General features: G+C 35.1%; 1 protein-coding gene across 1 annotated transcript; it reads left to right on the forward strand.

The window, feature by feature from the left end:
- The first annotated feature begins 39,695 nt into the window (after window positions 1-39,695).
- LOC132486717 (microtubule-associated protein RP/EB family member 1-like) lies at window positions 39,696-119,369 on the forward strand. The gene is made up of 2 exons (XM_060094306.1): window positions 39,696-39,767; window positions 118,443-119,369. The coding sequence occupies exons 1-2, from the start codon at window positions 39,696-39,698 to the stop codon at window positions 119,244-119,246; spliced, it is 876 nt and encodes a 291-aa protein (XP_059950289.1). The 3' UTR covers window positions 119,247-119,369.
- The last annotated feature ends 2,522 nt before the right edge of the window (window positions 119,370-121,891 follow it).

Raw genomic sequence — 121,891 nt, forward strand, 5'->3', positions numbered from 1 at the left:
TCATCCCATGCAACCATGATTTTGGACAGCTAACACAGGTTTTCTCTAAAATCTGGTAACCAAAGATGCAACAGGTGACCCAGTTCCAGAAAATCCTGCAGCCAGAAAATTTTAATCTATCTATATTACTTAGACTTGATAGAGAAGATCTGGTATAGACAATGGTAGGCACAGCCATACCCTTGTTTCTATCTGAAAATCAGCACACCTGGATCATTTAACCATATCTGTGCACCAACAGAAAACTCCACAGACAAGCAACTTAACTCTGAAACCAGAGTATCAGACAATGAAGCAGGTGGGACAGTACCCTTAAAATAATTAAACCCATACTCTTAATCTCTTTAGGTTTATTTATAATTTGAAGAAAAAACAAGGCAGTGGATACATGCACAAAATAAATCTAGTCTGATGTTAACTCATCTAGAGGCAGTCTTGATATGTGTAGAATTCTGAAACTTTATGATGGATAGCCCAGCTATCTATGTGTACATCAAAATATACTTGTCTTCACTGTAAAGCATTCTAAACAATCTATTGTGAACCGTTAAAACATTAAAGACATCGTCATTGGCTTTTGGTGACTTCCTATTCAATATGACAGTGCTGTGCTGCCATCACCTAGGAAACGAGAGGTCAAGGCCATTTCCTTATATTATGTATCCATTCATCACCAGTTGTTTCAAACAGTAATAGTTAAATTTAAAATTATTTATTGAGTGCCTTACTATTTGCAAAATATACAATGGTGAATAAATATTTCTAAATAATATAAAATAAAAAGCCAATAATTCTTCCAGTTTTTCTCCTCCTATTAAAAACTGTCCATCCACTTACCATTCCTACATTTACTTACAGTTCCCTGTACATCTTCACGTAGAGCACTCCCTTTAATAACTTCGTATTTCCTCCCCAATAGGTTTGTGAAGATAATACTATAATTGATATACTAGCAGTTCATTAGTCCCTAGGAAGGGTCTGAGACACTATTAAAAACTGCAAGATGTAATACTGGTGATTCGATTCTAAACACAAGAAGTAAGCTGGACAGCACTTTACCTGGAATAAATGTATTTTAGTAGTCATCCCAATCTGGCTCTTTTCTGGATGTGCCAGACACAAACGTGCTAGAACCTGAAAGGTGGTTATCTTTGACATTTGATGTAAGTGGGACACTAGCATGCTCTACCTTTCTATCTTTCCTTCCTCTTACATGTGCCTTTCTACCTGGGAATCAACAAGACTATCCTCAGCAAACCTGAATGCATAAGCATCTACCATCAGAGTGGTCTTCTTCAGAAGATATCTCCTGTTAAACAGATAACCCTCTTCTTTTTTTTTTTTTTTTTTTGTGGTACAGGGGCCTCTCACTGTTGTGGCCTCTCCCGTTGTGGAGCACAGGCTCCAGACACACAGGCTCAGCGGCCATGGCTCAGGGCCCAGCCACTCTGCATCATGTGGGATCCTCCCTGACCGGGGCACGAACCCATGTCCCCTGCATCGGCAGGCGGACTCTCAACCACTGCACCACCAGGGAAGCCCAACACTCTTCTTCTTGAACTGAAAGTAGGAAGAGCTGAATTGCTCTGAATAATATAGGTGGGAAAAAGTTAGAGCTCCTTTGGCAAACTATTAAAATCTATTACATGCACAAATTCTTTCTCTGAGTGATTTTTTTTGTTGTTGAAATTGGAAATGGAGCTGAGATCTATGTTCAGGTCAATGAAGTGTATAATGTTAGATGAAACCAGTACTCAGGAGACCCAGGAGGCAATGAAAGTATAAGCCTACATACTGCAAGAGTTTGCATAAATCAGGGCTTGAACTCCCACAGTAGCTTAAAGAATTCTTCAGGTCAATGAAGTTTAAGTAGATATCAAGAGGCAGGGATGCATCCATTAAATTCTGGATTGTAATAAATTGTAATAGTTTTTGTTTCAAATTTCTGAACCTGTGAATTCTACCATTCACAGTATAATTGCATGCAAGCATTTTGTCAAAAAAGATGTACTTCAGCATACTCCATCAACTTCTGCCTGCAAATGATGAGGACGCAGATCCCATGCCAAATAGAAGTCAGGATCCGTGTAAGAAGTGATGTCTGATATGGTTTAGCAATTCAAAAATCAGCAAGAGCTACCATCTGTTTTCCTGAAATATCCCCTGGCTTTGTACCCCTGCCCTACTTCTACTTTTTGATTTAAATTTTTCATATATATTTTTCAATTCCTTGTTCGACAATGTTCTTCAGAGAGATGACTGAATTTTCTTTTTTTCTGTTTTTGTTGTGCTTGATTTTATTTGTCTCTGATCCTATCCCCTCAAGGACGATTGACACATAATCTCTGGGTACAGCATGGATTTTAAGATTGTTAATTTCCTTTCCCAACTGTGATTCATTGTGCTGCTGCCCAGATTATCTAGGATATAGGAAATCACACTACTTAAATACCAGTTTTAGCTAAAATTTGAAAATTAAAAATGTATCCCCAAAGGTAGATGCATGCCTAAAAAATATATTTTAAATTTATTTCCTACTTTTCGCTATGAAAATTGTACACTATGTCATCACTTTAAAACTCAGAATTATTTTGTAAGTCTTAGCCATAATTATCTGTTAATCTTTTGCTTAAAAAATGCTTTAATAAAACTTTCAATTAAAATTTAGATGTTTTTAATGTATATTAAATTAATAATCACCAATTCCACAGTTGCATTTCAATGAGAATTGGCTTGTATGCTAGCTTAATCACGTTTGTTGTCATTTAACCCTTTGAGTTGTATATAGATCCTTCACCTGCAAAATGTTCATGAAATAACTACATTAAGGTGCAGTATTGTGAAGATGAAGTGAGATAATAGTAACAGTGATCATTAAATATGATCAATTAATATCATAAGTGTGTACAATCTGGCTTGTTTTCCTTAAGACTAGATGAAGATTTATCACTAAAATTTATATGTTAAATAAAACCTTGATGAATTTTCAGCATCATTTTTATTGTTAAACATTATTGGAAATGACATATTGCTTTGAATTATAGATAATAACAAAATACCCTTGACTTTTAAGATGTAGGTAAATATTCTTCAAGCATTATTATGAGACATTTCTCTTTACATAACCTAAATAGATTATTTTATGTTTCCCTTCAACCCACAGCTGAGCTGCAGGTGCTGTTCATGCATCATTGCTTTGGCTACTTCAATATTTGTTATCAGAATATACCCTAAAGCTGAAAGCCTATGCCAATTAACAACACTACTGCACTTAAGGTCTCTATTATTATAGAAGCTCTATTGGATTCACTCAGTTCCACATCATGTCTTTGCCATATCCTGCAGTATTCTTCTGACATGGATGCCTTTGCTCCTTGTTTCCCTGGCCAAGTTATAGCTTAGCTTTTCAAATTTAAAAAGCAATAAATAATAGGATGTAACAGAAAACATTACAAATATGAAGAATGCTCAGTGAATAACTTTGTAGAGAAAGAGAGAGAGAAGGAATAGAGAGAGAGGGAGAAATAGAGGAGAAATTCAATCATTAAGAAATAATATATGTACATGTGTAATTTTATGATATTTCTTGTAAGCACAGATTAAGAGAGAGATAGCTGGAATCGAGTATTACAAAATATCCTGAGTTATGTGGACCCTGGCAGAATAACCCTAAGTCTGAGGTTGTGAGAGGATTTTAGTTTGATGCTGTATAAATTGCTGGCTGATGCTTTATGTGCAATTTTTATGGTATTTTCTATTTTGTCTTTGGCACAGTAAATTCCTCTGTATTTCAAGTTTCAATATGCTTAGATTTCACATGGACACGTACTTGTAAGCCCCTTGAATTTAGATACTGAAGGCCACAGCCTCAAACATTTATCTTGACTGTCAAAGAGTAATAATGCTTTCTTTAATAAAGAAATGATTCTTTTTCAATAAATCAAGGGCATTCTACATTTGTGCTGAATTCATAGGAAGTGTTTTTAGTTTTGACATTTTAAAATAATTTTAAATTTACTTAATTTGGTGCTCAGAGTAAGGCCAGACAATCAGATAAAATCCCTCAACCACATTTTCATTTTTTAAAAACTTTTTATACTCAAGATAATTTCTCCAAAACAGAAAAGAAAAGAAATGTATACAATAAAACACAAAGAACAATTTGTATCAAGTTGGAACTGCACATTTAGGCTTCAAAACTCATCTAAATTCTGCAGTAACAATGGTCTTTCTTGAAAGAATGGAGAGAGGCAGGGAGGTAGCCAGGCAGGGAGGTAGCCAGGCAGGAAGGAAGGACAAAACAAGGAAGTGAGAGAGAATGAAGAAGAGAAGGAAGAAAGAAACAACGATTTCCTCCTTTACTCATTTTCTACATGGAATAAAATTCAAATCATGAAAGTTCAAGACAGATTTAATTTTTTTGTTGTGTCACAGACACAACATACACAGGCCTTTTATTTTGCTTGCTTCCAATAAAAATTTAAATATTTTATGTCTGTGTATATGTTAGGTGTGGAAATTGAGATTTCATTTCAATTATGATATTGTTCCTTCTCTTATGTTTATTTTATAAACCTAGAAAAGACAGTGTACTTGAAACCTTTTGAGAATTTCAATGTGAAATATCATTTCTGAGACCATTTCATTCATTGATACTATGTTCAATAGGGCCAAGTAAAGAATGAACAAATTAACTTCTCCTTGAAGGAAAACTTAAGACAATCAAAGTCTTCAAGTGCTTTTCAATTAGTTAGGCATACTGTTATATGGCAATGATTTGCAGATAAAGAAACAGCAATTAAAAATTCCAAAATTCAGCAAGTGACTTCAATTTGTGTAAAAAATACTCTATATTCATATTTACTTTATATATATGGTATATACATAAAGAAAATACATACTTTATATATATGCTATATGTTATGATATGAGGATAGTTTTAAAAATAAATTCTAGACTGAAAATTAAATTAATTAATTAGTTCTTTTAATTACATTATGTGCAGACTTTCCACAGAGAATAGTATGTGAAAGTGTGAAAGAAAAAATAATTTATGCCTATCATAGAAATCTTGGTACATTAAGAGAATAATTGACATACCTTGGGCCAAGGAATAAATCCCAGGAAGGATATTTAATATGGTATTTAGGGGCTACAGAGAGAGTAGTTGGAACAGTATTCAAGCAAAGCAAATAGCATGTAAAAAGTCATTAGGGCAAGAAAATGTTACAAGGAAGATGAAAAAGTGTTACCTGATCAATAGTTAGGTTGAAAGTGAGAGCAGTGTATAATAAGTAATGGGTTCAGCGGGGCATCTTTAAAGTGTTTCATGCTGAGAAGAGAGGAATTATTACCCTACATGTATTTGAAAACTAATATTTGAAACTAAGTACAAAAATGGGTAGGAGTCCATATTAATATAATTAAATGATTGAATAAATGAATGAATGGAAGATAATTGACTGATATCCTATGCAGAAAAATTCCAAATAATTTATGATGATATTCTGCCTTCAAAGAGATGAAACTTTAACTTCTCATTATTTAAATGTGGGCTGCATGTATTGACTTTCTTCTAAAAAGTACAGTACAGATTGGATGTAAAACGAGTATCTTGTGGTGGAGAAACCTGACAAACACTACTTCATCTAGGCACTCAAAATTATTAACAACAATCCTAAATCATATTAAAAGTAGATACCCTTGATATGATGTGATGATAATTGCATACTACCTCTGTGGTCCTCTCTCCAAAACATATAACCCCAGTATATACATGAGAAAAATATTAGATAATCCTAATTGAAGGGCATTCAGCAAAATACCTGACCAGTACTCCTCACAACTGTCAAGGTCATCAAAAACAGGTCTGAAGAACTGTCACAACCAAGAGGACCCTAAGGAGACATGACTGCCAGATGTAATAATATGACATCCTGTATGAGATCATGGAAAAGAAAAAGGACATTAGGTGAAAAATAAGGAAATCTAAATAATGTATGAACTTTAGTTAATAACAATGTTTCAATATTGGTTCACTAATTTTGACAAATGCACCACACTAAATTTAAGATGTCAATAATAGGGTCAAATGAGTGAGGAATACTTGGGGTCTCTGTACTATCTTCACAACTTTACTGTAAATCTAAACTATTATAAATTAAAACCTTTTTTTAATGGATGAAAGGAGACAAAATTGAAATAACAAAACAAGACAGAAGACTTTTAAGAGATCGTTGGCATAATCAAAGAGACAAATGACAGTATCTGGACTAAGTTATATCAAGAGAAATGGAAAGATGTAGGTGGGAACATAATTACATGTTGGAGATTAAGTGGACTTGATGTGTGGGATGGTGAGGAAAAGTAATACTTTGAAGATAACTTGAATGTTTTCAATGAGAGTAACTAAATTGCTGCTGATATAATTTACTCTGATTAAGCAAATATAATATGTTAAAAAAGAAGATGTGAGAGAATAAATTGGCAGTTCTCTTTTGGACACATTACTATATTGTAGGTCAAAAATATAGGTACTATATAAGTAATTTTTTAGAGCAAAAAAGTAATTTGAGTTGTATATGTAATTTTTGTTTCATAAGAATATATGTTATTTAAATCATGTTATTTAATGATATAATTTAAGGAAATCATGTAGCAACAGAAAAGTAGAAAATGCACAATGAGTCCCCTTGGAAATTATGTATTAGTTATTTATTTGGGAAAGGGAGATGAAACCAAAAAGAAAAACAAAGGAAATAAACAGGGATGTTGAAATCTCAAAAAAAAAAAAAAAAAAGTATCACAGAAGCTAAGTAGGAAAAGACATATTCAATCCTTTTGACTAATACTGGGAAATCAATTGATACAATTGTTGTTTTGTCTACATATTGGAAGGAGAGGGTCATCACTCAGTATATGAAATAATTTTTATTTTTTATCTTTAAAAATTTTTTGGAGTATAGTTAATTTACAATGTTGTGTTAGTTTCAGGAATACAGCAAAGTGAATCAGTTATACATATATGTATATCCACTCTTTTTAGATTCTTTCTGCACGTAGGCCATTACAGAGTATTGAGTAGAGTTCCCTGTGCTATACAGTAGATCTTTATTAGTTATCAGTTTTATGTATAGTAGTGTGTATATGTCAATCCCAATCTCCCAATTTATCCTTCCCCACCCTTTCCCCCCTGGTAACCATAAGTTTGTCTTATACATCTGTGACTCTATTTTTGTTTTGTGAATAAGTTCATTTGTACCATTATTTTAGATTTCAAGTATAAGTGATACCATGATATTTGTCTTTCTCTGAGTTACTTCACTCAATATGATCATCTCTAGGTCCATCCATGCACTGCAAATGGCATTATTTTGTTCTTTTTTATGGCTGACTAATATTCCACTGTATATATGTGCCACATAAATAAGATATATTAGGAAATATATCTTATTTATTTAATTAGAATAATGCATTCAATTTACCTTTGTACATTAAACTGAAGTGAATTTAAAAAGACAAAATAAGTTATGGTCTGTATACTATACAATCACACAAATATAATGGCATATGGTATCTAGTCTCATAACGTTGTGGTCAGAAAAGATACTTGATATAATTTCAATTTTCTTAAATTTACCAAGGTTTGATTTGTGAGGCAAGATATGATCTATCCTGGAGAATGTTCCATGAGCACTTGAAAAGAAAGTGTATTGTGTTGTTTTTGGATGGAATGTCATATAAATATCATTTAAGTCTATCTTTTTTAATGTATTATTTAAAGCTTGTGTTTTCATATTTATTTTCATATTGGATAATCTGTCCATTGGTGAAAGTGGGGTGTTAAAGTTCCCTGCAATGATTATGTTACTGTCGAATTCCCCTTTTATAGCTGTTAGTATTTGCCTTATGTATTGAGGTGCTCCTATATTGGGTGCATAAATATTTACCATTGTTATCTCTTCTTCTTGGATTGATCCCTTGATCATTATGTAATGTCCTTTGTCTCTTCTAATAGTCTTTATTTTAAAGTCTATTTTGTCTGATATGAGAATTGCTACTCCAGCTTTCTTTTGATTTCCATTTGCATGGAATATCTTTTTCCACATCCTCACATTCAGTCTGTATGTGTCCCTGGATCTGAAGTGGGTTTCTTGTAGACAGCATATATATGGGTCTTGTTTTTGTATCCATTCAGCCAGTCTATGTCTTTTGGTTGGAACATTTAATCCATTTACAATTAAGGTAATTATCAATATGTATATTCCTATTACCATTTTTGTAATTGTTTTGGGTGTGTTTTTGTAGGTTTTTCCTTCTCTTGTGTTTCCTGTGTAGAGAAGTTCCTTTAGCATTTGTTGTAAATCTGGTTTGGTGGTGCTGAATTCTCTTAACTTTTGCTTGTCTGTAAAGGTTTTAAATTCTCCATTGAATCTGAATGAGATCCTTGCTTGGTAGAGTAATCTTGGTTGTAGGTTGTTCCCTTTCATCACTTTAAATAGGTCCTGCCACTCTCTTCTGCCTTGCCGAGTTTCTGCTGAAGGATCAGCCATTAACCTTATGGGGTTTCCCTTGTATGCTATTTGTTGCTTTTCCCTTGCTGCATTAATAATTTTTTCTTTTTCTTTAATTTTTGATAGTTTGATTAATATGTGTCTTGGTGTGTTTCTCCTTGGATTTATCCTGTATGAGACTGTCTGTGCTTCCTAGACTTGATTGACTATTTCCTTTCCCCTATTAGGGAAGTTTTCAACTGTAATCTCTTCAAATATTTTCTCAGACCCTTTATTTTTCTCTTCCTCTTGTAGGAGTCCTATAATTCGAATGTTGGTACATTTAATATTGTCCCAGAGGTCTCTGAGACTGTCCTCAATTGTTTTCATTCTTTTTTCTTTATTGTGCTCTTCCATAGTTATTTCCACTATTTTATCTTCCAGGTCACTTATTTGTTCTTCTGCCTCTGTTTTTCTGCTATTGATTCCTTTTAGAGAATTTTATTTTCATTTACTATGTTGTTCATCATTGTTTGCTCTTTAGTTCTTCTTGGTGCTTGTTAAATGTTTCTTGTATTTTCTCCATTCTATTTCCAAGATTTTGGATCATCTTTACTATCATTGTTCTGAATTCTTTTTCAGGTAGACTGCCTATTTCCTCTTCATTTTTTAGGTCTGGTGGGTTTTTACCTTCCTCCTTCATCTGCTGTGTATTTCTATGTCTTCTCATTTTGGTTAACTTATTGTGTTTGGGGTCTCCTTTTGCAGGCTGCAAGTTCATAGCTCCTGTTGTTTTTGGTGTCTGCCCCCAGTTAGTAAGGTTAGTTTAGGGGCTTGTGTAGGCTTCCTAGTGGAGGGGACTGGTCCCTGTGTTGTGGTGGGTGGAGCTGGATCTTGTCTTTATGGTGTGCAGTGCTGTGTCTGGTGACACGTTTTGGGGTGTCTGTGAACATTTTTGATTTTAGGCATCCTCTTTGCTAATGGGTGGGATTGTGTTCCTGTCTTGCTAGTTGTTCGGCCTGGTGCATCCCACACTGGAGTTTGCTGGCTGTTGGGTGGTGTTGGGTATTAGTGTTGAGACAGAGATCTCTGGGAGAGATCTCACTGATTGATATTATGTGGGGCTGTGAGGTCTCTGGTGATCAAATGTTCTGAACTCAGCTCTCCCACCACAGAGGCTCAGACTTGACACCAAGCTGGAGCACCAAGGCCCAGTCAGCCACACAGCTCAGAAGAAAAGTGAGAAAAAAAGAAAGAAAAATATAATACAATAAAATTGTTAAAATAAAAAGCTAGAGAAAAATTATTAAAGTAAAAACGTAATAAAAAAAAGAAGAGAGCAACCACACGGATAAACAAATCAACCAATGATAACAACCAATGAAAACTATACTAAGATAAACATAAAAATCAGAAACAAGTCAGTCTTAGACAGGAAACCCCAAGTCTACAGTTGTTCCCAAAATCCACCTCCTCAATTTGGGATGATTCATTGTCGATTCAGGTATCCCACAGTTGCAGGGTACATCAGGTTGAGTGTGGGGATTTAATTCGCTGCTCCTGAGGCTGCATGGGGAAATTTCCTTTTCTCTTCTTTGTTCACATATCTCTTGGGGTTCAGCTTTGGTTTTGACCCCACCTCTGCGTATAGGTTGCCCTCAGGCATCTGTTCCCCACCCAGAGAGGAGGGGGTTAAATCAATGGCTGATTAGGGAGCTTTGGCTCCCTCAGACTGGGCAGTGGGAGGGGCATGGTAGTAATAAGTGGAATGTGGGGTGGGCCTGCAGCGGCAGAGGCCAGCGTGATATTGCAACAGCCTGAAGCACCCTGTGTGGTCTCCTGGGGAAGCTGTCCCTGGCTCACGGGACCCTGGCAGTGGTGGGCTGCACAGGCTCCTGGTGGCAGTGTGTACTGTGACCTGTACTTGCACACAGGATTCTTGGTGGCTGCAGCAGCAGCTTTAGAGTTTCATGCCCATCTTGTCTCTGGTGTCCGAGCTGATAGCTGTGTCTCACGCCCATCTCTGGGGCTCCTTTAGGTGGTGCTCTGCCTTCTGTGGGCAAACAGAGAAGTAATCCCCTCTTCTCGGCACCCTGAAACAATGGTCTCTTGCCTCTTAGGCAGTTCCAAACCATTTCCTGGACTCCCTCTCAGCTAGCTGTGGCACACTAGTCCCCTTCAAGCTGTGTTCATGCAGCCAACCCCAGTCCTCTCCCTGGGGTCTGACCTCCAAAACCCAAGCCTCAGCTCCCAACTCCCAACCGCCCTGGCGGGTGAGCAGACAATCCTCTCAGGCTGGTGACTGCTGGTCAGCGCCAATACTCTGTGCGGGAATCTCTCCGCTTTGCCCTCTGCACCCCTATTGCTGTGCTGTCCTCCGTGGCTCTGAAGCTTCCCCACCCATCCTCTGTTGCTGCCAGGGAAGGGGCTTCCTAGTGTGTGGAAACTTTTCCTCCTTCACAGCTCCCTCCCAGAGGTGCAGGTCCCATCCTCATTCTTTTGTCTCTGTTTTTTCTTTTTTCTTTTGCCCTACCTGGGTACGTGGAGATTTTCTTGCCTTTTGGGAAGTCTGAGTTTTTCTGCCAGTGTTCAGTAGGTGTTCTGAAGGAGTTGTTCCACGTGTAGATGTATTTTTGATGTATTTGTGGGGAGGAAGGTGATCTCCACATCTTAGTCCTCTGCCATCTTGAAGCCGCCCCCCACATAAACACTTAATGTAATATTTCATTACCTACTTTTATTCCCAAATGGCACTAGACATTTTCTAGTGTATAACTGGAGAAAATTTTCTTTTTATGAAGTGTTATATGAATTGGTATGTATGTGTGTGTGTGTATATATATATATATATATATATGTATATATATATATATATATACAGATTCCATAAATCAAATAACCCTCAGCATGGATACTATAAAATGGAAAAAAACAATAGTTATAAATCTTGATGCTGTTATAAAGGATTCTCTTCCTTAATTAAAAAAAGTACTTTTGTTTTTTAATCTGGAAAATGTTGAAATTTTGCAAACCTTATAGAAAAATTTTGTATTAAAATGTACCAAAACCCAGAAATTATAATTAAGAATCCCATCAAATAAGAAATGTGAGCACCCATGAGGAATTACTAGAAAATCAACCATACCACAGTTGAAAATAGTGTTTCCAATTTTCCCATATGTAATAAATGAGATGTCTAAAGCATTATATGTGACTGTGCAGATGACACATTGTGTTAAATTTGTATTAGTGATAATTTCATGCAACCCACAGTACTACTCTGTGGAGGTTTTGTGATCTACTCTGAAACCTGGGCTACAGATTTATCCATGAATGGATGTATAAGTTTTTGTCCTCCTTCTGTGGGATTTAAGATGTTTGGAATTTTTAAAATCAATTTAAGGTGTATTTAGTTTCTGGTTTGATTTTTTATATTTATTTGCCAAAACAAACAAAAATTCACAGGAGACACTGTGAATGAATCCCAGTTATATAGGTGTACACTCTATTTCTTGTACCAGACATCTGTTTGGTGATTGACAAAGAAGTTTCTGCAGAGAGGAAAATTTTTCTTATTTTTCTTTCCTTACTTAAGGTGGATACAATTTTATTCCATTCTTTTGGGGTGAAAGTTGGTATTACAAGCCCTAATATATAAAAGAAAATTTTGTTAATTCTAATGCATAAATATCTAGGACATTTTCAGTACTCAACTATATGAATATACTCTTACCAGTCCTAAGACTTGACTCCATGGATGAAGACAACTCAGTGTTTGATGTTACTGTGTCTCTCTCTACAGTGTGTGTAACATATACAGGCAGTTTTTCTTCAAAGTTTGGAAAGTTATTGTGCAATATGTGATTTCCAACTAAAAATACATTGAAAATTTAATTGATAATTTGAGTAAGGTAGAGAACAACATTTCACATAAGGGTCAGAATAGAATAGATTTAAAATAAATAAAGGCTTTGAAGGCTTCCCTCATGGTGCAGTGGTTAAGAATCTGCCTGTCAATGCAGGGGACATGGGTTCAAGCCCTGGTCCGGGATGATCCCACATGCCACGAAGCAACTAAGCCTGTGTGCCACAACTACTGAGCCTGCACTCTAGAGCCCGCGAGCTAAAACTACTGAGCCTGTGTGCCACAACTACTGAAGCCCGTGTGCCTAGAACCTGTGCTCCGCAGCAAGAAAAGCCACTGAAACAAGAAGCCCATGCTCCACAACGAAGAGTAGCCCCTGCTCACTGCAACTAGAGGAAGACTACACGCAGCAATGAAGACCCAATGCAACCAAACATAAATAAATTTAGGGCTTGCCTGGTGGTGCAGTGGTTGAGAGTCCGACTGTGAATGCAGGGGATGTGGGTTCGTGCCCTGGTCCAGGAGGATCCCACATGCCGCAGAGCGGCTGGGCCCATGAGCCATGGCCGTTCGGAGCCTCTGCTCTGCAGTGGGAGAGGGCACAGCAGTGAGAGGCCCGCGTACTGCAAAAAAGGAAAAAAAAATTTTTTTAATAGAAAGTAAAATAAATAAAAGCTTTGAATGACACATTATATATCTCAGATGTTGATTGTGATTACTCATGATCATGGAATCTTTTATTTTTTTCCTTCATTTTTTAAAGTTCTTTTTTTTTTTTTTTTAAGTAGACTACTTTCTTCCTGTGTAGTATGATTTAGAATGCTGATGCCTAAAGTCTGAGTAAAATGATTAAATAATCAATTTTCTATTACTTCATTTCTATACTTGGTTCTATTAACTACTAAATAACTTACTCCTAAATACTAATTGAATCGATTTAGTTACATATATAGTGTCATTTCAAGAGATTAAAATGAATACTGGGATGTTCCCATGTTTGAATATGAAAACATACCATATTATTATAAAGTTTGAGGAAACCTGAACTATGTCTTTTAAGAATGGATTTCCATTGCAAAATCTGCAATTTTCTTTAAACGTGTCCTATATTTATTTGCTTGTTATGTAATGTGGTAATTTCTAATATTCCAGACACTTATATTCTTATTTTTATAACAATTCCCTAGACCAAATATCATTAGTAATTTTATTTTTAAAAACTATTATATCATTATCTGTAAACTTCTATTAACATACTAATTAAATCTCTTCAACAATATGCTCTAGCTTTCTGCTTTCAATCACTATATTCATTTATGTTTTTTATAAAACCATGGTATGAGTAAGCAATAAAGAGACATAGTTAAATATATGTTCCTTCTTTCTTATTTAGGCAAACTATTTAATTGAATGTACATTTGTATATAAAATAAAACTATGCACTAAAATATTTCACGATAGATTTATAGCTATGTCATTTTCTCAGTTTTTCTCATATCCCTCAGTTTTATATTATCATATATGAAAACATTGATTATTCTTCTTACTAGACATAAGCACATGTATACTTAAGGAAAATGAAAAAGAATCTTGACTTCAATTTTTGGCTCATTCAGTCATTTAGCTGATAAAGCAATTATGTAGTCAGCAAATACATGGAGAATACTAATTGTGTTTTATTTTTCCAAGTGAGAATTAAAGTAAGTTTCTTGCTAACTTATAGTTCTGACAAACCACTGCTCCAGCTGAATATTTTAGGAAGCTACAGTTCGGCTTTTTAGGAGTCACAAAGGAAAAATAAGATCAATACTTGTCACAGCAGGAGATACTTTACTGTCAGTGGAATGCTGTAATATAGCACTAAGGATGAAAAAAATACACCAACACTTCTCAGCTTGGCCTTATGTAATGAACAGTCTTCTATTAAGAAAACGAAATGACTTTTCCTCAGAATTTAATACCCAGATCAAAAGGCTTAAGTGTTGCTTTGTAGTTCTATTTCCATGTTTAGTCTATTTTAAAAACTGGATATATAAAATATGCCAAACATTTTGATGTGTATGTGACAGAATGTCTACACATTATGTATATTGTTCTGGTAATTCTTAGTGGTAGGAAAGAAACTCAACAACTCAATATCTTAAGCATCAATGCACTAATTCTCTGAAAGCATAGGATATTTGACGGTCCTTTTTTTCTCTTTCCTGATTTCCTTCTATGCCTCCTTTCTTGCTTTAAAGATTATTTCCTTAATTTCCCCATTTTTTCTTTAATGCCTAAACAAAATTTTGAATTCTAGTAAATATATGTATAGCTGTTTTTAGACTAATTATCTTAAATAACCTGTTCTTTATCATCTATATACATTTTAATTTTATGTAAAGATAGCAACAATAATTAAGGCTTAGGTCACACTCATAGGTAAGTGACCAATCAGAAGTAGAAACTGAAGGTGCAGGGATCTGATGATGAATCATAGTGGAGGTGATGAGTGTCAGTATAAAGACCTAAGATCAGCTGCAGAAGCTAGGAACTTCAGTCATACTATTAACTCTTGTTTCTTAAGTTTTCCCAAGGAAGAGAAGCCTAGTGGAATCTTGAAGGAGCTGGTTCCAAATATATGAAGAGAATCTTAGTGGTGTAAGGAATATACTGTGTTGGATAGAGTTGCACCATCCAGTTCACCCTACAAGAAAGGATCTCTTTCCCAGTGTTTTAAGTGTGGTCATCAGACTGCCATTAACTCTTTAGGGCTTGTTTCAGCTGCAAATAACTGACTTTGTCAAGGGTACATCTTCCTGGTTGACTATCCAAAGACTGACTGCAGTAAGAGGGTAAATCAGCGCCATGCTGGGCCACCTGTGAAAATTCTGATGGACCACATGTGCTGCAAAGGTCTGGGTGAGCTAGGACAAGACTTTGCTGGGCTCATAGCACAGTTTGACTTCTTTTGTTGCCTAATCTCTCTCTGTTGCCCCTCCTCCACATAAGTTGCTCCCACCCAGCTATTTTCCCTATCAGTTTAACAAATTGTTTTTTACTTGGTCTCAAACCTAGCAGGTTTTATTTCCCAGCTAGCCCACAGAATTATTCAGATGAGTCAATCACATCTTTCTGCAGGGATCAGGGCCCAACTCCCAGACTTTTTACTATAAAGCTTGCCCTTCACAGCTCCTACTTGTTCATTCTATTCCCAAATGCAACCTCCGAGTGACTCTGTAAGGAGCAGTGTCCTTCTCCACCAGGCTGTGAATATATGTGGTTAATTAACTGCTGTTGATCTCATCTGCCCAGTGTTGATGAGAAAAAAATATATATGTAAATATATATTTAAAAATATATAAAATATATTAATATATATTCTGATTGTCTTCTATTCATTATATATATGTACTTATAATTATTATTTTTATTCCCATTTATCAAAAACAGAAATTAAGACAGTGAGAAGCTTACTAAATTCTTCAGCAGTGTATACTTTTAGGTCCTGAAGGGATTTCAACACCAGGGTCTGGTTCCAGAATCTTTGCTCATAACCAGGGCACTATAAATTAAATCACACTAGTTGTTCAGTTAACAGTTTACTTTTGCAATAACAGTAAACTGTTAACTGTATAACTGGTGTGATTTAATTTATATCAGAAAATACAGTTATCAATAAAGGAAAAACTAAGCTTCAGGTTTAGTTTTATCAGTAAAGGACACAAGATTTTATATTGTAAATACTTATTGACACATATTAGCAGTGGTTACTCCATTCTTACTATTCTTGGCTGCCAGTTTTCATGTATGGTATATTTTCTGGGAGCTGAACATTTGTGGAAAGATAAAATATTGCACAAAATTCTTTTCTCACACTAAGAATAAAAGAATTGTAAGACATTTTCAGAGAAGAAGTAAGAAAGTAAATAGTAGATGTTTTCTAGGAAAATTAAAATCAAAAATTAAAAATAAGGCCTTTGTGTTTTGGTAGTAAAAATGAGTGAAAAAACAAAAGAAAGATAGAAATAGAGAGAAGAAAGAAAAAAGAAAGAAAGAAAGAAAGAAAGAAAGAAAGAAAGAAAAGAAAGAAAGAAAAAGTAAGAAAGAAAGAGAGAAAGAAAGAAAGAAAAAGGAAGAAAAGGAGGAAGGGAGAGAGGGAAGGAGAGAGAAAGGAAAGAAGGAAAGAAAGGAAAAAAGGAAGAAAGAACAGAAAGAAAAGGAAAAGAAGACGTAAAAATGAATGACCTGCTGTTGAGCTCTAAGAATTCTGTATACATATATATTTCATATATGTATGTATATATATTATATGTATATTGAATTATTGATTCAGAGAAAATTTTAATGCTTTAGGCAAAAAGTGTGTGAGGAATGAGCTAGAACCTGTGAGCCCAGGATAAGGGTGAAATGCCATATGTCTCCACTTAGCCAATATGCCAAGTGAGGGCTTGGAATTCAGCATGCGGTTCACAGACTGTTCAACATGAACCCACTGGAAACTGGAGAGGTGAAGTTTGAAACTTAGACAAAGGTTTTCACAGTGGCAGAACTACAGCAAATGTAAGGCAGTAAGGATTGGACTGTGGGCGTTTTCAACCTTTAAACTAGTCCAAGAATTTCAAACAAGAGAGAGGACCAAGTGATGATGGAGAGTAAGCATCCAGAAATACTCAGTTTGTAAAAAGTTACATGGTCTAGTTCTAAGAGAAATGTGATAGCCACAAGTCAGGGTAGGAAATTCATTTCCTTAGATTAAGTTTTTGAACCATTGTATTCCTGTTCCCTGGAGGTTTCTGCCACCTAAGTCAAAAGTCTTATATGTTTTATAGTAAAATGAAATTTTAAGGCAGAATATATGAATAAATTGTCAAGAAGACAAACATAGATAAGGGAGGAAAATATGTGGACATCCTAAGTATACAATTACTATCTTAATTTTTCATAATTGGCTGCTCCACAGCATGCAATTAACATCATAATTTTTTCAATAGAACTATTTTAATTTTGAATAGTCAAACATGGGCTAAAGTTTGGTCTCTCAAATCATCTATGTTATCATGTATTCATAGACATACAGTTTTGAATACTTGGATAACTCAAAAAAGGTTAAAATTCTCACTGTGGATGAGCGGTTGAAATCTGTGATTCTCAATTGCCTTTTAAACACTGCAGTGTAGCCCTTTTAAATAAAAGGTTCCTGGAAGAATGCAGTATTTTTATGTTATCATGTGTAGCTATGTATATAGCTAAAACAAAACTTACTGTTTTTGTGGAGCTGTAAGAAGATCAGAAAGTACTTTCTTCAACTCCTTTGATTTGTAGGTGAGGTCAGTTCAAAACTACTTAGTGTCATGTTCTAGAATATTTCAGTTTAATTGTACAAACATATATTTTACAATTATATATAGAGGCATACTTTTTAAGAAAAAAAGGTGATTATAAGACAAATTTGGAGATAATGTATTCATTAGAATTTACTAAGTTTTTTTCTGTAACTGAAAAAAATACAACAGAAATTTTATATGTAAAAACAAAATCACGTGGGCTCTGTGTTCACATCACAAAACTCTCTGATGGGGGCATGATATCTTCAAACAGACATAATGCACTATTTTAGCTCTTTTATATTGACTCTATTTAGAATTCAATTAATTAGTTCAAATAATCGAGGTCACAATCTTGGTTAGTTCTTGTTGGCACAGAGATTAACCAGAGACAATTACTCCCTTTCTTTCCTTCCAGTTTTATTGAGATATAATTAATATACAGCACTGTCTAAGTTTAAGGTATACTGATTTGACTTATCACAAGTTTAGCGAACTCCCATCATATAGATAGAAAATCTAAAAAATAGAAAAAAACTATTTTTTCCTTGTGATGAGAACTCGGGATTTACTCTTAACAACTTTCATATATAACATACAGCTGTGTTAATTATATCTGTCATGTTGTACATTACATCTCTAGTACTTATTTATCTTACAACTGGAAGTTTGTACCTTCAGCCAGTTCCCTCCCATCCCCACCCACCACTGCCTCTGGCCCCAAAAATCTGAACTCTTTTTCTGTGAGTTTGTTTTTCAAGTATAATTGACCTACAACACTATGCTAGTTCCTGGTACACAAAATAATGATTCAATATTTCTATACAGTTCAAAATGATCACCATGATAAGTCTAGCTACCATCTGTCACCATACAAAAATGTTACATAGTTATTGACTATATTCCCCACACTGTACATTTCATACCTGTAACTCATTTATTTTGCAACTGGAAGTTTGTATCTCTTACTCTCCCTCACTTATTTCTCTTCTCCTCCCCCCCTTTATTCCCTTTAAGATCTATTAATATAGGCTGAAATATCTTCTTTCTGGCACAGTTTTGCTTACTACTAAGGAAGTCTTCCTCTTCTTCAAGCATTCAAGCTTATTCTCAACATCATTTTACAATTATTATTCCTTGAGCCTGGACAGTCTTTGCTCAGATCTCCACATATTGGCTCCTTGAAACACTTCTGGTCTCAGCTTCAAGGTCATATCCTTGGAAAAGCCTATCCTAATCTCAATCACAGTCTCCCCTCTTATTGTCAATCATATCATCGATCATCTGATTGAGCATTGCTATCTGAAATCATTATTTTCATTTATTTGGTAATTGGATCTTCTCAACAGGAACGTATTAAAATTCTAACCAGGGCAGAGAAGATGCTTGTGCTGTTCATGTGCTTCCCCTATTGAACAGATATTCTGGTACAGAATATGCCCTTAATAAAGATTATTGAATGAAATAGAAGAAGACATCTAGAAAATCTGGAAGAAAAAGAAGGTCTGAATGGATAAATATATGGATTCATTTCAATGAATAGAAAGTTGATGATGTATCAGACATTGTACTAGGTACCAAAGGGGACAGATGTATGAAATAGATAGGTGATTACAGAAACATCTTCAACAAAAGAATTTAGAGAGAAAGACAAGTATGCACATACTTGTTATACAAATACACAGGACTGCAATGATGACAAATTGAAATTTTAATGGAGTAATCTCAGTTCAGGCATGCAAAAATGGAGTTGGGTGGGCCATTGAGGATCTGGTCTCAGACACGTCTCTGCACCACTGAAAACTTGAGCTTTCTTTGAATTGTACCAGACCCTAGGACACCACCAACAGTATTCAGAACAACACCTGCCAGCTGCAACCTTACAGTCTCAAAGTCTCCCCTTGTACCTATGCAACCGTTTTGAACCCCAACCAGTCTTTAATTATTAAGCATCCTTACTTCTTGCTGACTCCAGTTATGTCTTGATAAACACTATATGACTAACTGTAACCTTGCATTTTTTGCCTTTATAAGTTCCTCTCTATTTTGTAATGCTTCTTGAATCTTTGTCTCCTGGGCTCCTAACAAACCCCAAATAAACATCTTTTTATTTCAATCAGGTCTCCATTGCTAAAACTTTGGTTAACAGTTATATAGGAATAATGATTTACCAGAATGGAAAGATAAAGTATTTGACCTATGAATGGACCTTAAAAAAATGAATAGTATTTTGGCAGGAAGACAGAGTGATAAAGAACAATGTAAGGAATGAAAGAAGATACTATATTAGTTTTTTATTGCTGCCTTGACAGATTACCATATACTTAGCACTTTGTTTTAAAACAAAACAAATTTGTCATTTCACAGAAGCCTCTGTAGATCAGATGTCTGGGTGACGTCAACTGGTTCTCTGCTTAGGGACTCACAAAGCTGAAATCAAAGTGTCAACAGGGTTTTGTTCCTTACTAGAGCCCTAGGAAAGAATCTGCTCCCAAGCTTATTCAGATTATTGGCCAAATTTAGTTCCTCCTGGGTATAGAATTGTTTCTTTCTGTTTTTCAGTCTGGGTGCCAGTCTTTTCTCCAAGATGCTGACTTCATCCCTTCTCATGCTTTCCTTGGGGTTACCCTCCAGCAAGGTCAGGTTAAGTCCCTCTTAAACTTGGAATCTCTTTGACTTCCCCTTCTGTCACCTGTCAGAAAAAGTTCTCTGTTTTCAATACCTCAAGTGATTACATTGCATTGTGTAGTGGTTTGATAAGACTTAAAACCCACTTGCCAGTGACAAAAAAAATGTTATTTTTAGCAATGAGGTTGTTTTGATCTAAGAATGAAGTTTTTTACAATGAGGTATCACCTCACACCAGTTAGAATGGGCATCATCAAAAAATCTGCAAACAACAAATGCTGGACAGGGTGTGGATAAAAGGGAGGCCCCTTGCACTGCTGGTGGGAATGTAAATTGATATAACCACTATGGGAAACAGTATGGAGGTTCCTTAAAAAACTAAAAATAGAATTACCATACAACCCAACAATCCCACTACTGGACATATACCCAGAGAAAACCATAATTCAAAAAGACACATGCACCCCAATGTTCACTGCAGCACTATTTACAATAGCTTGATGCTGGATCACGACATGTCAATGGTATAACTGTGGTATAACTGCTATTAATTGTCTGTTTGTTCAACGATTAAAGTCTCACGTGATCTGAATTCAAAAAAAAAAATAAAAAATGCTCTCAGGGAATGTCATGTGGGCTATCACTTACCATATCCAAAGACCAAGTTCATAAATTATTAAGTTGTTTGACAGATAATTTGGTTTCCAATGGATTCATGGATCAAGCTGTCAAATTCTCTTGGTAGTCTAATAGTCATCATGTTAAAAATATACTCCACTGGGCTTCCCTGGTGGCGCAGTGGTTGAGAGTCCGCCTGCCGATGCAGGGGAAACGGGTTCGTGCCCTGGTCTGGGAAGATCCCACATGCCACGGAATGGCTGGGCCCGTGAGCCATGGCCACTGGGCCTGTGCGTCCGGAGCCTCTGCTCCGCAACGGGAGAGTCCACAACAGTGAGAGGCCCACATACCGCAAAAAAAAAAAAAAAAAAAAACCCTCCACTATTTTGGGGAATTTTATAGTTATTTATTAATTGGTGCAGTTTTGTTTTTGGCTAGGTGGGCCATGATTAATTCAGAAAAAAATGATGAGAATACATTTTCAGGGTTTTGAGCCTATTAAGACAATGTAGTCTATATTTCAGTAAAAGTTATTGTTTTAATTTTTGAATATTAACTTCTGCTTTTTCAGTCTGCCTGAAAGTATATATCAGGTATCTGCCCTTCACATAAATTTGGCCATGTGGCAAGCTTGGTACCAAAAACTTTGTAGCTATTTTTGAGAAGCTGGACTAAGGTAAAAGAAGCTGGACAGAGCTTCTTTAAGCTGAAGCCTAAGAAAAGCTGGACTGAGCTTCCTCCAGGCCCAGTTGAACTGAATATTTGATGATGGACCTTGGTATTGTTTTGGATTCATTACTCCAGTTTGGAAAGTGTTCTGATATCAAACTGTAGTAGAACCATGTTATTGGTACCATATGGATTACATTTTGGGGTGGCATATTCTCCCCTTTACTGGTAACATAGAGGGGTGTTAAACTGCCTCTGCTCTTTTAAATGCAAGTGAGATTTAAATGCGAGGTATCTTGAAAAGTAGCTGTAGAATTTTGTAAATTCTGTGGTAATTTTAAATTATTCTTTGTATTGTACTTTGATCCCTGTCATCATTGAAGCTTTATTACAAGTTCAAGCCTAGTCTTCATTAAGTTGTGTTGGAAAGAAATATCCCAGTTTTGGGGTTCTGTACCCAATTCCACCATATAGGTGTAGGGGGTGTTTCTGTCACAACACCAAGCAGGCACCAGCTGGATATCCAACAGTTCAACTCAATTCTGACACTACCTGGAGATAGCATCCAATTCCACAGGTTGAGGGCTCAGTCTCACAAGACTGCTCCCCGCACCAGCCAGACTTCAAATATCAGTTGCAAACCTGTGTTTCTGACCAAACTGACTATAACTCAGAGATTCCCACAACCCCCTATTTGGGTTCATTTAATTTGCTAGAGAGGCTCAGAGAACTTAGGAAACTTATTTACTCATTAGATTACCAGTTTATTGTAAAAGGATATAAGTGATATATCCAAGAGATGCATAGGGCAAAGTATGGAGAAAGGGCATGGAACGTCCATGCCACCTCCAGGCATGCCACTATCCCCAAACTCTACATGTTCACCAACATGCAAGCTCTCTAAACCCTGTCCTGGTGTGTTTTTATGGAGGCTTTATTATATAAGCACTATTGATTAAATCATTGACCATAGGCGACTGATCCAACCTCCAGCCCCTCTCCCTTCTCCAGAGGTCAACGGGGGTGAGACTGAAAGTTCCAACCCTCTAATCATGTGGTGGGTTCTTCAGGTGATAGCCGCCATCCTTAGGTGAGGTCCAAAAGTCACCTTGTTAACATAACATCGTTAATATAATGAGACACTTTATTGCTCTGCTCCAAGGGTTTCAGGAGCTCTGTGCCAGAAAAGGGGATAAAGACGACACATTTTTTCTTATTATAAATTGAAGTATCATACCACATTTTATAACATATTGGTAAACAAAGCTCAGTGTCTCCATTCTCATAACTATTTTGTGAGGCTGTTTTTTTTTTTTTTTTTTTTTTTTTTTTTTGATTTTTGGGGTTTTTTTGCGGTACACGGGCCTCTCCCTGTTGTGGCCTCTCCCGTTGTGGAGCACAGGCTCCGGACGCGCAGGCTCAACAGCCATGGCTCACGGGCCCAGCCGCTCCATGGCATGTGGGATCCTCCCGGACCAGGGCACGAACCTGTATCCCCTGCATCGGCAGGCGGACTCTCAACCACTGCGCCACCAGGGAAGTCCAGGTGTTACGTTTAATGACATAAGAGGCCACAGGCTGGTGGCATGAATAGAAGGCTCTAGTATATTATAATAAACATAGAAGATATGTTCCTGTTAATATCCAAGAAATAGATGAGGATGTGTGCATCCAAATTTGTAGCAGCAAAACCAGTCAAGACTCATTATTTTCAAGTATGACTTAGGATCACACACTGGTCTGTTTATATATTATTCATTATTATTTTACAAAAATGTTTAAATGATACAGCAAGTTACACTCCACTTGTTAGATTTAACAGTGTTTATTTGGAGCAATACTGCAGGCTGAAAAAACATTGTAAATTATTTTTCTAGATTTTACATTTTCCCATAAGCATTTTAATGAGCTTAATCTATATAGCATGTAGGATTCTTAAATTGATATTCTTTGTATAACATTTCTATAATTATTGTTTTGTTTTGTTTTGTTTTTGCAGTACATGGGCCTCTCACTCTTGTGGCCTCTCCCATTGTGGAGCACAGGCTCCAGATGCGCAGGCTTAGTGGCCATATCTCACGGGCCCAGCCACTCTGCAGCATGTGGGATCTTCCCGGACCGGGGCACGAACCCGTGTCCCCTGCATTGGCAGGCGGACTCTCAACAACTGCACCACCAGGGAAGCCCTATTTCTATAATTATTATTTACAAATTCAATCTTTCAGACATGAGGAGACATTCATTTAATTTCCATACATTGAAAGTCATGTGTTATAAATTTAAAATGTTTAGATCCCACTTTCTCCTGTCACATTTTTTTCTTACTTTTGCAAGTAGGTATATGTTAAATATGAGACATACAGCTGCTTATCTGAAAGGTCTTCTTCATTTAAAACATAACTTTCAGTTTAATTTACAATATGAAAATAAACCATATTAATCTTCAAGGCAAATAGAGAGTTTGCTCAATTATTTGTTACGTCAAAATGCTAATGGTGTAGGAGACCAAATTTGTCACCCCAAAATGTTTCTGGCATGTGGATTATTTCCAGCTGAAAATAATCAAGGGCCAGAAGACTCAGTTGGAACCTTTGACCTTCCCCCTAACTGCCTAAAAGAATTTAGATAGAGGACCAGCTCCAGGGAGGGAGTTACCACCTTAGATAACCATCACATAATATGAACTCCCTGTGTAGAGGGAGGAGTCTAGTAAAGTGTGTTTGTTAAAATTCCTCTCTGTCCATAGTTTTTGTGCAGCCCAGCAAACATTTGTGTGCCAAACTTTGCCCTTTTTGTCTTCCTGTGAATTGCCTTTCTTCCCTGTGGAGTCCCAAACCCCTATCCAGTCTCCTCTCAGATGGCATATAAGCCTCAATTGACTAACTTTGGGAGGGTCTCATATTCTATGGAGCTCCCGTATGTATGTAACTAAATTTTATTTTCTCCTGTTAATCTGTCTCACGTCAGTCCAATTCTAAGACCAGCCACAAAAACCTAGACAGGTAGTAGAAAGTTTTTTTTTTTTTTCTTCCTTACAGTGGCCACAAGAATGGATTTGAAATGGTTAAAAAGCAATTTCTGGGCTTCCCTGGTGGCGCAGTGGTTAAGAATCCGCCTGCTGATGCAGGGAACACCGGTTTGTACCCCGGTCCGGGAAGATCCCACATGCCGCAGAGCAGCTGGCCCATGAGCCATGGCCGCTGGGCCTGTGCGTCTGGAGCCTGTGCTCCACAACGGGAGAGGCCACAACAGTGAGAGGCCCACGTACTGCAAAAAAAAAAAAAAAAAAAGCAATTTCTTTCTGTTTAGGGAGGAACCCTGGCTGCCCAATAAGAGCTCCATTTTCAGATCTAACCACAATAGGGAAGTGATTCTCTGTCAGAGATAATCAGATTTATTCCTCCTCTTGGCCACAGTGTGACAGAGAAATATCACTGCATAACACATAGACACACAGAGAACACTCAAGTTGGAGAGATACACTTTTCTAAGGTTAAATGGAAAAACATCCATTCAGTATTTAGCAAAGCATACAGAAGAAAAGCCAGCTCACCATAAAAATGAATTTATACAGCAAGACTTAAAGCAAACATTGAACAGTTTCATTATCAAAGGCAGAGTACAGGGTAGATGTATGACTTTCACAAACCTCAAATTCAGGTTGCAAACATGTAACATTATTTCCAGATAACTGGGCTTAATTTGTACCACAAGCCCTCATTTCTACATGATAATAGAAACTAATTTAATCACTTCCATGTAGACTGTCAAATTCAATTACTGTAAAGTATTAAGCACAGTGAATTTGAGGATTTTATATTTTCACTCTATCTCATTCTTTCTCAAATTGATCCCTACTCTAGGACGTTTAATTAATTTGGCCTGGGCTTGTGATGTCCTGGCAGGAGTGGTGTCTAGCCAGTGGGCACATTGGGTGCTATGCTCATTTCACTGAAGTCTACAATTCTGTGTGTCCTCACCAGTGGGCTTCCTTCAACCCTACCATACACTGAGTTCTGGCCCACTTTGCTGCCTTGGGGTTCAGCATTTCATGTTCTGCCCTATTTTGTTATATCTTCCCTCTGCAAAATTTGGAAGGCTTTCTGTCTAGTAATTGCAACCTGTGAAGTCACTATTCCACAAACTCCATCAGTCAACTCAGATAGTCTATCTTAGATAGTACCAGAACCTTATTCCAACTCAGCCAGTACCACTGTATCCCATTTTTTAGAGGCTAGAGATCTCTACCAGGTTGACCGCTTTACAAAACAATTGGGCATGAAGCACCCACAACAACAAATACACATTTTTCTTTGGATTCTATCATCTTGTCCCTCCCCTATGAAGGTGTCTTGTGGTATATCCAGGATTTCAGTGCAGGTTGGTGCTATCTGAAGGTCACTCTCATCAAAAACTCATGCTTCTACTTCATATTATCTCCTCTTTTTTTTTTTTTGACAACCTGAAGGATCTTGTCTAATATGGGATTGAGGGAGTAGCACACAAAAACAAAATGACTTCCTCAATAGTAAACTGTTACCAAATCTTTCTCTACTTCTTCTAGAATGAGTCTTTTTACCTGAAAGCTCAGAATTTGATATCTATCTGTCTATATATATTTTTCCCTTTTATGTCTATTGTCTCCTTCCTTTTGTGTTGCAGTAATTCCCTCTGAAAGAATGAGGAAGGGGAGTCTAATAGTAACAAAGAAATTATTGAGAATAATATCAAAAGGCACAAAACAGTTTACACACAAAATGTTTATTGTTTCCTCCATAACAGTAACAATATAACAACACATATACTTCCCTGTTCTGTCAGATGAGAAGGCCTAGAAACATTGCCATTCCAATAGCAATAAGCATATCTATTGCCCAGGGCTTGATTTGTAATACTATTCTACTGTAAAAGTAACCAGGGTTTTTAAAGAAATGACTGATTCTGTAAATGGAGCAGGAAATATACAAGATGAGGCTGGAACATGTTGTAGTGTCACGAATTAAGGACATTTAAAATAAAACAAACAAACAAAAAACTGTTTATGTCAAAGGGACACAGAAGCCACCAACTGAAAGTGTTCTCAATTGTGAAAAAGGAAACAAATTGAACAACCAAGTAAATAAACTAGTATTGAAATATAACTTAAAGTTTAAGTAATTATCCATGAGCTCATACTGATATAAATAAATTACTGAATGAAGCAATAAATGGGAAAGAATAGAAAAAACTTCCAAGCATAAGAATTCCAATTAAATTGTGTAGATACCCTCCCGTGAAGGAGTTGGAGCATAACTCCCCACTCCTTACCTGTGGTCCGTGATAGTGATTTCCTTCCAAAGACTGCAGTAGGAAAGGGGAGATAGGGGTAACTACCATGGAGAAAGCTGACAAACATTACTTCAGTCAGATGGCCACTGTTTTCAGTGATGTAACATTGACACTTGTATCTCTGATATGATGGGGTGCAATGGCATTTTACCTCTGTGGTCTTCCTTCCAAACATATATTGGGTTGGCCAAAAAGTTCATTCAGGTATTTCGGTAACATCCTACTAAAAAACCCAAACGAACTTTTTGGCCAGCCCAATATATCCCAATCTAATCAGGAAAACACACACACACACACACACAAACACACACAGAAATTCCAATAGAGGAACATCTTACAAAATACCTAACCAGTACTCCTCACAAGTGTCAAGGTCATCAAAAACAAGGAAAGTCTGAAAAACTCTTACAGCCAAGAGGAGTTTAAGTAGGAATGGTGAACAAATGTGATGTGGTATTCTGGATGGGATCCTGGAACAGAAAAAGAACATTAGGTTAAAAACAAAGAAACTGAAAAAAACCTGTAGCTTTTAGTTAATAATAATATATCAATATGGTTTCATTATTTGTACTAAATCTACCATAATGTAGGATGTCAGTGGGGGAAACTAGGTATGAGGCATATGGTAATTCTCAGTACAAGCTTCACAATTTTTGGTAAGTTGAAAATTGTTCTAAAATTAAAAGTTTACTTTTAAAAGGGGAGTAAAGGAAATGAGGGAGAAAGGCAGGAGGGCAGAGAGGAAGTCAAGAAAATCCTGATTGATTTTTAAAACAAATTTACCCTTTTGCTAAGACTGTAGACAACATTTTGCTGCTGGGGATTTGTCACAACCTGATCACATTATGGGTCCTTGGGAATTTCTTCCTACCTAGCTTTGCTGTTCCTATTATCCATGGATGTCTTCTCTCTGTTTTTGTGTGGAGAACTATGCCACTGCCTTCACTGTCATTCCAGAATAAATAGTATTCTTTTAATTATGCCTTCAAACATGCATCAGCTACATTTTATTAAAACAGGTTCTGAAGCTATCATGTGATGTGGCTTTACTCTATACCTGTTTTATACATAAGGTCATAGACAATTATATTCATGACATTAAAGAATGGATTGCTTTATATTTTCATACAATGTCTCATCTCCTTGCTCATCACTAAATTTTTTTATGATTTGATAAAATAATATACTATATTCTTATTAATGTTATGCTAAGATGTTCTAGCTGTTCACATAGTATATTTTCAAAGTAAAAACAATTTTTGTATTAAAACTGAAGCATATTTATGTTTGTCAGAATTGTACACTGTTTTGTAAACTTCTATGTTTTTAATTTGATAAAGTTATACTGTTAATACAACTGACAATTCTTTGGTAAGGGGAGGATCTAATTAGTTTTCATGTCACTCAGTAAAACTGAAAATTTAATCCAAATGTAAATCATGGCAGGATGGGAATATGAGACTTGAAAGAACATCTGCTGAGGTTTTTGACTTTGGGTTTTACATTATTTTTATTTTGTTTTGTTCATTTGGGTTTGTTTGACCTACAACCTTCCTTTATTTTTTATAGGCTGGTATGGTACTTGATGGCTAAGAGTTGTTGAGCTAAAAGGATCCCATTGTGCTTCATAGTTTACTAGACCTAAGTAAACACATCATGCATTTTGGAATATATGCTTCAAAGAAACCAGAACACCAAAACCACACTAATCTTTAAATTATGAATATTTTAGCATTCATACAAGATAAAATTAATATTTGAAATCTTGTATTCATTGAACTGCAGGCTCCTACTGCCATGACTAGTGAAACGAGTAAAAATTAATTGCAGTTTAAAATCTAGAATACCTTCTACATATATTAGAATTTTATACTGTGTATTCAAGTTAATTAGGGAATTTCAGAGCAGAAAATGCTTCCATCTGCTATGAACAACAAAAACAGATTCCCAAAAAATAATTTGGCCCAAGGTGTCCTCTCATCTTGCAGTGTACTACATGAACTACTGTCCACCTGCTTCAGTTTTGATATGAACAGCACCAGCTCAATCCACACAAGATAACTCTCCCATCACATAGGAGAGTCAGTCTCACAAATATATGTAATTGTGTCCAAAGAGAGCTTGTGAAATAGAAATACAAGAAAACACACAAATGAAAAATACACTAAAAATAGTGGCCCTTTACCACTTTGATTCAAATTTGTAAGACTGATAAGAAAGAAGAATGTTCATAAAAAATGTGATATAATTGTAGGTTTCAATAAAGCCAATGTCAGAAGATTGGTTCAAGATGGCAGAGTAAAAGGACGTGTGCTCACTCCCTCTTGCGAGAGCACTGGAATCACAACTAACTGCAGAACAATCATCGACAGGAAGACACTGGAACTCATCAAAAAAGATACCCCACATCCAAAGACAAAGGAGAAGCCACAATGAGACAGTAGGAGGGGTGCAACCACAGAAAAATCAAATCCCAAAACTGCTGGGTGAGTGACTCAAAAACTGGAGAACACTTAAACCACAGAAGTCCACCCATTGGAATGAAGGTTGTGAACCCCACGTCAGGCTTCCCAACCTGGGGGTCTGGCAACAGGAGGAGGAATTCCTAGAGAATCAGACTTTGAAGGCTAGCAGGATTTGATTGCAGGACTTTGACAGGACTGGGGGAAACAGAGACTCCACTCTTGGAGGGCACACACAAAGTAGTGTGTGCGTCAGGACCCAGGGGAAGGAGCAGTGACCCCAGGGGAGACTGAACCAGACCTACCTGCTAGTGTTGGAGGGTCTCCTGCAGAGGCGGGGTGTGACTGTGTCTCACTGTGAGGACAAGGACACTGGCAGCAGAAGTTCTGGGAAGTACTCCTTGGCATGAGCGCTCCCAGAGTCCACCATTAGCCCCACCAAAGAGCCAGGCAGGCTCCAGTGTTGGGTCGCCTCAGGCCAAACAACCAACAGGGAGGGAACCCAGCCCCACCCATCAGCAGACAAGCAGATTAAACTTTTACTGAGCTCCTCCCACCAGAGCAACACCCAGATCTACCTACCACCAGTCCCCCTCATCAGGAAACTTGCACAAGCCTCTTAGGTAGCCTCATCCACCAGAAGGCAGACAGCAGAAGCAAGAACTACAATCCTGCAGCCTGTGGAACAAAACCTCATTCACAGAAAGATAGACAAGATGAAAAGGCAGAGGGCTATCTACCAGTTGAAGGAACAAGATAAACCCCCAGAAAAACAACTAAATGAAGTAGAGATAGGCAACCTTCCAGGAAAAGAATTCAGAATAATGATAGTGAAGATGATCCAGGACCTCAGCAAAATAGTGGAGGCAAAGATTGAGAAGATGCAAGAAATGTTTAACAGAGACCTAGAAGAATTAAAGAAGAAACAAACAAGGGTGAACAATAGAATAACAGAAATGAAAAATACACTAAAAGGAATCAATAGCAGAATAACTGAGGCAGAAGAATGGATAAGTGATCTGGAAGACAAAAAGGTAGAATTCACTGTTGCAGAACAGAATAAAGAAAAAAGAATGAAAAGAACTGAAGACAGCCTAAGAGACATGTCTTCTGGGACAACATTAAACACACCAACAATCGCATTATACGGGTCCCAGTGGGAGAAGAGAGAGAGAAAGGACTCAGGAAAATATTTGAAGAGATTATAGTCGAAACTTCCTTAACATGGGAAAGGAAATAGCCACCCAAGCTCAGGAAGTGCAAAGAGGCCCAGGCAGGATAAACCCAAGGAGAAAGAAGCTAAGACACAAAGTAATCAAACTGATAAAGATTAAAGACAAAGAAACATTATTAAAAGCAACAAGGGAAAAACGAAAAATAACATAAAAGGGAACGCCCATAAGGTTAAGAGCTGATTTCTCAACAGACACTCTATGAGCCAGAAGGGAGTGGCACAATACACTTAAAGTTATGAAAGGGAAGACTGTACAACCAAGATTACTATAACCAGCAAGGATCTCATTCATATTTGACGGAGAAATCAAAAGCTTTACGGACAAGCAAAAGCTAAAAGAATTCAGCACCACCAAACCAGCTGTACAACAAATGTTAAAGGAACTTATCTAAGTGGGAAACACAAGAGAAGAAAAGGATCTACAAAAACAAACCCATAACAATTAAGAAAATGGCAATAGGAACATACATATTGATAATTACCTTAAACATGAATGAATTAAATGCTCCAGCCAAAAGACACAGGCTCAGTGAATGGATACAAAAGCAAGACCCATATATATTCTGTCTACAAGAGACCTACTTCAGAGCTAGGGACACATACAGACTGAAAGTAAGGGGATGGAAAAAGATATTCCATGCAAATGGAAATCAAAAGAAAGCTGGAGTAGCAATACTCATATCAAATAAAATAGACTTTAAATAAAGAATGTTACAAGAGACAAGGAAGGACACCACATAATGATCAAGGGATCAATCCAAGAAGAAGATACTAACAATTATACATATATATGCACCCAACATAGGAGCACCTCAATACATAAGGCCACTGCTAACAGCTCTAAAAGAGGAAATCAACAGTAACACAATAATAGTGGGGGACTTTAATACCTCACTTACACCAATGGACAGATCATCCAAACAGAAAACTAATAAGGAAACACAAGCTTTAAATGACACAATAGACCAGATAGATACTGAATTTTATACCATTCACCTCCAAATATTGCATAGTTTAATTTATAGAATTCTTCCATGTAAAACCATCTATTAACAGTAATTAATGTTGGGGATCTGAGTGGTTTGTGAATGAGGTCGTTAAAAGTGTTCTCCAGTGGTTTTTATTTTTTATTTATTTATTTTTTTGCCGTACGCAGGCCTCTCACTTTTGTGTCCTCTCCCGTTGCAGAGCACAGGCTCCGGATGCACAGGCTCAGTGGCCATGTCTCACAGACCTAGCAGCTCTGCAACATGTGGGCTCTCCCCAGACCGGGCCACGAACCCATGTCCCCTGCATCGGCAGGCAGACTCTCAACGACTGCACCACCAGGGAAGCCCATGTTCTCCAGTTTTACTGAATATTCTGTACATAATTTTTTAAAAGAAAAATTTTAAAAATCAGAATTCATGTGTTATTATTTCTTATGTCATTATTAATAATGATGTTAAATACATTAAATACATTTAAGCTTGTCCTCTTCACCATTTTGTCATTGGTGATATTAAGGAAACCAGCATTTTTTTTAGTTAAATGCAGGAAACTTAATCTCTATGCACATATACACTTTGTCTGATTTATTTGTATTGGCAATTATTCAAAAAGTAATTTATGTTTTTTATTGTAGCCTTGAATACGGTCTATCTGTGTGAATGCCCAATCGCAGTTGAAAAAAATATGTTGCTGGGTAGAATGTTCTCTAATATCTTTAAGGTAAAGGTGGTAGATAGTGTTATCCAGGTTTTCTGTATTCTACACTTTTCATTTGATCTATTAATTACTAAAAAAAAGAATAAATTTCCAACTATAAATATAAATGTGTCTTTTTCTCAATCAAGTTTTACTTCAAGAATTTTCACACTCTTGACAAGTGCATACACATTTAGGATTTTATGTTTGATTGAAAACCTGACCCTTGATTATAATGTGATTTTACTCTTTTTCTCTGGTAATATTCCTTGTTTTGAAGTACACTTTGCTTGATATTAATGTAGTTACTCCAGCTTTCTTTCGATAAGTGTTTGCCATGTTTATATTGGATATCCTTTTACTTTTATTCTTTCTATATTTATATTTAAAGTGCTTTGTAGACAGTATATTATTAGATTTTACTTTGTAGTCTATCAGATAATATCTGTCTTTTAATGTGAGGGTTTAAACCATCTACATTTAGTGTGATAATTTATAGAGTTGCATTAAATTCTAAACCTTGCTACTTGTTTTGTACTTTTTTCATTTTTTTTCTGCCTTCTTTTAGGCTAAATAAACATTTCCTGTTATTCCATTTTATCTCTACTATTGATTCATTATTTACACCTCCTTTTCAATATTTTAATTGTTGCCCTAGCATTTGCAATATACATTTTTCTAACTTTATTGAGATATTATTGACATATAGCATATACACTTTTAAGGTGTACAACATGATGGTTTGATACACGTATATGTTGCAAATCCATTACCACAGTAAGGTTAGTTAACACCTCCATACCCTCACACAATTACCACTTTTGTGCATTTAGGGATAACATTTAATATGTACTCTTTTGACAACTTTCAAGTATATAATACAGTTTTATTAATTATAGCCACTATGCTGTATATTAGATCCCTAGAACTTATTCATCTTACAGCTGGAAGTTTATATCCTTTTAGCTACATCTTTCCAATGTATTCTGTGCCCACAGCCCCTGGCAACCACCACTCTATTCTCTATTTCTGTGAGTTCAGATTTTTTTAGATTCTGCATATGAGTGAAATCATATGGCATTTGTCTTTCTCAACCTGGCTTATTTCACTTAGCATAATGTTCTCAGTGTCCATCCGTGTGGTCACAAATGGCAAGATTTCTTCACTTGTTATGACTGAATAATATCTCATTGTATATATATAACATTTTATTTATTCATCTGTCAATGGACACTTAGGTTGTTTTCATGTCTTAGTTATTGTGAATAATGCTGCAATGAACACAAAGTACAGATATCTCTTTGCAAAAATGATTTTATTTCCTTCATATATGAAGGATTTCATATTCCTAGAAGTGAAACTGCTGGATCATGCAATATTTATTTTTACTTAATCAGATTTTAACTTCAAATAATATTATACCATTTCATGTGTAGTACAATGGCTTTCAACATCATATTCCTAATTTCTCCCTCTCAGTCTTTATATTTTTGCTGTGCTGTTGTTCTATTTATGCTCATAAATGAAAAAAAAATCACAGTGCATATCTATTTTTTTCTTTAGACAATCAGTGATTCTTTAAAGTAATTAAAAGAAAAACTAATTTTATTTTTGTTTTCACTTATCCATTTCTAGCATCTTCCTATTTATATGTTTATCCAAGATTTCTTTCTAGTGTCATATTCCTTTTACTTGAGAAACTTTAACATTTATGTGTTGTGGGTCTCCTGGGGATTAATTCTTTTAGTTTCTAATTTTCTGAGAAAGTTTTTACATCTTCCTCACTTTTGAAAAGTATTTTTACTGGTATAGATTTTTGCCTTGAAAGAATTCTTTTTATACTTTCAGCAGTTAAAAATATTATTCCATTGTCTGAGAGATCACGTCATAATCTATCTTGCATGGTTTCTGATGAAAATCTTGTATAATTATTTAATTTGTTCTTCTGTATATAATGTTTATTTTCCCTCTGGCTGCCATCAAGTTTAAAAAAGATTTATATTGTTTTTAGCACTTTCAATACGATATATGTGTGTGCATGTGTACACATCTGTGTATTTATTTCAGCTGATGTTCTCTTAACCTTGTGAATGGTGTCTGCCATTAATTTTGGATAAATCTTATTCCTTCAAGTATTGATTTTGTTCTCTCTTTCTCTTCTTCTGGGATTCCAATTATGTGTATATTGTAAAAAATAATTCATAAATATATACATTGGTTTGCTATCCAAGCCCTAACCTCCACCCACTCCCATACTCACAGATACTTTGTTCTATTTTTTTTACTTGTTAAAAAATCTGTGCTTCAGAGTACTTTCTACTGCCTTATTTTTTTTTTTTTTAATTTTTTTTTGGTGGTACACAGGCCTCTCACTCTTGTGGCCTCCCACACCGCGGAGCACAGGCTCCGGACGTGCAAGCTCAGCGGCCACGGCTCACGGGCCCAGCCGCTCCACGGTACGTGGGATCCTCCCAGACCGGGGCACGAACCCGCGTCCCCTGCATCGGCAGGCAGACTCCCAACCACTGCACCACCAGGGAAGTCCTCTACTGTCTTATTTTAAAGTTTACTAATTATATCCTCCCCTAACCCATTAAAAGTATTCTTTATTTCTGTCCTCTTCTTTTTTCTTTCTAGAATTTCTTTTTGAATTTCCTTATAATTTTTTATCTCTGCCACCATTTCTCATTTTGTATGCTGTCCATCTTTTATGCTAGAGTCTTTAACACAAAATTCACTGTTATATTAAATTTTTTATGACTTGTGTCATTTCTTGTTCTAGTTACTTTGATTACTTTGTCTCTTAGCAAACTTTTTGTTTTTTACTCTTTGCTTTTTTCATGTGCCTTGCAATTAGACATCTTTCTTAGGACAGTAGACACTGAGTTAAGTAGATTTCATGTCTGAAATTGTACACATCTTTCCACATGCTAGGCTTTGAATGTAGAGTTTACAGTCAGTGTGTTCAGTAGCTGAATTTGGGGTCTGTTGTTGCTATGCTTACCCTCAGTTTACTGCAAGTTTCAAATTCCCAATCTTGCATTTAGGGTGGGAATTGGCTTACCAGAGTGAATTTATGAATGTCTGTTCCACCTTCTGTTTTGGGTCTTCTTTATGCACTGTAACCTGAGAGATTTTCTCTCCATGGTGCTTTAATTCTCTCAGCAGTATTCCACTGGTGCTTGACCTTGACGTTTTTTATCTTGGTGATGAGGGAGCAATGCTTTTTCTCTATCTTTATGTGCCAAGTGGAGACAAGACATGGCAGCAATTCATTTTAGACTGTTGTCATCTATCATACTGATTTTATTATCAATCAGGCCCAAGTTTTGTCCTCTTTTAGAAAATGTTGTGATTCCCTAAATGTGGATTGAGGCAGAGGCAATTTTTCAAAAGAGTTGAACAATATGAAAGTGTAGATCACATATTTATGAATTTTCTCATGTCTTCTGGACTTACTCAAGCCTACCCTACAATACTTCCATTACAAAATGGTTTGCAGTTGCATAAGCCTCGCCACTTGACCCAGGCAACTCAAGTTGCATAATCACATGAGGACCCTGCACAAACATTCTGTCTCTACCAAGCCTCTATAACAAGCCAGTATTTTTTTTCTCTTTACTCACACAGAGTGAATGTCTCTGTTCTCAATGTCATGGTCTTGAATCAGAATCCTAGGGGATCTTTGCTCAAACCCCAGTTTGGCTTGTTAGATACTCCACAAACATCTTTATTCATCAGTGTTACCTCCACCTCATCTTATCCAGTGAGTCATGTGATCCAGTGGCAGAGCAGTATCCACTTCAGGCTTCCCCTGATGAAGAGCACTCATGCTTTGGGATGCATACAGAACTGTCAACCTATCAAGATATCTGATATTTTGTAGTGAAGTCATTTCCCTAAATGCTCTATAATCTGCCCCTAAATTTCATGTAGCACAGTCAGGCATATTAACTTTTTATAAGTGGAGGAAGTCTAAGATGCAACAACATGCCCTTCACCTAACAATGGGACTCTCATAATGCTGCAGGTCATTGGACCTTTAAAATATTCACTGACATAATAGTACCCTGAGTGTTCATGGGAGTTATCTCCCATCCTCCAGTATACATTTGCTTTATTAACTCATCTAGATCACTTGCTGTACACTGATTATTAGGTCTAATCTTCATGTGTCAACATGCTGTCCTGCCCTGTGGACTCTTTTATGACAAAGCCCAGGAGAGTTTACCAAGTGATCAGGCAAAATGGAAAATATGTATAACTGTGACTGACTTTCCTATGGAAAGAAGGTACGCTTTTGATCTTCCTTACTGACAGATTGAGAAGAAAGTATTCGTGTTACCCTTAGTACATATGAAATACCAGAGGCCAAGTTAATCTAATCCTGGAAAGAATATATTTAGAACAGTGGCTGAACTTGGGGCAAAGATATGGTTAATATGTTTCAGTGCACTGTCATCTGCCATAAGTCATATCCCTTCCAGTTTTCTGCAGAGGACTGACATGGTGAGATGAAAGCAAATATAGTAAGACTGCCTCCATGGCATTCTTCATATATAAGATAGTGGTGCTTATCTCTGCAATTTCTCATAGATTCAGTAGTGCTTCTGATTCTGATTTGCTTTCTTGACTAGAAGTGAGGGAGCAGTGTCAGGGGTTCCCACTTAACCCTCTCTATCACAATAGTCATAATCCAGGTTTCAGGAAACCAATATGAGACTTCTGTCTGATGCTAAGTACATGTAATCTATCCAAAATTGCTATAGAGACATGGTTTTGTTTGAAAAAACACAAGAACCTCTGTTCATGGCTTTCTGGCTCCAGTCTGTTACAGACGCTTTGAAAACCATTGGAAACCCTCACATATGATGGCCAAGTTATTACTTTTATTGAAGCCTGAATGAGTTAGAAAAAAAACTCCTTTGCTCCATGATCTACTAAAAACTTAAAGCCTGATAAAGGAGTCAGGGCAGCACAGCCACATCTGTTATGTATTTCCCTAATATCTGATGAAGCTCATGGAACATTTCACATATTTCTTAGAATTAGTGAGTGCAAGGCACAACAATGTGGCCTTTATTTTGTAGGGGGCATATTGATATACCTCCAACCTATGCACCACCAGAAACTTCACAAAGAATAGAGGCTTTGTATTTTCATAGACATTATTTCTCGTTCCATGGTACAGATTCCCCTCACTAGATCATCTGGGTTGACTGCTACTTCCTGATCCCTAGTACTCATCAGCTTATTGATATCAACATGCTGGATCAGTGTGATGTCCTGTAGGATGGTAAGAGAGCCAAGCTCTTTGCAGACTGATTTGTAGCATAGAACTGGAGAAGGCAATTAGCCTTGAACAATACTTTTCATTTTCGGTATACAGTTTTTACGAGACAGAGAAAAGAAATATTTGACAAATCAATAACTACACAAGAGGGTAAGAGGTCTTTGTTTACTAAAGGAAAGAGACCATGTATATAATGGCATCGATTGAAGTAATTGACTATAATTCTCTAAGATCAATTTATCTTTACAAGAAGGTTAGTTAAGTGTGTATATTATAGGATTTACCATTATATACTTTAAAATCATTGAGTATGGCACTGATTCTGTGATTCTCCTTGAAGACACAATTTCCTTTTTACTAATATTTTTAGAATGTTGTGCAGCTCCAGGGTGTTTATCTTGCCTTCCTACCATAATAGTATTTAATTTTTTTTTCCAGGATCTAATGCTAGGATTTTTTGTGTGTGTGCTCTGAATATCTGTTCAAACTATACATTGGGCCTAAGTTAAGTAGACTCAAAGCAATAATTGCACTGTTCATCCAAAAGCCATAAGATTCCCCTCTGACCAGAGGGCCATGGTGATACTTACCCTCAGTAATTAACTCCAGTTCAGGGTCAGTGTACACTAATTCCCCCAAATGTATAGGATATTTGTACTTTTTACTATTTAGTGTCCATACTAAACACCAGTATGGTGCTCAAAGTGCTCTATATTTTCTAGATTGACTGAGGTGTTAGGTATAGGACTATTGCTTCCTGTTATCCAGCTCATTCTGGCCTCCACTTAATTTTTGCTTTTGATATTGCTGCTACACATGAGAAGTAGAACTTTAGTGATTTGTCTATATATTTTTACTCTAGAGACCTACATGACTAACCCCAGCCAACCTTTAATTTAAGCCATGTTGATACTTCTATGGCTGTACTGCCTATGTGGAAACCTTACTCATAGAGCCACAAAGAACTTGCACTGTTACTGGGCCTCTGCTCCCCAGCAGTCTGACCCATCCATTCTATGGTAAAAACAGATTTACTCTTGGACTGGAGACTTGCAATAGGGTGGCAGTCCAAAATGGATTTAGCTTGTTTTAATTTTTCTTCAGGTAGAATGCGTCAATATGCCTTTTGCTAGTTAAACAATTAGTAAATATATAATAATGTAGTATAGGCACTAGGTTTTACATGTGAAAGTGAAGAGTCGATGAATGTATAGCCCATGTTTGTCAAGTCTTCATTATGATCATTATTTAATTCAGATACATTATTGTGTATTGTTTAGGAATGTGTGATAATTAATGACTTCTTAATTCTCAGATTTACCCAGTTCCCCCTTCCTTTCAGGCACTTGAGAGTCCACATGCAGCCTCTTTGAGTTGGAAGGAGCTACTAGTTCTGGCAGGTGGGCTCTGAATGACACACAACATTTCCTGAAGCACTTTGTTATAGGAGACTTCTTGCTCTACTAGGACAGTCCCTGAAGCTTCATGTTGAAATGGTGGTATTTTAAGAAAGTAGAGTTGCCCTCCACTTAGGCTTCTCTGTCATGAGCAGAAGTCTCACAGTGCCTTGGACATAAAATATGAGCCAGAAATAAATGTTTTAATGTTTTCTAGTACATTTTATCATAGAATGGCTTAGACCACCCTAGTTAGTTGAGGTTAACAGGCAGCCATCCATAGAAAATCATGGTAGCTAAATTAAGTAAAATCAAGTTTACAGGAAGAATGTTAGAAATTAAATGGATTGATAGGAGGCTGGAAAACAGACCTGAGAATGAGTTTGAGGAGATTCCAGGGGATCAAGTTTATAGAAGCCTAAACCCTGTGATAACAGTAGCAATCTGGATGTGTATTGTATTATAAGTAATAGACAACTGTTTCTTTACTTCTTGAATTGTTCCTTCACAATACTTTTCCAGGATCTGGGATGAAATACCATGGTACTTTGTTTTCCTTGGCTTATTTAATCCTAACAAGATTAAAAAATTGGGAAGAGGCAGTGATTCTCCAAAAGGAAATAAGATATTATTAGGAAGAAAATTCTGACAGATGCTTGGAGGCGGGTGAAATCTAACAGAAGTTCACAACATACAATCTGTATTTGGAAATTGGACATGGATGACTCCAGTGCCATCAGAACAGGATGGTACACGTATGGCATTAAACATCAACTTGCTAAATGCAATGTAAAGAGACATTCTTATATACTCATTTTTTTCTTCAGTGGAAAACATTGTTAATATATTTATGGCATTTATTAAATGTTACTAATTAGATTAGGAGAACAAAAGGCATTTTAAGATGATTTCTTTTGAAAAAAGGTTCTGTTTTTGTATTTGATTTTTCTCCTTAAGATTTCTTATAATTGCAAGCATTTATATTTTTTATTAGTGAGAAAAATATAATTTAAATATTTCTCTCAGAATTTATTGGGACAAGAATATCACAGTGGGACAGGAATATCACAGTGATATATTTTGGTAAAGCCCAAATATTGAATGCCAAAATTATTAAAATATTTTCTTAATATTTTCATAGTATATTCCCATATGAGTAGAGCTCTTGTCTAAGCATTAAGTAATGCGCTTACTGACCATTTTCTCATGTGTTTCTTATTATTTTTATATGTCTGATGTTATCAAAGACTTACATTAGAAAAAGTTGAAACACTGAAAATGGATATAATTAATTTCTAAAAAAATCTTTTTTATATTGTATTGGCCATATGTAATGTAGAAAATATAATACAAAACTACTTCATAAAGTTTTGATATATTACATGAGAAATAATATAACTTAATTGAGTGGATTAAAAGTGATTTAAAAGTTACCTGAATGGACAAGTCACTGTTTTTCAGTGTATGTGGAGTTTCATTTTGTACCCTAGAGTAAGTGAATCTATCATTACATTCATGCTGATGTAGTTTCTAAAATCATTTGATCCTTACCAAAAAGTTGCCTAAATAGGAAAATTTATAGATAAATCCTAATTTTTAAATTTCTTTCATGATTTAGTGTTAAAGGTATTATTTATTTATAGTGAACATGATTAATTTATAAACCATTATGCAAATAAGATGGCAAATAATTAGAAAAATTGCATTATAGATCAAGTTTTTGAAGGCAGTCAGTAAATAAAATGTAAAAAAAAAATTGAGATTGTATTAATGAATATTTGGACTCATGAAGGAAAATGTATTGAATGTACCTTTAAAATTGTCCTGCCACATGTTGTTCTGGCATCTAGAACCCTGCACCTAAAGTTATACTACTACTAAGAATCCAGTGACAACTAATGATAACTGCAGGGAAATTAAGATGCAAGTTTCCTTGGGAATATATGAAACTTCAGAGAAACTTCAGAGAAATGTACCTTGTCTTAGACTGACAATATTCCTTAGGTAAATTGTGTGTATAACCCTTTTATACCAAAACACTTAGGGTCACCTTCCTTTGTTTATGGTAGCCAAGTATATAATATGCTGATTCTATAGAGGTATATTTCTTTTTAAAACTATCACTTAGTTTTATTTTGCATTCTATTGAGCATATTTCTTGAAAATATGAAATTTTGCACCATCGCTATTTTCTAGTTATAATTTTGTTCCAATTGTTCCAATTATGGTCTTATCCATAATACCACATTGAGGATATAATTTGTAACTCATACTTCATTGCCTATATACTAAATTACCAAGCCCAAAGTGTTGTTTTCATGTTTGAATTACTAGAGATCTCCTGAATTATGTTTTTTAAAGGTATATAGTGGGCTGTTATCCTATCCATTATCTAATTTTAATAGCATCACTCTCTTCAAATTTCACTTTACCTGTTTTTGATCAGGTCAAAGTGATACCTCTAGTATATTCTTGGATATTTTATATAAACGTAGTCTCATGACAGTTCCGATTTTTAAAATTTTTCAAATCTGTTATTTGCCATCATGTAGGCACTTTATTTTTGTAGTTACACTCAAACGTTCGTATGTATATGTAAACTCACACTCAGACACACTCACTAGACACACATATACACAAACATAATATAAATCCCTATATTTCCTACCTAAATATTCATTCTCTAAAGTTGAATGATATTCAACTTTATCATTCAAATATCCTACCTAAATATTCATTCTCTAAAGTTTGTGTCCTTCAAACCAAATTATTTTTTTTCCAAATATAATAAGCAACACTGGGCAATAGCCAGTGATTGAAATTATTTTATAGTCTTAGCAAATTTTCAGAAAACATATAACATCTTTCAAGCAGAAATACTCAAATTACATTGCATTTTATACCTTGTGAAAGATTATCACTAACCATCTTCACTGTGATTTCTTTTGCTAGATGTAGTAATAAGGTAATATATTTTTTAAAACTTCTGTTATAGTTTTACTATTCCTCCATAAATAAAGTGTTTCTTATTCCTCAGATAAATCTGTATTTATTCTCACTACTATGACCATTTAGTTTCACATCCTTTCTGTTGAAATAATTCAACAAATATTGATTGAGTGAATACTCAGAGAAGGGTGCTCTTCTAGATGAAGTAAGATGAACAAACACATAAGCATATGCTGGAAGGAGATATGTGCTGTGGAAATAAATAGAGCAGATTAAGGGGTATTAGAAAGGCAGCATTTGTGGGATGCAATTTTAATTGAAATGGTCAGGGTTGGACTTATTGAGAAGGTAAAATTTGAGCAAGGACTTGAAGTGAGAGAATAAGTCCTGAAGCTGCATGGAGCCTTTCATGCAGAGGAAAGGGAAAATATAAAGATCTTGAGACAGACAGTTCTGAGTAGGTTCGAGGAAGATCAAAGAAACCAGTGTGGCTGGAAAAGGATAAGGCAGAGTAGTTGATGTTGACATCAGAAATGTCCTTAAAGGTAATAATACTTTTGACTTTTATTACAAGTGAAGGAGGAGGCAGTATTGAAGGATTTTGAATAGTTGAATATCTTGATGTGATTAATATTTTAAAAGCATACACCTAGGTTCCCTGTAGAAAGCCAATTATAAAGGGCAATACCCCAATTATCTCTTGACTTCTCCCTTTTTTTCCATTCTGATCAACATTGTTATTGTTACATTTCTCATCAACCTTCTTAAGAATTACTTCAATACTTTATTACACTACCTCCTTCTCTTGTCCTTTAAAATTCATTCTGTAGACCACTAGTAAAGTAGTATTTTTCCAATTACAAATTTTGTAATATTATCTACCTTCATTCCACAAACCTTTCATGATAAATTTCAAATTATTTGACTGGCACAAAAATCCTTCATGACTGGATGTGTGTGTGTGTGTAGCACATTATTTTGCGATTTTCTGTGCACACCCCTATTGACTGTTACCTAGGTATCAAATGTTATTGTAAACCTCTGTACCTAGCCACATGTTTTCCCATTTATCAGGAACATTCTCTGTTCTCACTAACTTTATGTTGGGAGAACTGCTGTATATCTGTGAATGCTATCAGGTCATTATAAAAACATTCCACATCCAAGTCTAAGTTTGCTTGTGAACTATCATATGAGTCTATTCAAGTCTCCATCATAGCATGTATTACACAGCATAAAAATTACAAATGATTTTTTTTATCATTTTTCTCCTTCAGTGAACTGTGAAGCAGTTCATCTCAATATTCTAAATATCTTTTCATATCTTTCTCATTTAAGCCCAATGAAGTCCTTTTGTATGTTCTTCATACCCAAAGTTTTCAAAGTTTCCATCATGAGATGTTTTATTTTATCTCCTTTACATGGTTTGACAATCACCTTGGACACGGTACATGATACTACACTTCTTGTGGAGTCACTAAGGCTCCAAGCTTTTTGCCATATCCTCACCTACTCTTAAATTAATTTTTATTGACTATTAGAAAAATGTCATTTTCACTCCAGTATTGTGAATCATTCATTTGAACTAATCCACATAGTCAAAATTCTTGCTATTTTTTCTCCTATCCTGAAAAAGGAAATCAAACATTTAACTCAAACATTGTGAAATTAATTCATGCCAATTAATAACTTGATAATCCACATTCAGATCATCATCGTTGTTGGATGTCCTATGTACTATGTTTCTCCATTCACCTTTCTTTGAATGTTTTGTCTTTTGAATTCTCTCCACTACATGACAAAAATTTCACTACATTTTTTCCAGAAATCCTTTATCTAGGCCCTCTTGAAAGATTTTGTTTTCCATGAAAAAGCTAAAGGGATAATAGATATATTTCCAGCAATTTCATCTTCTCATTTTATAGACATTTTATATTGCATTTTCAGGGTATACAAAACAATTTTTTATATCACTAAATATGTCATTTAGTGTACAAACTTTTGGAATCACTTCAGCTAAAATCCTCTGTGGTTCTCCCAGTAATTCCAGTTAGAAGCACAGTCCATGTCTTTATTTTCAATGCTCCTAGAAATTATTGCTTTAATAAATATTTAGAATTGAGTTTAACTACGCTGTTATTCTACCTTTCTCCTCCAGTGCATTTCACACACATGGTATTTAGAAGAATCATTATCACTTATTGACATTCAAATTATTTCCTAAAACTAAACTAGAACTTTGATCCCCTTCCTGTTTTCCTACTTCTTTCCTGTCAAAATATCCGTTTTTACTTTGGTTATATCTAGAGTCAAAACTCGCATGAACTGTCCCCAGATGTCACTTTACCAAGTGGAGTTGGACTAATTATTACTACTTTCATAATTAATATAGCAATGTGATGCTGGACTGCTTTTTCATTCTTTTTGTAAAAGCCTATTTTGAAGAGATTTATAGTTTTATAGTGGAAGTAATTTTACTTTCACAGGTGCAGGAGTTCTACTGCTGCTTTTGACAGTAAATTTAGATGACTCTCATCCAATTTACTAACCAAATGCAAACTTGCTTATATGTCATAAATGACATTACCGTTCAAAGATGAAAGCTGAATTGATGGTTGGGAACTAAGTGATGAGGTGCATAATCCACTTACCAAGAAAGATATTTAAATTTGAAACACATTAAATGGATTTTGCTTCAAAAGCCATCAACTGGGTATATATTAATTCAATTTTTGGAGCATTACTTCTGAAACTAACAGTTATTTTTTTCAAAACAATAAGCTTTAACACTGTGTTATTATTTAAACAGCCAAAAGTGGCTTATTAAAGTTTCATGAAGAGTTCTGAAAAACTGGAAAAAAAAGAGAAACAAATTATAATTCCATAGCAAGATGTTATAAATAACATTAGCTTTTAAATATCTAAAATGTATAATTAATATGATAGTCAATTATTCTACTGTACTGTTATATAAAATAAAGTGCTACTTTACTGGATTTGTAGAATATCTCTCCTCATATTAAATTATCTTATATTGTTGTGGGAAAAAAAGCAACACAATATGTCATGGCAAAAAACAGTAAACTTTTCCCCCCACAGGACTATAGGTTTGTTAGCGAGACAGTGATAAGGAAGGGATGGGGTTAAACCAGATTATGCCATATCTTGCAGAAGGAGAATACCAGGCAATAAGAGAAGTTGTAACAAAGACTGGGCAAGCTTAAGTTAAGAACCGGAGAGTGAATTTCAGAACACTTTTGTGTTCTCTTTACTCATGATTGAGAGAAAGGTGAACTATGGCCTAGTCTAGTCCACCTAGGACTTCATGTGGAAATAAAAAAAATAGGTCTCAGTAATTAATGATTTCAAAAAGAACAAAGAATGCAGGAACAAATGACTTCTATCATGCAAGAGAAGTAACCATAGCAAAAATAATAAATCAGACATAAAAACTCCCAGTTCTATTTCAAAGGTAAAAATCAGACTAAAGCACAGTCTTGAGCTGTTTTGTAGAATCCAAACCCCCTGGAGCACTCAGCCACCTAACTAGAGCCTAAGGAATAATAATGCTGACCTTTGCTCATCCTTGTGGCTTCACTCAACTGGGTGGCTGGATTTTATCAACCTAGAATGACCTTTGCCTCATTTTAATGTTAAAATCTTCACCCCAAGGGTGAAAACTGCCGCCATTTTTAAACATGCAACGTATGTTTGAGGATGTTGTCACACTGTGCAAGTGCATCTAGAACTCCACCTCTACTGGAAGATCACTCACCCTTTCATAAATGGATCCTTAGCCTAAGACTTCCCTTGTCTTGCTGTTCAGGAAGACAGTGCTTTGAGAGCTATCTCCCTGTCTCTTTATTTGTCACAAGTAATAAATGCTTCTGCTTTAATCCAAAGTACTTGGCATGTTCATTGGCCAAGCACTCTAAGTGATGGACTCACTGAGTCTGGTAACACGTTGGCTGACACATTCTTCTGAACCAGTACAGGTTTGCTGGTATCAGCTGGACTTGCACAGTTAGTTGGTGGGCTGACGAGTCTAGGCTGACTTTGCAGAAGCTAGATCTTGACTATGCTACAAATAGACTCTGAAAATTTAGCTTGTCTTTGTAGTGAAAAACATAATGAGAAAATAAATGATCGTCTATTATAAGCATAAAAATGTTGATGTGTCTGGCAAAACATAATTGATCAAATTTTGGATTTATTTTAATGTAAAGCATATAGGATTTATTCATGATGTGAACTGAGATGTGTGGGAAAGGGAAATCAAAGTTGAATTCCAAGTTTTGACTTGAACAGGTGAGTAACATTGCCATTTACCAACATGTGGAAGAGTGGGAGAACGTAGGGTTTGGTGATGGAAGGGAGCAGAATTTTCCACGCCCAAATATGTCTTTTTGATATAAGGATTATCTTCAACTATATATGTTTAGGAAACAGAGACACAAGAGAAGCTGTGAAATCTAAGAACAAGTTACCGTTTTGTAAGAGACATTTACATTTATAAGGAAATCTCCATTTGTAAGGATGTCTTACTCTGTGCCAGGAAGAGGAGGATAACTATATCTCTAGAAACTCTTAACAAGGGAGAAGGCATTGATGTAAATCTTCATAATACCTTACCCATTTTTACTCTGCTTTTCCTGGTCACCTCCCATAACTGGCCTTTCTCCCTTCACAGCATCTTTTGTCTTTAGATGGAGATGGTATTTAAGGTGATGGCTTGGGCCATTTCAAAGAGTTGCTCAATTTTCTTTGGTATCTTCCTTGTATGCAAGAGGTATACATGTCACTAAAATTCTGTTTGTTTTTCTCCTATGAATGTCTTTTCTCACAGGGGAGGTCTCAGTCAAGATTTTGAAAGCTAAAGGGAACATTATTCTTCCACTCCTATAGTGATAAGGTTGTAAACAAAAAATGTTGTCCACCATTCCAGTTCTACAAGGGTCAAATGATTAGCCACACAGACCTACTAGTGCACCTGAAAGGAACTGAGGATAAAGGATTCTGTGTTTTGGATATATGGACCTTTAGATAGTTAAGATGCATATTTAAGGAAGGAGATCAATGACCTCAGATTGTTGCATCTTTGCATATATAGATAAGCACTAAAGTCATTATCCTGACATATCTGTGTGTGTGAGTGTGTGTGTGTGTGTGAGATTAGCAGTGATCTTCTAACAAGTTGAACTTTTGACTACATGTACTTCCCAGTCAAAATATTCACATATATACTGACTTTTTCCCTACCTCTTCAGAGCAGTTCCTCAGAGCTATCCGAAATGCTGTCTCCCGGGCTTTAGTCCTCAGTAAACTGAATAAAACTCAATTCACTGTGCATTTTTTCCCCTAGTTGACAAGGTAGTGATGACAAAAACAAGATTTATATTTTACATGTGTTTAGTTGAAAATGCATTGTAGACACATCAATATCAATTAGCCAGTTCATTATGAGTCTGGAAATCAGACAAGGTCACACAAGGAGGAATTTATTTGGGAATTATTAGTGCATATTCAAATTAAATAGAAAATAAAAGTAAAAAGGGTATTCAATGTTTTGGTTAATTACTTTGGATTTGAAAAATGAGAAATTTGTAAAAATCTAATAGGTAAGAGTCAGGTGTCACTAAGCCCTATTAGCACCAGATATTTGGAGAAAAAATGTAATTACAGTAACCTACAGATTAGAAAATGAGTAGCAAATAAATATAAAGTTCTATATTTTCGGACTCAATTAAATTGGATTTATACAAAGTTAATATACAGAGTTTATGTTTATTGAAACTTTGAAACATATGGAGCCTTACCAAAAAACCAAGGATTGGTTTTAAAGACAGCCTAAGTGCAGGTCTAACCTAAAACTAATAGAGTCATCACAAATAATATAAAGCTAAAAATAATTAATGCATAAATAGCATTAAATGGCATCAGTAGACTACTAAAAATAAGATCCCAGAGTATATTAACATTTGTCAGCAAAGGAATAACACCTGTGTTAGGGGCAGTGTGGTATACTGGGGGGAAAATTATGAAAGAAAGACAATGAATATATTTTCTAACTCAGAGACAGAAACTTTGAGCATGTTACTGAAGCTTTTAATGTAAAAAATTAATAAACAGACTTCAGTTAAATAGAGTCAGGAGGTCAGAAGGGGGAGAGTTCAAGCCCTGCAATGAGAGCAGAGCCCAAAAGGACAAAGAAAAACTCCTCTTCTTCCCTGGCAAGTACTCAGCCAATGAAAACCATGGGCTCTTTTTTTTTTTTATTGTAGCCCTCCCAGCTTCTTTTTCCCCTCTATAAAAGCATTCTCCTTCCCTTGCTGTTTGGGGACTTGCATGTGTCTCACCATGATTGTAGAACATGTAATTCTCTGTTGATCCCTCCAACCAAAAATATCTTTGCTGGAGAATAACCTGGCAGTCTAGTTATTTTACATCAACATGTTGGTGGCCCATACAGTGACCAGGGAAGACTCCCAACAGCTCCAGGGCTGGTGAGCAAATGGGTGCGGTTACCCACAGTTGAGCCCATTGTCACTCTACAGCTTTTCTCTCCAACTCTAGAATTTGAAGGTAAGCCTTTCTCCTGGATCTGAGCTCATGCCCTCCTTGTGTTTGAAGCCATCTATGCTTTAGTTAGCATCTTTTTTAAGGTTTTGTCTTTCTGGTTAAGGCCTTGTTCTATATGTGAGTACTTGTTTGTCACTTGGGTCCGATTTTGAGATCAGACTCTTACAAATGAATCTTGCTGAAAATGCCTTCAACCCAATTCCTTTGGGAATAGGGGCTGCTTTGCTGAAACTCTGCAGGTTTTTCAGTCTTTGGCTTATTTGTTGGAAAGGGGCTGTTCTCTGGAACCTGGCTGAAAAGGCTTCAGCCTGGCTCTTCTGCAACCAAGCTGTCTCCTTAGAACTGTCTGGTGTTAGGCCTGCAGGCTGTTTGAGTGGGCTGTTTGAGCTGTTTAAAGATTGTTCTTTTACTCTAGAGAAGAACTTCTGAAACATGAGATCCCAGTTATCTAAATATTTTGAGGGCACCACCCCTACAGAAAATCCAGCCTATTTTACATTTTAAAGCTACACTTTTTCCTTATTCCCATTTCTAACTAAATCGGCTGACTTGACCAAAGGTAATTTAAAATATCAGTGAGGAACTTTTGAAATCCCCAAACATAATTTCCTTAAAACTGAATTGGACTACCATAGCTCAAAAATTTCCAAAACTGAGTGGAATGCTTATTTTTTTTATTTTTGGTCATGCTGCACAACATGTGGGATCTTAGTTTCCCAACCAGGGATCGAACCTGGGCCCCCTGCAGTGGAAACATGGAGTCTTAACCACTGAACCTCCAGGGAAGCCCCTGGAATGCTTATTTTGATTGGTATTCCAACATTATCAGAAGTCTAAAATTGCGTCTCTGCAAAATAAGATTTTAAGTTTCACTGAGGCAAACAAACAATTATATAAAGATTAAATGGCTCCATAAGCCTCAGACTCTTCTTCCTTGATTTCTTTGTCTCAGGCTTTCCCTGTGGTGCCATTTTTCTCCTTCCCTTATATGTCATCCACACCTCCTCTATACCCTCAGTTCCCACATACTAATTCTCTCTCCAAACTTCCCCTTTTCCTTAAACTCTCTTCACTCCCTTTTCTTCAGAACTTGTCAGAACCTGTCCCTTTAAAACTAGGCCTTCTGAGGATCCAGAGGCTAAGCTCTTCATTTCTTACATTCCCTGGCCTAAAGCTGAACTGAAAGCCATAGTCAAAGATTTTCCCAAAGTAACCAAAGATCCTCACATCTTTGCTGAGGAATTTAATATAGTCATTCAAACTTATCAACCTGGTTTATCTGACTTATATCAGCCAGTTCATATGCTTGTTAGTGAAGGCCAGGCCAAGCATTAGATTAAAAAACTACTGGAAAAATCCTGAAAGATCTCTATAATTAGAACCAGAAGACTAGCCTACTAACTTATTATATGATCAGGCTTAATTAATCATTAGGTGACTTCACTGAGTAATTCCTAGGGTTCTTTTTGAGCCTATTTTTTTTTTTTTTTTTTTTTTTGCGGTTCACGGGCCTCTCACTGTTGTGGCCTCTCCCGCTGCGGAGCACAGGCTCCGGACGCGCAGGCTCAGTGGCCATGGCTCACGGGCCCAGCCGCTCCGCAGCATATGGGATCCTCCCGAACCGGGGCACAAACTCGTGTCCCCTGCATCGGCAGGCGGACACTCAACTACTGCGCCACCAGGGAAGCCCTGAGCCTATTGATTGAAACAAAATTCAAGCTTGCACACAAAAATCTGGTGAATCTGTTCATGACTATTACGATCAACTTTAGATTGCTTTTAAAGAAAATTCTGGTCTCCCTTCAGACGTTAATTCCACCCAGGTAACTTTTAACTCTATGTTTATGAATGGACTAAAACAGAACATTTTCCTCTATTGAAAAGGACGAGGATGAAATGGGAAACAATGTCCACTCCTTTTTACTTGAATGAGACCGCAACAAGTTTCCATCTGTGCAGTTTTCCCCAACATTTTGATCAAAAAGGAGAAATGTAAAACATTAATAAACAGAAATCTCTATTAAATAGAGTTGGGAGACCAGAAGGGGGAGCTCTCACAGCCTGCAATGACAGCAGAGTCCAACAGGAGGAAAAAAAAGACTCTTCTTTTCTGTCAAGGACTCACCCATGGAAAGCTATGGACTCTGTTTACCATAGCCCTTCCAGCTTCCTTTTCCCCTCTATAAAAGCATTCTCCTTCCCTTGCTGTGTGGGGACTTGCACATGGCTTGCCATGGTTGCAGAACCCAAATTTCAATTCTCTGGTGATCTCAAATAAACCCATCTTTGCTGGAGAAATATCTTGTTGCTGTTTGTTTTAGGTCAACACTGAACTTCAATTTATGTACGTACATCTCCTAACATTAGGTAAAACAATAGCTATTAAACCGGCTACTTCTTTTTATATAAGCATATTATATCGTTCCTCTAAATCTTAACACAAAAACACCCAGGGGGAAAAAAGAATATCTAAAAAACATGAATTTGTGTCCAGTTAGAATTAGAATGCAGCTGCCTCTTGGAGACAACCAGATAGACAGCAACTTGTCCAGCTGTTTGGGCAACTCAATGGCACAAGGATATTCATACATGCCACTTTTGCTTTGGTCTACTTCTTGAAATTTGACTCTATGGATGTTTCTTTTGTTTTGGAGGATGAGGGAGAATACTAGCTAGAGTAAACATTATGGAAAAAAAAAACTTTAAAAATATTCTGCAACTTTATCCAAAAGGATATAGAGACCTGGCTCATGAGATGTATGAGGGTGACCCTAAACCAATGAAAGCCATAATCAAGAAACCATTTCCAGGTAACTAGCTGGAAAGATACAATGATATTTTATGTCATATTTATGTAAGTAAATATAATCATCATCAGTGGGAAGTAAAAAACAGTTTGGGGAGGAGATGAACAATTAAAGAAACACATGGACATATTTTTTACTGATTTATTGCCATCATGCAGATGGTCTAGGATGAATCACAACAAAACATTTGTAGTATACCCTTGAAGCCTTAGAGGTTTTTCTTTTTCCCCACAACTTTGATAATTAATTGTTCATTTCCTTCATGGAAGATAAATGAATATGAATATTCAAATAATAGTTTCATTGATAGCAGTATAAATCCTCATAATAGTGTTATGTTTATTTGAATTCTCTTGTCTGAAAGTCAATGTCAACAAAAATAAAGTATTCTTAATAAATTAAATTTAAAATTGAAATTTTAACTATTGTAGAAATAGTATTTTCAAAGGAAATTATAATAAACACACACAATATTAAATATAAATGATAGCATATATACATACATATATATATATACACACACACACACATAGTTTTCCATCTAACTTGACATGAACTGAAAGCAAAGTAGTATTAGGGGTTTGTTTGTTTGTTTTGGTCTAATAATGTAGATACTATAATTGAAAGTTTCTTTCCAGGAAAAGAAAATCTGGGAATAATGTAATATTCCAAGCAAGAGAGAGGCTTCACTCTTTTTTTATTAAAAGTTTTCTTCTAAAATCACTGAAGAAAAATGTTATTGTTTTCTCCAAAACATAGAGTATATTAAATTAAAGATAATAGGCTGCTTGTATAAATAAATTCGTATTTATGTATAAAGAGATACTCTCTTGAAACAGTATAACATTAATGCATAGATTTGCATTTCTGTGATTCTTTTGCAAATTGATGACTACAAATTCTGATGACTTTCTCATATTTCTGGGAGGAAAAAATACTGGACATAATTTAAGAGATTTTCCTGAATGCTTTCTGTTTAATATTGTTTTGTATGATTCTGTCATAGACTGAGGTCTAAAATATGTTCTGAGTTACTTAATTTTTTTCCTGTACAGCATTAAAATCCAACATCTGTGTACATGACAAAATGATCACCACTACAATTCTAGTTACCATCCATCACCATATGGCCGACCTCTTTCACTCATTCATCCACACCCCCAACCACCTTTCCATCTGGTAATAACCAATCTGATCTCTGTATCTATAAATCTGTTTTTGTTTATTTTATTTGTATTTTATTGTTTTGTTTTACATTTCACATGAGTCATATTATACATTATTTGTCTTTCTCTGTCTGACTTATTTCACTTAATATAATACCTTCAAGGTCCATCCATATTGTCACAAATGGCAGGATTTCATTCTTTTTTGTGGCCAATTAGTATTCCATTGTGTATATATATGAGCTACTAAATTTTTGATTGAAATCTTATTCTCTCAGGTAAACATGCACTTGTTTATATTGTAAATATATGGTTTGTAAATCATATTGAAAAGCTGTTTGTAAAACACTGTCTTGTATGTTCTAATTGAATGAATAACTAATTCTTACTAAATCATTTAATGGAGGATTAAGTACAAAAAGAGGAGAAACTTTGAAATGTGACAAATAGCCAAGACACCAGTTTCTGTCTGGAAAAGACAATCAAGAAAGACAATGGAGCTTGTGCTAGTTCAGAAATACCTAACTAACCACTCTATTTTTCATCAAGCTACCATAAGGAACAACACAAGGCAGGGAAACAGAAAGGCTAAGTAATGTCTAAGCTTAAAACTAATGAAACATGCAATTAAGCCTTTATCACTAAGAGGGGGTCAAACTTGTTGGCTGCACACTTAATATATATGCATGGGAATAAATAGAATTTGTTTTAGGTTAATCAATGATAATACTTTGGGATATTCTCAAGTGTAACTATAAGAACTATTCATTATCAGGTTTTTCCTGCAATTTATATTTTCAAATTCAGTAGTTACTACATATAGTGAACCTATGTGCACACATAGGCACACATTCTTACACATATACAAGCATCTGTTGTCTACCTGCATTTCTGTTCTAATTTTCCATAAGCAGTTCAACCATGATATGTTCAATAGACCTTATTATCCACATTGTTTGTCTTTTATATGTATTCCATATCTGGAGAAGGGAATCAACATGTAATCAGTTATCAGAATTATCATGATTGAAGTCTTCTGAGCTTCATACATGTTACAGGCTGCATTATATCCTCTAAAATTCATATGTTGAAACCTTAAACTCCAGTACCCCAGAATGTGACTGTATTTGGAGACAGGGCCTTTTAAGAGGTGATTACATTAAAACGAGGCCCATGGGATGGGGTCTAATCCAATATGACTGGTGTCCTTATAAGAAGGAGAAAGGCCTCAGGAGAAACCAAACTTGCTGACACCTTGATCTTGGACTTCTAGCCTCCAGAACTATTTTTTGTTAAGTCACCCAGTCTGTGGTATTTTGTTATGGCAGCTTGTACAAACCAAATAGATTAACCTTATCCCTAATATTTAATCCTATCCTTTAAAACCACCCTTTCCTTTCTAAGTGCCACAGTCAAAGTCCTATTATGTGTCTTCTTCACTGGACATCTGGGTCACAAATGTCATTTATTGGCTTTCTTGACTTGACCACCACTTATCTCATGCTGTCAGAGTTATCTTTCTATGGTACATGTTTTCTCATTCATTCGTAATAAAAATATTTCAATAATTCCTCATCTACTGTGAAAACAAAGTATCTTAACACAACAGGAGGACTCCCCGTACTTATTACTGTCAGTCATGTGGTACATCCAGCCTTGAACTTAAGTTCCAGATATAATCATCAGAGTATACACATCATTTGAGACACTTATTAAAACCAGAATTCCCATGCCCCTTCTCTGGAGAATCTGCCTCATTAAGCCTGCATCGTGTCTTGGGGATCTGTTTTATTAACAAATCTCCCAGGTGATTCTTATTAGCAGCCAAGTTTATAAGCCATAAAGTATAATATATTCTTGTAGTCCTTCCCCAAGACATGCTCTTCACTGAGACTTAAGGTACTTTACATTTTCTAAATTTAATTGGTCCTTACTGAGGAGTAAAATTGTTTCTTATTTCAAACACAAGAGAGCTTAATACAGTTACTTAGATGTTACAGGAACATCCTTATTATGGCAGTAGCAAAACTGCATTAAAATTACTAAACATTATAGTTGCTGTGTAAATGTCCTCATAATTTGATTTGGAGAGATGTGGTTAGCAAAGAAGATTAATTAGCAAGGACACTGCATGGAGGTAAAAGAAGTAAGAAAAAAATGGGGTGTTCTCTGGAAAGAATCTATTACAATAGCAAAGTATTTTCAACAGTTCAAATTCTAAGTAGAATTTGTTACATTCTAAGTAGACATCCCTCATGGTTATTATTTTGTGAAACTTGCTTTAAATATGTTAGTAAATAGTAAACTCTCATGAGAGTGCTGGTTACTTTAGCTTAGCTTTAGAAACTTCAATGTAAAGAGTATAATGTAGACAAGCTTTCTCTCCTAAACATTATCTTCCTTTAACAGAAAAAAAAAAGGTTGCATCTTGCCTCCTCATGTTAAATCTTGAAAAGTCATTCTCACAAACAAAAATGTTAGAAAAGTATAAGAAAAGGCAAAAATCCTATTAATTTCTAAAAAAGTCTCAGTAATCCAAATTTAATATTCAAGAAAGTTAAACTGGAATATAGATCCTCACAACTACAGTAAATAGCAAGAAAACTGTGAAGTATATTTACAGTGTTGAACTTGCTTAATTATATCCTAGTGACCCGCCAAGAGAAGGACATTTCTCAGGCTGCGTCTCAAAATAATACATGTGGAGATGACGCTGCAGCCCTGCAATCTGCAACTGCTGCTGGAATATATGTATATGTATAACTAATTCACTTTGTTATAAAGCAGAAACTAACACACCATTGTAAAGCAATTATACTCCAATAAAGATGTTAAAAAAAAAAAAAGAAGTAGACTGGAAGTCAATCTGTAGCCTGGAACCTACAGGCTGAAAGTCAGAGGTTAGAAGCTGGAGACTAGGGTCTTCCCTGGTGGCGCAGTGGTTGAGAGTCCGCCTGCCAATGCAGGGGACGCGGGTTCGTGCCCCGGTCCACGAAGATCCCACATGCTGCGGAGCAGCTGGGCCCGTGAGCCATGCCGCTGAGCCTGCGCGTCCGGAGCCTGTGCTCCGCAACGGCAGAGGCCACAGCAGTGAGAGGCCCGCGTACCGCAAAAAAAAAAAAAAAAAAAAAAAAAAAGAAGTTGGAGACTAGCCAAGCTGCAGGCCATGGAGTGATTAAAATCACTCTCCTTGATTTAAGCCACTGAATTTAATGCTTTAAGTTTTGTCACAGCTCTTACTGTGGAAATAACTCACTAATTCTCAATCTCTCTCTCTCTCTCTCTCTCTCTCTCTCTCTCTCTCTCTCTCTCTCTTTTGCTGTTTCTATCTAATGCTTAGTTGAGTTTCTTTAGACTTGACTTGGTATAATTTTTACCAATGAGTGTATAAGTAAGTGTACTGACTGGAAAGATTATTTACAAACCATGCTTAGTTGAACTTTAGGAAAATCCTCTGGGAAAAAAAAATAATCCAGTGAATGTTGGGGAAATGTAAATTACAAATACAGACACATATGTGTTTGCGTTTATATGTCTGGGATTATATATAAAACATATAAATACATTTTAAAACTCATACAAAATTTATTGGTGTACATTTTTGTATTTCTTTTTGTCAAAAGGAAAAATTAAGCCCACATTGAATTTGTTTCAGTTTAGAATGGTTAAAAAAACAAATTACAGGTTTTGTATTTTGGGGGGTTGTTTGACTTTGTTTTGTCAGATATCAACATATGGCTAAAAAATGCTATGCTGTGTAGCCTCACCATTTTGTTTTTTAATGAAAAAGTCAGTCATGCCAGTAATAACCAAATTCTATAATTTTTGAGAGAGTCTTATGAAAATGTAGTGGTTCATTTTTAAATTATCAACACGTGAGAGGCAGATTTCCCTTTAAATGGGTCTGCCCACTAGAAGAGAACAAAACTTCACTGCTCTGGCACACACCAAGCTTGTTGGTATACTGTCCATGCCTTTGATATCCTTAATTAAACAATGGTGCACTGCAGTCAAATATGATCACTCGTGGCACCTCTGTCGTAGGCCATGCACTTCCCAAGAGAAAACTTGTGCACCTTTAAAATGTTCTGTTTTGATCCTAAGGTTCAGAGTCTATAGAAAATTGGGGCTGATTTGGGGCTAGGGTTAACTGTCGTATTTTCCTTCATGGCTCATTATACACAATAAACAGGCCTAGTATTAGAGGGAATGGAGTGACACGGGACCATATATAATCCTGGAAGAGGATATCCCCAAACAAAGGTGATGGTGGTGGATATGGTCCACCATTTAGTAGAAGTAAAGGAGTTAAAAGTGGAGGATCAATTCTCGCCGTAGAGGTGGCGCTGGTTGAGCTCATGGTGGGCATGACCCCTTCGCCTGCCCATGGATAAGGTGGAGGAAAGTCTGGAATTTATGAGCAAACTATGTTTCCATGATCTTGGGTTCGAAGCTGGAATTTTGTTCCAAGGTGCTTGGAAATTTATTCCAATTTTTGCAGCTTCTCTTGAGTCTGCACAGGATTTGGTTAAATTATGCCAATTGTCTTAGCTAACATAGTAGATGTTTGCATGCTAAAGCAACTCTTTACAAATTTCATTGTACCTGATTTTCTCAGAAAAGTTTTGTGTTTGCTTTTTACTTTTTTCCCCAGTTCTATTGAGGGATGAGTAACAAATAAAAATTATATAAATGTATATTTAGTTTGGAAAACATGATTTTTTAAAGGCATACAATGTGATGATGTAATATAAGTATACATTGTGAAATGATGACCACAGTCATGTTAATTAACACGTTCATCTCCTTACATAGTTATCTTGTGTGTGTGTGTACATTTAAAACCTACTCTCTTAGCAACTTTCAAGTATACAGTATAATATTATTAACTATAATCACCATGTTGTACATGAGGTTTCCAGAACTTACTCATCTTACAGCTCGAAATTTGTATCTTTTGACCTACATCTTCCCATTTCTCACAAACCCCAGTCCCTGGCAACCACCATTGTGCTTTCTGTAGTTTGTTGATACATGTATATGAGAGTAAAATATACAATTTTAATTTTCTCTTTGTAAACTTAAAAATGTCAATTTTGTTTTTCAAATATTTTATACGTGTGCCTTACTTTGATATATTAAGAAATCCACACTTAGGTTGAAAATGTATACATACAGGTATATAATGGATATTGTTCAATGAAAACTTTAAAATTCAAAAAAAATTGAAGTAATAAATGTAATATCTATATACAAGCACACAGACATCCAGTTGTACAGCTGGAACTCTCCAAATACGATGGTCTGACTGATATTCTTAAGTGTAATAGAAACAAATTATTTTAAAGCATTCTAAAGATTCTTAAAAATAATGCTTAATTTTATTAATTTTATGGTGAACAAATAACATTTAGCCAATAAATTATAAACTCATATAAATCATGTTTTACCTGAGGTTGATGTAAAGACAGTGCATTTTTCAGTTTGTAGAATTTCGATACTCTTTGGGCTGAAAAGGAGAATAGGAATCACGTTGTGTGAATAGAGTCTCATGAGAAAAGAAATCTTTCTTTTCTTTTTTTTTTTTTTTACGTTTTATCTGGATAGTTGTCAAAACAGATTTCCCCCCTTGTTTTGCACTACAGTTTGTAGATACTTGTACTACAAACTATGAGACAATAATAGAGACAACCAATTCTTTGGTACTCACTTATTTCATTAAAAAAATTGTGCTACAACAAGACCTCTGGACCTTTTCCAGTTTCAAAATTATACTAAGAGTTTGACAAACATAAATTTGTATACCTTCATCAAAATTACAAATTTGGAAGAATAAGTCTAGGAGGCTATTTCAAAACAGACACATTAAAATAACTGTGTTATTCATTTGATTTATATGAAGATCTAGAACATGTAACCTGGTTCTAATCCCAAGTGTTACTAAACATTTGCACACAATTATAACAAGTAGCCAACTTAATAGTTATGCCAGATTCAATAATGTTTAGTATTGTTTTCTGTTCACCAAAGATTTTGCTAAGTATGTACAGCATGGAGAGAAAGGCATGTGCTTTGGTGAATAAAATTCTATTTTAGGAGATTAGGTAATAGAAAAAGAAAACATATATTGACCAAATGGATGAATATATTAATATTATTTTCTGTTTCTAAATGTCACTGATTTGGGGAATTACTTCTTTTTTATTAGCTGACTATATATTAGCATAATTTTGTTTTCTAGCAAGTTTGCCTTCATCACTCAAAATGCTATGCATAAAGTTCCTGAATTCATTTTCTCTTGCACTGTTTGATATATTATTTTGTTTCTTGGACTGTTTCTAACAACTAAAAAATGAAAGCAACCAATCACATAAAGACAACCTTCATCAGAATGTCACACTTACAGACTCTGCTGAATGATGATACTGCGAAAGCAAACCAGGATTGCTCATGAATGCAAAACTGTCATTACTTTCAGTCCTAATACTTTCTACTCTTAAGTTATTTCCTTATCTAATGTTAACATTAGTGTTTGTGTAATTCTTTTCATCATATATACCATTATATAACCCTGCTATGTTGGTGTGTGATTGTATTCATAACTTATATGGAACCATATTAAGTGTATTATGAACTCAGTGGTCTAATAGTATCCCTACAATATTCAACATGGTTTCATGTTCCCTACTTACAGGAGATTAACATAGCATTGTCTGCAGAAATACTGGAATGAATGAGCAGTCTGGAAAAAAGTGTAATTTAGGAAAAATATAAAGGTGCCAATCTCCGTGTGCTTCAAACAATAGTAAGAAATTTAGAAGATTAAAACATGAAAGAACAAAGTGTACTTTTTTTTGGTAATAGTATAAATATAACATTTGAAGATACGGAGGTGATTAAATATGTGTAGAAACAATCTTTGTTTGGCTCTACTTCCTTTGCCTATGTATGTTTCCTCTTTTCTAGCTACTCAACTTCTCACTATAGTCAAGATTTAGTAATTTATGATTTGGGTCATAAGTAATTCAAAATTATAAGTTTTTTTTTTTTTTTTACAATTTTACAAACATACTGATTGTAATTAATGAACTTATCCAAACCACATTGAGACAATACTAGCTTCCTTTAAATATCTGATATTTTAAGTAAATTTTGATAGAAATTACTATAAACTGTTATCTGAAAGAGTTTTGACTTGGAATATCTCCAAATTTGTTTATATTAGCTATTCAAACAGACATAAAATATAAATACATTCAATTTACCTTTTTTCCCAAATTTTGTTTATCTACCAACTAGATTATGAAAAGGTACATTTATTTCAATCTTTGTTTAAAGCATTTTCATTGGGGATTTAGTGTTATCTCATGACTTTTGAACGGGAGCAGAATTTGCCGCCTCCAAATATACTTCTTTGGCATTCGGATTGTCTTGAGCTGGTTCTATTTAAGAAATGGTAGACACAGGAGAAGCTCTGAAATCAAAGTAGAAGTTATTCTTTTACAAGAGACTTTTACATTTATAAGGGCCATGGCTGTTTGGAAGGGTGTCTCCCTCTCTGTACCAGGGAGAGGAGGATAACTAAATCTGTAGAAACTCTTATCAATGGAGAAGATATGAACTTAAATCTGCATAACAGTCTTACCCTTCTTTACTGTGAGTTTCCTCCCTTCACTGGCCTTCACTGTCCCTGCATCTCCAACATCTCTTGTCTTCAATTGGAGATGGTATTCAAGGTGATGACTTGTGTCATTTTGAAGAGTTACTCAGTTTTTCTGGGTATCTCTCATGTATACGGGAGGTATACATGTTATTAAACTTATGTTTGTTTTCCCCCAGTTACTCTGTCTTTTATTACAGAGGGGCTCTCTGTGAAGAACCTAGAATGGTAGAAGGAAAATTATCCTCCCGCCCCCCACTACACATTCAGTAGCCAGTTTGTTAGTGTTACCAGAAGCATTAGCACTTCCTCTTATATTTTGAGGAGAGAAAAAGGAGTATAATGAAAAAGAGTTGTTGAAGAAAAACAATAGTAACAAAAAATAGAATCTAGAGTGAGAAGACCTGGATTGTTGGCAGACCAACCACTTGCTAATGCTATGTTCTTTTTCTCATTAAACCATAAGTTTTTTTATCAGTAAAATGTGAACTGTTATAAGATCTTCCCTGACTATACATATATATCAAATATATAATATGTTATGTCTACTCTATTGACTAAGATTTTCAAAGGTAATATGTCTCAGGGGTAAATATTTCTGAAGTGATTTTCAAATATTATCTTGGTTATTTGTATTTCATTTATGTGTATTTCATTATACAGTCTCTGAACATATTCATGTCTTATTAAATTTCAAATAAGATCTTCATCTCTAATACCATTTTACAAGAAACGATGTAAAATTTCTATTCAATTAATTATGTCAACTTAATCTCAATAAGCCTTTATTCAGCTCAAGGAGCCAAACTGTGTCTAAAGTCTTTTTCTTACAAATGAGCACATTTACTATTTCCTCCGTTTCCCCCTGCTGTTTCTTTTCAATAAAGTTAAATGTCCCCAGTCAATCACAGTTAAATCATTTCCTCCTAAAGTAGTCAGTATCAATCAATTATGATAAATTAAGACTGACAAGGGATAAACCAAGGATTCATGTATGGGCAAATTGAAACAGAAGAAGTCTTAAATGGGAAGGAAGTAGTTACAAGGAGCAGAAAGTAACCCTTTATAATTAAAAAAACCCCACAGTATTTCATTATAAAAGATCATTTCAATTATATATATGCATGTGTATGTGTATGTATTTGCACACATGCAAATACAGTTATTTTTCAATCTTCAAAATATTTCCAGCCTGCAAATACAGTTATTTTTCAATCTTCAAAATACTTCCAGCCTGCTATACTGGTATAACTTTAAAGTCAATAGGATATAAGCTTTGCTTCTTTCCACTTCCTCTAAAATATATCCACTTATTGCAATTACTTGCATCTGTTCTTTCGTAGATGAAAAAATTAATCATTCTATCTAAGAAAGAAATGGAAAATTTTATTTGAGCCAAACTGAGGATTAAAATCCAGGAACAGCCTCTCAGAAAGCTCTGAGAATTGTTCCAATTGTTAGAAGTCACAGCAGAGACATATAAGTTTATGAGACAGGGGACTGTACATTAATTGACATATAATTGATAGTTTACACAATCCAGATAAAGCCTACAAAGTGAGTAGTGGGTCATGGGTCATCATGGCCCCTTACAAGATTAAGAAGGAATGTTATCTTTTAAGGAGTTGTCTTGTTGGTGCTAGGAGAATGTTTCACTTTATAGTTGAGCAGGTATTTCTACCCATGGGGAGGTTTGGTCGATGCACAATGCAGATACACAATGCACAGTAAAGGCGGGAAAGGAGGGCAAAGGGTAGAGAAAATTTCTTATGTTTAATTTTTTTTTGTCTTGCCCCAAATTAAGAATTTTATTTCACACTTTTGTTCTCTTCTTACATACTTAACAAATAACCTTAGACTTGGACTAATTCTTGTCTTTTTTCTTATGGTTTCTTCTAAATGAGAAATCAGTCTTCAAAACATATTGCACATTTATGCAAAGGATCTTAATTTCAACACCAAATATATTTTACAGTCAAATAAACACTATCATCTTTTATTTCTTCAATATGAGAAAAATTTACCAAATGAGTAGGTCAAAATTAGTTTCATATATAATGTGTTTTCAGAAATGCATTTTACAAATTATGTTACTTCCTTGTACAAATAATGGAGAAATTTAGTTGAATGATAGAAAAGTCGAATATAATTATAACTGATGGATTTTATACTATGAGTAGTGATAAGGCATGAATGTTAGTATGGAGGAGTGTTTTCTAAAAGTATAATTGGTCTTTGACTTAAATTTGGTCCAACAATCATATAAGTTCATTAGAGATACTAAATAGGTGCTGACAACATGACACCTGCAAACAGGTAATCTGCATAACATGATAATGATACCAAACCTTATTGCTAAGGAAATAATGTAAATGTCTGAGGTTTTTTAAAGAAACAATTTTGTAAGTATAGTATAGATTAGCTGTGATTTAGCAATGGGTTATGAAATACTGAAAGACACTGCTAAATATGTCATCAATGTACTGTGAGTACACAAATATGATTTCTATTCCTTTTAGTACTAGCTGAAATGTTTTTTAATAATGGCAATAGTTTATATGTTAATGTTTATATTTTCAAAAGACTGAATTTTAGGTGTATTTTCTGAAATAGTCTTCCTTAAAATGCTGTTAGAAATCATTAACACCCTTTTAAAAATGAGTGAACTACATCTCAGTAAGCTTATGTCTTCCTCTTGATCTCACTGCTAATAATCTTTTCTGAAAAATTTTAAGATTTTGCCAATTTACGTTGACAAAAATCTGGAAAACACATATAGGAATAGAGTCTAAAGGTCGTGAATCAGAATGGAAGGAACATACTATTGTTTCGGAACAACTTTATGGATAGGGATTCACTAATCAGAGTCTGGAATTACTGTGTTAACTTGAATGACTTTAGATTGATTGATTGAAACTTGGGCCCAAACAGTAACTTAAAATAAGTGAAGTTGAAATGTCAGAAGTTCCTTGATATATCCTAGAGAAAAGTATCCCATGGTCCAGGTCCCTTTCTGTGCAAGGGGCTCTTCTACTTGGCTGTATGACAAAGCAGATGAGATTGGTGCTTGAAGTGTCTATGGCAAATAGGGATGTTTGTGGAGACTTTGGCAGGTCCCTGTTGAAGAATCACAGTAAAATATTTAGGATTTTAGAGCAATTACTCTTTGAGACCCAGGTTTCAATAGAGACTGAATGCTTGAAGGTGTGCCAAGAAGTTACCATGTGAACTAAGCACATAAGATTCAGTAACTTTGGCCTCATGGAAAATTTACCAGTTGACTGAAGCAATATCCTGGGGAATGAAAAGTGTTTTCAACAAATGATGCTGAGACAATTAGATAACCATGAACAACAAAAAAAAATTTAGACCCATATTCCACACCATAAGGAATGTCAATTCAAAATGGATCAAAAAGATAAAAACATAAAACTTTTAGAAGAAAAATTGAGATATTCCTGACCCTGGATTAAGAATTTTTAGATACAACACCAAAAGCCCAATGCATAAAGGAAAAAATAATAATAAATTAGACTTGATCAAAATTGAACACTTGGTTCTTTCAAAGGACACCAATAAGGACCTGAAAAACAAGTCACATGCTGGGAAGAACTATTTTTAAAGTCTTCGTTTAGTCGAATTGGGCTGGTATAACAGACTATCATAGAGTGGGTGGTTTATATTTAAAAGAAATTTATTTCTTACTGTTCTGAAGGCTGGAAGTCCAAGGTCAAGGCATAGGCAGGCACGTTTAGTAATACAGTGAGGGCCTACTTCCTGGTTCATAGGTGCCTTTCTCTTCACTGTGTCTTCACTTGTTGGAAAGGGCAAAAAAGTTCTCTGAGGTCTCTTTTATAAGGACACTAATTTCATTCATGAAGCTCCATCTTTATAACCTAAACACCCTTCAAATGCCCCACTTCCAAATACCATCAAATTGGGCACTAGCATTTAGCATATGAATTTGAGGGATTGGCATAAATATTTAGCTTATAGCATAGGTATCCTAGGTTCCTGGGGTGATTCTGTCTATAAAGGATGGCAGCAAAATGTCACAAGGAATAGAATGTTAGCAACTTCTTCCACAATCATGACAAAGGATGCTTAATAAACACAACTCAAATTATTTTTTTGAAATAGCCACAACTTCCCAAGTAACAACCAAGTTCATATGCAAAGGAAATCACTTTTTTTTGCATTTATTCTTATAGGACCTGTATGCAATCTGAATCTGAAATAAATATCAATAAATATTGTTCCTACTTTTATGGACTTATTAAAAACTCAAAATAATGATTGCTTCATAAAATCATGCACAATAAATAAGGCTTTGTCAGACAGAATCTGGACTTAACTTGACATGATGTAACTGAAATGATTAAGTGAATACTGATTGTTATCTCAATATAAGATCAAAAATTAGCACAGATACAAGTTTTTTTTTATAGTACAGCTTTACATTATCACGACCTTCTCACATATATGATTTATCCACTACATAGTATGAGAAAGATGAAATATAATAATGGTTAAAGTGAGATGTTTCTAACTAAAAATATTTTAAGGTAATTTTTTTTTCTTTTTTTTCTTGGTAAACTAACCTCAAAGATTTCAGATATTTCCATTGTGGCTATTTGCTCCAATTGACAAAAAAAGCATTGCTATTTCTTATGAACTTTTCCACCTTTTCAAGGTGAAAAACTTAGTGGACATTGGACTCATTTCAGGCTCAGTGTCTGTTTTAGAAGTGAGACAATTTAACAATCACTCCTGACTGGCTTCTTTGTGACAGACTCAGAGTGAAATCAATGCTGAATGACCAGAGAACTTAAAGCCAAGCTGGTGGCAGCAATCTAGTGGGCTGAGATGAGGACAGCATGTGTTCTTTCAGATCTTCCTTGCCAGCTGTGTGGAAGCATACTTCCTGTGGTTTGCTGTTATCCCCAAAGCCTTTTAAAAGTGTGACTATAGGACTACAATGAGTTGAAACCTTCTATTTGAAATGATGTCTCGGAAACTTGTCTATACCAAATTTGGGTCATATTTTTTCCAGCTTTCAAAAGGAGCAAATTAACCAAAGATATTTTATTTTATTTATACTATATTGTTAATGCTTAAGGAGGTTTGGATTCTCTATTCTGGCCATATTTAAGCATTGTTCTCCATATGACTAGTGAATCACTTTTACCATAGAAGGTAAAATATGTTGGGGCTATTGACAGAATCTCATTTCATGATCCACTTAATTGAAATTTGAAAATATTTCCTTTATGATTCATACTCAACAGAGGTTTATAACAGCAAAATGAAAAGAAGAAAGCAGAACTGCTACGCTGATGAACTGCTATTCTTTATAGCTTCATTTGCCTAATAGAGTACAGAAATATACCCTAATGAACATATGATATTTTTGGACTACACATAGTATACATTTTTAAACTCATTATAAGAAAAAGACTGACACTGAATTATAGAAAGCAGGTAATTTGAATAATACATATTTTGTGTGAACCATCCCAATATGTTTATAAATAACTGTATACAGCTATCATTAATAAATTCACACTTTTGCATATCTTTCAATGGAAAAATGAAACAAGTTAGGAAATAAGTGCAAGCATGATTTGCCTTAAGGAAACTTGACAAAAGAGGAAAAATCTTTTAGAATACATATATTGATTACAATAATTTTCATAATCAAGTAATGTTTCTAGTGATAGACTTAGCATTTGAATCATGTAATTTATTTTTATGGGAATGATACTGAGGTAAAGTTTTAGATCTACATCATTGCCAAAAACAAAAACAAAAAAAACCCCACAACCTACAATTAAATAACACTATAGTTACCCATAAAGCAAATTCATTACTTTCTCTTTTGGGAAATCTGAATTATAGTGTTGTATTTATTGTAACAGAATCATAGTTAAAGATGAGAAAGACACAAAATCCTTCTTAAAAACAGTTGGTTGTTAAGTTTTAATTTTTTAAATATTGGAACCACCAGTCTCTTAAAGTTCTACATATGGAATAACTTGATGACAATTTGAATTTGAATTTTCTTTGCAACTTCTCTTTCCCCATGAAACCAATTTAAGTGGTTGTGTGTCATTTCATCTAATTAGAGTAAAAAAGATAGGGTGTAGGGAGATAAGAAGAGAGCAGCAGCATTACCCCTCTTTAGGATATTCTGACATTGACTAAGAGGAAATGCCTATTTCCTTCATGCTTCCACCAAGTACAGGCAATGTCCCACTAACTCACCTCACAAGGGCCATGAGAGTTGATACTGTTTCCTGGTGGAAATCATGAGAGATAATATACTTTTTAAGAACAATTCAGGAAAAAAACATGGTCATGTTGTAAAGTGAAAAGTTTTCAACAATCTTGGTTACTCTACTATGATCCCAGTACATCAGACACACTGACCTCACCCTTAAAAATAATTGTGTAGGGCTTCCCTGGTGGCGCAGTGGTTGAGAGTGCCTGCCAATTCAGGGGACACGGGTTCGTGCCCCGGTCTGGGAAGATCCCACATGCCGTGGCATGGCTAGGCGTGTGAGCCATGGCCTCAGAGCCTGTGTTCCATGACGGGAGAGGCCACAACAGTGAGAGGCCTGTGTACTGCCAAAAAAAAAAAAAAATTTTTTTTTGTAAAGTGTTATAAGAAAATAGTTTTTATATATTAATTGTATATAATATATATTCGTTGAGTAGCATTTGAATTAGCATTTTATACATATATATTTATATATGTATGCATGTGTTTGTTGAAAAATAAAATTCAGCTGAGTAAATTTGAAGATCAAATAAGTTTACTAAACGATTCATGAATTGGGCAGCATCCTGTCTAGCAAATAGAAAGGAGCTCCAAAGAACTACAGGAAAAGAAATGGTTTTAAAGGCAGAGAGGGGTTGGGACAAGGAAATCATAAATGAAAAAAGGATTATTTCAGTCAAGGTCACCTTCCTTTGGGTGACAAAAGTGTCAGGTGAATTATTTCACTGGTGGTGACCAGGAAATTCCAGACTGACTGGTTAAGAGTACATTCTTGGGGAAGGTTGAAACTACAATTAGGTGAGGTATTAAGTCTTTGTTTTGTGATGTGGGTTTAGCACAAGTGACTCCATTTTGGCTTGTTGTTTCCTTTTTTAACAATCCCCTGGTTTTTATCAAACTCTAAGCTTAGCTGAGAGATGTGGTCAAAATTTAAGGCATTAGTGCCTCTCTCAGCTACCACTCGAAGCTTTTTTTTAATCTTTCATGTGGTACCCATAGGTCAAGACATTTTTGCTTAATCTCTGTGGCATTCACAGGTTATGGTTTCTGGTTCACAATCCTTAAATTGGTCATTCTCTTTGCTTCTTTTCTGACATTGCAGTCTTAGGGAGATCATTTGCTTGGCAGTTAGTAGCTGTGAACACACATTTAAAGTTTTGAAAGACTACAACATATCAGGGAGATTATTATGATTATAATAAGCAAGATAGTTTCCAATGTTTGGAATACACTTTGGAGTCACATTCCCCAAGACCCAAACCAATCAAAATCAAGTAAGTCAAAGCAAGACCTCGTTCAAGGAGTTACCCATTTAAGCCAAGTGGTTTGCTTGGTGATCTTATGTAACTGAGTTTCAATATACCCAGAAGTGTTAATCAGGTGCAGCAGGTGGTGTTGTCTCTAGCACAGACACCTCCCTGCTCGGCTTAAAGATAAGCAAGGAATATCCTATTATTAAGAACAAATTTGGCTAGAGAGTTTAAGGATTTTTGTCTTAGCAGCAGATTCTGAAATTTCTTTAGGAGTTAAGGAAAGATTTCTTATCACTTTTTCATTTACATTTACTCCTAACCAGTATGGCCCTGTCAAAGGAAGCAAATCTTGAGGCATGAACACCTCCTGGTAGGTCCTTTCTAACTTGACAATGTCAATCAAGGGTAGTCGAGCATGAGGTGTCTTAGTTCATTGGTTTATAGGTGACTATTTCATGTGGAATGAGCTTATGTTTCCCAAAGTGGGTACTTTAAACAGTCAGCAAGGCCAGAGGCAATATCTTAGGCCATGGGAGTCCACTAGTTTCAGGAAGTTTAATGATGTTAAGTTTGATGATCCCATTAGTTTTCTTGGCTTTGCCTGATAATTGAGGGTGATAGGGATAGTGATAGTCTCAAGAAGTTTGCAAAGTTTTCATTGAGGCTTAATATGATTTGCCCAGTGAAGTGGATGTCTCCATCACTGGAGAATATGAAAGGTATACCCAAGTGGGAAACATGTTTTTTTAATAGTTTCTTTGGCATCAGCCTGAAGCAGGGGAAAGCTTCAACTTATCCTGAAAACATACATACAGTAACAAGAACATATTGATAATTCATACTAAGTGGTATTGAATGAGTCCAGCTGCAAATGTGCAAAGTGTGCAGAGGGAAGCGGTTTGAGGCCTCTGGGAACAAAAATAGTCTTTCCAGGGTTATGGACATTGGTAGGTCATACATTGGTGGTGAACTGTTTTTCATATTCTTTTCCATTATAGGTTATTACAATATATTAAATATAGTTCCCTGTGCTATATAGTAGGACCTTGTTGTTTATCTATTTTATATATAGTAGTGTGTATCTATTAATCCCAAACTCCTAATTTATCCCTTTCCCCCACTTTCCTCTTTGGTAACCATAAGTTTGTTTCCTATGTCTGTGAGTTGTTTGTTTTGTAAATAAGTTCATTTGTATCATTTTTTAGATTCCACATATAATTGATATCATATGATATTTATCTTTCTCTGACTTACCTCACTTAGTATGATAATCTCTAGGTCCATCCATGTTGCTGCAAATGGCATTATTTCATTCTTTTTATGGCTTAGTAATTTTCCATTGTGTGTGTGTGTGTGTGTGTGTGTGTGTGTGTGTGTGTATACACCACATCTTCTTTATCCATTCATCTGTCAATGGACATTTAGGTTGTTTCCATGTCTTGGCTATTGTAAATAGTGCTGCTATGAACGTTGGGGTGCATGAATTTTTTCAAACTAGAGTTTTCTTTGGATATATGCCCAGGAGTGGGATTGCTGGATCATATGGTAACTTTATTTTAAATTTTTTAAAGAACCTCCATACTGTTTTCCATAGTGGCTGCACCAATATACATTCCCACCAGTAGTGGAGGAGGGTTCCCTTTTCTGCACACCCTCTGCAGCATTTATTATTTGTAGACTTTTTGATGGTGGTCATTCTAACTGGTATGAGCTGATAGCTTATTGTAGTTTTGATTTGCATTTCTCCAATAATTAGCTATGTTGAGCATTTTTTCATGTACCTATTGGCCATCTGTATGTCTTCTTTGAAGAAATATCTATTTAAGTGTTCTCCCTCTTTTATCACTGGGTTCTTTGTTTTTTTGATATCGATTTCTTTGTATATTTTGGAAATTAAACCCTTGTTCATCACATCATTTGCAAATATTTTCTCCCATTCTGTAGGTTGTCTTTTTGTTTATGGTTTCCTTTGCTGTGCAAAAGCTTATAAGTTCGATAAGGTCACATTTGTTTATTTTTGCTTTTATTTCTTTTGCCTGAGGAGACTTATTTTAGTTTTTTTAAAGGCCTGCTCAAGTTTATCTTCCTAAGGAAGGGGTTCAGGGACTGAACTTTTGGTAAATTCATAGAGTGAGGAAGACAACAGACAAAAATTAGAAACCCATAGTCTGCAATAACCAACTAGCCCTAAAAATCCATGAAGCAGTGGACCTAGGATATTCTTGGATTAGCTTAATTTTTTTTTGAGATAGTTGGATTCCTTTGGCAATTAGATTATGACCTAGGTAATAAACGGTACTTAGAGATAATTGTAATTTTTCTTTAAAGATTTTATGCCCCTTTTCAGGTAAATATTGCAACAAATAAATGGAATCTTTTATGGAAAGCCTCTTTGGTAACTGAGCACAGCAAGAGGTTGTCTACATATTGTAAAAGGGTCAATTTCTCTAGGGAATTGGTGGGCACTTAAATCTTAGTGGAGCACTTGGAAGAGATAAGATGGAGCCTCAGTAACCCTTAAGGAATGATTATTCAGGTATATTGTTGATTGTTTCTAGTAAAGGCAAATAGATATTAGCCATTAGGATCTACAGAGAGGCTGAAAAAGGCTGAATAAAAGTCCACAACAGTGAACTGTTTTGAGTATGTCAGATCTTTTAACAAAAGAGTGTAGGGTTTGCAAAAACTGGGAAATAGAGAATAACTCTCTTGTTCATTGCTCTCAAGTCTTGGACAAATTGCCATCCCCTCCCATTAAGTTTCCAGCCTGGCAAAATTAGTATGTTCCAGGGGCTGGTATAGGGAGGGATCAGCCCCTGCACTATTAGATCTTATACTTTTGGTGAGTGTGAAGCCTGTATGGCCTCAGGTTTAATGGATATTGGCACAATTTAGAAAAAGATTTAGTCATATCTATCCAAATTTTTATAGGTTCTGTGCTTTCTATCCTACCAATTTCAGTGTTAGAATTAGCCCACAGAATTTTGGGAACCATGATTAAATCCAGAGTTTCCTATTGGAGTTTTCCTCTTCTGTATGGAGTATAAATTATAAAGAATGTAAAGGATCTGGTTCAGGTTGGTCAGACAATTCTAAAGCAAGGTTTCCGTTGGAAGTAAAAGGTATTAGCCCTTTTAAGTTACAAGGAGATCTCTACCTAATAGATTGGGATCATATCACATAAAAAATACAAATGCTTTTCAGTAAAATGTCCCAGAGTCATTTGAACTGGTTGAGATAGGAATTCTATCTGAACTTTATTAAATACCACCACTATGGAAAATTTTGTCACCCCAAGGGATTTATTTTCCTGTGAGAGGGGTTTTAAAGTAGAAAGTGTAGCTCCAGTATCAACTAGAATTTGGCAAGGTTTCCCATTAATTTTAATTGTAGTTTCCCCTTGGCTGTTTAAGTGTATTACGGTAACAGTTTACTGGAGAACCCCTTAGAGTCCCGTCACTTCTGGGAGGGACTTGTATGGGGGCCCTTGAGCAGAAAGATTTGCATAGGACCTTTGAGGATACACATCTTTCCAGTGTCCCAGTTGATTACAGATGAATCAGTCCTTGGGCCATAGTTTTGATGGTGGATCCCTAGAAAGGTGCAGTGTGGGGGTTCCAGGTATTATTTCAGGTCTCTGGCCTTGGAGCTGTTGGAGCTGTAGGGCCAACAGCTTGGCAGACTTTTTGCCTGCAGTCTATCCCCAAAGTCCTTTCAAAGTGTTCAGCTATGGTCATGAATTCAGTCCGACTGGTGGCCTCCCATTCTATTTTCTGCCTTTTTATCAGTCTGCTAATCTCAGGAGATAATCTATTTACAAATAGGGCAATTAGAGCAGATTGATTGACCTTATTTATTGTATGAAACCCTGAATGCTATAGAAAGAGGGTTCTAAACAGCCTTTAAAGTCTGCCACAAAGGAGGGTGAAGGGTAAACTGGGATGAAGTGAGAGAGTGGCATGGACATATATACAGTACGAAATGTAAAATAGATAGCTAGTGGGAAGCATCTGCATAGCACAGGGAGATCAGCTCAGTGCTTTGTGACCACCTAGAGGGGTGGGATAGGGAGGGTGGGAGGGAGACGCAAGAGGGAGGGAATATGGGGATATATGTATGCATACGGCTGATTAATTTTGTTATACAGTAGAAACTAACACACTATTGTAAAGCAATTATGCTCCAATAAAGATGTTAAAAATAAATAAATAAAGTCTGCCACAGATTCATCTTTTTTGGCTTGTATATTTGAATAATTGACCTATCATTGTGAGCAGGGAAGACTCTAGGAATGGCTTGTAAAGAAGTTCAGTTGCTATTTTGCAAACTTTTTCTGGCCCATTAAGGGAACATATTGAAGATGGAGAATCTCCAATATCATCCTTGGGGTTTTGCAGTTTTTCTTCCTGCTTCCATTTTTGGGCTTCGTCAGTTCCTACCAATATGTGCACACGCTGGTAAAGATCTGGCAGCTTGGGATCTTATAGGCTCGATACTGACTCTAAAGTCTTCAAAAAACCTTTAGGTTTCCTCCCTTAGGTTTAGGAAATTCTTTAACTATGACCCATAGTTCGGTCTTTGACCAAGTGGTGAAAGATACCCATGGAGGTTCCTCTGCCATTTTAGGTAATTTTATTTTAAAAAGTTTTATAGTCTCTTCAGAGTGGAAAGACAGTTCAGACAATAGTAAAATGTGAGTGCTCAAAGAAGGATAGAGTGGAGCAGTAAGAGTCCGATTAGTCCTGTTTTTTATGTTAGCTACTTCTTGTATCTCTAATTTTTCATTAGCCTTTTGTACTAAATCTTTTAATGAGGTATTTTTGAATCTTGAAGACTTTTGGAAGCTTCTGCATACCAATTAAAACAGGTGTCCCATTCTGTTTGTTTAATGTGGGAACCCTTACTTTCAAGTGCACTTCTTAAATGAATAATCTTGTCTAAATGGAAGATTTCCCATAGTGCCCATTGTAATTCTAGGTTGTTTCTGCCATTTTTGCAGATATCTACAGCTTCTAGGACTATATTTCTTAGACATAAAATAAGCAGGTGTGCCAGAAGGTGACACAGTTGACTCTTTGGAAGTTAAGGATTTCATTTTACTATTATTTATTATTTATTATTTTATTTTAGCTAAGCCTTTAGGTTTCTCAGAGCCAAACTAAGACCTGAGATGGGTGTGCCATGGAGTGGGAGGCTTGTATGGTGTTTTACCATGCACCTTGTTGTATGGAAATTTTCTTGACATTGTGGTGACCTAGTGTAATCTAATCTGTTTCATGACCAATTTATCCCAGCACAGGAATCTTTGGATTAGGTGGTGAATGATCTGATAGCTCTTAAATGTTCAACCAAGCCCACCACTTTTTGTGGCTTCTTTGACTTCCAAGATTCCCACTAGCAATTAGCCTTTATCTATACAAAACAAGAAAAAACATGGGCACCTTAATATATGGAGTGTAACCAAGAGATGTTACTGCATCCTGGCCAAGAAAAGTCCTTGTGCTCACTACCACCTATTTTCCACTATGGAACTTTGGACTGGAACAACAGAACTGGAACTTTGGAATGAACCAGAAGGTCTCAACTAATGGGAATTGTGGACTGGGGATTCCACACTGTCACTAACAGGTCCCATTTGGATTTGGGGACAGAATTAAGGGCTGGAGTTTCTATTCAAAACCCCAAGAATTTCAGTCTGAAATAAAGGCTAGGAAATTGGGCTCTGGGTGGAACAGTTTACCAGCTCAAGCTGACTGCCTTGTAAGGAAAAGCCAGTTAGATTGGGAGTTTGACAAAAAGAAAGTGGAATTCAGAACTAAGAGGAATTTATCCACAGCCCTCGGAAACGGCTAGAATGACAGTGAACACAAAAAGGGGTTTGCAGTTACCACACCAGTGTTTCTCCTCACAGAATCCCTTCAGAAGTTTGCTTTGGATCTTGTCACTGTCACCAATCACTGCCACCAAATCAGTTAAAAAGAAAGTTCACTTGAGTAAATTTGAAGATTTATTTATTTATTATTTTTTTTTTAAGCGGTACGCGGGCCTCTCACTGTTGTGGCCTCTCCCGTTGCGGAGCACAGGCTCCGGACGCGCAGGATCAGCGGCCATGGCTCACGGGCCCGGCCGCTCCGCGGCATGTGGGATCTTCTCAGACCGGGGCACGAACCCATGTCCCCTGCATCGGCAGGCGGACTCTCAACCACTGTGCCACCAGGGAAGCCCCTGAAGATTTATTTATCTTGTTAAATGATTCATTAATTGGGCAGCATCCCACCTAACAAATACAAAGGAGCTCCAAAGAGCTACAGAAAAGGAAAGGGTTTTATAGTAAGAGAGGGGGTAAGACAAGGAAGTCATGATTTAAAAAAAGGATTATTTTAGGCAAGGTCACCTTCCTTTGAGGGACAAAAGGGTCTATTTGTGGGATTACATCACTGGTGCTAACCAGGAAATTCCAGACAAACTGGTTAAGATTATATTCTTGGAGAAGGCTGAAACTACAATTAAGTTAGGTATTAAGTCTTTGTTTGGTGACATGGGTTTAGCTCAAGTGACTCCATTTTGGGCCTAATGTGTCTTTATATATATTTGTGTGTGTATATATATATATATATATATATATATATATATATATAGAGAGAGAGAGAGAGAGAGAGAGAGAGAGAGAGAGAGAGAGAGAGATAATACAGGGTTCAAATTTTAAAATTAAAAGAGACATTAATATATCAAATATAGGAGAGAGAGCTTTGTTTTCTAGGGCTCCCATAACAAATTTTCACAAATATGTGGTTTAAAACAACATAAACTTATTTTCTAACAATTCTGGAGACCAGAGATTTGCAATCAAGGGCTTGGTTATGTTGATTCTTTCCAGAGGCTCTAAGGGAGAATCTGTCCCCTGCCTCCTTCCTAGTTTCTGGTGGCTGCCGGCATCTGGTGGCTTATGGACACATCACTCCAATCTCTGCCTCTATCTTCACATGATCTTCCTCTCTGTGTGTCCCTGTGTCTTCTTTTCTGTCTCTTTTAAGGACACTATCATTGGAGTTAGGATCTAGAGATATGTAATTACATCTGTGAATATATTTCCAAATAAGTTTCCATACACAGGTACCAGGGATTAGAAACTTGGATATTCCATTTTGGGGTCACTGTTCAATCCACTAGAGCAGCATGCAGGGTAACATTAGTTTTTATAACAAAAACGGCAAAATAAATTGCCAGGATGGACTCACAATACTGAATGTTCATGTCTAACTTCCTTATTCCCAGAAAAATGCCTGCAAAATTTTAGAGATATAGCAAAGCAGATTTGTGGTTGTTCTTTATGATCCTGCATTCATTTCCAGAATTTCACATGATTTACTTTGTTAATATTGTTAATACTGTTGTTTTATTATTGTTCATTATTGTTTTGTCATTAGACAAAACATGAAATAATTATTCATACAGTGCCTATTACAGGCCTGGAACTATGCTAAGTGAAATAACCCTATAAAGTAGATACTATTTTAAATGCCTTTGTTATAGACATTGGTGTTTAAGAATAGAGAGGAATAGTTACTTGTCTAAGGCTGGACAGTTATTAATAGTGAAACTATTAACAGTGAACCAGGATCTAATTCAAGGTCTGATCTGAGTCTGAATGTAATCACTGTGCTATATTAGGAACACTTTGTGATCACTATTTCAGTGGCATAAATCTTGTTTCATCTGGATTTTATTATCTGGGAGAACAAGAAACACATTAAGTACTTTAAAAATATTTCTTTCTGTCTCTAAATGGGAAAAAAGTATTAGGTATAATTAAGACTATCAAATAATGTTTATTTTCATAAAGCAATCTACCCGAAGAATCTTCTATAGTTCTTAAAACCATTATGGATGCCAGTGGCAAGCAACGTCTAGAAAGAAATTTATTATATATGTGTGGAGGAACTATTGTGGCTATGCCTACATAAATGGTAGGGTTAGGGGAAAGGACAAATATAAAAGACAGAATTCTGGACTTGGATATGATTTTCACTACCATAACTCCGTCAGGACCTTTGGGGTTCACTGAACCCTAGTGGAGTTCACTGTTCTGCATTCAGATGCTATTGTCTGCTTTGCTAAGGGATAATTGAAGAAAATAATATACCCACAGTTTTTTCATATGAATTACATTATTTTGATCTTTTATGATCAATAAGCAAATCTGAAATGTATCAAGTAAAAAAAAGATAATTGTAATAATCACTATAAGAATACTGTTATAGACATCATTCACTATTTCATTGCATCTCATTTTGGCAGAATCAAGAGAAAAAAATAATCTTAGTCCTATTATCCAATTGTCCCATTATCCAAAAAAAAATTATATCTATTGAACAATAAATAATGTATATCATATATTTTCTCTCCTTCTTAAAATTTTAAAGCCAAATCTTTAAGTTTTTCACTAATATTAGCTCTGGTTTCATCATGTTTTCTACCTTTAATTTCTGTTTATGCTACTTATACTATTTTTTCAGACAGTTTTTCTTTGCCTTATTTTCAGTATCAGACTTAAACCCAGCAAGAGAGGCATGTGCCCTAGGTCCTGCACTTTAAAGGGCCCTATTCGGACTATCCCTCCGTTCATGTGAGAGATCCACCAAGCAAAGGGGATGCGAACACTCATGGCTCACATTTCCCTTTTAATTCACAATCTCAGTACCTGGAAATATGGGACTTCCTTCACAAATGATCTCATATTCATTTCCAGGGCCTATGCAGCAGACTTCTTCCCTGAGTCCATCCTATAGAATGCACATTCTACAACCAGTGTGTGCATCATTAGGCCCAAGGGGCTGACAAAGAGCAGCTTCTTGCATAGGGTTAGACAGAGACTGGACATTAGGTTTTGTGTGTTCACTTATGTTGTGTGAGGCTCCTTCTGGTGCAGGATAAAGCCAGGAGTAAGAATAGATGTGTTGGCCAAAGGTCTGGTGTCTGGCTCTCTTTGTGCCGTCATATTTAAAGGGGGAACAGTGAGCAGTCCAAGTGTACTAATTGAATGTGTTCTTTGTTTAGTTCATAACTTTTAAATAAATATATTTATATATATACATATGTATGTATATTTATAGGCTTCCATTTGTTTTTTTGTCCTAGTTTCCACAGATGTTAAGGAGAAGTGTGCTTTTAGTTGTGTGTGTATTTTTGTAAATTTCTTTACTCCTCTACAACATAATTTATAAATAACTAAGATCACAAAGTTAGTCTGAGGAATGGTTTTATCTCTTTTAGGAATAAAACCTTGTAATGGATTGCTTACCAACTGATATTTCATAAATCAATTTTATTTTTCAGTCATTCTTTTCTCAGTAATTATTTGAACCTTTATCTTTAAGAATGAAATTTGCTATAAATCTTTTTATGTACATATTTTTGTGTCTATCTAACTATGCATTTATCTTCTTTTTATCATAAATTTATCAATAAATCCATGAGTAAATAAATGAAAACACAATATCTTCTTTATCCTCCTGAGATTTGTATAAGTTTAGAATATTGTTTTATTAATATTTCCCTCTATAAAAGTTTGAGTCACACCCGTATTTTTTTTTTTTTTTTTTTTTTTTGCAGTACACGGGCCTCTCACTGTTGTGGCCTCTCCCATTGTGGAGCACAGGCTCCGGACACACAGGCTCAGTGGCCATGGCTCATGGTCCCAGCCGCTCTGTGGCATGTGGGATCCTCCTGGACCGGGGCACGAACCCATGTCCCCTGCATCGGCAGGCAGACTCTCAACCACTGCACCACCAGGGAAGCCCCACACCCATATTTTTTAACTCAATATACTTAAGAGCCTAGAATGTAGAACTAGTAGGAATTGAGGTGCTGAGATCCACCTGCTCTTTTTCCCTAGAGCAGTGTCTGGAAATGCTCAGGTGCTGGGGACAAGTTACAGTTCCCTCCTTGCCTCCTTTGTGTTTTTTAATTTTATTGGAGTATAGTTGCTTTACAATGTTGTTTTATTTTCTACTGTACAACAAAGTGAATCAGCTATATGTATAAATATATCCCCTCCTTTTTGCATTTCCTTCCCATTTAGGTCACCACAGAGCATTGAGTAGAGTTCCCTGTGCTATACAGTAGGTTCTCTTTAGTTATCTATTTTATACATAGTATCAATAGTGTCACCTAATCTGTAACAAAGGAGGCCAGAATATGCAATGGAGCAAAGACAGCCTCTTCAATAAGTGGTGCTGGGAAAACTGGACAGCTACATGTAAAAGAATGAAATTAGAACACTCCCTAACACCATACACAAAAATAAACTCAAAATGGATTAAAGACCTAAATGTAAGACCAGACACTATAAGACTCTTAGAGGAAAACATAGGCAGAACACTCTTTGACATAAATCACAGCAAGATCTTTTTTGACCCACCTCCTAGAGTAATGAGAATAAAAACAAAAAATAAACAAATGGGACCTAATGAAACTTAAAAGCTTTTGCACAGCAAAGGAAACCATAAACAAGACAAAAAGACAACCATCACAATGGGAGAAAATATTTGCAATCGAGTCAATGGACAAAGGATTCATCTCCAAAATATACAAACAGCTCATGCAGCTCAATATCAAAAAACCAACCCAATCCAAAAATGGGCACAAGACCTAAATAGACATTTCTCCAAAGAAGATATACCAATTGCCAAAAAACACATGAAAAAATGCTCAACATCACTAATTATTAGAGAAATGCAAATCAAAACTACAGTGAGATATCACCTCACACCAGTCAGAATGGCCATGATCAAAAATTTCTACAAACAATAAATGCTGGAGAGGGTGTAAAAAAAGGGAACCCTCCTACACTGTCAGTGGGAATGTAAATTGATACAGTCACTATGGAGAACAGTATGGGGGTTCCTTAAAAATCTAAAAATAGAACTATCATATGACCCAGCAATCCCACTACTGGGCATATGCTCAGAGAAAACCACAATTCAAAAAGATGCATGCACCCCAATGTTCACTGAAGCACTATCTACAATAGTCTGGACATGGGAACACCCTAAATGTCCATTAACAGAGAAATGGATAAAGAAGATGTGGTATATATATATAATGCAGTATTACTCAGCCATAAAAAGGAACAAAATTGGGTCATTTGTAAAGATGTGGATGGACCTAGAGACTGTCATAGAGAGTGAAGTAAGTTAGAAAGAAAAAAACAAATATCATATATTAATGCATATATGTGGAATCTGAAATAATTGGTATAGACAATCTTATTTACAAAGCAGAAATAGAGATGCAGACATAGAGAACAAACGTATGGATCTCCTTGCCTCTTGAAGGAGAGGTTTCAGGATCGTGCACCTTCTCCCAGTCCCATAGAGTTGCACCAGCTGTAGAGATCCACATTTTATTCTAAAGAAAGAAACTGATTTTAAATTTTAAATTTAAATTTAAATTTTAAAACTTTAAATCTCTCTCTCAGTTGGAAATTTTAAATCTCTCTCTCACTCAGTTGGAAATAGAGTGGCCAAACACAGAATTTAGTAGTGAAATGACCTCTTGCTATTACCAAAGAGTGACACTTTAAGAGTGCGTTTTCCTGCAGTTTTAATATTGCAATCATTGGCAATTTCATGCTACAAGGTCACTCTTTTCTCTATTTCCAAGTGGATATTCCTATTTTGTAGAGGAGACATTTTCAGAGCTGTTGTCTATTTTTAACCTGAAAATAGGCTTTTTTATCATAAAGGTGGTAATTCTTATGTGTTGTTTCCTCATGTGTTATAACTGAATGATTAACCTGAACCAGAACAGTTTCATAAAATTCTTACATAAATATTTCCAATTTAATATCCAAAATATATTTTACAGACTAGACATTGTATTGAACATTCTTGTTTTTGCTTGACATTTAATAATCTACCTGAAATAAGGAGTTTTCAAGACCTGATATGATCTGAAAATACAGTAATCCTAGATTAGAGAAAGACTGTTAAACTTTTACTTGGAAAAGGATACTAGTTTTAAAATTTTTGTTCTCCAAGTGTTCCTTGCTAGCAAAAAATGGAGCAAAATTTAGACAGACTATGCCTTATTCTGTCATTAATTCTAAAATCATGCCAGAAAATATACAGTGTAAAACCATGTTTTGAAAATCAAGTATAAAATGTATAATGAATACAATATATGAGATCAGAAAAGTCACTAATGATTTTCTAAAATATTCATTTATTTGGTCTTCAGTTCTCTGCTATAAGATCACAATACTATGCTATGCCAGTCCACATAAATCTTACTGATTTAAACACTAATAACTTGAAACCAAAATCATCTAATATAAGATTTTATAATACAAATTAAGAAGGAAACTGGTGTGTTAATCTTGAAGAATACACATTTAAAATATTTTAGAAGTATGTATGTATATATATACATATACAAGCTTGCTATTATGATAGGTATGAAAAAATATATAAGCATATATATATATATATATATATATATATATAATATAGTAAAGTCATTTGGTCTCACTGTTGTAAAGAACCATGAAGGTTGGGCAATGCTATTTGTCATTTAATATCTGAATGTTACTCTCATAATTCCTGGTTGTTTATCAGATATTTTATAATTATATTAGTTATATTATTAATTTATGCATTATATATTATATATACGTACATATTTAATTATCAATATATATTAAATTTTTAAAATATATTTGAAGTCACATATAAATATAGTTAAAAAGCATGTGGATAATGTTTAGATAAGAGTTGTAAGGAAATATGGCAAAATTCTTAGATAAGTCACATTTACCAAACTGATCAACTCAGGACATAATAGCTTATACAAAAAATTATTATCTCAACTAAAGGAATAAGGGTGTTTAAGGTCCATATGTAATGAGTTATGCTACACCAACTTCAAAATAGAATTACTGTCAAACAGTGGTCACTATTGAGGATATGTTTATAAACACATAATTAAATGTTGGATTTACAAAATAAATTTCTTCAGAGAAGTGTTCTCCCTCTTACTGGAATCTGGAAAAAACAACTGGTTAAATTTTCTGTCTGTCTCAAAGAAATTATCTCAAATTATTGGATCATGAGAAGGAAAACCAAATGTGTTTTGAAACAAGGACTTTCCAGTATTATGAATCAACTCTCTTCTGTTAAGATTTAGTTTTGATATAATAAAAGATTTTTAAGACTCAAATCTTGAACAAAACCTCTTACAAATACTACTTGCACAGTTGACTGAATTAAGAAAATAAATCTAGAAAGTCAGATTTACCAGCTAAAACTGAAATATAATTTGTTATAATATTTACTTTTTCTAGTTATTTATGAATTTGTTTATTCTCCACTTTTTTGCTCTAACATTTAGTGATACATAATATACATTTGAATTTGTTGAAAAAAGAATAAAATAAGGAAGCATATTGAATAATTTGGAGAATAAAATAACGGTATAAAATGCATATGTAAGGAGGTTATACACTTGCCAAAGATGTGCTTTGATGTAGTTTTTAGCATTGCAGCAGCAAGACAGAAATGAGAAACCTTGTCTGTGTAACAATATACAGAGTCCATAAGATCAAAGCAAATTTACTTGCTCAGGAGAAATACAAGCAATCCTAAAAAACAAACAAACAAGCAAAACAGAAAGAAGTTTCATCAAAGGAAATATCCCCTATTGTGTCCTAACTAAAAATCACATGACTGGTTGTTTCTTTTAATGGCAGTGGATTTAGACAAGTGCATAATTCAATAGCTATGATTATTTAGGGAAGAATCAGAAAAATATGATATGATGAAATTACTCATTTTTGTGATTGTCTGAACTATTGCACAATAGATTTCAGATTATATGGAAGGACTGATAAACAGAATAGCCTTGAAGAAATGCTCCACAAATGGACTTCTCTCAGAAGGGCCTTTGTTAGATAGATATTGGGCAGGAAGGAATTTGAGATTGTATTCCCTGGCAAGTAATTGGAATAAAGCAATTCTATGCTGCCAGATAAATATTGACCTATATGTGCTAACAGACAGTCAACCTCAGAATAGAGTTGACCTTCTCTTGTGGAAATTGAATAGTCTAGCCAGGATGTGTGCCTGAATAAAAAGCTATCTGGCTTTGGCTCAGTGGGTACTTGAATGAGTGCCTGTAGGCAGGCAGGGTAGAGATCTTTAAAACATAGCTTCTAACTCACCACATTGTACAGATGACTAGGGGACTGAGTATTCAGCACTCTTTTACATATAGCATACTCACAACTCTTTTAACTAGAAATGTTTTAAGTCAAGAGTAATTGTGTAGCTACTTCAGTCATTGATAATAAAACAAAATAAGTGTCCACAGAGCTCTTAGCACTGAGAAATCATTCTTCTTATAATAAAACTGTTTTATCTAATACAAAAAAATACACATGTTATATCAAGGAATAGGTGCAAATTTAGTTGCTATATGGAACCATTTTATGAAAATAGTTAAACACTGATAGCAGTCTAAAAAAATCAGTAGAAACTTCAGATTTATAGTAGTTTATTTGCTGTCCTACTGAATAGTAATGATAAAATGAGTATACTAGATGCCTGTTGAATCTATTTCTTGGACCATTAAAATATTTCATATGAATATCAGATATATATGTGTTTTCTCTATAGTTTTAGTGCATGCAGACAATACATATTTTAAATAATGTTATCAAATCACTTATGAAATCTTTCTTTAAAGCTGAGATTAAAGGAGATCCTTCCTTTACCCCACAGAATACATCCATTACTCTTGTCAACAGCAGATTCAACTGATCAAACTTTCCCTGTAGTTATAGGATGAAGAGCTTGAGTAAGAATCAATTGAAAAAAAAATCCAGTCCCTGATGGATCCAGTGTTGAATTTTCCCAAAATATTTAAAGAAGAAATTATACTCATCTTACACAAATACCTCCACTGAATTGAAAAATAAGGTACTCTTCCCAGCTTATATTTGAGTCCAACGTAACTTTGATATCAAAAATTGACAAGCATATTCCACAAAACTAAAATTTGAAACAAAGTACTCATATAAAAAATATCAGCAATTCAAATAATATATAAAAAGCATAATGTGGAAAGACTACTTTACATTTATTCCAGGAAATCAAGGAGGGTTTACAGTTTTAAAATCACTACATTAACAACAACAACCAAAATGGGAGTGAGGGAGTACAATGTGATCATATCAACCAGTGAAGGAAAATCATTTGATAAAGCACAACAATGTATTCACGATTTAAAGAAAACCTTTAAGTAAAGAAAGAATAGAGGAGAAGTGTCCTGATCAGATAAGAGTTGTCTAAAAAGTAGCCTATAGCAAACATAATAAGTAATGGTAAAATATTGAAGCCTTTCTCCTGAGAGAAAGGGTCCTGACCGAAGGGCAGGGAGAGGATGAGCAGGGAAGCTCTTGAGTGCCAGGAGCAGCTCAGATTGGAATCAGAGAGGACCCAGTGGCTGCATCCACTACCCCCCTCCCAGTAGAAATCCTATCTCTCTAGATCTAGGGAGTTCTACTGGCTGACAAGGGTGTCCTAGATGAGAAACACCTGTGTGCCTGGGATGCCAGAGGCCCCTCCCCTTGTCCCAGACTTGTTCCTAAGGAGTCTGGGACACACCACCTATAAGGCAACTGCAGTGCTCCTGGACACATTGCCCCATTCCACACACACACCTCAAACCAATTTACATTAATTCAGGGAAATCGAGGTGGGTTTAGAGTTTTTTAATCAACACATTAACTACAATAAAAATGACAAGGAGCACTGAGAAGTCAATTGAACTTGACTATCTGGAAGAAGCAAGTTTGTGTGTGTCATATATTTTCATTAAATCATAGAAAATTCACTGGTATACAAATTTTTCCACTTTGAGAAAACTAGAATATTAAATAGCTGGGTAACAAAACAGTTAGAAGATACATTTCCATTTAAGTAGAGACAAGTTTTAAGTTGTTACTTTTTTTTTAATGTTGAAATAATCAGTAATAGATTGTTGGCTTTTCTCACAATTAGACAAGAGGAATAATATCTCGTATAACTTCAACTTCTCTGTAAGGATGCTTTTCATTGTTTAAATAAACCATAAATTTAAGAGATGGTTAACCTGAAGTTTTAATACCAAGTCAATTTCGTTTTACCTACCACAGGCTTTTAGAGTACTGCAAATGCTGACTGATTAAGCTTTCTTTCTACAATGGCAAACGTGTATAACAATATGGAATACATTTCAGAATAAGTTAAATATAAGTCATACGATATGGCAATAATGTCCTACTTTTCTTCTTACCATGTAAATTTGAAAGTTCATACTAATCTTACACATTTATAAAAGGGTGAAGACTAAAGGATCCAGTGTGAAAATGCACAACCATCCTCAGAACCACATTCTCATTCCAAAATAGCAGGGTACTTTTTATTACTGCACAGCATTGTCTCTTCACAATTATACTGGAGAACTTAGCCAAGGTAATAAAGACATGGTAAGAAATATAAGTTGTAAGAAATGGAATAAGGAAATAAAATTGTCATTATTTGCAGAGAAAATGAATATGTACTTAGAAAACCCAAGAGTCTTCAGGTAAACTCTTACAATTGATGAAGGAATTCAGCATCCTACAAAGTCGATATAAAAACACCAATTGGGGCTTCCCTGGTGGCGCAGTGGTTGAGAGTCCGCCTGCCAATGCAGAGGACACGGGTTCGTGCCCCGGTCCAGGAGGATCCCACATGCCGCAGAGTGGCTGGGCGCGTGAGCAATGGCCGCTGAGCCTGCGCATCCAAAACACCAATTGTTTGGCCACATGAAAGCAACAAGCAGAAAATAATTTTAAAGGATGATACCACTTACAGTGTTATACACAAAATCAAATAAATGTAACATTGTAAGACATCTATATACATACACATACACAAAATTGTTGAGGGAAATTTAAGACCTGTATAAATGTATAAATATACTGTGTGCATGCACTGGAAGACAAAATTAAATACAATCACCATCACAGCAGATTTGTATGTGTGTTTGTTTTAATTGGTGACTTGATTTTAAAGTATTATATGTAAAAAGAGCTAAGAATAAGAAAACTATTCGAGGAAGAGCAAATTTGGAAGAATAGCACGACCAGATATCAAGAACTATTATGAAGCTAATATAAATTTAACATCATATATGCACAAGGATAAAACCAATGAATAGAACATATAGTTCAGAAATATCTTCTTCACATATGTTCACTTAATTTATGATAGGTAATATCATAATATATTCAGGGAAGGATAGCTTTTTCAATAAATGGTGTGAGATCAACTGAATACATAAATTGGAAAAAAGTTAAACTTGACCTCTACTTCAAACCATATATGAAAGTGAATTCAACATACACTGTATACCTAAATGTGAAAAGTGAAACACTAAAGCTTTCAGAAGTTAATATAGAAAAATACCGTTATGACTTTGGGGTAAGTCAACATTTTGTAAAACAGGATGCAAAATGTCTTTAATTATAAAAGACTGACAGGTTAGATTACATTAATTTAAGAATATTTGTTAATCCTAGTATTGGTGTTGGAGAAGATATTTGATATACATACAACCAACAAGGTTCTAATATTCTGAATACATAGAAGACATCTTCAAATCACAACAAAAAGACAAGCCAGTAGGAAAATGTGAGAAAAAAAAAGGAAACATTTGAACGAACACTTTGCAATGATATTCAGGTAATCAATAAGAAAATTACAAGTTACTCATTTTAGATACAGCGTAAAGCAAATTAAAACTAATCAAAATGCTCATAACAAAGTGGCTAAATTTTTAAAAGGGAAAGTCACAATTGTTGTTGAAAAAGTAGAATTACAGGAAGTACTACACACAAGAGATGAGAGCCTATATTGGTAGAAACACTTCAGAAAACTCTTTGGCAATATATACTAAAGTTGAGCACATATACACTCCAAGACCTAGCACTTTAAATTTCAGAAGTATACTCAACAAAAAATGTGTATATATATGCATTTAAAGATGCACATATTAATATCCCTGGCATCACTTTGAATACACAAAATCTAGAAGCAACTAAATGTCTATCATTAGATGAACAGATAAATTGTGTAGCCAAATAATTGGTATTCAGAAATAAAAATGGGCTAATGAAAAAGAATTTCACATCATAAAATTGTATAAAAACTGTTAGGCACATAAAAGTATACACTGTGTAACTCCATTTATATGAAGTAAAAATGGTAAAAGTAATCTGTGATGATGGAAATCAGAAGGGTTCTTATTATTGAGACTTTAGGTAGTATTTAGAAAAACCTTCAAAAATGTTTTTTGGGGGTTCTGGTAATATTTTAATTTTTTATCTAAGTAATAGTAACACAGGTGTGTACATTTTGTGAAAATTCACTAGCCTGTACATGTAAGATTTATACACTCCTTAATGCATATTTTAGTTTAATTAAAAGTTTATCTAATAAAAATATAATAAAATGAAGAGACATAATCGAATACAACATATTTCCTGCAAACCAAATTCTTGTTATATATCATTGGAGTACTTTTTGTGTTTCCTCTCTAGTATCTAAAACAATTGGAAAATACAAAAAAAAAAAGAGTCATATTTCAGTTGTACAATAACAATTACAATTTTTCCCAATCTATGATATGCTCATTACATGATAAAAATTGAAATATTAGAATAAAAGTTCGGTAAAATTAGGCACATGTATTTCCAGTGTATGGTTAATCACATTATATGGGTACATGAAAAGACAGGTATTAATAGTTTATTTGTTCAATTTCACCTTTAAATTAAAAAGCTGATGTTAATGAAGTGAAACAACTCTTATTAAAATGCTCTTAGAATTGTCAGAAATACATATTGCTTCATCCTCAACTGCAGGTGTACTCACGTTCTCATAAATGAAATCATCCATCTTTAAGCAAACTAAAATTACCTTTGTTTTAACTGTTGTATATGTAACCAAACTTTGTGGATCCCTCTTTGTTCATTTTAACAGGAGTGGACATTTTATAGACAAGTAACTTTCTTTGAGATTTGAATATATTTTGAAATGGAAAATTTCAATCATCCATGAAATTAAACAGTGATTTAGAAAGAAAAAAAAAAAAAGCTTTTCAATGATAGATTCTGCCCTCCTATCTTAGATTCTCTCTTTAAGTTTCCACGTCAAAGTAAATAGTATCTTATTCCAAAACAAACTCCCAGGAAGTTTTTGTCTCATGCAAATTTCCCTGTTACTCTAACAGTCTCTATGTGTAGTGCTCACGTTGGTTCAGCTAGTCTTCCTGGTGGGATATCACTGCTTCATAATTCTACTTGCTTGTTTGTTCTTACCATATCTTATGATCCTCTGGCCTCCTAACACTCTGTTCCATTTTATATTTCAGTTTTGTCTTTCTAATTCAACATTTAGCAGGTGTTTAACTTTGCAGAAGGAAGGAAGGAAGGAAGGAGGGAAGGAAGGAAGGAAGGGAGGAAGGAAGGAAGGAGGAGGGAGGGATTAGGAGGATAACTTTCATCCTTGTCAATAGTGGTATAAAACGGTATTCAGCTACCTTCTTGTCCCCCATTTTTCCCCTCAGGTAAATATACTGGTCATTTGGCATTTTCTGAGGGTGAGATTTTGTTGCTGCTGTTATTGTTTGTTGTTTATTTTTTTTATTAAAAAAGTCTTAATATTATGGAGAAATCATGGGGGCTAAAATAAACATAAGGTGGAAATCCTGAATAGAACTAGTCTGCGAGTTTCAGTTTTAAAAACTCTGATGTGCAATAGAATAAAAATGGAACTAGATCTAATCCTCCCTAGCTACTCATTAAATTTCCTTCAATCTTGTATAGTAAGGATAAATCCACTCAATTCTTTTATTCATCTTTTAAGCTTGTGTCATGTGCTCCAGGATCCCACAAGAAATTTGTGCTGTAGAACATATTAGGAAAGTTGTAAGTACAGATAATATTGCTTTAGTAACATAAAGTAGTCAGATAAAATATATCTCTTAGAAAATTCTGCATGGTCTGGTCTCAATCCGAATATATCTTTCTTTCCCTGGAAAACGTGTCTGATGTATTTGCCTGTCAGAGTAAGACATAAATTTCTGAAATTTTCTTTAAATTAGAAGTTTGAGTATTCAAAGCATTAATGGCCTATCTGCAAGCACTCTTCTGTCACCTATTTGTGAAACCAGATTTTATTGTGAATTTCAAATAAATCAAATGGATATACTGTTTTCAATCCAAAACGTTCAGAGTTATAAGTTAAATTAATGCCTAAATCTTGATCAGATTTCAAGGAACACGACACTGAAATTAGGGATTGCATTCCCAGGATTAGGGTTAAGATCTCTTACCAGATATAAGACAGAATTAGAAGTATTAGTAGATTTTAATGTCACCACACATAAAGATATAAGAGAAAATAGAATTATGAATACTGTGCCAGTAATAATTTGAGCTGGCAAGTTCAGAGGAAAATATACATAAATGTTGTGTAATTATTTAACAGGCTAAGGGAATAGCATGTACAAAGAGTAGGAGGTGAGAGAGGACATCACACATTGGGGATCCCATCAGCCATTCATGTGATTTAAGTGCAGAGTCGGAGAAGGGAAACAGGTAAGAGCTTTGAGGAAGAGGTAAATGGACCTTAAATTAGGGAGTTTACATTTTCTTCAAAACAGTTTCATGTGATTGCTTGTCTAAGAAATATATGAGAGGACAGAATCGAACCTAAGAAAGGTATGTTTCTAGATATCATTTAAATAGGAAAAATATTATGAGATAAAGGATAAAGTTGTGGAAATATTTCTTTTTAAGTTATGGAGCACTGTTTCCATTTAGCTATCTATTTTTATTTTTATCATCATTGTCATGGTCCAATGAATTGGATATGCCTCTAATGTACTAATGTATTTATACTGCTATAATGGAATAACATGAACAGAGAAAAGAATTCTCCATTATAATACAAATGCATAGTATTTTTTTCCACCACGTTGTGTTTCCAGGCTGAATGGACCTATAATCATATATTGTTTCTTTCATTCATATATTTTTTCTATAGTTACAAATTTGATTATGTACTTAAAAGTTTGGTAATGAACATAGATTAGTTCCCAAAAGTGTCTCATTTTGGTTACACACAGACACACACACACACAGCCCCCCATGATGAAAATGAAAATTTAATGATATTATCTCAACAATTTAGCAAAATGCATATCAGTTTTAGTAATAAGATGTGATAATTTGGGCATATTATAAAGAGATTAATCCCATTAAAATAACTGTAGGTTTTTATTTAATTTTCAAAAAAAATATGTGATTTTAAATAAGTGAATGTTAACTATTCATTTTTCCATATACTAAAGTAAATGTATGATTTTAAGATCAAATCTTTTTTCCCACTTACATTAAACACAATTTCATGCTGCAGTATTAGCCAGTTACACATTATTTTAATGAGCTATGCACATTAGGAGAAAGTATGAACATGAGGCCACATATTACACATTATCATGTCTTTCATTGACCTTCACTGACATATATTTTATGTGTCTTGTATACTCAGTATTTTTAGGAAGCACCTAAATGCTATTGGTGGTTCCTGTATATGACTTTATGTACTCTGAATGAATGCTATTTTATTATTTTCTTAGTGCTGCTGTAAAAAATTCCAACAAACTTTGTGGCTTAAAACAACACATATTGATTATCTTAAAGTTCTGGAGGTCAGAAGCCTGAAACTAGTCTAACTGGGCTAAGTTCAAAGTTTAGAGAGGGTTCTACTCCCTCTGGAGGATCTAGGGGAAAATCTCTTTTATTCATTGTCCAGATACTAGGGGCCAAGGGCACTTTGTGGCCGGTGGGCCCATTACTCTGTCTTCAAAGCCAATAAAGTCAGACTACATCCTCATGTTGCCATCTCTCTGACTCTCTCTCTCTCTCTTTTCTTCCTCCCTTGTGCATTTATAAGGATCCCTGTCATTACATTGGAACTACCTGGATAATCCCAGATAATCCCACCATTTTAATATCACCTGATTAGCAACCTTAATTCCCATTGCAACATTTATGCTCTTTGTCATGTAACCTAACACATTCACTGGTTCCAGAGATTAAGATGTGGATATCACTATGAAGGGAAGGGGCATTATTTTGCCTACCATGCCTAGTCACAGGTGGAGAATCACTGGTAGAAGAGTAAGTGTGAATAACTAAGTATACACCGAATAATCATAGTGATGGTAAAGCAGAAATGGTCACAGTATAAAATTTCACAGGGTACCAAAATAAGAATAAATTTTATTACACTCTGTCATATACTACTTACTAAAAGTTTATGTTAAATGAAAAAAAGTTGTACAGTTTTAGATTCATGGTAAATCATGGAGTTACCTTATCCAAGCCTAAAATGACAGATTTTAGATGAAATTACTTATGTGATTTTATCAATGTTTCAATTTATTTATGGATTAAAATAATTTTAATTATTTTTTGATTATCCCATCAGAAAGTAAACTTTAAAAATAATTATCTATCTATCTAAACTCTATCCATCTTCATACACATGCATACATATATTAAAATTCTTACCATCTCTGTATTAATCACACATTAATACCAAGTATAACAATTATAAAAATTTGATAAGGTCAGGATAATTTAGTTCAATGTAAAACTATTTACTGAAGAAACTACTTGTAACAGTCCATGTTTAATAAGAAAAATTGAATTCTCTACTGGTTCTATAGCATAGGAATAGTGGTCACTACAAACTTTGCAAAAAAAAAATTGGAAATAATCAGAACCAATCCAAAGTTCCCAAAAACCTGTTTGATATCAACAAAAGGACAAATTTTAAAATCCCCAAAATCTATATACAGGAAATCTACAGAATCTCTTTAAAATATCAATAAAAAATGAAAGATGTTCATCATAATTGATAAACAGTAAGTTGCAACTAAAGTCAAGGATGAAATCTTACTTTTTCTCATAAACTTGGAAAATTAACAAGAGTTCTGACATAAAGTGCAAGAAAATGAGAATGTTTATATATGTGATTTGTAAGAGAGTGTACAGTGGTATAAATTAGAGAAAACATTTTAGAAGTATTTGTGAATCATTGAAATTTTATATAATTTCCCATTTACTTTTTCAATTACACTTGTAGAAATCTATAGTAGTAAAAATGCTATTAATAGTCATCATTTATTAAGTATTTACTCTGGGCCAAAACTAATCTAAGGCATTTGCTTGTACAGATTATTTAATTATCAAAATGATACCATGAAATGGTTACTATCATTGCCTCATTTTATGAATTTGGAAACTGGGGCACAGAAAGGTTAGAGCAGCTTACTTATGTACAAACAGCTAATCAGTAGCAGATAGATTTGACTCCAGGCTCTGGATTCCAGGCTCTTCACCATTTCGTTACACTGTCTCTTTAATGTAAGAAAGATACATGCCCAGGATGACATATATGCAAAGATATCTTATTTGTATCTTTTCATGAAAAGTTGACAGTAATTTTGTGTCTATTAATGTGAAAACAATTAATTATTGTTCATTTTACTCCAGAAAAAAATCGGAGTTATTTTACAGAGTAAGATAAAAGAAAAGCAAGTGATATAGTATGTGTGATATTGTGATTTCTAATAGAAATATATATTTGGTCCTCATCCCATTTTTGCATATGGTTGCACAACACTGTGCACATACTTAATATCACTTAATTGTACACTTAAAAGTAAATAAATGGTAAATTTTATTTTATGTGTATTTTACAATTAAAAAATAAAAATGATCAATTAAAAAATAACATGGACAACATAAACTTTTTTCAGTAAGATATTTTCCATCCATCCATCCATCCATCCATCCACGTGCATCAAAAGCAGTCTAGAAAATGTCATCTAGTTTTGTGAATTGTACATAGATAGTACGAGTTTAGATATTATTTTCATAATTTTTTGTTTAGTTGTGCTTTTTCTTCTTCTTTATGCTTTACCATATTGTTCAAAAACTCCCTCATAAGCATATGTAATTAAAAAAAAAACTGTACAAACATTTTGAAAAAGCAAATGTTATCCCAATAGGTAACATAAAAAATAGACTAATAAACATACATGGAAATAAAAGACTGCTCAAGAAAACAATAGCAGGGCTTCCCTGGTGGCGCAGTGGTTGAGAGTCCGCCTGCCGATGCAGGGGACACAGGTTCGTGCCCCGGTCTGGGAAGATCCCACATGCCATGGAGTGACTAGGCCCGTGAGCCATGGCCGCTGAGCCTACGCGTCTGGAGCCTGTGCTCCGCAACGGGAGAGGCCACAACAGTGAGAGGCCCACGTACCGCAAAAAAAAAAAAAAAAAAAAAAAAAAAAAAAAAAACAATAGCAATAACATATATTTAAGTACTTTTTTGTTTTTGTCTATCTGATCTTCAATTCTAAACCTGGAATGGGTTTTTATCCCTCCTCCCAAGATAACTGAAGATAAAAAACGCCAAATTCCTGAAGCCTTGGCTGTAGGAGCAAAATGTTCAAAATAGTTTCAATCTAAGTACTTGAATACATTAAACTGGATCAAATGCTTTGTATACCTTAATAATAAAATAGTTTGTTTTACTATTTTTCCTCTTTATTTTTATGATTCAGGATAGGTATTTATTGTTTCTTTCTTAACCAGTATCTAACTACCTTCCAGTAGAGAAAAAAATAAAAGTCACTGATGAAACTTAATAGCATTTCATTGCCTCCAGTATAAAATCTAAAGTGTTCTTCTTTACTGCAAAGACTCACTAAAATATGGCTCTTTCAGATTTGTAAAAATATTTTTTAATTCATCTCAAAACGTCAATTTAACTCCAGCCAATATTGCTTGCAGACAATGCTTCAGATATCATGCTAATTTAATTACTCTTTTTTGTCCCCAAACTACTATTTACCTCTCTCTCACCTTCCATTCTTCTTCTGTTCCAAACTTGAATGCCATAGTCAAGATCTAAACTTAAATAAGGCCTTCTCTGTCTACAGTGAAAAGAAGGTCTTCCATCTTTATATGTATTTCTCTGACTATATTTTTTCACTAGAGTAGTATTTAATATAGGGTTTGCTTAATATTTATTTTTTATTTGCTATTCTGTCCTTAATTTTGATTCCTAAAATAGATTTCAAACTAATTGAGAGCAATCGTTGTGATGTATACTTCATCTTTTATAATAAATAGCACAGTTTTTGATATATAATAGGCATTTATTACTTGATCGACTCATTTGAAAATACTTCTGTTTAAAGGCAAATCATTTCCTCTAATTTACCTTTGGTATTAATTAATTCCATCTACCTCAGGAGCCAAATACAAGTAAGCTTTTACCATTAAAATATCTGTTGCTCTTTAAGTCTTAGAAGTATTACTAAAAGGAAAAAAAAAAATCTCCAGTCGGAGACAATATTTTGAATTTAAATGACAACAATTAAGTGCTATGAAATCAAGTTGGTGGGTTGATATGTTTATTAAGGATAGGAGAGTAAAGGAGAACATTATCTTTTAATATCAGTCAACAAATATTCATTGAATATCTACCACGTGCTAGGAAACCTGTTAGGTACTAGGGATGCCAGTAGACCAAGTTAGGCATGGTCACTGATCCACCTATATAGAGCTTCCTACAAAGTGGAAGAGTCTACAGGCAATTGCAATGAAATGTGATTAGCAATATAACAAGTACAATATATTATGGAAGCAGAGGGTGCTTCCCAGAGGAAGTATAGTCTAAGTGGATAGCTTTCAGTGTCTAAGTAGAGAGGAAATATATAAAGTGAAGGGAGAGAACTTTTTAGGACTGAAACAAAATATTATATGACTGCAGGATAAACTGTTGGTTGGAGAGAGAGTGAGGAGAGAGAGTAAGGAGATCATTAGGGATCAGGGTGTCCTCTCAAAAACAGGTATAAAATATATCTGCCACTGCTATAGTCCATGATATATCAGCTCTTCCTTGAGATATTGTAGCTTCCTAGCCTGCCTCCTGACTTCTCTTTCCCCCACACAGCAGAAGGTATGAGCTTTATATATATATATATATATATATATATATATATATATATATATATATATATATATATATATATATATATAAATTAAATATATGGTAATAGTTATCTTCTTAAAGCCATCTGATACTTTATATTTTTATCAATATGAAAGGCAATTTGAACCCTGTCTCCCAAGCAAGCATCATCTCTTTCCACTACTCTACTTACGGAATTTCAACCACAGTGATCTTTCAATTTCTCAAAATCAACAAGATCTTTCTTATACAAGCAAGTTCAAATTTACTTTTCTTGTAACCTAAATCCTCTCTTCTATCCTCATGTTTTCGCTGTCTGACACATATTCATCCTTTAATTCTCAGCTTCAATATTTTACTTTCAACAAGGTCTTGCCTGGAAGCCCAGTGTAATCTACCTTGTTTATTTGGCTCATCACCATCTGATCAGCATGCAGGATTATGATTGGCACATAGTAGGTGTTCAATAAATATTTGTTGAAATGAATGAGTGGAGGAAAGATAAATAATGCCTAAATAAGAAATATAGAGTTATAAGCTTTCCTGGGTGCCTTATGTAAATGGATTGGAGAATGTTTGTTTGAAAACAAACAAAATGTAATTAGGAGACAGAGTAATCCTATTATACCATTGATTGAGGAAGAGATAATGGTGGAAAAGTCTAGGAAGATGAAGGATAATGGGAAAATGCATGGTTTGAAGAGGCATTCTAAACATGTAATTAATGGCACTTTTAAACTGATTGGATGTGGTTAATAAGCAGGGCACAGACAAGAGAATCATGGACAATATCTAATTTTTTGCTTTAGAAAACAAGGTGAATTGTGTCTTTCTTTTTTTAGAAGAGAAACAAAGAAATAAACAAACAAAAAAAACAAGCAAAATTTAATGAAAAGATATGAACAACCCAATTTTACATACTTGTTGGACATACAAGTGAAAATGTCCAGATAACAGTGATATATGTGGACTTGCTCAGAAGAGCAATCTAAACAGGAGATAAGACGATGCAGTCATTTCTGTTATGGCAGATAACTGGAAGCATGCTAGTGAATGAGTTCACTTTGACAGAGCTTTGGGGAAAAAGAAAATAAGATTCTTAAGACATTAAACTGTTAAAAAAATATTAAAGGAAGTAGAGACTGCAAAGGAAACCAGAAGAAATGGCTTTGGACAAAACTATGGGAATTTGATATCATAAAATGCAAAGGATGAAAATGCTTGCTGTGTGAGGATACAATCCACAGACTCAATGAAGAGTGCCCTTCAGCTGAAGAGTTCATTGCATTCTTCATCAAGATGATTGGCAAAAGAGTTTTATTTCATTCTGGGTGCCTTGGCTAAAATGCAGAGTTTAAGGCTGAATGGAATTATAAAACAGTAGGATGAAAAAATTTTTTTCAACAGCTCTACCTTATAAAGGGAAAGAGATCAAAACAATAGCAGAGAGAGGGGATTTTATGTACAAAGTATTTTTTGACAATGAAGAGACATGTGTATCATTAACTTTCTCTGGGAAGGATCTAATTTAGAAGGAGTAGAAGAAGAAAGTTGATTATTGAAAAAGGGACAGCCCACACATGAGACGGCAGGAATATTTGAGAATCGTAATCCAGATGGATGAATTAGGTTTAGGAAATAGGATAGACAGTAGGGATTGATGAAAATGTTAAAGTTTAGTGGCAAGAAAATAGTTCCGTTTTTATCTAGAGTCTTTTATTTTCTCTGAAAAGTGGAATTAATGTCACTTAGAGTGAGACAAAGTGGGCTCATCAAAGATAACAGAAGACTAAAGTTTTGAAATGGCTACATGACGCTGCACTGGGTGATGAAAATTATGAGACTGATGTTTTCTTATTTGCTATGTGTTTAAATAAATTCTACTTTATACTCCCATCAATTTCAAAATGTTTAAAATGCTTCTATTGTGTAAATTTGCATGAACTAGAATAATTGAATATTGTAGAATAAAGAGATAATAATATCACACATATATCTTATTCTTTTCTCCATAGCCAGTTGAAAAATCTAGTGGGATTGTCTAAAACTGCATTCCTCAAATGGGAGGGAATTGTAAGAAGAGGCAAGTCAGGATCAGTTTTAAAGGAGCAGACTTTTGCTTTGGGATGAAGCTTACTGGTGTGGTTGAATAAACACTTTCAGGTGAAAATGACTGGCCTTTCTTCTCCCCTATGCAACTAATCTTTTAATGTAAAGAAAAGCATTAAAATCGTTGTCTTAAATAGTTCCAGATTATATTAATACTCCAGTTTTATTTTTATAACTGCCCTAAATGAGAATTTAATATACTTAATTTTGAAACACACAAAAAACACTTTAAAAACATTTTCAACTTTATAATGCTGCCCAGGGATAGCTTAGTCCCTGCTATGTCAAGATCGTCAGAGAGCTATTATTTCTAGAAATCTATTCTTACCTAAATTGATAAATGAGCAATATTGCATTCAAAGAAAGTAACTGCATTATAGAATACAAAAACAAAACAAATAAATCCCAAATTCTTACACATCAGCTTTTTATAGTCAGTGCAAGAAACTATAATGGGAAAAAAATACATCAAAATATCTTGTATTGCTTTTGCTATTATGTTTCTATATCAACCTCTAGAGAAAGTATTATTATTAATAGTAGTTATTGCTCTTGAAACTATATTGCCTTTCCAATAAAATATAATCCACAAGTCTTGAACTTTATAAAAGTAGCCTGGAAACACATGTAATAATAGCAAAGGTATCTCTGGTTTTCCTCTCCAAAAATCAGAAAAGTAATTACAGGCCTTGATGCCTATGTGAAATCCCCCTGATAATTTTCGTAAATATTTTTTCTTTCCTAAACTATTGAGTAGTTTTACGTTTTGCCATTTGATAAGGAATTGTGAACTAGCTTTTGGTTTTAACCGAACAGGAGCAATTTTTGGAAACATTTTTAAGAGTGGGAGTCTCTGTATAAACAGATAATATCTTACACTGTAGATTTTCATGATTACTTGAAAATATGCATATTTTCATCATTGTTTGAAAATATGCACTCCAGATTTTCTCTTATTCAGTTATGCTCAAATGACATTGAAAAGCAGGCAAAACAATTTATTTAATTATATGAGTTAGTGAAATGCAGCTTAAATAAATATATAGACTTCATGAAGCAAGCTTTTTATAAAGTTGATGATTTTTCAGTTTTTGAATAACTTGCCTACTGTAATAATCAGTTAAGATATACTTGGGATTAGAATTTTGTATTTTGGGAGTACTGAGAAAAAAATGTAGAAGATGTTTGAAATTACTTGATGATATAAGAAATATTTAAGATTTTTAAACATTTATCTACAAATAACATAATTATATAATATATGGTAAAACCACTTTTAAATGTTTATGTTTTCTATACAGAGAAAACAATAGAATAATTAAGCAATGTAGCAAAGTAGATAGTTTTTATTTTAGCCCATGATGGATTCCATTGACCATCTATATTGATGTCATTAGCCATCCTGGACGCCACTGTATTCTATACAGGGGTAGGTATGCCCTTGAATGAGAAAGTATGCTATTTTTTTCAGAATACCCTAAGTCACTACTCAAAATTATCCCAGTAAAATCATATTGATGGCTTCTGTGGAGGTAGGTAGACCTCTTTTCTATATGCCCTGAAAAATGCTGTTGTTTCCTTACTTATTCCATATCATTTCCTGTATCTAGGCTGAATCTATTTCTTTGTCTATTTCTTCTCTACCATTATGTGCTCTATAATATGAGGGCAGAGGAAGAATTCTCATCTCTGCCCAAAAAGAATCATTTACAGACTGGAGTTGAAGATAGAAAGGGTTCCTTAGATAGAAGTGGAGATATAATAATACTTCATGGTATAAAACAGTGAATTCTTTCTTCACCTTAGCAGCTAATGAAACACTTTTTGTTTAACCAAAGAGAACCAAGAAGCTGTAAGACTGCTTAGGAGGAAATACTTAAGTGTGTGAGCGATTTAAATCATGAGAAAAGAGCCTTTTATTAATTTGCAATTTTTTTGAATGATCCTTTGCATTTTTCCAATATTTACAATTGTTTCAGTAATGTAAAACAAGGTTTATAATTAAACTTATAAATTTAACACTTACATAAAATAGACCAAAAGAAATAAGCTAAATTCAAAATGATTTACTCAGCTAAAGGCAGGATTGGATGTGTGTGAATAGCTTTTGAATTCTTTTATAGCTGCTTAGCCTAAAAAGGACAGTAAATTACACATTGGCAATTGTGATTATTAGTAGAACTACTGCATTTTGTGTGGAAAATATATATTTTGTAGAATTGGCACATAAAAATAATTCAGTTTGCTTGATTTCAAGCCCTCCTGCCAATGTATTAGATATAGTCAGTTTACAGTGTATTTAGGATTGATGGGCTAGAATGCTTTTTTTTTTTTTAAGATTTTACTCATTGTTTAAGGGCCATATATCAAGGCTCTACGGTTTCTAGGCTGTTGACTATTACTGAATCTAAAGTTGTGACTAAATCTATGTCGATATCTCCTATATATCTATATCTATCTATATATTTCCCTCACCTCACAGAGTTCTGAGTTTAACAGGAGAAAAAGAGGGCAGAAAATTAATAACAGAAAATATTCTACATGCTACAACTACATAACAGAACAACTGGGATTAAATATGAAAGAATATTTAGGCATCTAGTATATTTTTTATTTATTTATTTAACATCTTTATTGAAGTATACTTGCTTTACGATGTTATGTTAGTTTCTGCTATATAGCAAACTGAATCAGCCATATGTATACAAATATGCCCATATCCCCTCCGTCTTGTGTCTCCCTCCAACTCTCCCTATCCCACCCCTCTAAGTGGTCACAGAGTACTGAGCTGATCTCCCCATGCTATGGAGCTGATTCCTACTAGATAACTATTTTACATTTGATACTGTATATATGTCAATGCTACACTCTCACTTCATCCCAGCTACACCTCCCCCTCCCTGTGTCCTCAAGTCCATTCTCTATGTCTCTGTCTTTATTCCTGTCCTGCCCCCAGGTACATCAGAACTTTTTTTTTTTTTTTTTTAGATTCCATATATATGTGTTAGCATATGGTATTTGTTTTTCGCTTTCTGACTTACTTCACTCTGTATGACAGACTCTATGTCCATCCACCTCACTACAAATAACTCAATTTCATTTCTTTTTATGGCTGAGTAATATTCCATTGTATATATGGGCCATATCTTCTTTACCCATTCATCTGAAGATGGACACTTAGGTTGCTTCCATGTCCTGGCTATTTTAAATAGAGCTGCAATGAACATTTTGGTACATGACTTTTTTGAATTGTGGTTTTCTCAGGGTATATGCCCAGTAGTGGGATTGCTGGGTCATATGGTAGTTCTATTTTTAGTTTTTTAAGGAACCTCCATACTATACTCGACAGTGGTTGTATCAATTTACATTCCCACAAACACTGCAAGAGGGTTCCCTCTTCTCCACACCCTCTCCAGCATTTATTGTTTGTAGATTTTTTGATGAGGGCCATGCTGACTGGTGTGAAGTGATACCTCATTGTAGTTTTGATTTGCATTTCTCTAATGATTAGTGATGTTGAGCATTCTTTCATGTGTTTCTTGGCAATCTGTATATCTTGTTTGGAGAAATGTCTATTTAGGTCTACTGCCCACTTTTGGATTGGGTTGGTTTTCTTTCTTTGCTATTGAGCTGCATGAGCTGCTTATAAATTTTGGAGATTAATCCTTTGTCAGTTGCTTCATTTGCAAATATTTTCTCCCATTCTGAGGGCTGTCTTTTTGTCTTGCTTATGGTTTCCTTTGCTGTGCAAAAGCCTTTAAGTTTCATTAGGTTCCATTTGTTTATTTTTGTTTTTACTTCCATTTTTTTAGGAGGTGGTTCAAAAAGGATCTTGTTGTGATTTATGTCAAAGAGTGTTCTTCCTATGCTTTCCTCTAAGTGTTTTATAGTGTTTGGCCTTACATTTAGGTCCTTAATCCATTTGGAGTTTATTTTTGTGTATGGTCTTAGGAAGTGTTTTAATTTCATTCTTTTACATGTAGTTGTCCAGTTTTCCCAACACCACTTATTGAAGAGACTGTCTTTTCTCCATTGTATATTCTTTTTTTTTTTTTTTGCGGTATGCGAGCCTCTCACTGTTGTGGCCTCCCCCTTTGCGGAGCACAGGCTCCGGACGCGCAGGCTCCGGACACGCAGGCTCAGCGGCCATGGCTCACGGGCCCAGCCGCTCCGCGGCATATGGGATCCTCCCAGACCGGGGCACGAACCCGTATCCCCTGCATCGGCAGGCGGACTCTCAACCACTTGCGCCACCAGGGAGGCCCCATTGTATATTCTTGCCTCCTTTATCAAAGATAAGGTGACCATAGTGCCTGGGTTTATCTCTGGGCTTTCTATCCTGTTTCATTGACCTATATTTCTGTTTTTGTGCTAGTGCCATACTGTCTTGATTACTGTAGCTTTGTAGTATAGTCTGAAGTCAGGGAGCCTGATTCCTCCAGCTCCGTTTTTCTTTGTCAAGATTGCTTTGGCTATTCAGGGTCTTTTGTGTTGCCATCCAAATTTTGAAATTTTTTGTTGTAGTTCTGTGAAAAATGCCATTGGTAGCTTGATAGGGATTGCACTGAATCTGTAGATTGCTTTGGGTAGTATAGTCATTTTCACAATGTTGATTCTTCCAATCCAATAACATGGTAGATCTCTCCATCTGTTTATATCATCTTTAATTTCTTTCATCAATGTCATAATTTTCTGAATACAAGTCTTTGTCTCTATAGGTAGGTTTATTCTTAGGTATATTATTCTTTCTGTTGCAATGGTAAATGGGAGTGTATTTTTAATTTCTCTTTCAGATTTTTCATTATTAGTGAATAGGAATGCAGGAGATTTCTGTGCATTACTTTTGTATCCTGCTACTTTACCAAATTCATTGATTAGCTCCAGTAGTTTTCTGGTAGCTTCTTTAGGGTTCTCTATGTATAGTATCATGTCATCTGCAAATTGACAGCTTTACTTCTTTCCAATTTGGATTCCTTTCATTTCTTTTTCCTTTCTGATTGGTGTGGCTAAAACTTCCAAAGCTATGTTGAATAATAACAGTGGGAGTGGGCAAACTTGTCTTGTTCCTGATCTTAGAGGAAATGGTTTCAGTTTTTCATCATTAAGAAAAACGTTGGCTGAGGGTTTTTCATATATGCCCTTTATTATGTTGATGTAGGTTCCCTCTATGCCTACTTATTGGAGAGTTTTTATCAAATGGGTGTTGAATTTTGTTGAAAGACTTTTTTGTGTCTATTGAGATTATGATATGGTTTTTATCCTTCAATTTGTTAATATGATGTATTACATTGATTGATTTGTGTATATTGAAAAATCCTTACATTCCTGGAATAAACCCCACTTGATCATGGTGTATGGATCTTTTTAATGTGCTGTTGGATTCTGTTTGCTAGTATTTTGTTGAGGGTTTCTGCATCTGTGTTCATCTGTAATATTGGCCTGTAGTTTTCTTTTTTTGTGACATCTTTGTCAGGTTTTGTATCAGGGTGATGGTAGCCTTGTAGAATGAGTTTGGCAGTGTTCCTCCCTCTGTTATATTTTGGAAGAGTTTGAGAAGGATACATGTTAGCTCTTCTCTTAATCTTTGATAGAATTCTACTGTGAAGCCATCTGGTCCTGGGCTTTTGTTTGTTGGAAGATGTTCAATCACAGTTTCAGTTTCAGTGCTTGTGATTGGTCTGTTTATATTTTCTACTTCTTCCAGGTTCAGTCTCAAAAAGTTGTGCTTTTCTAAGAATCTGTCTATTTCTTCCAGGTTGTCCATTTTATTGGCATATAGTTGCTTGTAGTAATCTCTCATAATCCTTTGTATTTCTGCAGTGTCAGTTGTTATTTCTCCTTTTTCATTTCTAATTCTGTTGATTTGAGTCTTGCCCCTTTTTTTTTGATGAGTCTGGCTAATGGTTTATCAATTTTGTTTATCTTCTCAAAGAACCAGCTTTTAGTTTTATTGATCTTTGCTATTGTTCCCTTCATTTCTTTTTCATTTATTTCTGATCTGATCTTTATGTTCAGTTTCCTTCTGGTAACTTTGGAGGGGTTTATTTTGTCCTTCTTTCTCTAATTGCTTTAGGTGTAAGTTTAGGTTGTTTATTTGAGTTTTTTCTTGTTTCTTGAGGTAGGATTGAATTGCTATAAACTTCCATCTTAAAACTGCTTTGTAGCAGTCCATAGGTTTTGGGTCATCATGTTTTCATTGTCATTTGTTTCTAGGTATTTTTTTGTTTTCCTGCTTTGGTTTCTTCAGTGATCTCTTGGTTATTTAGTACCATATTGTTTAGCCTCCAAGTGTTTGTATTTTTTACAATTTTTTTCCTGTATTTGTATCTAATCTCATAGTGTTGTGGTCAGAAAAGATACTTGATATGATTTTAATTTTCTTAAATTTACCAAGGCTTGATTTGTGACACAAGATATGATGTATCCTGGAGAATGTTCCATGAGCACTTGAGGAGAAAATATGTTCTGTTGTTTTTGGATGGAATGTCCTATAAATATCAATTAAGTCCATCTTGTTTAATGTGTCATTTAAAGCTTGTGTTTCCTTATTTATTTTCATTTTGGATGATCTGTCCATTGGTGAAAGTGGGGTGTTAAAGTCAGCTACTATTATTATGCTACTGTTGATTTCCCCTTTTATGGCTGTTAGCATTTGCCTTATGTATTGAGGTGTTCCTATTTTGGGTGCATAAATATTTACAGTTTTTATATCTTCTTCTTGGTTTGATCCCTTGAACATTATGTAGTGTCTTCTTGGTCTCTTGTAATAGTGTTTATTTTAAAGTCTATTTTGTCTGATATGAGAATTGCTACTACAGCTTTCTTTTGATTTCCATTTTCATGGAATATCTTTTTCCATCCCCTCACTTTCAGTCTGTATGTGTCCCTAAGACTGAAGTGGGTCTCTTGTAGACATCATATATATGTGTCTTGTTTTTCTATCCATTCACCCAGTCTATGTCTTTTGGTTGTAGATTTAAACCATTTACATTTAAGGTAGTTATTGATATGTATGTTCCTATTACCATTTTCTCAATTGTTTTGGGTTCGTTATTGTAGGTGTTTTACTTCTCTTGTGTTTCCTACCTAGAAAAGTTCCATTAGCATATGTTGTAAAGCTGGTTTGGTTATGCTGAATTCTCTTGGCTTTTGCTTGTCTGTAAAGGTTTTAATTTCTCTGTTGAATCTGAGTGAGATCCTTGCTGGGGAGAGTAGTCTTGGTTGTAGGTTTTTCCCTTTCATCACTTTAAATATGTCCTGCCACTCCCTTCTGCCTTGCAGAGTTTCTGCTGAAAGATCAGCTGTTAACCCTGTGGGGTTTCCCTTGTATGTTATTTGTTGCTTCTCCCTTGCTGCTTTTAACATTTTTTCTTTGTGTTAAATTTTTATAGTTTGATTAATATGTGTCCTGGCATATTTCTACTTGGATTTCTCCTGTATGGGACTCTCTGCACTTCCTGTACTTGATTGAGTATTTCCTTTCCCATGTTAGGGAAGTTTTTAACTATAATCTCTTCAAATATTTTCTCAGACCCTTCCTTTTTCTCTTCTTCTTCTGGGACCTCTATAATTTCAATGTTGGTGTGTTTAACATTGTCCCAGAGCTAAGACTGTCCTCAATTCTTTTCATTCTTTTTTCTTTATTCTCCTCTGTGGTAGTTATTTCCATGATTTTATCTTCCAGGTTACTTATCCGATTTTCTTCCTCTGTTATTCTGCTATTGAGCTCATTTAGGTGGTGCTCTGCCTTCTGTGGGCAGACTGGGAAGGAATCCCCTCTCCTTGTGCACCTTGAAACAATGGTCTCTTGACTCTTAGGCAGGTCCAGACTTTTTCCCGGACTCCCTCCCAGCTAGCTATGGAACACTAACCCCCTTCAGGCTGTGTTCACACAGCCAACTCCAGTCTTCTCCCTGGGATCTGAACACTGAAGCCTGAGCCTCACCACCCAGGCCCCACCCCCCCCAGCGGGTGAGCAGACAAGCTTCTTAGGCTTGTGAGTGTTGTTCGGCACCAATACTCTGTGCGGGAATCTCTCCACTTTGCCCTCTGCACCCCTATTGCTGTGCTTTCCTCCGTGGTTCCAAAGCTTCCCCCCCAACCACCCTCTGTCACCACCAGAGAAGGGGCTTCCTACTGTGTGGTAACTATTTTTCCTTCATAGCTTCCTCCCAGAGGTGCAGGTCCCATCCCTGTTCTTTTGTCTCTGTTTTTTTTCTTTTTTTCTTTTGCCCTACCCAGGTATGTGGGGATTTTCTTGCCTCTTGGGAAGTCTGAGGTCTTCTGCCAGCATTCAGTAGGTGTTCTGCAGGAGTTGTTACACATGTAGCTGCATTTTTGTATTATTTGTGGGGAGGAAGGTGACCTCCACATCTTACCCCTCCGCCATCTTGAAGGTCCCCATCTAGTATACTTCAGATGGAGGTTATAAACTGGGAAAGAGACCTAAAGTTGTTTAAAATTTGAACAGATTGTCAACAATTAAAAATTGATATTAGAGAGGAAAGTCTGTTTTCCTGGACTCTTTTGAAAAGCTGGAAGATGTTGCAATACTGGGCAAATACCCATGTTATAGTGGTCCACTGGGTCTGAGAGGTGACACCCCTGTTAGACAGGGGACATATCTGTCGAATCTATGTATTCCACTATCCCATATTTACAGATTTACACTGAGGTTGACAATTGACGTTTTCATTTGCTATCCAGCCAGTTAAAATGTAGTTTGTATATAAAAAAAGTAAAAACTACACAAAGAAAGAAAACAACAACTATAACAACAAAACACTTGGTTTTCTTGAATAACAGGCCTTTGTAGTTATATGTGATTCTTCTAGAGCAAGGAATTTAAAGCTTTCTGAAGGAAGTTATATATAAGCTGAAACCTGAAGGAGGAACAAGGAAACAACAAGGGTGAATTTAGCTGTTAGGCATTTATTCTCTCAAATATTAAATACTCACAAGTACCTAATATGTGGCAGGCATTGTGGTATATTGGTTTGGACATATACTTAGTTCCTGCTCTAATGGAGCTAACAGTCCACAAAGGAAAATGTATGTGCCAGACCCAGGATTTGGCAGGCATGAAATATGGAATTTGAATAAATTTCACTATGGTTGAAGGTAGAACCTGAGGATGAAAAATGTTGATACATTACTTTGAAAAGAGAGATAGGATTTACACTGAAGACCTTATAAGCCATGTTAAGAAAATATGACTTTATTCTAAAGACAAATAAATGAGAAGGCACTGCACAATTTTAGTGAACTAACATAATTGTGTGTGTGTGTGTGTGTGTATGTGTGTGTTACACTTGAAAAGGATATATTTGACTGCAGATTGGACAATTATTAAGAGAGGTGGAGCATGGAAGCATGTAGTCTGGTTAGTTTACTGTATCAGTAACAAAAGTGGGAGTGACTGTGGGCTGAAGTAGCTAAGATGGAGATGGTGAGGAGTGAACTGAATAAAGAGTTGCATGATTCAGAAATAAGCATGTATATAGAGACATTCACCTCATCTTTCTCAGTGGCTAATACATTTCCTTGTACATAGGAGATATCAGAAATTTTGTCATAAGTTGTCTTATTTGTTATAAATTGTGCCTGGCTCACAATAGGCCCTCAATCAATATCATCGATGTGACATATGAAGAAAGGTATTGAAATGGCAATGAACATAAGCTCTGGAATCAGACTGTTTGAATTCAGATTTCAGACAATGTTGTTTAATTCGATTCCAACTTTCATCAGCTGTGTAACATAGAGGAACATTATTTAACTTTATTGTGCCTCAGTTTCCTCAGTTATAAAATAGGGCTTATATCTGTGCAAGGATTCAGTGTGATACTGCATGCAAAGGGCTTAGAGCAGTGCTTATCAAACACGGAGAGATCAAAAGTCCTGGGTCTGTCCTAATTAGCAAGATGGGCAGTTGTGCCTCTTTAACCTTTGATCCAAGTGAGTACAGCCTAAGAGGAATTCTAGACACCAAAAAATAGCTGGATGTGAACATATAAAGAGCGACTGTAAAGGCAGGATAGAATATGGGTGGTGTAGTTACCATAAGCAAGTCTTACAGTTCTAAGCCTATTAAAAACAGAAAAAAGATGGTTAAATACATCAGCAAAACTGTAGTTTCTCATGAACCATAATGTTCAGAGTAACAGAGAAATGTAACCAGACCAGAAAGTAGGATTACCTTAAATTACAATTACAATTACCTTAAATTACCTTAAAGCACAATTACAAAGGAGATGAGCTACCAGAGAGCAGAAATAAAGAGAGTGCTCACACTGATTTGTCCTTCCTTTTAGATTTGCAAAACCATTCAACAGACAAAAGACAATAGACTAAAGTGTAACTCACTTGTTTGAAGTTAGCCACTGGTCTAAATAGATGTTGCCTTATGTAATAATGAGTAAAATTTATTGAGATGCAGCAAACTAACCAATGACGCTGGCAAAGGAGTCTCCAGAAAGATTGAAAAGAAACAGTCATAAAATATAGGTGATCAAAATATTTGAGTGGAAAAATTTTGATATTTTCGGATTAAAGGGGCTTTTCTAAAGTAAGACCTCATCTTGATCAATGACAGACCCTCCTCCCCTAAAGGTAGAACCTGAACTGGAGGCTTGCAAACAGTTAATTTCCAAAGCAATATTAGGGAGTGAGCAATATAGAAATGGAACAGAGAGAGCAAAAATAAAAAGATAAAGAATTAGTTATGAAGGATGGTTTATGAAGTTGGTCACCAATTTGACAACTGATGTTTAATCCTGTGTGACATTCTGTGAAGCCTTTGTAAAAGAATAGCAGAACTATACACAAGGGTTGGGTTATTAAAGGGGAACCCTTATCCACTGTCCAGCATCCATCATTGGTCAAGCATGGCATTTACAGGGTTCCTCTGTGAATGGCAGTTGCGTCACTTGGAAAAGTTTTAAGGCTGGCAGCAAGAGACACTGCAGCCATGTGCTGCTAGGGTGAATGTGTGAAGTAGGTAAAACCTTCTCTGAACCAATCAATTCAACATTGGCAGTCGGGGCTGGAAAGTTTTAAGTGATCTACAAAAGAAGGGTAATACAGTCCCTAACATTATTAGGGAAAAGTGTTGAACTATAAGAATGAGGAACATATCCTATAAGTCTTCAGTGAAGGAGATTTTCTTCAGTCACTTCAAAAATTTTTTGCCTCAGACTCCTAAACAATAATGAATACTGCAAGAATGAGAAGAGTTTTACTCTGCTTTATTTGGAAGCTGTTATTACCCAGTAACTTTATTCTCAGCAAATGAGTAAAGGTTGTTTTTGTTGCCATTGATGTTTTTGTTGTTGTTCTTAAAATGATGACAGAAAGACATTCTTGTACATGAAAGTGCTCAGATATCATTAGAGTCTTATACTCCTGGAAAAAATAATTATCTAAAGTTACTTTCCAGGCAAGGAGGGTAGAATATGAAAAGGAACTACAGCAATGTGGAAGAGAAAGTATGAAAGAACAGGAAGTAAACACTGAGGAGACAGAGAACCAACCCTATGAAGTCTCACCTACTCATTTTATCTAGAGTACTACCTTCCCTCTCCTTATTTTCTATCATAGTCAAACCATTAATTTCCTTCCTAAAGCTTACTGTTAATATTTTAAAATATTTATGTGTATAATAGATGAATTATTCTTAATCTCCACTAAATTGTAAGGACCAGGAGCACTAAAAGTATATCTTTTCTTTACCATTCTACAGTCAAGGCTGTGTTCATTGTATCAAATTATATGTTTATTGAATGAATTAATGCATTAGTTTCTAGCTTATGGCAGGGGAGAGTGAAATTGTACTTCCAAATAGCATAAATAGATGTTCCACAAACTCAGAGTCTTTGAAGTTGCTTGATTTGTTTTAGAAATTCAAGCACATTTTGAATTTTATTACCCACTCTATCTATGTTTGTACTGATTAACCAAAATAATGGTTTAATTTGCTTATCTGGAATAACATTCTTGCTTTAGTGAGATGGCAAATGTTTACTAATTAACAATTCAGCCCCTCCAGTGCTGCCTGCCTCTGTTTAGAAGAAAAATGATAAAAATCTAAATATAATATATAATTAATGTTTTACTAGATAAATTCACACTTTTGAATAACAGACATGTTTTTAGCTTTCAAATGGGTTTTAGAAATTTGATAAAGCAAGATTTAAGGGTTCTTCCTCCCTTCTCCTGCAGAGTCTCTCATACTTGAGTATCATGAAGCCTTAATGCCCTGCTTAACCATAAAACAATTTTAAATACATATATTTCAGGTATTACCAATATATATATAAGAGCCCTGACGTTTTGAATTTTTATATTTAGGACATGAAGTGTGAGAGTCACCTAGCTTCTGGCTGGTGAGCATTTTCCTCATTCCTTCCTGGGCATCACAGATGAGTAGACTCTTAGTAAAGTCTGATTTAAATTCTGATTCTTAGCATACTTTCACATTCTACTCTTCAAAGTGTGCAGCAATTAAAACACACACATACTTATGAAATAATTATCCAAATAAGTTAATAATTATAGTGAAGAGAATTGCATAGCTTCAACCAAAGATGTACCTTGCCACTCTTATTTAACACACCAGCCCTTCCTAACATACCCACATGAGCTGATCATGGAATTTAAACAAGGCACTACTTTCTCATTCTATACCCTCCATGATAACAAGGACTCAAGTCTTCTCATTCTGCTTTCCTTATTTATGCTATCTCCTTATTCCCTTAAAAACAAGAGATCCTTATCCTCTTGGATTCTATTCTAAGTGGTTCTAAGCTTAAGACTTTCTCTTCAAATCCAAAATGGGATAAGTCACTTAAAGTAGCTCTCTTAGGGAATTCCCTGGTGGTGCAGTGGTTAAGAATCCACCTGCCAACGCAGGGAACACAGGTTTGAGCCCTGATCTGGGAAGATCCCACACGCCATGGAGCAACTAAGCCTGTGCTCCACAACTACTGAAACCTGCGCTCTAGAGGCCGAGAGCCACAACTACTGAGCCTGCACTCCACAGCTACTGAAGCCTGCACACCTAGAGCCCGTGCGTGCTCTGTAACAAGAAAAGCCACTACAATGAGAAGGCTGCACACCACAATGAAGAGCAGCCTCTGCTCACCACAACTGGAAAAAGCCCACGTGCAGCAGTGAAGACCCAATGAGCCAAAAATAAATAAATTAATTAAAAAAATAAATTCAATAGTTCTTATTTAAGTGGATTTTCATAAGAATGTTTTAACAAAATGAAAAAAAAAAAACCAGGAGATTCTTTCTCATTTTTTTTCTTTCATTTTGAAGGTCAATTTATTAGGACTTGCTTTTCATTGACTTATTTCAATTTTATGATTTTTTTAAGAACATAGGTATCTAATAATTAAATTGAGGTCATCACCTTTTTCAAAAAGAAACTAATATTGTTATTATGATAATTAACATGTGTTTTATTATGTCTCGTTGAATGATAAAAATTCCATTGTAATTCAGTTATTCAAAATAATATAATTTAACAAAATTGTAGTTCACTTTCATTGTCTCATTGTAAAACATTAAAAAGTAGTATCATTTGTGCATATAGTATTATGTATTGTATGTAATAGTGGTTTCTTAGTATAATCAGTTTATCTTAATTTTATTTTTTTCTGTATTTTTCTACAACCAACTTGTGAAGTGACTTTTAATATCAATAAATTATTAGTATATTTCAAAACATATAAATTAGCTCTCTTAAAAGTTAATTACTCACTAAATGTTTCTATGTATTCCTCTGTGTGTGTTTCTTACTTCATACCTACTGTGAAAACAATCTTGTTCTTGAGAAATATTCTCAGACACTAAATAAATATATAGATAATTCCTTGATGATTGATAATTGAAAATCTACTAGAAAAATATTTCAAGGGATATTTAGAATCCTTTGAAGTAGTTTTGTCTAATAATTCAATTTATAATCTGACTCCATATAGTAAGTGGTTGCTTATGAGAAGATATTGTCCTGAATCTATTATTCTTTTATAATTTATGTATTCTGTATCTTTAAGTAATTTATGTAGAGAAAATACACTGGGTCTCTCCAATCCACTTATAAACTACTCACTATGAAAACAAAATGCTAAGCACATTGGTGTAAAATGGTCCTAAATTATATCACTAGAAAGTGTTTACATAATAGGTTTTCATTTTGGTTTTCTAAAGAAAGCAGAAACTTACTTTTGACAATTTAAATACTGGAATTCAATGACAGGATAAAATATTATTTCAAGAGAGATACACATGGTTCCAGTAGGCCTTTGTGTAATGATTATTAACCCTAGGTAACCTAAGTACAAATAAGTGTAAAAAGACTTGGTAATTGATCTACGTACATAGGTGTGGTCAGTGACAGAGCAGAACTGAGATGCGTGCTGTTCTGACTTCATAGCCCATTTTTCTTTTTAGATATGATGAGTTTCTCAGCAATTGTATGACATCATCAGTTGTCTATATGAGTACTTCTGTCCTTTGTTAGCTATTATGCAAAATAGTTAACAGACATACTTTTTCAGTATTAGCTTCCAAAATGAGAAAAAACACAAATGTGGATTTAATAAAATTAGAGCAATAATTTTAAATACCCCAAATATATATTTGAAGGGAAAAGTAATACATATCTTGTGGGGAGATAATTTTTTGTATGTAATGAAGATTAAATTGAGGTATTTAGGAATTGGTTGTCGAAGTGTTCAGTTCTATGCCAGTATAAAGGGAAAAAATCAATGATATAGAAAGTAATTTACTGAAGGTGGTAACCCCACTTTGAAAATGTAAAAAATCATTTTTTAATTTGTTATTTAATTAATTTCTACACTGTAGGAGGTCCAGGAGAACCTAATTATCACTTCTCCCTAAAGAATTCTAATTAATTAGGACTTCATTTAATAGACATATTCTTCAAATGAGAATAAAAGTATCTTTTTTCGCCATCGCTAGACTGGAGAACTTGTTTCCTAGGTAAGGATAAAAATTGTATTAAACAAATTCCATAATGAAATAAAATAATCCTTATTCTCTCCTCTATCTCTTATATGAATATACAGTTGGAGAATATGCCCCAGTAATGGGTAGATACATGGAAAGCTTCATGGTAGGGGTGAGGAGGCAGGTAATGGAGAATTCCTGCTGCAAGGACCTTACGTATCAGAATAATGTATGGTTTGTATCCATCCCAGATATTTGCTACAAGCTTGGCAGAAATAACTAGAACTGTACACTTTCAGTGTGTGTTACCAGATCTTCCCCTGAAATATCTGCTTCAGAGGAGAATTGTTTCAAGTGGTGAGCTGAGGGGCCTAAACTAGGAACTGTGCTCAATGTAACCAAATTTGTTGTTAAAAATTTGGTAAATATCAACTGAATTCGCAGAGTAACCTGAAGAAGAAATTTTTAGGTTTTGATTGGTCTTAGAATAAGAAGCTTCAATTTTAGCAGTCATTTGCCTTTTTTATTTAATAAAAAATATAGCAAACACTTGACTGCTTAGTAAGGGACAGGACTATTTAATCTTTACACCAGCTCTAAAAGCTAGGTTTTACTAGGGTCATCTTTTCCTTGATTGGAAATCACAAGTTTTGAGGTTAAATACCTTGTCCGAAGTCTTTAGAGTAATTAAGGTTGATGGAGGTTTTACTATGACCCAAGCCAATTAAATTTAAGAATCATTATTTTCATCATCATGCAATATCATTCTTGAGTTTGTAGTCATATTTGAATACCTTGAGAGTATTCTTACAATACATTATTCAAAATAATAAGGTAGGGTTTCATACATATTCAATTTCATGCTAAAAATCTAAAAGAATAGCATTACAATTTCTCAAAGTCTTGAACTTGGTGTCAGCAGAACATCCCATAAGAGTAAGTGGCTTAAATTATTAACATTTCTGAAGATCATTTCATTAATATATGATACTTAAAATATAGTATGTTTTTTGCCTGCTGTTAGGATTAGGAGCTATAGAGCTCCTTGCCTGTGGATCTGTATTAACTACCATTATTTTTTCTAAAGTGGGAAATTAAGTCTTATTTTAATTTTAATATCCTGTGTTTATCACATGACCATAACATAGCACTAGTAAGAGGGTGTAGAATTAATGTATGCATCCATGAATGAATAAATTATAATTATAGTATTATTAATTATAATTAAATATAAGTAACCAACTTACACAGAAATCTGTCAATTTAAGAAGCATTATGTATATAAATAGATGATCATATTTTAAAATACCATGCAAACATATTTTGCATGCAATTCCAAAATGACTTAAATTACATTTTAACAAGCAATTATGAAACAGAACTTGTATATTGCAATTTTGAAAAAAAATTACACTCAAGGATGCATATAAATATAGTTAGTATTAATACATTACAAGTTGAGTCATAGGATTTTATATTCCCACCTTATGAATTTTATCATATGTCTTACTTATTATACTACAGACCTGGCATAATTATTCATTGTGCCCAAATTTACTCTCTAAAGTATTAAAGAAACCTTTAAAGAGTAGTTTATCCCAATGCTGCTTAATCTATTATGGAGAATAGAAAATAAAGGAAAACTTCCAAATTAATTTTATGATGAAACCATAAAATTCTTTAAGAAAATTGTCAAGAACTACACCAAAAAGAAAGCCATATACCAGGCTCATTTATGAATATAAACTTAGAAATATTAAATGAAAAATACCAAACAGAATTCAATAGCATATTGAAAAAGTAAAAAAAAAAAAACATGACTAAATATAGTTTCAACTATCCCAGAAATCCAAGCATTTCAATAGAAGCAACTGTTTCAATATAGTCAATCATAATAATATAAGGAGAATCACATAATAATTTATAATATTTTATAAATTATAAAAAATGAAAAAAATGCCCATTTGTGGTAAAGAGCACTAAATAAAATAATAATTGATAGAACGATATGCATTCATCCAAAGATCTTTATCTATTTAATGGAAAAACATAAAAACCTTTTCTGCTACTGTCAAATATATAAGGCGTTACATTTTCACTACTATTTAAAATAATGTAAGAAACATTAGTCAATGCAGTTGGAGAAGAGAAAAAACAGAATTTGAGAGAAAGAAATTAAACATTAAAGATGATGTCACAGCCTAAATAAGCCAATGAAAAACTACCATGAAAACCAGGAAAACTTACTAAAGTAATAACAATGAAATGCACATAAAACCAATAGTTTACATATAGGCAAAGAAAGCCTATCAAAAAAGATAAAAATATAGAGAAAACCTCCATTTACAATAAAAAAAACAACAATTTACAAGGATGACTGGAAGTAAAATTAAAAGAAATCAATTTAAAGTAGATGTTAGCATCTATAAAACTTTTTGCATCAAAAGAAAGTAGATTTGAAAAAAATGAAAAATTCTCTTTGAATAGGAGTGATCAATATAATAAGTATTACATTTTTATAGGTTAATTTATAAATTTATTACAACTCCAAATAAAGTGCTGTCATTTTCCACTTTTTAATACTTATTAAAATCAATTACAAAGTTTATTTTGAACAACAAATATGCCAAAAGAAGAGCAATGAGGGGGAATTACTTCTTTAAGACATCAAATGTACTATTAGGCCTCTATAATGTAAATAATTTGGAATTGTCACACATACAAAATACATCTCAAAAAATAGAATAGAAAATCCAGGGAAAAACAAGATTGCTATATACAAGAGTTCATATATATACAACTGTTTATATAATTTAAAGTGACACCACAGTGGTTTCTGCTCTAACATATAAAGACCCTGGAAGTCATAGCTTCCACCCTCATTACAAGAAAAAAAAAATCTCTGAAAAACTGAAAAGCAGCAACTCTTCTTAGATCTATCAGAGAATTGAGGTCACAAGGCAAACTGTCTCAGAAAACGGGGGGGAAAGGCAAGTACAGAGAATCATGATTTATCAGGAGAGAAGCCACTGAAGACAGTGACTGGTAGAAACCCCAAACAGTAGATGATGAACTGCTGTAGACTGAGTGTGGAACAGACTGAAAGTTAAATTCCTATAGGCCCAGTATAAGGGCAGCCCCCACAGTTTCATTAGTTTTACCTTCAGGAATACCACCAGGTTCACACTGCAAAAATTGGAAAAACATCCCCTTTCCACAGCCCTTACTCCCCAGTAGTTCAGGCAGGGAAAGGGGAAAAGTAACCACTTTGAAAATGTTCAAGGGAGAGAAATTATTTTGAAATCACCATATCCAACTACACATAGAACACTTAAAAAAGTAAGCAATAAGAAAATAAACAACCCACATGAAATGCAGGAAATATCTGAACAGATAGACCACCAAAGAAGATATATAGATGGCAAGTGAGCTTAGGAAATGATGGTCAACATCATTTGTAATTAAGAAGCTGCACATCAGGACTGCCAGTTCCAAGTCCTGCATGTTAGGGGCTTGAAAGCCTGCCTTAATAACAAGTAAAAAGCTGAACAATGTGAAAAATCAACTCTTCTTAGATATGTCAGAGAAGTGAGGTCACAGGGCAAATTGCTTCTCTAAAAGTTGGAGAGGCAGACAGGTAGATAGAGAGAACTGCAGCTTTCCAGAGCAAAAATAAGGGAGCAGAGGTCTCTATGGGATTCAATACTAGGGCAGGAAAATCTGAATTGAAAAATTGCTGGACGATCAGTAATAACAAGTTTGTGAGTTTAAAACTCCATGGGGGAACCCCACACTTTAGTTAGTTTTATTTCCTGGAGCTCTTCCAGTTTCCCAAGGTGAATACTGGAGAAATATTCCCTTTGGTTTCCTACAAGAGTGGGGGAAAGTAACCACTTTGAAATATGCCAGAGCATTCCATTCTTCTTAAAAAGACCTACCCTCAAAAGGAACTATTTCACCACAGCCTATTGGGGTTTAGTCAGAGACTCACTGATCTAGGGCAAGGAAAATACCCAAATCCAGTCTCCTCTAGCCTTCTAACGGTGGTGGAAATACCCAACTCCAATCCCCTCCACCCATACTATCCCACCTAAGATGGGGGTGGGAGGATTGACAGGTACTTGTGAAATTCACAGGTTCACAAAAAGACTAGTACCTAATCATAGGACTACAGAATGCTTCCCCTGCCCCTACACCTCACCACCGCATCACTAAAAGACTAATTACTAGAGTTCCCTTTACCGAGCACATCATGTCCAACTTTCAACAAAGTGTTGCAAGACATAATAAAAGACAAGAACAAAGTTTGAAGATAAACAAGACTGAAAACCAGACTCAGATATAGCAGGGATTTTGGAATTATCAGACTGCGAATTTAAAACAACTTTGATTAAAACATTAAAGGCTCTAATAGAAAACAAAAATAGACAATATGCAAGAACATAAGGATAATCTAAACAAGGAGATGGAAAGCATCAGAAAGAAATTGCTAGAGATCAAAAACACTAAACAGAAATAAAAAATGTCTTTGATGCACTTACTAGTAGAATGGATACAGCTGGAGAAAGAATCTCTGAGCTTGAAGATATGTCAATAGAAACTTCCAAAACTGAAAACAAAGAGAACAGAGACTGAAAAAAATGGAACAGAATATCTAAGAAATGTGGGGTAAAAACAAAAACTGCAACATAGCATATAACGTAACATACATATATGGGGATATCAGGCAGGAAAGAAAGAGAGAAAGGAACAGAAGCAGTATTTGAAGCAATAATGATGGAGAATTTCCCTAGATTAATACCAAACCACCAAACCAGACACCAAACCACAGATGCACAAAGCTCAAGAACAGCAGGCAGGAAAAATGCCAAGACAAAACAAAACAACAACAACAACAACAAAATTATACCTAAGTATCTCATATCTGCAGAATATCAAAGATAAAGAAATAATCTTGAGAGGAACTGCAAATTAAACTACAATTTGTTACTGCTACACCCTTATTAAAATCCAAATAACACTGAAAATACCAAATTCTAGCAAGAATGTAAAGGAACAGGAACTTTCATTCATTGCTGGCAAGAATGTTAAATGGAGCAGCCACTTTGCAAGACCTTTTTATAGTTTGTTACAAAGCTAAACACAGTCTTGCCATATGATCTAGCTAAGCTCCTCGGTATTTACTGCAATGAATTGAAAACTAATATTCACACAAAAATCTTCGTGTGACTATTGACAGTAGTTTTATACATAGTTGCCAGAATGCAAGCAGTCAATAAGTCCCTAAATTGATGAATGGATAAACTAAATATCATGTTTATATCCATACAATGGAATATTATTCAGTAATAAAAAGAAATGAACTATCAAGCCATGAAAATACACAGAGGTATCTTGCATGTATGTTGCTAAGTGAAAGAAGCCAGTCTAAAAGGGCTACTTACTGTATGATTTTAACTATGTAATATTCATGAAAAGGCAGGACTATAAGGATGATAAAAATATCAGTGATTTCCAGGGTTTGCGCAAGTAGAAGGAGAGATAAGTGAAGCACAAAGAAATTTGGAATGGTGAAACTATTCTATATTTAGAGAAATCAGAAATGTAGCTTGTGGTTGCTTCTGGGGAAAAAATTGCCCTAAGAGGTACATAGAGAAATGTTTTTAGCTAATACTAAGGTGGTAAACATATTGCAATATATAAATATATTGAATCAACATATTGTACACCTTAAACTTACATGATTTTATATGTCAATTATATCTAAATTAAAAACAAATAAAACAAACAAAAAAGCACTTAAAACCATCGAATGTACCATTTAAAATAAAAAGAAATTCTCTGGGGTAAAGGAAATCTTATACATCTCAACTGATAGATAAATAGATCTAAAGATTATATATATGTAAAAACTCATCCAATATTCACATAAGATCTGTGAAATTCACTAAATGCAAATTATATTTCCAATTTTAAAAACTGAGAAAGAAAAAGAAAAAAAAAAGAGAGACTTGAGGGTTATATCATCCAATTATATACACAGATATTACTTAGCTTTGTCTTCAAACTGTTAAAAAAGAAATTAAAAATGGATTTATAATACAATCTATATCATGTGAACAATGGAACCAACCTAAATGTCCATCAACAGATGAATGGATAAAGAAGATGTGACACATATATACAATGGAATATTACTCAGCCATAAAAAGAAATGAAATTGAGTTATTTGTAGTGAGGTGGACGGACCTAGAGTCTGTCATACAGAGTGAAGTAAGTCAGAAAGAGAAAAAAAATACCATATGCTAACACATATATATGGAATCTAAAAACAAAAAAAAAAGGTTCTGATGAACCTAAGGGCAGGACAGGAATAAAGAGGCAGACGTAGAGAATGGACTTGAGGACACGGGGAGGGGGAAGGGTAAGCTGGGATGAAATGAGAGAGCAGCATTGACATATATACAGTTCCAAATGTAAAATAGATAGCTAGTGGGAAGCAGCTGCATAGCACAGGGAGATCAGCTTGGTGCTTTGTGACCACTTAGAGGTGTTGGATAGGGAAAGTGGGAGGGAGACGCAAGAGGGAGGGGATATGCGGATATATGTATACATATAGCTGATTCACTTTGTTATACAGCAGAAACTAACACAACATTGTAAAGCAATTACGCTCCAATAAATATGTTAAAAAATAAAATAAAATAAAGCCCTCCCAAGTTTCTACAGTTATCAATTCGTGTTGGATCTTGAATGCAGACACCTAACTACAAAGGTAGTTCAACTTCAAATTTTCAAAAGAATAAAGTGTATTATTTGCATTGTGGCCCATTATATTTTAACTGCATTCCTTCAATTCTCCAGTAACTAGACCCTTGCTTTATTACTTAACAGCTAAACAATAATAAATGTTTTATTGGAATATTTAATATCTTGGTTTTAATCCTTGCATGGCAATCTACTTCTTTATGTGGTTCAATTAATCTTCATTTAACGTGTGCCTATCTGGCTTTTTCCTCAATAGTCTTTCACTTTAGCGTTCTAATTTCTCAATCTTAAACCAAATTGGGATTCCATACATCAACAGGTCCATGACTCTTTTTTCATATTTGAATTTTTTTTTTTTTTTTTTTTTTTTTTTTTTGCGGTACGCGGGCCTCTCACTGTTGTGGCCTCTTCTGTTGTGGAGCACAAGCTCCGGACGTGCAGGCTCAGCGGCCATGGCTCACGGGCCTAGCCACTCCACAGCATGTGGAATCTTCCTGGAACGTGGCACGAACCCGCGTCCCCTGCATCGGCAGGTGGATTCTCAACCACTGCACCACCAGGGAAGCCCATATTTGAATTTGTACCAGTTATTAGACTCTGTTGTTCCCACTTAGTACTTTTCTGTGAGATCTATTGTGGAATCTATAAATCTGTGATTGAGACAAGTGGGTGCTTAATAAAAACTTATTAATAATATATACACAGGGGTGGGCGGGGTCAGGCGGTTTGAATGAGATGAAGATGGAACCGGAGCTGGTTATGGGCAGCGGACGTAGTCCAGCCGAGAGCCGAAGGTGGCAGTGAATGTGTACTCAACGTCGGTCACCAGTGATAACCTCAGTCGACATGACATGCTAGCCTGGATCAATGAGTTGATTGAACGTCTGTGTTCAGGGGCTGCCTATTGTCAGTTTATGGACATGCTGTTCCCTGTCTCCATTGCCTTGAAGAAAGTGAAATTCCATGCTAAGCTAGAACAAGAATACATCCAGAACTTCAAAATACTACAAGCAGGTTTTAAGAGGATGGGTGTTGACAAAATAATTCCTGTGGACAAACTAGTAAAAGGAAGGTTTCAGGACAATTTTGAATTCGTTCAGTGGTTCAAGACGTTTTTTGACGCAAACTATCATGGGAAAAACTATGACCCTGTAGCTGCCAGACAAGGTCAAGGAACTGCGGTGGCCTCCTCCCTTTTTGCTCCGGCTCTGAACAAACTGAAGAAACCTCTCAGCTCTAGCAGTGCAGCTCCACAGAGGCCCACTGCAACACACAGAACTACTGCAACCCCTAAGGCTGGCCCGGGCATGGTGCGGGAGAATCCTGGTGTGGGGAACGGGGGTGACGAAGCAGCCGAATTGATGCAGCAGGTCAACGTATTGAAACTTGCCGTCGAAGACTTGGAGAAAGAGAGAGGTTTCTCCTTTGGAAAACTAAGGAACATTGAATTGGTTTACCAGGAGAACGAAGGGGAGAATAACCCTGTATTGCAGAGGATTGTGGATATTCTGTATGCCACAGACGAAGGCTTCGTGATACCTGATGAAGGGGGCCCGCAGGAGGAACAAGAAGAGTATTGACAGCCTGGACCAGCTGAGCATCATCAGAATTCTTCACTCCAAATCATGTGCTTAACTGTAAAATATTCCCTTTTATTATTCTTAGAGGACTCACTGGTTTCTTTTTATAAGCAAAAAGTACCTCTTCTTTTTTTTTTTTTTTTTTTTTTTTTTTTTTTTTTTTTTTTTTTTGCGGTACGCGGGCCTCTCACTGTTGTGGCCTCTCCCGTTGCGGAGCACAGGCTCCGGACGCGCAGGCTCAGCGGCCATGACTCACGGGCCCAGCCGCTCCGCAGCATGTGGGATCTTCCCAGACCAGGTCACGAACCCGTGTCCCCTGCATCGGCAGGCGGACTCTCAACCACTGCCCCACCAGGGAAGCCCAGTACCTCTTCTTAAAGTGCACTTTGCAGAAGTTTCACTTCTTCTCCAATAAGTTTGAGTTATGGAGTTTTACCTTGTAGCAGAGCGGTATTAACATCTAGTTGGATCACCCAGGGAGCAAAGAGGCTGACCATAGGGCTCACTGTGTAGATGCTGGTAGCAGTGATGGCTGGAGAGTGTGGAGACCTCAGTAGAGAAATGTAAAGACTGATTTGAATTTTAAACTAATGTGAAATCTTGACAGAGAACGCTTTAATAAATAAATGCCTTAAGAGTATTTAAAAGATGCTTCCATATTTCAAAATGTAAAATGTAACATGACAGGAGCTTCTGTGTGTTTGATTGTGTCTGGGAAGGAAGGGCCAGAACCTGAAACCTTTGGGACTTGCTGTTCCCAGCCCTCATGGGGCTGCCTGATCCTCACAGGCCCAGACCTTGGCCCAAAAGGAAAATTGGAAAAGTTGCTTTGTAAAGCCAGTTGGTGTCCTTGACCAGTTGCATCCCTGATAAGAAGCAAGAGGCATTGTTGCCTGGATGAATAGAGGGTGTGTTTCAGCCTTGAGATGTTTTGAGTCGAAGAGCTTGATTTTCATAGAACATTCCTCTGGTGATTTTTCCAGTTATCCCTGATATTTCTATGTACTGTGTTTTGTTGTTGTTTGAAATGTGGTGTGTCCAGTTTTTAAATCTAACAACTACTTTTGGGGACTTGCCCACATCTCTGGGGTTTGAATGGGGGTGGTGTCCCATTTTACTGTCTTTTAAGTTTACATTTAACATGTTTCTCTTCTCTGCTCCCCTTGCCCACTGGGGACTCCTCTTTGGCTCCTTAAAGTTTGCTGCTTAGACTGGAAGTTCAGCAGGCAGGTGACAATGCTGCAAGTTATTTCTGGACCTCTGGAAAAGGGAGTGATCAGTGAAGGAAGGCCACTGCTACCTTGGGATCTGCAAGGCTGGGTGTTTTCAGTACCTGCTGTTCACAGCCCTCCACTGTTATAGGAATACTTTGCCAGCACACTCATCTCTTTGGAGATAAAAATGTTAGTGTGTTACTAAATGTTAATTTTCTTTTGCAGAACATACAGTACCATGTCTGAATTAATTATTAATATTTAAAATATTTCATTCCTTAACTCCCTCATTTGCTTTGCCCACAGCCTATTCAGTTCCTTTTTTCAGCAGAATTTTGCAATATGTGTGTTACCCACTACTGAGATTGTTCTGCCCCTAATGTATTTGTATTGATTTGTTTCTGGCGGTAGCTTGTCCTAAATGTGTGTAGCAAGCAGATATTTTATGATAAAATTCATTGTGTAGTGCATGCTCTGTGTGGAATTCAGAGGAAAACCCAGATTCAGTGATGAACAATGCCAAAAAATGCAAGTAACTAGCCATTGTTCAAATAACAGTGGTGCTATTTCTCTTTTGTAGCCTTTTAGACTTTTGTTGCCCTAAAATTCCATTTTATTGGGAACCCATTTTCCACCTGGTCTATCTTGACAAGGTTTTTTGCTACTTTAAACAGTTTCTAAATAAAATTCTGTATTTAAAATAATAATAATATATACACAAATACTACTGTTAATATCTCAACAGATGTTGTTTTCATCCACCATTTTATTTTGAGAAAAACCAAGAAACCATCATTTTAATTGAAATACTAATATAAATGCAAGCCACATATCTTCTGGGAGATAAAAATACAACCGCTTTGCTTTAATTAGATATGGCAAAAGACCTTTAGTATGAAGTACCTATATTTAGAAGGTTAATTATCAATTTACAAAATGACCTTGAAGAAGATGTGCGTGCCTCAAGACTACAGACAGATGGACTTTTATGGATTTTAAAGAGCAGCTTAATTGTGCTAATAAAATCTAATATGAAGCAAAATGGGTTAGGTGAAATTCTTTAGTATCACTAATTATGCATATGTTAGAGAGATTAAAATTACCATCAGACCAAGACAATTTCACTAATTTTCCCAAATTTCTGATAATACTTATAAGCTATTTTTCACCATTGCCTCCATTTAGAATTAGGGTAGTTATAATATTCATAATCTATTAATGTCAAATTCAAAGATACATACTGAACTCCAAGAGGCAATATATGACTCTTTAATAGCACAAAGTTTGGAGTAAGGGAGATTAGATCAACGGTTCTCAAAACTGGGCAAATCTCCCCTCCCCTGTGGGACTTTGGCAATATTTAGAGACATTTTTGGTTGTCACAACTGAGTGAGAAGGTAGTTGCTACTGGCATCTAATGAGTAGAGCCCA

This window comes from Mesoplodon densirostris, chromosome 3 (assembly GCF_025265405.1).
Source record: "Mesoplodon densirostris isolate mMesDen1 chromosome 3, mMesDen1 primary haplotype, whole genome shotgun sequence".
Taxonomy (NCBI): domain Eukaryota; kingdom Metazoa; phylum Chordata; class Mammalia; order Artiodactyla; family Ziphiidae; genus Mesoplodon; species Mesoplodon densirostris.

What these genes read in the sequence shown, in the direction of transcription:
- LOC132486717 (XM_060094306.1), top strand. Translation starts at nt 39,696, where the DNA reads ATGGATGACTCCAGTGCCATCAGAACAGGATGGTACACGTATGGCATT. An exon ending in ATCAACTTGCTAAATGCAAT is followed by an intron (nt 39,768 to 118,442) that starts GTAAAGAGACAT and finishes CAGCGGACGTAG; the next exon opens with TCCAGCCGAGAGCCGAAGGT.